General features: G+C 37.7%; 3 protein-coding genes across 3 annotated transcripts in view; all 3 read left to right on the top strand.

Annotated features, from left to right (window-relative positions):
• The window catches only part of LOC121372124 (synaptotagmin-10-like), a 76,970-nt gene extending 58,680 nt beyond the window's left edge, over nt 1–18,290 (top strand). The window contains exons 3-5 of the mRNA XM_041498388.1: nt 14,015–14,135; nt 15,717–15,888; nt 17,418–18,290. Of these exons, the coding sequence (XP_041354322.1) occupies nt 14,015–14,135; nt 15,717–15,888; nt 17,418–17,649 (525 nt within the window). The 3' untranslated portion in view covers nt 17,650–18,290. The remainder of the gene's footprint in view (nt 1–14,014; nt 14,136–15,716; nt 15,889–17,417) is intronic.
• Nucleotides 18,291–40,592: 22,302 nt separating this feature from the next.
• LOC121372379 (centrosomal protein of 162 kDa-like) lies at nt 40,593–55,220 on the top strand. The gene is made up of 9 exons (XM_041498683.1): nt 40,593–40,727; nt 43,232–43,313; nt 47,253–47,358; nt 48,623–48,762; nt 49,660–49,723; nt 50,216–50,255; nt 53,603–53,649; nt 53,869–53,969; nt 55,083–55,220. The coding sequence occupies exons 2-9, from the start codon at nt 43,254–43,256 to the stop codon at nt 55,209–55,211; spliced, it is 687 nt and encodes a 228-aa protein (XP_041354617.1). The 5' UTR covers nt 40,593–40,727; nt 43,232–43,253; the 3' UTR covers nt 55,212–55,220.
• Nucleotides 55,221–57,100: 1,880 nt separating this feature from the next.
• Nucleotides 57,101–110,895, top strand: LOC121372247 (centrosomal protein of 162 kDa-like). The gene is made up of 26 exons (XM_041498539.1): nt 57,101–57,109; nt 58,079–58,279; nt 61,013–61,049; nt 69,276–69,416; nt 70,181–70,339; nt 72,670–72,810; nt 73,404–73,504; nt 73,918–73,947; nt 75,538–75,619; nt 78,378–78,530; nt 79,655–79,779; nt 82,126–82,276; nt 84,464–84,576; nt 88,996–89,246; nt 89,983–90,133; nt 91,806–91,955; nt 92,505–92,666; nt 93,657–93,740; nt 96,813–97,028; nt 99,361–99,586; nt 102,239–102,421; nt 103,811–103,989; nt 105,173–105,280; nt 106,322–106,438; nt 107,763–107,912; nt 109,415–110,895. The coding sequence occupies exons 1-26, from the start codon at nt 57,101–57,103 to the stop codon at nt 109,721–109,723; spliced, it is 3,729 nt and encodes a 1,242-aa protein (XP_041354473.1). The 3' UTR covers nt 109,724–110,895.
• Nucleotides 110,896–116,460: the final 5,565 nt, after the last annotated feature.

Below are 116,460 nucleotides of genomic sequence, written 5' to 3'. Positions count from 1 at the left end.
CAGAAAAGCAATTAAAGTGTTTAATCGAAATAAAACAACAGAAAATCGTATAGAACTTGTTAGTTTAAAAAATGCTTACATTTAGAACGCAGACTAAAACGACAGTACACGTCTCAACAAGGTAACAAGCTGAATTATTTGCGGAAACATAACCCAAAATCATTTTACAAACAGTTCGAGAAACGTAAAAATAATGTCAAATCAGAACTCGGTAATGACGATTTTTATAATCATTTTTTAAATCTGGCTTTAAACGAACCAACAAGTAACAATGAAGTAGATAACTTTTTAACCAATTATGATACTCTTTACACTGATGACACAGTGTGTGGCTTATTAGATAGTCACATCACCGAGAGCGAAATATGGAATGCTATTCATAAGTTAAAGAAAAACAAAGCATGTGAATATGATGGTCTTTTAAACGAATATTTTATTAATTGTATGAATGTTTTGATGCCATGTTTGATGATATTGTTTAATACTGTTTTTAAATCCGATCATTTCCTTCATAGTTAGTCAGTTGGACGTATAGTGCCTGTTTTTAAAAAGGGAAATCCCAACGACATGGATAATTATAGAGGTATTACTCTAGTTAGCTACCTAGGTAAATTGTTCACCAATATACTAAATGAAAGATTATGTAATTTTGACATGGAAAATAATATTATCACTGACGCCCAATTTGGCTTTAGAAAACATGTGGTTGCAATTTTCGTTCTACAGTCCCTAATAAACAGAGTGTGTAATGCACAAAAACGGCTTTATTGCTGTTTTGTTGACTACAGAAAAGCATTTGACTTTGTAAATAGACAAAATTTATGGTATAAATTAATTAAACAAGGCGTAAGTGGGAAAATGCTTGCTATAATAAGTTCGCTATATCAAAATGTTAAATGTTGTGTAAAATATAATAATGCAATTTCTGATATCTTTATATACAAAAATGGTTTATTTCAAGGAGAAATGTTGTCGCCAATATTATTTTCCATGTATGTCAATGACTGTGAGATGCAGCTAATATCAGACCATTTTTCCTTATATCGATATACAAATGTGAAACATATTCCTGATAATGTATGCTGATGACATGGCTCTGTTAGCTGAAGGGTTACAAAAAATAATTAATTCTCTGTTTAATTATAAATACCCAAAACTGGGATTTAACTGTCAATACAAATAAAACTAAAATTGTTGTTTTTAGAAACGGAGGTAAATTACGAGATAATGAGAAGTGGTACTTTAATGGGTGTAAACTAGAGGTTGTAAATGAATTTATTTATCTTGGCGTTTTATTTTTCTATAATGGTAAATTTGCACGTACACAGAAACGATTTGCAGAACAAGGATGCAAGGCATTATTTTCAATATTGAATGTATGCAGGAACAATTTCTTCAATATCGACACAATGCTTGCTGTTTTTGATACATATATTAACTCTATCCTTAGTTATGGTGTTGAAGTTTGGGGCTTTCACTCGGGTCATGATGTTGAAAAAGTACATATACAATTTTGTAAAAGATTATTGGGTGTAAGAAAAGGAACGTGTAACGAATTTGTTTGTAGCGAACTGGGACGGTTTCCACTTCAGATAACAAGAAAACTGAGAATTTTTAAACATTGAATAAAATTACGTAAAACTACAAATTGTATTCTAAGGGGTATATATGAAGAAATGGCACACTATAACGATAATTGGTTAATTAGCATTAGGCACGAGCTGTATTCACTTGGATTAAACTATATTTGGAATTTATCGTATGTTGACGACAGTATCTATATTATAATCAAAGAAAGGATATTAGATACTTTTAAGCAATTATGTTACAGCAAAACAATGACAACGCCTAAAGGACTTTTATATCAACATTTATTAAATGAATTTAGATTACAAACATATTTAAGATTGCCAGTGGAAACGCGTTATATTGAAGAAATATGTAAGATTAGAATATGCGCTCATAAATTAAATGTGTAATCTGGCAGGTATTGAAACATCGAACGATCAGAAAGAATATGTACTCTGTGTAATGCTAATGTTATAGAAGATGAATATCACTTTATAATAGAGTGTCCACAAATATATAAAAATGTATTATTATAAGCGGCCAAGTGTGTATCGTTTTATACAGTTATTAACAACCGGTAACAACAAGGAATTGAATAATCTAGGCAAATATTTAGTGCAAGCGAAAACAATTAAAGATCGGTTAATGCAGGATAATAGTTAATGTAATAAATATAACTTATATCACTTCATTTGTCCATAATTATATATAAACCACACCCACCATTGTGTTGTACGTTATGTTATGTATTTAGCAGTGAGTTGTAAAACTCAAAGCAAATAAAGAACTTAAACTTGAACTTGACCTGCCAATCAGACCAATTAGCATTAAACACTAATAAAATATATAAAATCAAAGACACAATGTATTTTAATCGTTGTCACGGGTATTGCAGGCGTCTTGACGAGTACACCATGACAGCTATATATTACTACAGTGAAACCCCTCAACACCGGACCCCCTCTAAACCGGAATCCCCTCAAAACCGGACGTTTTCCGCGGTCCCGTGATTTACACATCTTTTAACACTATATTTTACCCCTCTAAACCGGAAACCCCTCTAAACTGAACACCGGACAAACAATTCGGTCCCAATGTGTCAACTTAGTGTAAATCCTACCCCTGAATACCGGACGATCAAACCGATACCAATCAATATGGCGCCCACCTGTCTGTGAACACCGATGGCTAGTGCAATATGCGCATGCTCGAGATCGCTGTTATCAGTGTAATCACCGCTGCATACAGTACAGGTACCGCTCAGCAGGCAAGATTAGCAACTTGACAATAAACAATTAAAAGGACTGATCGCAAGCTGTGGTATGGAGTTAACTACTGTAAACACATTGATTGTGTTGTAATTATGGTTAACATTAGCGGAGTTCGGGTTTGGGTTAGATGTCTTTATTAAGTTACGAATGTGTTTTAAGGTCTTAAATGTGATCCTGCACAAACATATCTCATGATTTGCTTCAAAGATTGACACAAATAACAGGGAATTTAATTTGCTGCCTTTCTATTGTGTGAATGTGTTGGGTTTTGTTTTAAACGTTTGTTTAGCGAAATAAAGAGTAAGCAAAAGTATATGTTGGCTTTGCGTAGTCGAATAGATGTTAGTAGTGTTTCATTTTCATGTCCATTTTCAACATGACGGAACGTCCAGCTAAACGTCGCCGTGTTGAACTCTCGCTCGATGATAAATTTTTCAACATATTCTTGTTGTTCTTGTTTTAAAACACTTTAACACTATCTCTATTTTATGGAGAACGGAAGGTATTTCCGTCCAGGCAGACCCCTGAAAACCGGACACCTCTGAATACCGGACATTTTACTTGGTCCCATGGATGTCCGGTATTGAGGGGTTTCACTGTATATGGATACGTGTTTAGCGTGTATCTTATAAATATTAGTTTTTTGATACACACAAGAGAGAACCCAAGAAAAGACCTAAGGAGGACAGATCTGCTGTTCGTTCCATTGACGTATTCAGTCGCAATGTCACCTCTATCAGGAGATCTGTGTGGCATTCACTCAAAAGCTGAGACCTATATTATTATCTGTATTACTACGCTGTTAAATATGTTCCATGTTGGAAAGTAAAAATACAACCTACAAGCCAACTTGTGACTTCTATTATTCATTGAACATTGCGCTAACCCAACACAAAGGACAGCCTACACTGTGTTAATATTATGCATGCAGTTTGCAGATCCTCCATGTAATCCTTCATGTCGTAGTATCGCAGTATTTCCCCAGATACTTGTACTGTAGAATTCTCGTCTGCCGTTCTCATTGTTTCCTTTATAAAACACTCGCGGATGAACTGCTAATTACCAAAGCGTCTGTTGATATTTTGCGTGTTAAATTAAATTCTTGTGACGACTCCAGTCTGTTATTTACATAGTTGAAGGTCGGGTAAACATTGTCTGGGTAGACTTATTGGAAAAAATACAAATCGTGAAACCTGCTTATTAAGGATAGTGATACACCTTAAACAGTGCTATTTCAAATTAATACAAACTTACAGAATTCCATATTCAGTGAAACTCCTCTAAACCGGACACCCTTTGGACCAAGTAAAAAGTCCGGTTTTAAGAGGTATTCGGTTTAGAGAGTTTCTCTTCTGCATAGATATTAAAAAAGGGACCATGAAAAACGTCCCGTTTTGAGGGAATTCGGATTGACAGAGGGTCCGGTTTTGAGAGGATTGATTAATACGCCTTTTTATGTGAATTGTTTAAAGGAAGTCACCTAGATGAAACTAATTGTACATAGGTCCACAGGAAACCAGAGAGAGGATGGGGTTCGTGCCCTCCATTTAAAATGTAAATATTTGTCCTACTATATAAATAAACACCTGCGTGTGCTGTAACCTCACCGTGGTGCAGTTTTGAGTAAAATTCAGTATCCGTAAAATTCTGTGATATTTGTGTTTTTGTACAGTTCTTTACACTGTTTTTGTTTAAGTCTTGAATTTTTATATTGATGTTGATCATCACTTTATTTATTTGCATTACCATAGTTTGACACCCAATAACCGATGTATTTTTCGTGCTGGGCTGTCGTTAAACATTCATTCATTCATTCATTCATTCATTCATATAAATAAACTTTTAAAGAACTTCGTAAAATATATTTGTCCTAGTAAATAAACTTTCGTAAAATATTTGAAAGATCGTTTGAGGACATTCAAAGATAACCATTTTGCAGGAGAGTACCCCCCCCCCCCCCCCCCCCCCCCCCCAGCTCGTGCCTACTTCTAATCTGGGTCGTGAAAACCATGGAATATTATGTTGTTAAGTTAGTAGTTTGGTTGGCGTGAATACAGCTGAAAGAATATGCCGTGGACTACCGAAGAGGTAACCAGTCGTGGATCATTGACCAGTTTACAAATAAAAACTTATTGAAGAATATTCATTGGACTTTATTTTATAAACATATAAATAAATGTCAATGAACGTTTAAAAAGACAATTTAGTGAAACATATTTATTAGACTTTATGGACACGTAAATGATTGTCAATAAATTTTAGATGCAATTTCACATCTCTTTATACTGTTTTATTATAGCTATTAAATTTTATATCAATTTCAATCAGACGAAGGAAGGAATTGTTTTATTTAACGACGCACTCAACACATTTTATTTACGGTTATATGGCGTCGGTCATATGGTTAAGGACCACACAGGAAACCCGCTGTCACCACATTCAATCCGACGAGGTCACGTTCAAATGCCAGTATTTACACCACTACAAATACATTATTTCTGGTATCTGCACAACTACATAGAGTCTTGAGATATCATTTATGTTACGATTTTTGTCAAAAACGTATGTAACGAGCTAACGCCAGTTCGAAACGTTTTAACAAAGAGATAAATGGTATGGTACCTAACAATCTCGGATCAGTCTCGGCGGTGAAGTGGTTAATAAGCCACCGAACTTCAAACTGGTAACGGATCCTACCTAAAGCAAGTTTTGACGGTTTGACGGTTTAAAGTTTCTTATTAAACACAGCTACTTTCTACTTGATAGGTAGATATCAGTTTCGGTAGTATTGGTTTCAGTTTATGGGTGTTTCTTTGACTTTTATTACACACCAGTGTAAGATATTGCTAATGTCATAACAATCACTCATTATCTAACTAGTGTAATATTGGCGTGCCGTGAACGTGACGTAGATCATTGGCTGACCCAATTCGTAGAAAAATATGTAGTAGGTCTCGACGTCTGCTTACTTCTGCGTTGCGGCTTGTTTTCAGTTGGTTTGTAATAAATAAAATACTAAACTTAATTGCCTGTCATACCATTTTGATGAAACTCGTCATATACCAAAACTTGTTCACTAATTTCATAAAAATGGTATGACAGGCAAGCTCGTGTAGTATTCTATATGTAGGTTATAACTATAGAGCTACATATGTCCAGCCCGATTGTCTTGGAATCGACGTGTAATATTAAAAATCTGACATGGCGTTCTCGCAAATAGGTGTGTTTAACAACGACATTAAAATATTTCAGTAATAAAAGTTTGTTTTGTTTAACGAAACCACTAGAGCACATTGATTAATTAATCATCGGCTATTGGATATCAAACATTTGGTAATTCTGACACGTAGTCACCAGAGGAAACCCGCTACATTTTTCCAGAAAGGGATGTTTCATATGTACCACAGACAGGAAAGCACATACCACGATCATTTGACCAGTTGTGGTGCACTATTTGGAACGAGAAAAATTCCAATAAGTTGAATGGATCTACCGAGGTGGTCCAATCCTGCTACGCAAGCACGTCAGGCGAGCATTCATCCCACTGAGCTCAATAGAGTGTATACAGCTATATCAAATCCTATCGACGACAATAGACTATGACTAAAACTGCTACACCAAGGTGCACCAAATCCGATCTCGACTGTTCTCCTGCAAATGGAGAATGCTGGGGAGTTTGTGCCAACATGTTAGCTGTTGATCAACAAGACTCGTCTATTAATGATTAGACAGTATGATTCTCTTACAAGAACAAATTTAGAGGTGTTTAGCTGTTGTCATGGTTTTATACAGACGCAAATGTACCAGTTCTATGTAATACCCAAATGAATGCATTTCAAATGGACTGGAAGTAGTGGTTTATTAGATAACACTTACCTGTGGTGGTGGTGTTATATATAAACAAATGTACCAGTTCTATGTAATACCCAAATGAATGCATTTCAAATGGACTGGAAGTAGTGGTTTATTAGATAACACTTACCTGTGGTGGTGGTGTTATATATAAACAAATGTACCAGTTCTATGTAATACCCAAATGAATGCATTTCAAATGGACTGGAAGTAGTGGTTTATTAGATAACACTTACCTGTGGTGGTAGTGTTATATATAAACAAATGTACCAGTTCTATGTAATACCCAAATGAATGCATTTCAAATGGACTGGAAGTAGTGGTTTATTAGATAACACTTACCTGTGGTGGTGGTGTTATATATAAACAAATGTACCAGTTCTATGTAATACCCAAATGAATGCATTTCAAATGGACTGGAAGTAGTGGTTTATTAGATAACACTTACCTGTGGTGGTAGTGTTATATATAAACAAATGTACCAGTTCTATGTAATACCCAAATGAATGCATTTCAAATGGACTGGAAGTAGTGGTTTATTAGATAACACTTACCTGTGGTGGTGGTGTTATATATAAACAAATGTACCAGTTCTATGTAATACCCAAATGAATGCATTTCAAATGGACTGGAAGTAGTGGTTTATTAGATAACACTTACCTGTGGTGGTGGTGTTATATATAAACAAATGTACCAGTTCTATGTAATACCCAAATGAATGCATTTCAAATGGACTGGAAGTAGTGGTTTATTAGATAACACTTACCTGTGGTGGTGGTGTTATATATAAACAAATGTACCAGTTCTATGTAATACCCAAATGAATGCATTTCAAATGGACTGGAAGTAGTGGTTTATTAGATAACACTTACCTGTGGTGGTGGTGTTATATATAAACAAATGTACCAGTTCTATGTAATACCCAAATGAATGCATTTCAAATGGACTGGAAGTAGTGGTTTATTAGATAACACTTACCTGTGGTGGTGGTGTTATATATAAACAAATGTACCAGTTCTATGTAATACCCAAATGAATGCATTTCAAATGGACTGGAAGTAGTGGTTTATTAGATAACACTTACCTGTGGTGGTGGTGTTGTATATAAACAAATGTACCAGTTCTATGTAATACCCAAATGAATGCATTTCAAATGGACTGGAAGTAGTGGTTTATTAGATAACACTTACCTGTGGTGGTGGTGTTATATATAAACAAATGTACCAGTTCTATGTAATACCCAAATGAATGCATTTCAAATGGACTGGAAGTAGTGGTTTATTAGATAACACTTACCTGTGGTGGTGGTATTATATATAAACAAATGTACCAGTTCTATGTAATACCCAAATGAATGCATTTCAAATGGACTGGAAGTAGTGGTTTATTAGATAACACTTACCTGTGGTGGTGGTATTATATATAAACAAATGTGCTAGTTCTATGTAATACCCAAATGAATGCATTTCAAATGGACTGGAAGTAGTGGTTTATTAGATAACACTTACCTGTGGTGGTGGTATTATATATAAACAAATGTGCTAGTTCTATACCAAGTGAATACATTTTAAAGGGAATCGAAGGTGGTGGTTTATTAAATGGCACTAATAAAACAAAACCTGCGCTGGACAACTAAGTAGCATATGTTTCTGATCCATGTCTCTGAAGTGGGCCATATATTGATCACGTTTCTAGGTTACTGTGAATGTGTGTATCTGTCCTAGTGAGTAGCACTTTTTGGCTAGTTAGACTGTCGTCCTGTATTTATCCAAACTGCCATGTTTAATACCAACAATTTAGAGAATAAATATACTTTAATTACAAATCGTATGTCAAAAGGTTGGTAGCATGTTATACATACATTGTAGACAAATGTTATGTATAGACAATATGGTAAAACAGCTGTCTGTGATTAGTTATCGGTCAATGCCCGTCATTAGACACAAATTTGTGACCAATCTATGACCACATTAATGATCAATGATATTTTTTTTCCGAAAAGACTTGCTTCCAAAGTCTAATCTTGACTTTAAAACCAACTAAATCGTTCACGTTAACTGTTTTTTTTTTATGGTAAAATAAGCCATATTGGATTTATGCAAATTAAGAAAGTGCTCATGTAAAATTTTATATCTTCTAAAAGATTCCCCATGTTCAAGAAATACATTTAAAAGTTTAAAATCACTAAAATACCTTTCTTAGTACTTGCTATACTGTCAACAGATTGTCTTCGGGAATTTCGGCAATCATATTGAATTTATGAAAATTAGGCATATTTCCCCAAGGAACTTTCGGGTGCATTTTTAATGTTGTTTTAGAGACCTCTATAAAATGTATTCTGAAGGGAAGACCGGCCTCGGTGGCGTGGTGGTTAAGCCATCGGACTACAGGCTGATAGGTACAGGGTTCGCAGCCCGGTACCGACTTCAGTCCAGAGCGAGTTCTTAAGGGTTCAGTGGGTAGGTGTAAGACCACTACACACTCTTCTTTCTCACTAACCACTAACCAGCTAACAACTAACCCACTGTCCTGGACAGACAGCCCTGATAGCTGAGGTATGTGCCCAGAACAGCGTCCTTGAACCTTAATTGGATATAAGCACGAAAATAAGTTGAAATGAATGTGAAGGGGGAAAACTCTGTTCCAATTTGTGGTGGGTTAGACTCCCAAATTCTTTCGATTGACTAAACTATCTGCCCCGATGTGATGTTGTTTGGTATGCTGCTACCTAACTGGTACAGCTGAAGGTTAATCTGTCAATATCCGCAAGCAAGTAATTTCGACTGCCTTCCGGCAGGATATTACCATTAAATGAAATCCACTGCTAGCGGAACTAAAGTGTAATCAGCAGTCTACTGACCCGACACCGCCGCGCCGCCGACATTACACAATGAGTTATTACCACCATCCCAGTGGTAACACCATCTGCAGAACGTTTTATATACTTTCAACAAAGAAGGAAAGAAATGCTTTATTTAACGACGCACACACCACTTTGTAATTATGGTTATATATGGCGTTGGACATATGGTTAAGGACCACAGAGATAATGAGAGAGGAAACCCGCTGCCGCCACTCCATGGGCTACTCTTTTCGATTAATTAACAGCAAGATATCTTTTATATGCAATATTCCCCGGTCATGATAGTATATATCACGGTATTTGGATCATTGGCTGTAACGACAAACAGCCCAAATGGGCTCACAGACGGGGATCGATCCCAAACCGATCACGCATCAGGCAAGCGCTAATACTACTTGGCTACGTCCCGCCCCTGTATATTTTCAAAATACACACCGTGTATGTTCTGTATTATTGTAGCAGATCATGACAGTGTGTGGACTCAAAGCTTGAATCCAAACAGTGATATAACGTATAAATAATTTACGAAATCTGTTTTCGAAAAGAAGAAAAAATTCAAATATTATGTGGGCATCATCAGGGGTGTTACAGTGTATATGTCATTGGGTTAATGCATATAATTGGCCAATGAATACGGTGGATATTACCACAGCCGTATCGAAGTGATAACCTGTAAAACACGTTTTCAGATATAGCGAAGGGATTTCACTCATTAATAGAGTGGGCTGGATGTAGAAAAAAAGTAGCAAGATAAATTTTCAATGGATGACATATGGAAATAATAATAATAGATTTTTATTTCAGATCAGAGATCCATAGAACATATATAAACATCACATACAAAACTGATTACATAATATACAGCAGCTTGTGCCAGCGATTTACACATACAGATTTGAGGTACACAGTTGTACACCGCAGTTGGGCAAGTAGGTCGTTTGAAGTTGTTTCGATTCTGCTCTTCAGCGAATATGCTGTTGAGCGAAGTAAAGCGCCAAAGCTTTTTACTCGATGACTGACAAACATCTTGCTGGCACTGTATGGTCGTCGTTGGCCGATCATCCATCGGTATGCATTATTATAACATATGTTAAAATCCTTCATGGTATCCTGTGTAAATTTCACCCATAATGCACCCGCGTACAAATTACTACAATAACTCCCAAATAATTGTGTTTTGACAGATTCTGAACATTTTGCAAATCGCCGCACGTACACAAAGGGCTCTATACTGTCGTTAATGTCTTTATCGTCTTTCATGTTTTTGCATATAATATGACCTAGATATTTATAGTTGTTAACAAATTTCAGTACATCACCACACAAATATATCGAAGGCACATTGATCAACTTCAGAGTTTCTGGCTCAGCATCCAAAAAGCAAACATACACAGAACTACCTTGTGAAATGTAAAAGTTAATAACTTCCTTAAAAGCAAATAAACACATATCGGTGGATATCCCACTTTTAAAACCAAACTGATAGTCCGATGTACTCAGGTCTGTTCGTGATAACAGTACATGTTCCATAACTTTTGATATCATAGTTGCTAATGCAATTGGACGGTAATTGCCTTTATCTGTTATGTCTCCGGTTTTGTTTTTCACAATAGGAACAAGAATAACATCTGTCATACTACTAGATACATGCCCGTGTACAAGCATGGCACTGAAACAAACTGACAATATAACGAATAATCTCTTGAACGCATATTGGAGGTGTTCCGCTAAGAGGCCGTCATTCCCTGCTGATTTCCCACTGCTAAGTTTAAAAACAAACTCCATTACCTCATTAGGATTTACGTTCATTTCAGCAACATAACTTGAATCATTAGCAATATACTCTTCAACATATGCTCGATGATGCTGACTCGTCACAGAATTTAGAAGTTCTTTATAATGTTCTTTAAATAAACCTGCAATATTCTCTTCCCCGGTCACACCATCCACAGTTGTTGCCAATAGAGTTCATTTATTATTTTCTGTAGAAATATTTTTCCAAAATTCACGAAAGTTCATGTCGGTCAAATTTTGTGGTATAGCATCTGCCTTCATTCTATTGTTCTCATTTTGACACATTCTAAGAGCGTATTGAAACTGCCTACGTGTTTTATTCATATTTTCACATATAAGTCCTGTTCTAGGTTTACCATTGTCTCGCCATAACAAGTAGGCCTCTCGAGCAATGAGATGCAGATCTTTTACGTAGTTATTCCACCCAGGCAAATTTTTATGATTGTCACTATTACCTTTAATCAAATGTTGAGATACCAATTTTAATGCATTAACAATTTCATTATATAAACTATTAATAGCATGTATATGACCAGATATATTGCAGTTTGGAGTTTTACAAGAAATTGCATCATTAGGAATATAGATTTGAGACAAGGAAATATCTGACTCAGCTCTATACGTTTTCATATCATCAGCAGTAACTTTTGACCAGTTTACAGACGTTCTTGGCAGTATGTGATTTTTGGCTAAATTGCATTTGGTCAAACCGTTCACACTGATGGTGAATTGTAATGGCAGATATATATATATGTGTGGGTAGGTGTATGTGTCTGTCTCCCCTCTGTGTGTGTGTGTGTGTGTGTCTGTATGTCTGTGTGTGTGTATCTGTCTCTATGTGTGTGTCTGTATGTCTCTGTGTGTGTGTCTGTATGTCTGTCTATGTGTCTGTTCGTCCGTCTGTCTGTCTGTATGTGTGTGTCTGTCTGTGTTTTTATATGTATGTATGTATGTATGTATGTATGTATGTGTATGTCTGTCTCTCTGTGTGTGTGTGTGTGTGTATGTGTGTACATGTACATGTATGTGTCTGTAGGTGTGTGTGTCTGTCTGTCTGTGTATGTGTGTTTGTTTGTGTGTGTCTGTCTCTCTATGTATGTCTGTGTGTCCGTCTGTATGTGTGTGTGCGCGTGCGTCGGATGATGCTGGCAATGGGGGAGGGGGCAAACTAAAAGGGCCAGTTATTAAATGTGAAGTCATGTAATCAATTTCTACAAACGTGGAGAATTATAAGCTAGTCTTCTGAACTGTCAAAACTTTTGATTGGTTAGTATGGACACTACTAGACTCTCGGAACTGCGTTTGAGAAAAGTCCAAATGAAACTGGTGAACTTTGCTGTGAATAGAAAATATAATCTAGATTTAAGAGGCTATATTTACTGCATGTGCAACTATATTTCATTTATTTCAAAGAAACAAATTTGATTGCAGGCCAGTTTACTGTAACAGACTTGAGGCATTACATCGGTTTTGTGTTTTCTGTCATTCTATTGATTTACTCTAATATAGGGGTTGGATGGCAAGGGGATAATAGATGAGAGCAATTTTAATTATATGTATATATTTTATTGCTGAATGTTTTGGGCACAAGAGAGGCATAGGTCTGTAAGCACGATTTTATAGATGATTACATACATTGTTATTCTTTTCATACTTTATATGCATGTGATAGTTGCATACATTATTTAATTTGAATCTTTAGGTGGTTGGCATTAAATATCACACCACACACCTTCACCTTACAACAACCATGAAGTTGAGTAGATATCAAGCTGAAATAAAGAATCGTATGGAACTGTTCGGTTCATGCTTATCGTTATGATTATAAACTTGCTAGCGTTTATGTTAACATTGTACATGTTTAATATTATCGAGAAGTCTGATATTGGAGATGTAATGTTGTCAATGTAAGTATTAATGTTTTACTTGCAGGAGAAGACTGATATCGAAGATGATTTTGTCACGGTCTATTTTTCATGTTTTATTTGCAGAATGCTGTTGCAGGAGAAGGCTGATATTGGAGATGTGATGTTATCACTGTATATTTTCGTGTTTGTCTTGCAGGAGAAGGCTGATATTGGAGATATGATGTTGTCACTGTATATTTTTGTGTTTCTCTTGCAGGAGAAGGCTGATATTGGAGATGTGATGTTATCACTGTATATTTTCGTGTTTTCCTTGCAGAATAAGGCTGATATTGGAGATGAGATGTTGTCACTGTATATTTTCGTGTTTCTCTTGCAGGAGAAGGCTGATATTGGAGATGTGATGTTATCACTGTATATTTTCGTGTTTTCCTTGCAGAATAAGGCTGATATTGGAGATGAGATGTTGTCACTGTATATTTTCGTGTTTCTCTTGCAGGAGAAGGCTGATATTGGAGATGTGATGTTGTCACTGTATATTTTCGTGTTTCTCTTGCAGGAGAAGGCTGATATTGGGAGATGTGATGTTGTCACTGTATATTTTCGTGTTTTCCTTGCAGAATAAGGCTGATATTGAAGATGAGATGTTGTCACTGTATATTTTCGTGTTTCTCTTGCAGAAGAAGGCTGATATTGGAGATGTGATGTTGTCACTGTATATTTTCGTGTTTTCCTTGCAGGAGAAGGCTGATATTGGAGATGTGATGTTGTCACTGTATATTTTCGTGTTTCTCTTGCAGGAGAAGGCTGATATTGGAGATGTGATGTTATCACTGTGCTACCTGCCCACCGCCGGACGATTGACTCTCACCATAGTGAAAGCCAGAAACCTCAAAGCTATGGACATCACTGGATCTTCAGGTATTCAGTCAACACGCAGCTTTAGTTTAGAGAGAGAGAGAGAGAGAGAGAGAGAGAGAGAGAGAGAGAGAGAGAGAGAGAGAGAGAGAAAGAGAGAGACGGCGACAGACAGAGACAGAGAGACACAGATAGAGAGAGATAGAACGTTTTGTATACATGGAAATGTTAATACTAGTAATTAATTAGATTATTTCGTTGAACATTTAATTTTTTATATGAATATATTTATTGTAAAGAATGACTATATATAGCAAAGTCCGTTATAGATTCAAATCCTGCAGTTCTGAGCGGATGGCTTAACATACGGATCAAATGTTCGTTTAATGTAGTTTTGCTGTATGTTAGCTAATTTTGCCTCATTCAGGAAATTCATTGGAGCATCTAATATAAAATGTCATTGGATTAAGTGCGTATATTGGATTTGTATCATGGAATCATCTAGATTTTTAAAAAAGATACTCTATATAATATTTTTCTACATGATTGTCAAGTAGTATATGACACACTTACACAGTTCCACTGGTGGACAGAAGTGTGAAAATAGTGGGACATTTAAAGACAAATGTTTATCTCGCTAACAAATCTGCCGATAGCAGACCTTGATTCACTACTGATTTTCCTGAATAACAGCTTACCAATTAGACACTAGTATTCAACTAAGCCTTTAAGGATTTATCCGTGAATTAGGCTGTCTGCTTCAAAGGAAGGTAGAGGCTTTGGTTTTATTATAGTTTCCTCTTGCACCACGTGTGCGCATTGCGTCATCTCCTGCCCTCGGGTTACGTTTAGCTGGTTATGGTTATATATTTGTCATTTGACGAATCGTTAATGTAGGAAGTCGACCAAGAAATAGTTCATTGTTATCTAGTTTCTATTATTCCATTCGACCTGAGTGTAGTATATTCATGGCATTAGTCATGTTCTGTGTGCAGTGCTCTAGTTAAACTTCAAAGCACTATGGTTTGGTGAAATGTTGTTTCAGTATTTGGTATAGTGCTACCTACAACCAGTTCTCAATTTGGTTTCTGACCTTCGTGATTGAAATAGACTGTTTGGCAGCAACAGGTTTTCTTTCTTGCACTGTCAACCAGGCGTCACACTAACCATGTGTGACACCAACTAGCTGTAGTTGTGGCACCAACTAGCTGTAGTTTGTGACACCAATTAGCTGTAGTTTAAAATGATCCGAGGTGTCGTTCAGCACACATTTACTTGTTTTCCTTCAAGGGCGAATCCACGGAAGGGTCTGCTCCTCTATACAATTTAAAGTGCCCCTTTTTAAACAACTTGTTTATAATTTTCATTGACATGCCTATTTCAGGAAGTTGGTCCCTTTTGCCATTGGTTCCCCTCCCTAAAATATTCCTGGGTCCGCCCTTGTGCTTTGACCCGGTGAGATGATGTTTCGTATAATTCTACCATGTCAGAATTACACCAAATGCTTGACATCCAATAGCCGATGATTAATAAATCAATGTGCTCTTGTGGTGTTGTTAAAGCTGATCGCCGATTTTCCATTACTTAGTGACGATTTCATTTTGATTAAAGACGTACATTGCTGTTGTTGTTTCTGACCCACAGATCCCTACGTGAAGGTTTCGCTGATGTGCCAGGGGAAGCGAATCAAGAAGAAGAAGACGTCGGTGAAGAAGTCAACACTGCACCCCGTGTTTAACGAGGCCCTCGTGTTCGACGTGCCACAGGAGAGCATCGAGGACGTCTACCTCTTGGTAAAACTCGTCGACTACGACAGGTAGGCGGCTGGTGGTTGTTGGTATAAATGTAGGGTGTAGACTAGGCTCACCATGAGTACTCGAGTACACGGGCACGGGCCGAGTCTAGCAAGACGTGAGTCCGTTCACAGGACTTGAATACCCGTGCAAGGAAGAGCTCTGTCATTTATTTATTTATTTTTACGTAATTTTGTCATATACTTGCCGCCGGTTACATTATGAAGGTAAGTGGCTGGTGGTTGTTAGTATAAATGTAGGGTGTAGACTAGGGTCTCCACGAATACTCGGGCACGGATCGAGTCTAGCAAGACGTTCACAGGACTCGAGTACCCATGCAAGGAAGAGCTCTATCATTTAATTATATTTGTTTACGTCATTTTGTCGCATGCTTGCCGCCGGTTACATTATGAAGGTAGGTGGCTGGCGGTGTTGGTATAAGGTGTATACTAGGGTATCCACGAGTACTCAAGTACTCGGGCACGGGTCGAGTCTAGCATGACTCGAGTTCGTTCAAAGGACTCGAGTACCCGTGCAAAACTCGAATGTGTGGGATGCAATACTATGGCATAATTTGGTATCCATGTTCAGCGCCTGAATTGAGATCCATAATGCTATTTTACTTTATTCCTTAGTCTCATTATCATCGAGTACTCTGGTCCGGGTCGAGTTTGACACTCGAGTACTCGAGTCCAATATTTTGGACTTGTGGAGGCCCTGGTGTATACCAACAAATCAAATTCAATAGTAACAAGTGTGGCTAAGAGTGCTATCCGCAACGTTTCAATCAATATATAAATACTATTAATACCAGCTCTTATCGTTAAAGTAAATCAGAAAACATTGTGTGTGTGTGTGTGTGGTGGTGGCGGTGGTGGTGGTGGGGGGGGGGGGGGGTCGTCGGGTATGTGTGTGTGTGTGTGTTAGTGTGTGTGAAGCTGCTGATTTCCGAACAGGAAGTAACTATGTTAGTTCCGCACAAAAATTATCATCCTATATTTAGTAGGACCCAGCAAGTTTCAAGAACAAAAGTAGCTGGTTCATTTTAAATTACAGGAATTTACTGGCCAGATTAAACTACATTTGATGATGTCACATGTCACTATGAAAGGACTGGTAGTGTTAGATGTGCACAAGTGTCGAATAACCCATAGTGCTCAGCCTGAAATAGTTGGATATGGGCAGTAAACAATAATCATCAGGCCAAAGTGGTATAAAATCTTCTCTAACTAGAAAAGGGGAACGTTTTCATGTGTTTGTAGGGTGAAGTAACTGACTCCCTTCTCCTTTAACTACACTATTTTTTATGTTCATGTTTAAACAATCCTACCAAGTCTTGTTAAGATAATTATTATATTATATCTGATGCATGATAGTTATAATGTTGGGGTACCTTTGTCCCACACCCGAACACTGGCCATGCCAGAGATTGGGTGTGAGAGAGACGTGCCTGAACCTTAATTGGATAAAGGCATGTTAATAGAGTTCACGAAAGACGACTGTTGTGAGTTATTAACGTGAGTACATAACGCGTGTATGTCATATTTCACAGGATTGGCAGTGATGAGCTGATGGGATGCTGTGCGCTGGGCCCCAAATACAACGGTTTGGGTCGCAACCACTGGTACGAGATGTTGGAGAACACGCGGAAACCGGTCGCCCAGTGGTACCAGCTCCAGGAGCACCTGCCTCACCCCATGCCAATCACACCCAATGGGAAGTGTTGTCTCAGACAGAGACAGTCCACCGAAGATTCGCTAGATGGCAATAGCAGCGGAATATGAGCTGGGACACCTCGCTAGAATGAGACTGGTACCAGTCAACACATTTGTCAAAACAGCCCCGAAATGGCTACCATGCAGCATTCGGACTCTTCTAGACCCGTGTGAGGGTTACTAGAGATGGGTAACCATGAATAGTTAACCTTTGACCTCATATCTTATGGACAACCAAATATGGCTGACATTGGGCCTCACATCTTGCTCAGACTCAAGAGAGGAGATGTTAATACTTCAGACGATTGTATTGAGGCAATGGAGGATTGGTGGGAAAAGCTTTAAAATTATCAAAAGAACAAATGAATGAATGTTAACGACACCCAGCACGAAAACACTAGAACAATTAAGATATTCGCCTCTTAAGAAGAGAACCGTTTCACATATTCTGTGTAGACTTCGTGTGACTACTAGTCGGTATACTATTAGATCAAAGCATTAATACCACAAGTCAATCACCCTATTTCAATATGGATTTCTAAAACGTATCTCATGCAAGCATTCACTTTTTGTGTCAATGTTATGAACTTAAAATTTAAAAAATCAATATATATATATATTGATCATTCATTTTAGCTCCAACCATGTTGGAATATGGCTTTTTCCGTCATGGTCCTTTGACGACTGTTTCAAAGCACTGCTGGAGTCAAAACTTGTTTTGGTTATTGGGGGGGGGGGGGGGGGGGGAGTATTCATAATTTGGCGCCCTTCATCCCAGTTAGCCATTTTGTTTCCATTATAGGAATATTTCACAAACATCTTTTATTTATATTTATATCATACATATTTCAAATATTATTGAATTTGGTTGTACTAGGATCTGAGGATGACCTGATGTTCGTCATGTGTGACAGAAACTGTTCCACATTTTCCATTCGATACAACAGATATGATATATCTTATAGTGATCTCCATAGAGATTAATACTGCTTCTGTCGATACCTTTCAGCCATCAGATACATATATACATTAATTGAGGCCTCAAGCTAGCACAAACATTTTACTACAGCTTTGGCATACATACTCTTGTGTTCTCACTGTCAACAGATATCATCGACGTCTATATGCCGTATACTAGTCTCGGCCTAGTTTGTTTTTTAATAAATCGTACAAAGCCAGAGGCATCCTACTCGATATGATAAACACAGCATTTGCAGTTGATCCAAGTTACACGTAACAGGCCAGAACAGAACAGGAAACAACGCCTGCTAGACTGGTTTTTGCGCTTCACAGCAAATCAAATTTACATCTAAAACAAGTCAAATCCTTAATCGTTCTCGAACGTTAGCACTGCTCGCAATAAAATTCAAAGAATGGTATGGGTTAAAAAAAAAAAAAAAACGAATGATCTATACTAAATGCTTAAATATTACTATATTATCGAGATTGGGTCATTAATATAGCCATGACATATCTTACATGGGTTCTCCAATGCGGAAATCAAGCGGTTTTCATTTGCGCGGGAGCCACCTGTAGCAGTTGTCACATGAGCAGCGTGGTGGGGTGTTTCTACACGGTAAACTCCGCGCACATTTGGATTTTGGCGCAGCGCGGACTTAAGTCATCCAACCCTCTAGGCCATCTAGACTTCTCTCCTCCCACCTTCTTCCGTGATTAGTTCTGGTCCTACAGCGATTTTGTGCAGAATATGGTACACCCATCTCGTTTACAACAGGAAACGCACTAAGAAAAGAATCTGGATTTGAACGGTTTACAAGAACTGATTTGTTTTTATTATTGGAAATAATTATACATATAATAATTATATTTGTAATATAAAAATTATTTTAATAAACCCAATACGTGAAACAGGTGTGCACATATCTATATTTAAGCAAATGATATATTGTTATTATTTTTTAATTTTATAGTTTTGTAGATAAAAACGTTATTACATTTTAAAGTACTATTTGTATAATTGACGGTGTCTCGTGTACGTTTACAAAGCCAAAGAATTATCAGTTCAACTGATTTCAATTCAACTATCCTAATTGCCAGTCTTGTACTAAATAGTTGGATCCAATCAAATAAAATGTTTACACTCATCGAATGTAAATTACATTTAGGGGTTTCAGAATACGAATGTCTGCACATTATTATTGTGTTGAAAATGCGTTGTATCCAAATATAAAAGCGTGTTTGTGTTTTTGTTATTTTGACTACATAAGGATTCTTTTTCAAATGGCCAACACATGTTTTTGGATTCAGCATACTTAAATTTGGTTAGAAAAGTATGTTGAATACAATCCTAAAGAAATTGTTGCACACAATAGATAAAAAAAAACATAATCGGTGACACTCTATTATACTTAGATATACAATGTATTTTCAATACAATCCTAATTTCGTATACTACCATTTTGTTTTTGTCATTTTGACCCCCTAAACGTAATTTCTCCGATGGCCAACATTGTTTTTGGATTCAGCACCCCCAAATTAGGTTAAAAAGTATGCTTGATTTAATCTTAAAGAAATGCTCGTACTTTGATAAATAAACACTTTTTTTAAGACATGGGACCTGACTATATCCTGAATATTACTAACAAACATTACATTCTGTCAGGGGAGCGGGATGTAGCCTAGTGGCAAAGCGCTCGCCTTATACACGGTCGGTCTAAGATCGATCCCCGTCTGTGGGCCCATCGGGATTTTTCTTGTTCCAGCTAGTGTACTACAACTGGTATATCAAAGGCCGTAGTATGTGCTATCATGCCTATCCTCTTTAAGAGTATATGTAAAACTTACCCAATGTTTGACATCCAGTAGCCGATGATTAATAAAGCAATGTCCTCTAGTGGTGTCCATTCTGTCAGCACTACTTCAGATAAGGTAATCGGCTCTTTTCGTTTCATTTCGTAAGGAAGCATATACAAAATTACCCACACAACACCCATTCCTATTTTAACGATGTGAATGCATTGCCTGGTGGTCATAATGTGCAGCAGTTAGCAAGTAATAACACACAGTGGCAAAGCATGTAGCTTCGAGTCCTGCACATTACGCTATGTATAGGTCTACTATTTAGGCGATGCTAATTATGTTTTTATTGGATCCAACCATTTAATATGCCAGTACTCTCCTAATAATACTACAGTAACACATTTTATACCGGCCTCGGTGATTTCGTGGTTAAGCCATCGGACCCACTTGGAGCGAGTTTTAACGACTAATTGGGTAGTTGTAACCACTAACCACTAACCCACTGTCCTGGACAGACATCCCAGATAGCCGAGGTGTGTGCACAGAACAGCGTGCTTTGATATAAGCACGGACATAAATGAGTGAATACATTTTATACAGAATCATGAAAACTTTAGGTTTATATTGTTCCAAAATTGCTGAAAGAACATCAAGTAAATAAAAATATATACATGTATAAGTAAAAAGAGTAATATTCTTAAAACAGAACTATCCCACATTCGTCTGATGACGTTTATCACGTACTGTTACAGATCACATTTCACTTTTATGGCGATTTAACCATTTTTGACGAAGTTATGGCCGTTGAATTTAGGAGATATGAAGATTTGTTTTCAGGACTTTTATTTTACAATGCCTGAAAATATTGAGATGATATTTGCATATAACTTTACCATGTACTGTAACAGATCACGTTTAACTTTGATGGTGATTTACCCACTTTTCACTGAGTTATGGCCCTTGAATGTAGGCGATACGAAAAGAAATTGAGCCGCGTAGGGGGACATGTATTGCTTTAGCAGTTCTCTCAGAATGCGTGTTCACTGTTGACATTCACCATTGTGATTTATTCTTTTGAGTCTTGTTCACGCCTTCTTGAATTTAAAGACGATAAAAGAGAAGAAACTCGAACGAGATATGTTTCTGTTTTGTGTATTTTTGTTACTGCTTCTTGTTAAATTTGACAAATATTTTACTTTTACATACGTTGTTCGCGCTGATAATATATACATATTTTTACTTACGTGTATTTAAAATTTATATTATGCTGTTTTATATTAATAAGATCTATGAATGTATTTGCACAATAATTCTCTAAAATGTTTTGTTTCTTTGTTGTACTATCGGTGACAGTACCATGACAGTTTTATTACTGTGTAATTGACTCACCAGTTAAATTATACTAACACTGTTCTCACTGTAAAATATATTTTATTACTGTATAAATGGGACACCAATGAAATTTTCGACACAAACTCTATTACAAAAGACAATAACATGGTTATTATTATTATTATTATTATTATTATTATTATTATTATTATTATTATTGTTATTATTTCTCAAACACACCTACCACCTTATGGTGTATACGATATGTTTACGACACACTCAATTGAATAATAAAACAATATACTCAGCTGCTGTTTATATAAAATACACTTAACCTCAACAATGAAAAACAAAACAGTCACTGCATTTAACCAACTGTAATTAAAACATAAATGTCCGAATTTACGAAGCCTGTTTTTCTTAAACACATGTGTTTAAGCATTGTAAATGTATGTAGTTACACGCGTGTAAGACAAACTGGTGTTTAGGCATTGTAAATGTATGTAGTTACACGCGTGTAAGACAAACAGTTGTTTAGGCATTGTAAATGTATGTAGTTACACGCGTTAAGACAAACAGGTGTTTAGGCATTGTAAATGTATGTAGTTACACGCGTTAAGACAAACAGGTGTTTAGGCATTGTAAATGTATGTAGTTACACGCGTTAAGACAAACAGGTGTTTAGGCATTGTAAATGTATGTAGTTACACGCGTTAAGACAAACAGGTGTTTAAGCATTGTAAATGTATGTAGTTACACGCGTTAAGACAAACAGGTGTTTAGGCATTGTAAATGTATGTAGTTACACGCGTTAAGACAAACAGGTGTTTAAGCATTGTAAATGTATGTAGTTACACGCGTGTAAGACATAAACAGGCTTTGTAAATTCGACCACATGATATCATTTATTCTATATCACTACTGTCGGGGTAACTTTTCTATTTGAATACAACCAAAGACTAATGTTTATAGTGAAAGGAATCCTAGAGCCGCGTATGTGAAATCTCGACATTATCACCTACCCGATCTGACACAGTCTTTATTTGTACAGTATACAGATAATCCCCATTGGCGTAGCCAGGATGTTATATTGGGGGCCACCTACACTGACGTGTTGACCGCACAGTCTTTATATGTACAGTATACATGTAATCCCCATTGGCGTAGCCAGGATGTTATATTGGGACCACCTACAGTGACGTGTCGACCGCACTGTCTTTATTTGTACAGTATACATGTAATCCCCATTGGCGTAGCCAGGATGTTATATTGGGGGGCCACCTACAGTGACGTGTTGACCGCACTGTCTTTACGTCATGGTATGGGTCGACAGGAATCTATAAAAGGTGGTGGGGGAAAAGATGTGTGTTTGGTGGGTCATGGCTTCCATCCCTTTGACTGCGCCATTGGTAATCACGTGTATGTACATTATACGTATTTTTACCAACAGAACTTTCAAACTTCTCACTGTTTTAAATGAATGTGGTGTACACAGAATCAATATTGTGTTTTGTTCTACTGCACAGTGTAACTGGTTATTATCATGGTATGATATTTTATGGAACAATACAATGATGTTACTCACACAAATGTGTTGTTATTAATATTACAGTATCTGTTATATGATATTTATTTATCATTATTAGAACCCACCTATTAACCTTAAAACCAACAAAAACAAATAAAAATCCCTAACAAAAACCAACACACATATTAAAACCCCCAAACAAAAACAAATAAATAAAATGTCATTTAACAACAAAACAAAAACACCCCTCTCTCTAACCTCTGTGTCTCTATCTCTATCGCTCGCACACACATACGCACACACACGCACACACACACACACACACACACACACACACACACACACACACACACACACACAATCTCTCCCCCTTCCCCTCCATCTCACCTTTCAGTTCCACTCTCTCTTACCATCATCATAACAACACACGCAACGCAACAACAACAACATATCATTATTATTATTGTTTTTATTATCATCAATATTATTATTAACGTCTTTACACTGACGCAGCGCGCCACTTTATGTATCAGACACAAATTCTGACCAGTTTCCAAAGTTCTAGTCACATTTGTCACCTTCATGATACCGATGAATCATTTATTCCTATGAAAACCCATTTATACAATTATTTACAGGATTTCAGACATGTATACAAGTCCCAAACCTTTACTAAAATAGCATTAATTAGGGTTTTAAATAATTTCGAATGGGCAAATATGAGCCCCCTCTTCCAGAACAAACTGTCGTACAAACCACAAAGGTAAATTTTGGGTGGAAATACTTTAGGAAAAAACCCGTTTAGTTTTATTATCTAACTACAATAATTCTTCATCTCGCCATGCGTTCTCTATTTAACACAAAGATATGCTAAATGTAGCCTAGATCTATAGTAAATATAAGAACGATTTGTCACGGGAAGAAGACAAAAGTTCACGATCGATTCTAAATGCTTAAATATTAAAATATATTTTAGAGACTATAGATTTAATACTGTTAACACATAAATATAACTGAGGTAATTTTCTACTATACTGGATAATGTTTAGAAAATGTTAAGTTAAAGCGGTTCACGTGATTGTTAAATAGAAGTTACCTTTAAGCGTGTAATCCAGAACAAAAGAGGTTAATAAGAATTGTGGTAAATCAATACGTACATACACAAACCAATGTTGACCACTTCAGATATCATTGGGTAATTACCCAGTACAACAGCTGATGTTCGGTGGTATTGATCAAGGTAGATGCTTCATAATGAGCGCTTTTACTCGATCGCCTTTAAATACAAACTGATCAAAGCAAACAGAACGTTGTAACCTACTTGAACTGATGCAGTCTACGTGCAGTTGCTACGTAATTTCAGATTCTTTGACGAAATACAATAAGGGAATTCAGTTGGAATGTGTGATTCGAGTACAACCAGAAGATTTTATAACAGATTAATAGTGAATAACAGCTAACACGTTTCATTATACGTACATTGAACCATTAATTATCTGGTCTGTTAAGTATTTCCCCTATATCTCAGCCAGTGCATCGCGAATATTGTATCAAGGGCTGGGGAATGTGCTTCCGCCTGTGATCGCATTTCTATTACATGTATAATTATCTTCGCTTGACTTCGCATCTCTACTACATATGCAATTATCTTCCCTTGACATCGTATCTCTATTACGTGTGTAATTATCTTCCCTTGACATCGTATCTCTATTACGTGTATAATTATCTTCCCTTGACATCGTATCTCTACTACGTGTGTAATTATCTTCCCCTGACATCGTATCTCTACTACTACATGTGTAATTATCTTCCCTTGACATCGTATCTCTACTACGTGTGTAATTATCTTCTCTTGACATCGTATCTCTACTACGTGTGTAATTATCTTCCCTTGACATCGCATCTCTACTACGTGTGTAATTATCTTCCATTGGTTTGACGTCCAATAGCCGATGATAAGATAAAAAAAATCAATGTGCTCTAGTGGCGTCGTTAAATAAAATAAACTTTACTTTTTATCTTCCATTGACATCGCATCTCTACTACGTGTGTAATTATCTTCCATTGACATCGCATCTCTACTACGTGTGTAATTATCTTCCCTTGAAATCGCATCTCTACTATATGTATAATTATCTTTCCTTGACATAGCATCTCTACTATACTGAACAAAAAAAGAAACTTCCGATTTGTACATATAGTATTTGTTGTGTTAAAGAATTCACTGTGTAATGAAATTATATAGGTAGTATTAGCCTTGAGCTGTATTATCAGGATTCATGAATTTTATCGATTATTTTTGCACTGTTAATTGTCGACAACGTGAAATTCAATTTGCACGTGCATGCATGGTTCGACATGTCCCGTGTAGTATTCGGTCAATTTGTTTTACTTGTCTTACTGACAGGCAGAAATCAACACTTTAGTCAATTCTATGCGCCTGCGATGCACTGCAGTGGTCAATTCAAGAGGTGGTGGTCATACCCGTTATTAAGTGGTTTTTTTTTTTTTGAACCCCTACCACACTTGGTCAAAATTTCTCCCAGTTTCTGTTAACCTATGGCCATGATTTTTGCACCAAACGATGCATCATGGAACACTCTTTAAACGCATATATAACAATTATTCCCCCGGTTTGTTTTCATCAAGTTATGTTCAAGCAAAGTTAGCGGAAGTTTCTTATTTTGTTCAGTATATATGTGTAATTATCTTCCCTTGACATCGCATCTCTACTACGTATGTAATTATCTTCCCTTGACATCGCATCTCTACTATATGTGTAATTATCTTCCCATGACATCGCATCTCTACTACGTGTGTAATTATCTTCCCTTGACATCGCATCTCTATCTACTAACAACAAACTGTGATAGCAGTCATAAAACTACTATGAACAAATATATATCGTGGGCAAAAAATAGTTAGAGAGCGAAAAAAAAAAAATAGAAGAAAAAAGACTAAAGCCCAATCGATTCTGTTCGAGATACGATGCAGCTGCAATTTGAGATAAAAGGCTGTGGTTCAACTCTCATGAGACTAGCTGCGCATGACCATGATGCATATAATGAAAACAACGAATAAATGAATTAAAAACATAATAATAAAAATTACTAATTTATAAAGTAGATACCATCTGCATGAGCTATTAAACAAATTAAACAAGATACAAAGGACGAAAACGTAGTATAAGCCATTGTCACGTTTTCATTGTAATCAATTGTCGATTTGCTCGAAATAGGAAATATTTAAGTTTAACAAAAAATACGATTGAAGGATTAGCTTTTCTATTACACGTAGAATAATGGGAAAAGAAGAAAACAGAGGGAAGAGGGAAAAAAAGAAATAAATTGATAATTCAGTCAGTGGTACGCTTGGGAATAGTGATCTGTGCATCAATCACTGGGAAATATTCATTAGTCAAGCTGACAGCACAGTACGCTCTGGTAATATGTCCGTCAAACTGATAGCTGACACCAATATAGTTGGGGGAAAAAACAGTAAAGTTCTTACACGAGTAGATTACCAATAGGAATAACCTAATACAACACTGCAAATAACCTATCGGGAGGATGGGGGAGACGTCTGTCCCCCCCCCCCCCCAGCCTACACCTTGCACTCAGGGTGTTGTTAGGAGAATACCTAAACAAAAATTCATTGTCCGTCACCGGTAGGACTGATGAAATAAATAAAAATATTCATGCATAAAAAATAACAGCCAGTTCTTTGTGAAATACAAAATGTAACATGCAGGGTTTTTGCCAGAGGGTAAAATGGGTATGGCGCCATACCCAAATATTTGTGGAGATTTGTTTTTTTTTAGTTGACGTTGTCACAAAATTAATGACTCTTATCATTATTTGATGATTTTCTTAACCCTAATTCTAAACCTAACCCATTTTCTTTCTGGGGGAGACCTGTCGACTGCGGTTGCATTCAGCACACACATTGTAAATATTCAATTCCATAGCACCATAACCTTAAATTTCGTTCTGGTAGAAACACTGACATGATACTACTAAGATCACGTCTTAACCTGTGGGTCATCCTTATTGAATTGTTCAATAATATCAATTTGAACAAAACAAAAACAAAAAAGGAAAAAAAAAGAGAAAATAAAAAGGAGTAAATAAAATTATTGGGATGTATTGTTTTTCTTGGGACTAAGGTGTATATTAATTCAAGATACTGGTATATTTACACTTCAAGGGAACAATGAATATAAATTTGGTCATTATGCAACTTTGAGACAGCCACTTTAAATGAATGTATATTAAAGCTGCAATATCGGGATTTACATATATTATTTAATCACTTAGAACTACCATGCTTTTCGTCTACATCGGCGGGAGTCTATCATTTGTAATTAAATATACAAGAAAAAAAAGAAAAGATTTAGTATAATTTTAGAGGGATTCTTAATTTAGGTGTTTGCTCAGTTTGTTCAGCTTAGAATAACGTACAGCATTTGTTTTCGTGCAATATGTATAACTACTGTGCCTACATGATAAAACACTTAGGAGTCACACTTGTGACCCTTACCTTTCTCCAAAACTGGGGACACGGGAACCCTGTGACCACTCTTGGATCCGCGACTGACAGTAGGCCTACACGTACGCTTCTGGTATCATACCACCCTAATAGGCCTACACATCCAATATTGTAAAAGAAAACCAAAACCCATACATGTGCATTTTTGTGAGATTTGTGTTGCTGCTGTTGTTATTGTTGTCTGTTTCGATCGCTAAACATGATAACTGACGAAAACATGTAGGATTCTTTATATCCTGAATTACGCACCTCCCATCCAGCAGGCCCTGACATACAGTAAAAGGAATACAGAAGTTTGGAAATGTGAACAATTTGCAATATTCTCTGTCACAAAAAAATTCGCTGCTTGTGTAATAATCAAAATACTTTATTTTCATAATTCCTTTTACTCATTGCGTGCCAAATCGCCATTAGATCCATCAACCGCCAAAGTCCATGGCGATATATAAATGAAGGGAGACAACTCTTAGCGAAACGGAAAGAAAGAAACTGGGATAGGATTAGGGTTAGGGTTAGTGGGTTAGGGTTAGGGTTAGTGGGTTAGTGTTAGGGTTAGTATATATTTATATATAAAAAGTTAGTATATATTAGTATATATGGGGTGTTTCTTTCTTTCTATTACTTTTTTCCTATTTCCTTTTTTCCGCTTTTTTTTGTTTCCTTTTTTTTCCCCGAGTACTACTGTACTACAGTCAGAGTACTCGGGCTACAATGATCCTAGTCCGAGTACAGTAGTACAGTAGTACAGTCAGAGCTAGGATCATTGTAGCCCGAGTACTCTGACTGTAGTACAGTAGTACAGTCAGAGCTAGGATCATTGTAGCCCGAGTACTCTGACTGTAGTACAGTAGTACAGTAGTACAATCTGAGTATTCGGGCTAGAATCATTGGAACGTATTGACTGATGATCCGAGTGCTGCAAACTTGGCACCCTTAAGTATTTTGCAATATTCTAGATATCTGACAAACCACTTTATCACCTATGACAAAACAATGTATATCTATATCTGAGTTTTAGGGGTCAATGAATTCATTTTAAACTACCCCCAGCTAACCAAGACATTGCTACATCATTTAAATTCAAGATGGTCGTGACTATAGTAATGAGAAAAAACAACATTCTACATCAACTAGGGTCAGATTTAATTTTGATGTTAGTGATTGGAGTTTTAGGGGTCAAGGACCTTTTTTTTTAAAAACCTGCCCTTGAAATGGAGCATTCTTATTAATTATATAGTGAAACAAATAACAGAATACAGGGTAGATGAAAGTGTTCAAAGGATGCATACCAAAATTGAAAAACATTAAAACAAAAATAAATAACAAATATCAAATATCAAATACATATACGTGTATATATATATATATATATATATATATATATATATATATATATATATATATATATATACATGCAGTCGAACCTGTATATAACGGTCACTCTAGGGACCTGACAAAAGTGGTCGTTATGGACAGGTAGCTGTCATATACAGGTAAAGAAAAACACATAAAATAATTTACTATAAAACACCACTACTAAACTGGAATGCATAAAGTATCAACAGTCATCAAAATAAAATAATAATAATAAGAGAGAGAGAAAAACTTATTTTTTACTACATAAAAATGTTATTTATTAAAAAAAATGCACAATTCATTCACATATCCTCTAGACTAATTCAAAGTTTTAATTTAAATTGTTTATCTAAATATTCTTATTCTAACCTGGCACTGCTTCAAAACATTGCATTCTCTGAAAATTGTAAAATTTGATTTGAACTTAGAACATTGCAACATACAACTTGACTGATTATTTTAGAACTATAATGTTTTACAACATAGAACATATATTTAAGTAACTACAAATGTCTATACTTAAGAACAAAGGCCATAGCATTTAAAGTACAATTAATGAGAGAGAGAGAGAGAGAGAGAGAGAGAGAGAGAGAGAGAGAGAGAGAGAGAGAGAGAGAGAGAGAGAGAGAGAGAGAGAGAGAGAGAGAGAGAGATAGAGAGAGAAAACATATTTATATATGCAAATTCTATTTAATATATAAAGGAACATAGTAAAAAGGTCTGATGCGGGTCAAATCGACTGAGCAGTGGTTTTTTCCCCAAGTGTTTTACAAAAAGTCACTTTATTAATAACTGGGATGGTATTTTAGTTTTTCTATTTTTAATAATGTAATGTTTATGTATTTGTTTTATATACTGTGTATTAATAATGTGTCATAAGCGTGGACCTTTAAAGTACTGATCGTTTTGTAATTTTTGGACACAGAACAAAAAGAATTGGCAATAACTCACTTATAACTATTTTTAGCTAAATGAACTATTAGCAAGGACATAGAACACTTTATTACCAACAAAATGGTATATGGAACTAATTTTTAAAAAAGGACATTATCATCCTAAGACGACGAGCAATCAAATACCTTGGAATATTTGGAATACACTACCTGTCAGTGCTGACGAGTGGAATATAACGTAAGTTCAATGCAAGCCTTACATCAACCAATAACAAGTCGCCTTGTAAATTAAATGACCGAACATATCACTGGAGCATACATCTATTTTATTTCAGCTTTAGTAAAACAATAACTTTATATTGTGACGGCGCAGGTCAATACATGTATATATCGTGTGACCGTTATGATAAGTTCAACTATTAATTTTGGACACAAAATAGTGGTCATTGTAATTTTGTGGCCATTATAGCAGTTTCAACCATTCATGTTTTGTCCACAAATAATTGAACAGGTGGCCGTTGTATTTATGTATGTATGTATGTATGTATGTATGTATGTATGTATGTATGTATGTATGTGTGGTGTATGTGTGTGTGTGTGTGTGTATGTATGTATGTGTGTGTGTATGTGTGTGCGTGTTTGTATGTATGTATGTGTATGTATGTATGTGTGTGTATGTATGTGTGTGTATGTATGTATGTATGTATGTATGTATGTATGTATGTATGTATGTATGTGTGTGTATGTATGTATGTGTGTGTGTATATGTATGTATGTATGTGTGTGTATGTATGTATGTGTGTGTGTGTATATGTGTGTATGTATGTATGCGTGTATGTATGTGTGTGTATGTATGTGTGTATGTGTGTGTGTATGTATGTGTGTATATGTATGTGTATTGATGTATGAATATCTATATATTGTATGTATGTGTGTGTATGTATGTATGTATGTGTGTATGTATGTATGTGTGTGTATGTGTGTGTGTGTATGTATGTGTGTATGTATGTGTGTGTGTATGTGTGTGTGTGTGTATGTATGTATGTATGTATGTATGTATGTATGTGTGTGTGTATGTGTATGTATTTAAGAATGAATGAACGCACTGGCTCAGGAATTTTTTAAAAACTAAAAAATTGTTATTTTCTAATTTTGCCCCAGGGATTCGAAATTGATTTTAAATTGACCGTTGTGATATACAAAATATAACTGTTTTTCGGTCAGTCTTGTTTTAAATTTATTTGGCTAGTACTATGTTTTGTTTACAGCCGGATACGATGTATTTTTTTTTTTTTTTAATTGTTAGGAAAGGGATAACAACAAACCAACCACTGAAAAATGGACCGGCTTAGAGGCTTAGACGCAGGCTTAGGCGGCGTGTAGTCGGGTGGAGACTAAGATATCCTTGAGACTTGGATTTTTTCTATATGCAATAACCGGACGTGCTGTAATAGGGTTTTTCATAACAGTTTGCAGATTTAAAAACTCCTCCTTCATAAGTTTACCAATATCAACGCTACGTCGACTGTAAATTATTGGAAAAATTATTTTATCTCTTTTTACAGCTTTACCAGATTCAACGTTTATTCCAAATGGCTGTTTTGTCTGTAATGTACGAATCCAGAAGGCCTCTCGTTCAAGTCTCAAGAGGTCTGTTTCGTCTTTTGAACCAAGTATCAGGGGTTGTTCAATTGGAATTATTTCAAAATTTTCATCTAACGAATGGTCAGGTAGATTGAAGTGATTGGCGACAGGGGTGTCAACTTCATGCCGAATATCATACTTGTGACAAACTGCTCTAATTCTCAGTTGGTTTTGCGTTTGTCCTACGTACTGTTTTTTACATAAATTACAGGTGATTAGATATACTACATTTTTCGAATCACAGTTCATGTCTGTCCGAATTTGATATTCAATTTTGGTCTGTTGACTTTTGAAAGTCGACTGCGCTTTAAGTAAGTTGTGAAGTCTACACCTGGTTTTGGCACAAGTAGTAGAGGAGCCAGTGCTTATTTGACGTGATTGGTTATGCTGAAGTTTGTATGGTTTATAGTCTTCAGTTGCCCTAAGGGGATTTTCTAATTCTCGAACAGTTTCAGATTTAATTTGTCTTAAAAACCGTTTTGAATATCCCCTAGGTTTTAAAGCACTAAATAAAAGTGAACAAGCCTCATTGAAATTCTGTTTGTTACTCGAATTTCTGTGAAATCTAATAATCTGAGATTTAACAATGCCTTTAAAGGTGTGGCATGGGTGAAAAGACTTGCAGTGGAGAAGTTGGTGTGTATCTGTGGGTTTGAAAAACACTTTGTAGTCTAGGTAACCTGATGTTTCAAACTGTGTACCTTTATAAATTGTTACATCCAAAAAGTCAACTGATTTATCTGATATGGTGGCCTTAAGTTTGATATTGTCATCCTGTTGATTTAATAGCTCAAAAAAGTTCCAAAATTCTTGTTTAGAATGCGGCCAAATGATAAGTATATCGTCGAGATATCTGAGGTACAAAAGAGGTGTTTTACTCGATTCTTTAAAGCAGCCTCTTCCCATTCGGCGACATAGATAGATGCAAAGTTTGGACTAAAACGTTTGCCCATAGCACAACCACACACTTGCTGATACATTTCTCCATCAAACTCAAAATCATTTCCTTTTAGGCTTAATTCTAACAGCTCAATAATGTTGTTATCTGGTCTGTTTGGATCTGGGTAGTTATCAAATGCTCTCTTAACTGAATCAACGCCCGCATCAATACCTATGTTGGTGTACATGGAGTCAATATCAAGGGTAACCAAGAATGAATCTTTTGGGATTTTGGTTTTTGATAATTTTGATAGAAGATCTTCAGTGTTTTTCACAAAACTTTCATGTCTATTTGCAATTGGTTTTAAGTGAAAGTCTATGTATTCTGAAATATTGTACGATTCTGATCCACAGTCTGAAATGATTGGACGACCGGGTGGTGTGTTAATATCGGTCCATGTATCGACTGGCTTGTGGATTTTTGGAAGTAGATAAAATTTCCGGGTTTGTGTTTGTGACCTGGCTTCTAAATATTTTCAACCATTCATGTTTTGTCCACAAATAATTGAACAGGTGGCCGTTGTATTTATGTATGTATGTATGTATGTATGTGTGGTGTATGTGTGTGTGTGTATGTATGTATGTGTGTATGTATGTGTGTGTATGTATGTATGTATGTATGTGTGTGTATGTATGTGTGTGTGTATGTATGTATGTATGTATGTATGTATGTGTGTGTATGTATGTGTGTGTGTGTGTGTGTGTGTGTGTATATGTAAATATCATATAATATCTTATATTTTCAGTGCAATCAAAGTATGTATTTTTCAGATCACATACTTTAAGAATTTAATAACTTTGGAAATTAGATGTAAATTAATCGAGGTCACGGCATTAAGTGTATTGATATTTAAGCAAACGTACTAGGGTGACACAACATTCTTAACATATGCATTCATAGTCATCACATAAAAACATTTCCATAGCAATTTTTAACTGAAAGCTGTCCAGCGTTCAGAAGACAGAAAAACGTTAAGCACTAGTTTATTTTGATGTAAGGACATCCTAAATAACGTCATTCGAATTTGACGTAATTTCCATTCAAAAAGACACCGCGCCACATATTCTTACGTCATTTCAATATCGCGTACTGGCTGACTGGAATTAAAGTTGCATATACTGTTTTCAAAAACAGTTTGTATTAAGCTTGAGATTACATGATAAAGAGATTTTTAACCTCGTGTATTTCGGCATCGTCAATATCATATATTAGGAATAAAAATAATGTATTATTCTTGCCAGAGGCTCACATAATAAAAAATGTATTCCTTATATAATATATAATATACAAACCCCCCCCCCCCAAAAAAAAAAAAACCCAACAACAACAACAACAACAAAAAACCAAAAAAAACCCAAACATATTAAATAACAAAAACAGGTTGCACGGTTGCAGTTGAACAAATGGCGTTATTTTTTATTTTTTTTAAACTTCGCATTTTAAAAATGGTTTACTGAATCCAGCCTAACACATTAACAACGTCCTGGCTTTCTTTTAATATATTGAATATTGTATTTTTAAAACATCGTAAAACCAACTAATAGTATTAACTGTTAGTACTTTAATAAGTTGAAATGCTACCTGTTGGGTTATATCATAAACCAATATGTACCAATAAATCTAGTTGATTTTGTTGAGTAATAATAATGCATGTAGGTTGTAAAGGCACTTAATCATGATTAGGGGTTCAGTTCCTCACCAAGTTTCCCTTATAATATCAAATATTTTCAGGAGTACAACTTCCCTTTCAAAAACGAAAATCTAATATAAAAACCCATAAAATGTATAGAATAGTACTGTTGTGATTAATTAAACTTAATTTTGAATATAAATTTACCTTAGTGTAGAAATATAAAAGGTAGTGTAGCTTCTTTTTTTGTTAGCTTATGTTATTTATTTTTATCATTTTGTAGGTTTGTTTTTAGTTCTTTCATTTATTATGGACAGCATACACCAGGGAATGTTACAACTCAGACTCAACTTAATGAAGAGTTCCTCCACGTCCCTGAATGTATTGCCATGGAATTCGGTCTCCACTTGGGAGTGGTAAACTATTCAATAATGGATGGTAAGAAAGCGAAAGTTGAAAATGGAGGCAGGCAGCTGTCAGTCCTGTGTTTTATTCCCCAAAACGACTAGTATCTTCTGGCAGTGCGAATGAAAGTAATTAAGTTATTAACGTGTTATAGAGTGTGAAAACCAATTATGGTAATATATGGTTCCGTGTCAGTTCTAATTCGGAAAAAAAAGGATTTGACATTTTCAGCTGCCATTAATAAAAAGCGGATCTCTGATTTGACCAATGGTGTGTCGGGTACACAGTACGAAATGACGCGAGTACATTGTGTATGCAGCAGCGTATTCGTTCGTTTCCAAAATGGCCGCCAGTCCATCAATAAAATTAGCATTCGCAAGTTGCCACAACTACAAAACTAAACCATAAATGAATGAATGAATGAACGAATAATGAATGAATGAATGAATTGTTAACAAATCCATAACACAAAACACCCGAGAGTGATATATAAATTGAGTACACAGTGTTATGGATACTACCGTCCTCATATTCACATACTAGTTACCATCTGGTACACTATCAGTTTCATCTCACTATCATCTTCACCTCATTATCATCTTCACACACAACACACTCATCCAGTTCATTTCTTGCCTCATGTTGTGCATGGTTGTCTAAAGCATGGTCACTTTGAAGCACAAGAAATGGGCCGTCACTTTGTAACCAGGTTGTTCATCAATTCTGAGTAAGAACAAACCTGGTTCATTAGCTTGGGTACCACATACCCATACAACAGCTTTCTTTTTAAAGCCAAACTTGGCGGGACTTCTAAACTCACGTTTGGGTGTGGTGACGTCTCGCGATATCATCGCCGGTAGAGGCATCACTGCTGTATAGGATTTTAAAGCTGTCTTTATTTTGAGTATCTTATTTGGTGAAGTCCATCATGACTTATGGAGCATTTGATCAATAATTCCCAAATTGAAGGAGAAAATTGGAAACAAACTAAGTAATAAATAGTTGTATGGTCTATCATTTGGTAACTTGATTCGTCTTGTTAAGAAGACATCTAGAATCCTATCAGCCGGTAGAGTCATCACTGCTCTGTGAATTCCATTGTGACTTATGGCACATTTGATCAATAATTCCCAAAGTGTAGGAGAAAATTTTAAAACGTTAAGTAAAAATGGTGTGGTCTATCACATATTAAATGGGAAGTATTTATCTTTCTGAAAATTATAAAACCTTATGGTAACTTGATTCGTCTTGTTAAGAAGACATATGGAACGTTTAAGGACCACGTATTTTTACAGTGTACTGAAGTTGTAATCATTATCTCAGCTTGAAGGATACAATTTACAGCCTTGTCACTAGCTATAGATTGCAAATCTGCATTATGATCAGTTTTGAGAGAAATTTCTCTTTCAATTTTAATACTGCTTAATGTAATGTAACTGATGGGACAAAAACACTAACTGACGAGATGCTATTCCTACAAAACCATAAAATGTATTTGTGATGCACATGGTCAAGTAAGTCATTTTAAATATTATCTGAACACTATGCTTGGTTTAGAAAGTGGAATCAATATATATTTCATTTATATGCATGATTTGTCGGTGAACTAAATTTGACTAAATTGGTGGTCAGACTAAGCCCACAGCTAAAAGCTGATGGGGAACAGGTGTGTGGCGCAGATATCCACAAGAGGCAAGCACCTGTCGCGGTTGGAGAGACTAGGACTGGGATGTGGAGGAGGACAGCGAATCAAGTTTAATGATAGGAGGAGTTGCCAGATCGGGAAGAAATGAGATGAAATCCAAAAGAGAGAAAGGAAAGGGGGCACTGGGATAAACAAAAATTGACTAAATTGTGTAAATGCAACTTTACCATGGAACTGCCATTTCAAGCATACTTTTTTTTACTAGCAATGTCATATTGAAGATTGTTCAGCGAAGTGCAATATGCATTTTCATACAGGGACCCAACATTTGGTGGCCGCCAACTTTTCTTCCTAAAACATTATCCCTTGTGTTCCTAAGTGTGTAATCAACTGCAACTGATCAACTTTCTTCACCATTAAATTGAACATATTTCGTGTCACAGCCAAATAATGATACCGTATTGCTTATTCCTCATCATATATAGTATTCGCTGATGTAAACCAGTTAAGACTGGAATATATTGTTTCTCTACATGAGAAGTTATAATATTTCGTTCACTCCAATTATAATATTAGGCAAAGCTCGCATGTGTCTATACAAAGTACACAGTAAAATGTCCAATCTGATTAAAATTAGTTCTACTGGTCTACCAGTAGATCTAACAGCATTGCGTGGACTCCCATGTCCAGGTGACATTTCATCTATAAATAACAATTTAAATATCGGGCGAGACTGTTTATGCAATAGCTGGGGCGGATCTGGGGGGGGGGGGGGGGTGTCCATGGTGTCCGGACCCCCCCCCCCCCTCAAATTTGAGAAGTGCCCCTTTTATTTAGGATTTTTAGGTTTTTTTACAAATGTAATTAGTTTTTTAAATTATTATTTTCAAACAATTAGAGGGCTCCCGCTGCCTGCACAAAAATACTAGATTTGCGCAAGCGCAGTATAACTCACGTGATATTTGAACGATCATAACCGTTTTGATTTGTTCAAATACCACGGTAATTTAATATTAAACAATATTGGCATTTTCTGTCAATGTATAGAACACTGTAGAATACGTCTGCCAGCGTCCCTGTTGTAGCACTATTATATTATGGTCCATGTGAACCGTGTGTAATTTTTCAATAGTGCCTTTTCATAATGTTATGGTGCCCTTTTTGTCTTGGAACCCCCCCCCCCCCCCCCCCCCCCCATCAGAAAAGCTGGATCCGCCCCAGAATAGGCGAATTTGTTGATTTATTTCAACATTGAAAAAACGGGGGGAAATGCAGTAATAAACTCTGGATCGTATTCTAGTATAAACAGATTTTATGGCTATACCATCACGGGTTTTTTCCCCGTCTTGAAACGAATTTTACATAAAATGTTATATTGAAATTAGTTTCCGGCATACTTCGTAATTCACCCGAATCATTTCGTATACCCTCGGCATAATCCCGAATGTTTTGAAATTCTTTTCAAATCACTGGCATGATTTTGCAAGTAAGGTTTTGATTGGTCGAATGAAAGGTCAACTGGACATGAGCTCCAACTGGCTGCTGTTAGATCCACATGTAATAGTGGAGCTAATTTTAATTAAGATTGTAAAATGTCTAGGTATCAGTCTGAACGGCACGAAAATATTCTGTCTCAGAGTTGAACAGGACAAGACAAGTAAATATTACAAAAGATGGCAGTTGTGTGAAGTCAGTATATTCAAACACGAATTAGACTGACACCAGAATGGTGCTACATACAAAATTTACTTTAAAAAACCCCAAATGTATACAACTTATTGTAATAACCAGTCCACGCAGACACCAGATTTTAGAGCCCTGTTCTGTCACGCTGACTACTCATTGCTTTTAACAATCTTCAGTGTGACGTTGTCGTTAAGAAGAGTGTCTTTGCAAAGCAATGGCCACCAGCTGAAGACACGTGCACACGCAGACTGCACTGATACCAGCTGACATAGCAATAAACAACATGCCCATGAATGAGGGTTCCGCCAAGATTGATTTCGAGAAAACACTTGATGTGCAGGGTTTACCAAAACTGATGAAACAGACTCTATTTCCATTAACTGATCCAAAATTGCTGCAAATCATGGTGTGAACGTCTTGACATTGGACAACCTTGCACATCAACATGCAAATGTATCCAAGAGATGCACCAGATGATTTTGTTGCATGTGTAGAGATATGTCAGTTGAGTTAAATTTTGTTTTGTTTAACAACACCACTGGAGCACATTGATTTGTAAATCGTCTGCTATTGGATGTAAAACATTAAGTAATTTTGACATATAGTCTTAGAGAGGAAACCCGATGCATTTTCCATTAGTAGCAAGGGATCTTTTATACGCACGATCCCACAGACAGGATAGCACATACTATGGTTTTGATATACCAGTCGTGGTGAACTGATTGGAACGAGAAATAATCCAATTAGCCAATCGACGAGGATCGACCCCAAACCGACCGCGCATCAGGCGAGCGCTTTACCACTGGGATACACCCCCGCCCGCTTCGTAGCAAAACAATCATTCATTCATTCGTTCGTTCATTTGTTCGTTCGTTCGTTCATTTGTTCGTTCGTTCGTTCATTCATTCATACACTCACTAATTCATCCATTCGTTTATTTATTTGTTCAGGCTTTAGTGGTTAGGTGTTTGTGGATGCTGATAGGTGCATAATGACAACAACGATTTTTTACTGGGGAACCATTTGATCAATAGTACGACATGTCGGTATCTTGATTTATTATTTGATACAATTGTTCACAATTTGCAGTTGTATTTTATTTTAATAATTTTCAAAACATGCTAACTAAACTTATCATCAATCTAAAACTAACATTTGACATAAAATTAGGTTTTTCTAAGTCATATTAGAAATATTTTTAGATTTTCAAACCAAATTTACCATCCTTTCAGTCAGTCATTAGTCAACCCAATATCTGACAGTATTAGAAATAGTTTTAATGAACTCAATGAACCCATAAACGTCTGTTTTGACACCAAAATGACATTTCTAAATGCTGTAGATCTGAAGATATACAGTTCTGATGATGAAAAACGACCGCCATCTTGTTCGCACCAACTTTAGAAAATGGCATCTTAGATTTTCGTGAACTCCACACCCCAGAGATTAATTTCAGCCATAGTGACACATGTTATCCACCCGGCTCCGGTTACTGAAAAACTAAGGCTCGTTGTTCACCCTCTGCTGCAGGACTAGTAACATTCTGCACTCATTTCATTTCAGGCGGGACGTAGCCCAGTGGTAAAGCGCTCGCTACACGCGCAGTCGGTCTAGGATCGATCCCCGTTGGTCTATTTCTCGTTCTACCAGTGCACCACGACTGGTATATCAAAGGCCATGGTATTTAAAATGGTGCATATGAAAGATCCCTTGTTAATGGAAAAATGTAGCGGGTTTCAATTCCAAAACTATATGTCAAAGTTACCAAATGGTTGACATCCAATTGCTTATTTTTAATGAATCAATGTGCTCTAATGGTGTCGTTAAACAGAACAAACTTTAACTTATTTTTTTCGTGCTTAGGCCTTTGTATATCCGTCCACAAATGATTTTCCAATATTTTTGTTGTTGTTTAAAAGTAAATTATTTAAAGGTATTTCTTTTATGGATATATAGTTGAAGATATATTGCATCAAAAACAAAACGAAAGCTAAGCTAATTAATTTTGACGATAAGTCACCGTTATACTTTGAGATGGGCTCTAACATCTTTAACCCGTCCCCTTGTTTTATTGCTCGAGTTGTCTTTCGTTACAATGTAGTGATCGGAATCAGCCGAGTTTTCCCGAATGATGCTTATGGTCTCACTACACAGATATCATCTGCCATTGAAACCCATGTTAAACTGCCCAACTTCAAGCGAAGATTGCCATAGAATGGGTTCTCGTTGGCACTAACAACATACACCATTGCAAACATACATTATATAAGCATTTATGTTCACTCCAAAATTGAGAACATTTCCGTCTCAGTTTTTTGCTATATGACCGCATCTGGCTGTAGTACCGGTCCGAACAGGTGGTTCATTAACCGATTCACTCCGGCTGTCACTTGCGCTATATACCCATGTCCCAAAAGGTCGATGCACAATATTACAAAATAACATGGGCAAAATACAGCCAGAAGGCTTACCATTAAAAATACATGTTGTTTTAATTCTTCACCATTTCCTAGAAGTGAATATGTGAACCATAACATGTGTCCCAATTAGGAACTATAGTGGACCCGTGATCAATGAACTGTCACCCGGAAGTGATCTGTGTAGTGAGACCTAACATGTTTTGTAAACAAACATATCATGAAAATCGAGACCAAACAACAACTTGTTTTAAAATGGCGGAAAATTCTAAACGTGCTGGGACAAATTTGATGGCAATAAAGTCAAATATTCTTTAACAATGACCTGGTGTATAATTGTTACATCCTGATAACAGTAAACAGGTACAATATAAATAGATAACGGAACCATGTTCTTTACTAATTGAGCTAAATTTAATTTAGTTACTGCCAGTTAACGCGATTTCGTTAGTATCTGGTTATCGCATCCTTCCATGTATGCACGGTTTTAGTGAATGTTAGCCAGTAATGTTAGTTTGTCAGTTTACTATGAAATGTATTAATAATATACGGCAAAATAGTTGACTGCACCGCTCCCCTTAAAGTCGTAGACCCTAGTTTCAACCTGTAATGGACCCGTCCCGTCATCCTAAAAAAAAAAATTGTAGGCCTAATTGAATAATTTCAGTTTGGTTTGACATAAGAATAGTAAAAGTGTTTTGAAAAAAACAAAGAGAAACCCCTCCCCAACCTTTTTTGTGCAATTAAAAACAAAATCATTTCAAAAATAAATAACAGTAGCATGAACCAATGATTTAAAAAAAATTCAAATAGGAAACTCATTGTTTGCATACATAATAGTATGGGTTTTAGAAGATGAATGCTTTTTGTTTTAATGAAAAAGAGTGAAAAATTAATTTATAACTAATTTTTGTATACGGCCGGTTGACGGACCTTTAAATATTTTTTTTCATTTTCTGTCCAAAAACCTGTATAATGAATGTAACAGAGAAATCATCCAAATAACTGGTGATTATTTAGTTTTTTACATGTAATATGACCTCTAATCTGATTGAAAATGGAAACAAATAATATAAAGCAGAATTAAAATGGTTTTAAGTATCGTTTTACAACGATATATGCAAGCAAAAAGTCACCATTTTCAGCGAAACAGTACTTGCGTCTATATCTTTGGTTCCTCCATGTTGATGTTAGTGCATTATGATTATAGAATGCATGTGAAAAATTAACTGGTATGTATAGTTGTGGGCACGTAACTCCACAAAAACTCCTGTACTGTGTCAGCTATGGATATTACGGGAGTTTTGGCACAGTAACGTGTCCACAACTAGGGTTAGTAATGAGAATAGTCATGTTCATATTCACCCACCAATGTCTGAAAATAATTTTTTGTTTTTTGTTTTTATGAAATACTTTTGCTGGTGACGTGGTGTCTTTTGTGGGACTTCTGAAGCCAGTAATAAATAGATAGACCAATCAAAATCTATCAAATATTTCCTTCAGAGACAGAGAGGGCGTCATTCAGAGATCTCACAAAATACACCATCAGGAATCACCAAACAAAATACTGAACTGACTTGGTAGGACTATGATTTGGAATAATCTTTGTAAAGTTTGTTGGAGGTGTCCGGGTGCCGATGGAGTAGAGCCGGAGTGGATGTATCATTGTCAACATGGACATGGAAAACATGCAGTACAATATTCTGAATGGGTTGGGGAAGTTGACATGATGTTTGTACCTTGATTATAACGTCTCAATAATATGTTTTTAAAAATAGTATGAAAAGGGTGCGAAGTGGTATGAGGAGGAAGTTACAAAATAAATGTTTCAACATTTGCAACAATTTCTACTCAATAATAGAGGTCTATATATACGAAGTATTGATTATATGATATATGTCCTCAAATTACTTGTAATAATCCATGTAGAATTGATTGCATTGTCAAAGAATACATGTTTAAAAGTTTGTAAATACTGATCGGAGATGGCGCCGCCATCTTGGATTTCGATCGGAAAGTTCCGTTGATTTCCGTGAGCGCTCGGAAATAGTCACATTGGGTTGTTAAACTTCCAAAATCAAAAATTTTATGCCCATTTTCTGTATTTTTTCTGATTTACACTAATAAAGGTATGGATGGTTTTTCATATTACCAAACCACGATGTAGAACACCTCTCCTAACTACATTTTTACCTGAAGCAAACTTTTCACACTGAATTATTTTTAGGCAAATGCGTGCATAATTAAGTGAAAATAGAATGTTCTAGCAGATTAATGTATTAACTTTTCTCATTGGCTATGTTTCCCGTGTCAGAACCTATCTGAAAAGAGCTTTCAGACGGAGTTTGTACCCATTAAATGAGACAAATCTGGAGCCAGTTTTTGCGCAGACGCAATTCATGCCGTCACGAGTTATCGTTCCTGTTGGTTCATGCTAATAACAGTAAATTTCATAGTCATGGTAGTGTGAAAAAGGTGATTCCTGTGAGAATGTTATATATGTTTGGAATATTATAATCTACAAACCTGTAACATATCTGGATGAAGTTACAATAGAGTAAAACAATAGTCTGTGACATTGAAATTTGGAAATACCCTTAAAAAATACTCCAGAGCTCATCTCTATATTTCCACACCCATGGACCAAATACTATGGAATGGCCCATAACCATTCTCAAAGGAACGTGTGTTTTTTAAATATGAAGAATGGATTTTAAAATATAAAGAATGAATTTTAAGATATGAATTTCCAAAATGGTTACTCTAAACAATAAAATCTAAATAATGTCTGATTTCAACTGTCAAAAACAGTCCTAATAGTGACAAATATTCTGTAGTGATATGCTGTCTTGTTTGTATATTTTCAGCTCATGGTACATTTGAGATAAGATGTCGAAAAAACTTTCAAAGAAACAACTGGATAGTGAATTTGAGGCATTCTTGAGACAGGTTTGGCTTTTGCTTAATATATATATATATATATATACTACTCAAAAGAATTTAAGGGTCAGACGATATTTTCGACATTATTTTCTGAATGTCACTTATATTAGCTAGACCATAATGTCACGCATGGTATTGTTCCATTTTGACGAAAGTGGGTCAAAGCAACCCATAAATGAATTAAAATCCACTGTCATTGACACTGTCGACTAGTTCTAATGGCGAAAACATGCTTACATTTGCACGTAAATTAGGGCGAAAGCGAAAGGTCTGCTAAGTGCCCATAACTTGCTTTTTCACAAAGCGCTTCATTTACACGCTTTGCATGTGTATTCCATGTTCCCAATGCTGAATTTCCGTATAATTGGAGCTTGCGTTCGTGTAATGGTACGACGTCAACTGACTATCGAAGATCGAGGAAGGGCTATTGCTTGGATTCAGGATGGCAATACGCAAAGAAATGTTGCTCTGAGACTTGGTGTCAGTCAGAGTGTCGTTGGCTGACTGTGGCAACGGTACCAAGCAACGAATTCTGTTCGAAATCGTCCACGTTCGGGAAGACCCCGAAGCACTACAAATAGAGAGGACCGCTACATCACCAATATGGCTCTACGTCAACGCACAACCACTGCACGCCGATTACGTGACAATCTGCGGACTGCGACTGGAACTCGAGTGTCTGATCAAACCATACGCAATCGTCTGAGAGCCAATAATCTACGCTGCCGTCGCCAGGCTGTTCGACCACCACTCCTACCACGTCACTGGTGCACACTTCATCTGCGGTGGCAACGTGTTCAGTGGGGTCGAATGGTGTTCATTGATGAGTCCAGGTTTAGTCTCCAGTTCAACGACGGTCGGGTTCGTGTCTACAGACGTCCTGGGGAGCGCTTCACTGACGTTAACTTTAGACAATGTCACCGGTTTGGTGGTGGCAGCATCATGGTGTGGGGCGGCATCTCTATCCACCACAGGACCCCCCTCTATGTGGTGGATGGCATTCTGAATGGAATCCGCTATCTGAATGAGATTATCTGGCCGTTAGTTCTCCCAGGCCTTCAGCAGATTGGCGGTGGGGCAGTTCTGCAGGATGACAATGCCAGACCCCACCGCGCCAGGGTGGTAACAGACTTTCTCAGACAACAAGGTATCGCCAGGATGGATTGGCCAGCATATTTGCCTGACTTGGCCCCAATAGAGGCGCCTGGGACGAATTAGGCAGGAGAGTTCGGGATAACCATGCCCCTCCGGCCAACCTTCATGATCTGGGTCAACTTCTTATGGCAGAGTGGCAGGCCATTCCCCAAGAGTTCTTCAGACATCTGATCAACAGCATGAGGCAACGATGTGTCGAGTGTATTCGCGCCAGGGGTGGATTCACACACTATTAAACGAATGTTCTAATGTGTAAAATCCATGTTTGTCAACCTTCAACTTTGACGGCATGTCATGTGACTTGCTTGTATACAGTGACATTTATTTGTGTTTTTTTGTAAATATGGAACAATAAATTAAATTTTTGGTGTAGTTTACATCATCAATCTAATACACTCTGAAACTTATTTGGTTATAAATTTTTGACCCTTAAATTCTTTTGAGTAATATATATATATATATATATATATATATATATATATATATATATATATATATATAATATATATATATATATATATATATATAGTAGATCACATATATAGTATATAGTTATACATATAGATTATAGTATATATATATATATATAGTAGATCACATATATAGTATATAGTTATATATATAGATTATAGTAGTATATATATATACATAGTATATAGTTATATATATAGATTATAGTATATATCTAGTAGATCACATATTGTTAAAAGCTTTGCAGTCTTCACCAGAAAAAGTTAATGATCAGAGTGCTCCCCACCACAAACACTTGGAAAGTTTTAGGAGAACAGGAAATTGATAATAATTTTTATTTGAAATTTTAGGAGAGATCTTCAGCTCACCATGAATTTAATCATGGTGAAGTCTATTTTGTCACTAATGTCGCCATGAATTTAATAAGTAAATCATTACTAATACTATTGTTGTCATTACTCAGAGTTCGACAAATCCGCTAGCCCGTGGCTAGTGGTTTTTAAGTTTGGGCTAGTGAGAAACACAAAACCACTAGCCCCTGCGGGCTAGTGGTTTCCCCCCTCCTCTCGTCATCGCTCAATCATGTTTTTTTTTTTCTTTCTTTCTTTTTCTCTCGGCTGAAATTTCGTTTAATAAATTTGATTGTGACGTTTGTCATCGAATAATATCAACAACGCAATCAGTATATAATAATAATCCACTTGAGCTAGGTCTGCAAACTGCAGTAACATGCTATCTCTACATCGTCACAGTTACATCATGCATTGTTTACCTTTCCCTTTCAAGTTTCTGGCACAGGAAATAAAGTCTAATGACATGCATGTTTTGATTGGTTAATCTCGCACATGTTTTAGGCTAAGAACTTGGAAATCACCAATCGCGATGACAGGTTAATCTCAATCAAGTAAACCCCAGCCATGCTTTGAATTTCAGTGTTTGTTTTATTTACCTATTGTTTTCTAATTTAACACTTCGCTAACATGTGGTTATCGGCAATCAGGAAAACAATTTACTTTAATGGTAACCGCATATGCAATGACTCGGCTTGACCTATTACGTGTAGCGGTTTGGATAATACGTCACAGCTGCCGATACAAGATAATACCTTTTTTGTTCATCAATTAACAACGGATTAGATGTCGCCGTTATATTCTTTTGATATCGGTCTGACACGGGATAATGCCCTGTATTTGGCACTCCGTTCCTGGCGACATAAATAGTAGGCCCTAAATATATAACCAACTACCAAATACACTGAACCATCTATTACTGTGTGTCACACCGTCGTACCCTCATTTAAATTTAATTATTTTGATAGTGTGTTTAGATACCAACCAAGAGTTTGCTCAATTATTTTTCCCCAGGGCGGGGGGGGGGGGGGGGGGACGAAAACGGGACAATGACGATGGATCACACTTGACAAAAGACAAAACGTACGACACGACAAAAAACTGAAAGTTACAACATGATTTAAGTGTTTGTTTTATTTTACTGTTATACTCGTAAATGTGTAATGTTACAAAAATTATATAAAAATCCAGTTATAATTGATCAGGAATTTGGGCTAGTGCTTTATCTTGGTGGGCTAGTGGATTTCACAAACCCACTAGCCCTGTGGCTAGTGACTTTTCAAAATATTTGTCATACTCTGCATTACTGTGTGTTTGCAAGAATCCGGATTATACTTATAGAGTTCGACAAATCTGCTATCCCAACATGGCGACACCCAAGACTAGTGCTTTTTAACACAGGGCTAGTGACAAATGCAAATCCAGTAGCCCATCATGCTAGTTAATTAAAAAAGAAAAGGAAAAAAAAGAGTTGTGCATATTCAGGAATACATTTCAAGTTATTTTGATCTAATTATAGCTTAACATTCCATCAATTTAGAGATGAAATGTTTTGAGCTTAGCTTGATTGGACTTAATTTGGGCTTGCTTATTTTTGGAACACCCTTTATTGTCTCAGTTTTGGTGAATAAGCTTAATATAATGTTTGTTTTGATTTGTTGTGCATGTCACGAGTTGTAAACTCTCAGAATGCTTGTTCAGTTGATTATCGGAATTTGTATTACCGGGTAACTATGCCTTTGCTGCCCGCCCTCTTTCAAGGTTGAGTCTTGGATGAAGGTGATTTTTCATATTCTGCAAGAGTTGTCGCTTGGATACAAAACAAGTACCTGGCAGCCTTGAACTTGATGACTTCACCACTGCAACACTGACATTACTGTGTGTTTATGTGTGTACAGATGTAGCTAATATATATATCTATATATTTTTAAAGATCCATTAATGTGTAGTTGTGGTGTTTTGATTTCAGTCTGTGTCATCTGATGAGTCGGTTGAAATACCAGCACATAAAAAAACCCCAGATCTTTGGTGGATAGATGATTCAGACCAGGATGATGTATCCAAGATTGGAAAAGGTGAGGCAAAACCTTAGTTTTGATAAATCTATCTTATATTGCATGGGTGGCGTCTGCTGATCCAGTAGCCGATGAAGAGAGTCAGTAATAGAAGAGAGACAGATTTAAAAAAAAACATACCTAATCAGCTGCTCTGCAGCCCTCAACATTGCGACCGATTTGGTCATATATGTGACCATATTTTTATTTGGCGACTAAAACATTTCATACTATCTGTATAATCATCTGGCTCCCAGATGGAACAGTCACCGTAGAGGGCTGCTCTGTTGTAATGTGTCAGACCCAAACGATCCACTGAAATGAACACTACAGATACCGATTACTGTGATGATGCACAGATTAACTCAAGTGCTAGTTACAACAGACATTTCAGTTATTTGTTTTAAAGAATGTGAGAAGTTACTGTGAGTACTACAGTCTGTTGGATACGGAGCATACCATTTATCTTTCAGCTTGTTTATAATAACTGTCCAGTTTGTTTTTTATCATAAGATACATTTTGAAGCAACATATTATAAATAATATTTAAAAATGACTCATGTAGTAATTTATAATTGTTGCTGGTTTAGATGGGTTTTTTTTTAAAGCATGCATTATGTTGATGGCTTATCCAGTGTTTAAGCTGTTGTTCACACAATCGCCAAATGTAACTTGAAGCTGAATTTGGAAAATATACAGTTTTTCAATATTAATTTGCAAAAAAAATGCTAATTTGAAATTGCATGCCCTTTGTGGACCTAGTATCGGTTTGGCTTCCTGGCTAATTGAAACATTAATTTATCTACAGATCTAATGGCCAAATTCGCTCATTTGATAATTATATTTTAGTTCCAGTTAAAACTTGCTTACCTGTAATCTAGCTTGGTTTTATTTGACATTTTTTTTCTTTCATAATGACAGTTTAGTAGGATGTTTTTGGTACAAAAAAGGTCTAGTTTTAAATCTGACAATAAGAACTAAATTACATTTTTTGTACTAATGATGTTACGAATATATGTCTGTGTTATTGCCGGAGAGTGCCGGTTCATTGTGACTCATGTGACTCACAGCGAGAGAGCTCTACTTATACTGAGATAGCGTCAGTTGACAGCAAGTCTGGAACAGCTAGTGGTGTTTACTAATGACTCTGGTTTACTTACACCAGGACAGCAAGTCTGGAACAGCTAGTGGTGTTTACTAATGACTCTGGTTTACTTACACCAGGACAGCAAGTCTGGAACAGCTAGTGGTGTTTACTAATGACTCTTTGGTTTACTTACACCAGGCAAAAGTTTCCTGAAGTCCAAGAAGCCTGTTGGTGAAAAGAAAAAGACAGAGCCAAAACAAAAAGAAAAGTTGAAGACTGACACATCTCCCAAACTGAAGACAAATCAAGACAAAGGAAAACCTCGCAGTAAGCTAGAGGTACGTTAGAAAGTCTCCTCTTTGATGTAGTGTTTCTGCCAGAAAGAAATGTTTGGGTATGGCACTATGGAATTGAATGCAATCACAGTCTACAGGCGGTGGGGGGGGGGGGGGGGCCTCCCACAGAAAGAAAATGGATTAAGTTTAGGGTTAGGGTTAAGAAAATCATAGTTTAATTAATTTTGTCATAGGGTTAACTTAAAAAAAAAAAATCTGCAAAAATTTTTGGGTATGGCACCATACCCATTTTACCCTCTGGCAGAAACCCTGTGAAAGACAACAAACTTAAATGTTTTTGAAGAAAGAACTTGCAATATATTAAAGATAAGTTACAGAAATACTATCAAAGTGTATAGTGGCATCTTCCCACAAAGATAATTTGATGAATTATTTTGGTGAAATTTTAAAATTATGCCGTAAACTACTTGCCTGTAAAAAAAACCCACAACTGAATAATTACATTTACTAATAGAAAAAAACCTATTATGTTGTTGAAAGTTTATAGAGGATGATAGAAACATGTGACTTTCCAGTTAGTGTATCCATGTTTTGACAATGAGCAACTTGTAATTGTTTTGGTGCATATTAAAACGTAAAGTCTCTGTTTACTTTCTGTTTTTACCAAGTGGGAAGCCACTATTTATGCCAAAAAGCAACAAATGATATTTTCAATATTTTCTATTAATTATGCAAAGTTTATATGTGTGGTTAATTAAACTGTAGTTAATAAGGTTATTTATTAAAAAATGAACTCAGATATAACCTGAAGGTTTTATGCATACTGGTCATGCATGATATGGTCTCATTAGGCCATGTAATAAAATAAATCATGGTGTGAGTTTCTTATTTACAAAGAATTTAACTCTATAGTTGTTACTGTATGTGTGTCCATTTCAGGTGCCTCCCAAGCGAAACCGAAACCGCCCTGATGTGTCCATGAGCAAAGACAGTTTAGAAGATAGTAAGAAAACTATTTTATTCTTAACATTTACTTTCTCTTTTTGTGCTTTTAATTGACTATTATAAAAGTGACTTTTGGGTTACATTGAGTTGATTATTAAAAAGTGGTGTATGTTACATTTTATAATGTAGTTTAAGGTATTTTATAAAAAATTTATTTTAAAATGGAGCAGTATTTTAAATTAATGTAAAATGTAGATTTTAAAAACTATCCTAAGAGTTGCTTATTATAAAACAGACTGAACACCAATGAGTGACAAATGAGTTAATAGATCATACTATATTACCTGAAGTAATAATAACAGATAAATCAACCTTTCCTGAAGGGATTTTAAGCAGGGACCTTGCGTGTAAGAGTCCCACCAGATCCTGCCAGAAAGCACTATATACCAACACCACTTGAATAATACTAATAACCTTATTTTATAGTTATCATATTATATTCTTGTTACTTCAAGTTTGTGTAATAATAACATAACCTTTTTTTTGTCAGTTTCTGAAAAGTCTGAGGAACATGAGCTAGATGGCAAACGGTAAGAATTGTTATCATAGTATTTCTTTACGTTTTTGGTCCTATGTTCTCAGATCTAGTTGATCTCTAACCAAAATCACCCCGATCCTTTTTTTCAATAAGCATCATGCCAGAGTGCTGCATTTACTGTGTCCCTCACCTACCAGTATGCCCCCATCTACCAGTATGCCCCTATTTACCAGTATGCCCCCATCTACCAGTATGCCTCCATCTACCAGTATGCCCCCATCTACCAGTATGCCCCCATCTACCAGTATGCCCCCATCTACCAGTATGCCCCCATCTTCCAGTATGCCCCCATCTACCAGTATGCCCCCATCTACCAGTATGCCACTATTTACCAGTATGCCACTATTTACATCTACCAGTATGCCCCCATCTACCAGTATGCCACTATTTACCAGTATGCCCCCATCTACCAGTATGCCCCTATTTACCAGTATTCCCCCATCTACCAGTATTCCCCCATCTACCAGTATGCCCCCATCTACCAGTATGCCCCCATCTACCAGTATGCCCCTATTTACCAGTATGCCCCCATCTACCAGTATGCCCCCATCTACCAGTATGCCCCCATTTACCAGTATGCCACTATTTACCAGTATGCCCCCATCTACCAGTATGCCCCCATCTACCAGTATGCCCCCATCTACCAGTATGCCCCCATCTACCAGTATGCCACTATTTACCAGTATGCCACTATTTACCAGTATGCCCCCATCTACCAGTATGCCCCCATCTACCAGTATGCCCCCATCTACCAGTATGCCCCCATCTACCAGTATGCCACTATTTACCAGTATGCCCCCATCTACCAGTATGCCCCCATCTACCAGTATGCCCCCATCTACCAGTATGCCCCCATCTACCAGTATGTCCCCATCTACCAGTATGCCCCCATTTACCAGTATGCCCCCATCTACCAGTATGCCCCCATTTGCCAGTATGCCCCCATCTACCAGTATGCCCCTATTTACCAGTATGCCCCTATTTACCAGTATGCCCCCATCTACCAGTATGCCCCCATTTACCAGTATGCCCCTATCTACCAGTATGCCCCTATTTACCAGTATGCCCCCATCTACCAGTATGCCCCCATCTACCAGTATGCCCCTATTTACCAGTATGCCCCTATCTACCAGTATGCCCCTATCTACCAGTATGCCCCTATTTACCAGTATGCCCCTATTTACCAGTATGCCCCCATCTACCAGTATGCCCCTATTTACCAGTATGCCCCCATCTACCAGTATGCCCCCATCTACCAGTATGCCCCCATCTACCAGTATGCCCCTATTTACCAGTATGCCCCCATCTACCAGTATGCCCCCATCTACCAGTATGCCCCCATCTACCAGTATGCCCCTATTTACCAGTATGCCCCCATCTACCAGTATGCCCCCATTTACCAGTATGCCCCCATTTACCAGTATGCCCCCACCTACCAGTATGCCCCCACCTACCAGTATGCCCCCATCTACCAGTATGCCCCCATGTACCAGTATGCCCCCATCTACCAGTATGCCCCCATCTACCAGTATGCCCCCATCTACCATCAGAAACAGGCCTCAGGATTTCAAGTTTTATGGGGAACACTGTTTTAGTGCTGTGTCCTGTGATAACTGGCATCCATTAGAAATGTTTTCAGTAATCATGGTAATAACGGCTTGTGTTAGGTCACATCTTACCTGGAATTATTGTTTCTGTGTTATCCAGAGATCTGGAAAAAGAAAATGTATAGTTAATTTTTGTTTTATTACAAAGCACTGTTCCGCTGCCCACAACTCTGCATTGTCCTTCTCCACAGTTGAAAATCAAATTAATGTTTAAATAAACATGCTGTCATCTTCTGACGCCTATGCATATGTCCATATTTTAGAATTCTATATGTATGTTCTGTATTTGATAGCTTTTTATACTAGTCATGGTATAACTTCAGTTATTATGTGTCAGTATTTTATTTTATGATTGGAATAGATTTCTCAAAATTTATTATTTAAGCAAGAAATTGTAAGTAATGTGTTTATGCACGTTTAAGAGGTCGTAATAGCACCTTCAGTTGTGAAACTGAAACAGCATGAGAATTAACTTAGCTAATGTCAAATTGTGCCTTGACATTTGATATATGTGTAAATAATGTTTAATTTAATCAGTGCTTCTAGAATTTTTATAAAATCCACTAACCATGGGATCAGAGTTTTGAAAAATTTACTAGCCATGATTAAAAATCAACTAGCCCTACTTTACTTTAAGTAAATACAATTTTAGTAATAGTAATAATTGGATATGTCACCTAAAGAGGGAGATAAAGCTTAAAAACACTAAGGCTGGGAGTGGAGGCAGAATATTTATGTTTACAAAATAGACTAAAATGCAGCATTTGACAACTTGTTTTCACTAGCCGTTGAGCATTGCAATAGTACATGTACATGTACTTAGTTACTAGCCCAACATTGAATATCACTAGCCATGCGAATGGGGCTACCATAATCTAGAAGCCCTGCCTGGCATGGCAATATTAGTTATTTACTAGCCCAACACTGAATATCACTAGCCATGCGAATGGGGCTACCATAATCTAGAAGCCCTGCCTGGCATGGCAATATTAGTTATTTACTAGCCCAACACTGAATATCACTAGCCATGCGAATGGGGCTACCATAATCTAGAAGCCCTGCCTGGCATGGCAATATTAGTTATTTACTAGCCCAACACTGAATATCACTAGCCATGCGAATGGGGCTACCATAATCTAGAAGCCCTGCCTGGCATGGCAATATTAGTTATTTACTAGCCCAACACTGAATATCACTAGCCATGCGAATGGGGCTACCATAATCTAGAAGTCCTGCCTGGCATGGCAATATTAGTTATTTACTAGCCCAACACTGAATATCACTAGCCATGCGAATGGGGCTACCATAATCTAGAAGCCCTGCCTGGCATGGCAATATTAGTATATTTACTAGCCCAACACTGAATATCACTAGCCATGCGAATGGGGCTACCATATTCTAGAAGCCCTGCCTGGCAAGGCAATAGTAGTTATTTACTAGCCCAACACTGAATATCACTAGCCATGCGAATGGGGCTACCATAATCTAGAAGCCCTGCCTGGCATGGCAATATTAGTTATTTACTAGCCCAACACTGAATATCACTAGCCATGCGAATGGGGCTACCATAATCTAGAAGCCCTGATTTAATAATAATGTAATTGCTGAAAATATTTTACACTACCTAATAACTAGTCTGTGCCTTTAAAAGACTACATGTATTTCCCCAATTGTTCGTTTACTGTGAGCATGGATATATGAATAATGCAAAACTGATGTCATATGTTTTCAGATCGGCTGTAACAGATGCCAGTTTAGATAGACACAGAGACACAGCAGGTTGGTTTTTAAATCAGATTCTTCAAAATATCTGTCTGGTTATAAATAATCTATATTAAGGTAGGTACTGGGTCTGCATCCTCATTTTAACGGCTCTTTGGGGAAGTAAAAGCAAAAACTGTATTTGGGAAAATGAAAAAAGACATAATGGGGATGAAATTTCCTGATTTATTTTATTATGATGGTTTTATTAATGAGATTATTGTTGACCTCATCCAGATGGTTTCGGTGATGGACAGGATCCAGGCAGATCCACTGATCCGGGGAAGGTTGGAATGGACACACTGGAAGAAAATGCTGATAAACAGAGATTCTTCAAGGTGCTTTTTATTTTTTATTACTGTTAATAACAGGTAAAGAAAACGGATATTACTGACAGTGAAAATAACAGAAACCCACGTCAGTACATAATTCATTACAATCTGAAAGTATTACAAGAAAAACAAGATGCAAGCATGTCTATTGTAATAATAAATATTGTTTGAACCATGTATCAGTGCAAAACCACATTGCGATGTTTTGAATAGTAACGTGATATAACTGTATTAAATATTAATTACATGGAGTCTAGTAATGTAGTGGGTGGACAAATGGATGAATTATTTGCTATTCAAAAATAAAAAACAGTTTATCAGGGCCTGTGCTTTTAAAACTATTGGAGACAGACTCCGAACTCTATTAGAATATTGAGTCTTTAAAGTTTCAGACCGCTAGCCACTTGGAGATTAAATTAGAGTCACAAATAAAATATCCCAGATCACGTCAAGACTCTTAAGAACCACTACAATCTCGAACCCAATAGAGTCCAGACTTAAAAGTTTAAGACTGAAGTCCAGACTCTAATTGAGACGTAATGTTTTATAAGCATGGAGCCTGATCGTAAAGAATTTCCTAGAATCCAAAGAAACAAATTCTTTTTTCAATTATAGGGTGTATACTACCAGATCAGATCCCATAGACGACAATAGTAACATATGTGCTAAAACTCATTCAATCAATCCACATATTCACCACAGATATAAATACTACCACCCCTCACCCTTAAAGTGAATCAGAAAACATTGGGGGTCAAGCTGCTCATTTCAGAGATAACGGGTAGTGTCCATGACTACCTTAGTTATGCACAAATTGTTTAAGTTTAGTACATTTTTTTACAGGTACCCCATTCATGTTTCAAGCACAAGGCTACTTGACACTGCAGTTCTAGATGAAATAAAATTGCATATATTTTTTTCCCAGATGAAACTAATTTTTTAAAAACAAACACTCACATTTATCACCAATCAGTGGACTTGTGGTATTAACTGCTCTATCAAAAGATGGGTGCACCTCGGACTTTGACCCAGCCAGAAGTTATTTGGTTTAGTACTACCTATAAATCAAACTAAGAATTTAAGAAGTACTGTAAATCTTCTTTCTGTTTTGCTGTTTAGGATCTGGAGGAGGAAGGCACGGTGGACTATGGTCAGCTGAACCAGGAGATGAGTCGGACAGAGTTTGGTTTGTCTCCGGGTGGAGTTGCTGCTGCCACCACGGCTGCCGGTAGTATAGGTGTTTTTTGATGAATCAGGGGAGCCGCTACAAGAACAGCAGAATGAGCCGCTAAAGAAACCAGCGTTACTCTCAGCCGATAAGGTTAGTTTAGTAAGAAACTGAATGTTAAATGATACGTGTGTCTGACAGTCAAAATAGGTTGTTCATGTTTCTGGAGCTTGTCATTTTATCAGTGAAAATTGAATGTGATAATCATAGTATCAAGAGACCGATGATGTATTAACAGCTTCTTGCTTAAAATATACATTTTTAACAGATTAAGCATTTTTAGTTGTCCTTTTGATTGTAGTAGCTATAAATGCATTTTGTGTGAAACAGAATAGGTATACTTTGAGAAGTAGAGTCATTGACTTTAAGTTTGTCAATGTGAAAAACACATGTTATATGACCAGCATATGATTTGTTCAGCCAGTATTGTATAATGAAGACAATCACACTGAGAATGTGAAAAACACATGTTATATGACCAGCATATGATTTGTTCAGCCAGTATTGTGTAATGAAGACAATGGCACTGAGAATGTGAAAAACACATGTTATATGACCAGCATATGATTTGTTCATCCAGTATTGTGTAATGAAGACAATCACACAGAATGTGAAAAACACATGTTATATGACCAGCATATGATTTGTTCAGCCAGTATTGTATAATGAAGACAATGGCACTGAGAATGTGAAAAACACATGTTATATGACCAGCATATGATTTGTTCAGCCAGTATTGTATAATGAAGACAATCACACAGAATGTGAAAAACACATGTTATATGACCAGCATATGATTTGTTCAGCCAGTATTGTGTAATGAAGACAATGGCACTGAGAATGTGAAAAACACATGTTATATGACCAGCATATGATTTGTTCAGCCAGTATTGTGTAATGAAGACAGTGGCACTGAGAATGTGAAAAAACACATGTTATATGACCAGCATATGATTTGTTCAGCCAGTATTGTGTAATGAAGACAATCACACAGAATGTGAAAAACACATGTTATATGACCAGCATATGATTTGTTCAGCCAGTATTGTGTAATGAAGACAATGGCACTGAGAATGTGAAAAACACATGTTATTTGACCAGCATATGATTTGTTCAGCCAGTATTGTATAATGAAGACAATCGCACTGAGAATGTGAAAAACACATGTTATATGACCAGCATATGGTTTGTTCAGCCAGTATTGTATAATGAAGACAATCGCACTGAGAATGTGAAAAACACATGTTATATGACCAGCATATGATTTGTTCAGCCAGTATTGTATAATGAAGACAATGGCACTGAGAATGTGAAAAACACATGTTATATGACCAGCATATGATTTGTTCAGCCAGTATTGTGTAATGAAGACAGTGGCACTGAGAATGTGAAAAACACATGTTATATGACCAGCATATGATTTGTTCAGCCAGTATTGTGTAATGAAGACAATCACACAGAATGTGAAAAACACATGTTATATGACCAGCATATGATTTGTTCAGCCAGTATTGTATAATGAAGACAATGGCACTGAGAATGTGAAAAACACATGTTATATGACCAGCATATGATTTGTTCAGCCAGTATTGTGTAATGAAGACAATCACACAGAATGTGAAAAACACATGTTATATGACCAGCATATGGTTTGTTCAGCCAGTATTGTATAATGAAGACAATCGCACTGAGAATGTGAAAAACACATGTTATATGACCAGCATATGATTTGTTCAGCCAGTATTGTATAATGAAGACAATGGCACTGAGAATGTGAAAAACACATGTTATATGACCAGCATATGATTTGTTCAGCCAGTATTGTGTAGACAGTGAAAATAACAGAAACCCACGTCAGTACATAATTCATTACAATCTGAAAGTATTACAAGAAAAACAAGATGCAAGCATGTCTATTGTAATAATAAATATTGTTTGAACCATGTATCAGTGCAAAACCACATTGCGATGTTTTGAATAGTAACGTGATATAACTGTATTAAATATTAATTACATGGAGTCTAGTAATGTAGTGGGTGGACAAATGGATGAATTATTTGCTATTCAAAAATAAAAAACAGTTTATCAGGGCCTGTGCTTTTAAAACTATTGGAGACAGACTCCGAACTCTATTAGAATATTGAGTCTTTAAAGTTTCAGACCGCTAGCCACTTGGAGATTAAATTAGAGTCACAAATAAAATATCCCAGATCACGTCAAGACTCTTAAGAACCACTACAATCTCGAACCCAATAGAGTCCAGACTTAAAAGTTTAAGACTGAAGTCCAGACTCTAATTGAGACGTAATGTTTTATAAGCATGGAGCCTGATCGTAAAGAATTTCCTAGAATCCAAAGAAACAAATTCTTTTTTCAATTATAGGGTGTATACTACCAGATCAGATCCCATAGACGACAATAGTAACATATGTGCTAAAACTCATTCAATCAATCCACATATTCACCACAGATATAAATACTACCACCCCTCACCCTTAAAGTGAATCAGAAAACATTGGGGGTCAAGCTGCTCATTTCAGAGATAACGGGTAGTGTCCATGACTACCTTAGTTATGCACAAATTGTTTAAGTTTAGTACATTTTTTTACAGGTACCCCATTCATGTTTCAAGCACAAGGCTACTTGACACTGCAGTTCTAGATGAAATAAAATTGCATATATTTTTTTCCCAGATGAAACTAATTTTTTAAAAACAAACACTCACATTTATCACCAATCAGTGGACTTGTGGTATTAACTGCTCTATCAAAAGATGGGTGCACCTCGGACTTTGACCCAGCCAGAAGTTATTTGGTTTAGTACTACCTATAAATCAAACTAAGAATTTAAGAAGTACTGTAAATCTTCTTTCTGTTTTGCTGTTTAGGATCTGGAGGAGGAAGGCACGGTGGACTATGGTCAGCTGAACCAGGAGATGAGTCGGACAGAGTTTGGTTTGTCTCCGGGTGGAGTTGCTGCTGCCACCACGGCTGCCGGTAGTATAGGTGTTTTTGATGAATCAGGGGAGCCGCTACAAGAACAGCAGAATGAGCCGCTAAAGAAACCAGCGTTACTCTCAGCCGATAAGGTTAGTTTAGTAAGAAACTGAATGTTAAATGATACGTGTGTCTGACAGTCAAAATAGGTTGTTCATGTTTCTGGAGCTTGTCATTTTATCAGTGAAAATTGAATGTGATAATCATAGTATCAAGAGACCGATGATGTATTAACAGCTTCTTGCTTAAAATATACATTTTTAACAGATTAAGCATTTTTAGTTGTCCTTTTGATTGTAGTAGCTATAAATGCATTTTGTGTGAAACAGAATAGGTATACTTTGAGAAGTAGAGTCATTGACTTTAAGTTTGTCAATGTGAAAAACACATGTTATATGACCAGCATATGATTTGTTCAGCCAGTATTGTATAATGAAGACAATCACACTGAGAATGTGAAAAACACATGTTATATGACCAGCATATGATTTGTTCAGCCAGTATTGTGTAATGAAGACAATGGCACTGAGAATGTGAAAAACACATGTTATATGACCAGCATATGATTTGTTCATCCAGTATTGTGTAATGAAGACAATCACACAGAATGTGAAAAAACACATGTTATATGACCAGCATATGATTTGTTCAGCCAGTATTGTATAATGAAGACAATGGCACTGAGAATGTGAAAAACACATGTTATATGACCAGCATATGATTTGTTCAGCCAGTATTGTATAATGAAGACAATCACACAGAATGTGAAAAACACATGTTATATGACCAGCATATGATTTGTTCAGCCAGTATTGTGTAATGAAGACAATGGCACTGAGAATGTGAAAAACACATGTTATATGACCAGCATATGATTTGTTCAGCCAGTATTGTGTAATGAAGACAGTGGCACTGAGAATGTGAAAAACACATGTTATATGACCAGCATATGATTTGTTCAGCCAGTATTGTGTAATGAAGACAATCACACAGAATGTGAAAAACACATGTTATATGACCAGCATATGATTTGTTCAGCCAGTATTGTGTAATGAAGACAATGGCACTGAGAATGTGAAAAACACATGTTATTTGACCAGCATATGATTTGTTCAGCCAGTATTGTATAATGAAGACAATCGCACTGAGAATGTGAAAAACACATGTTATATGACCAGCATATGGTTTGTTCAGCCAGTATTGTATAATGAAGACAATCGCACTGAGAATGTGAAAAACACATGTTATATGACCAGCATATGATTTGTTCAGCCAGTATTGTATAATGAAGACAATGGCACTGAGAATGTGAAAAACACATGTTATATGACCAGCATATGATTTGTTCAGCCAGTATTGTGTAATGAAGACAGTGGCACTGAGAATGTGAAAAACACATGTTATATGACCAGCATATGATTTGTTCAGCCAGTATTGTGTAATGAAGACAATCACACAGAATGTGAAAAACACATGTTATATGACCAGCATATGATTTGTTCAGCCAGTATTGTATAATGAAGACAATGGCACTGAGAATGTGAAAAACACATGTTATATGACCAGCATATGATTTGTTCAGCCAGTATTGTGTAATGAAGACAATCACACAGAATGTGAAAAACACATGTTATATGACCAGCATATGGTTTGTTCAGCCAGTATTGTATAATGAAGACAATCGCACTGAGAATGTGAAAAACACATGTTATATGACCAGCATATGATTTGTTCAGCCAGTATTGTATAATGAAGACAATGGCACTGAGAATGTGAAAAACACATGTTATATGACCAGCATATGATTTGTTCAGCCAGTATTGTGTAATGAAGACAGTGGCACTGAGAATGTGAAAAACACATGTTATATGACCAGCATATGATTTGTTCAGCCAGTATTGTATAATGAAGACAATCGCACTGAGAATGTGAAAAACACATGTTATATGACCAGCATATGATTTGTTCAGCCAGTATTGTATAATGAAGACAATGGCACTGAGAATGTGAAAAACACATGTTATATGACCAGCATATGATTTGTTCAGCCAGTATTGTGTAATGAAGACAGTGGCACTGAGAATGTGAAAAACACATGTTATATGACCAGCATATGATTTGTTCAGCCAGTATTGTGTAATGAAGACAATGGCACTGAGAATGTGAAAAACACATGTTATATGACCAGCATATGATTTGTTCAGCCAGTATTGTGTAATGAAGACAATCACACAGAATGTGAAAAACACATGTTATATGATTTGTTCAGCCAGTATTGTATAATGAAGACAATGGCACTGAGAATGTGAAAAACACATGTTATATGACCAGCATATGGTTTGTTCAGCCAGTATTGTATAATGAAGACAGTCACACTGAGAATGTGAAAAACACATGTTATATGACCAGCATATGATTTGTTCAGCCAGTATTGTATAATGAAGACAATGGCACTGAGAATGTGAAAAACACATGTTATATGACCAGCATATGGTTTGTTCAGCCAGTATTGTGTAATGAAGACAGTCACACTGAGAATGTGAAAAACACATGTTATATGACCAGCATATGATTTGTTCAGCCAGTATTGTATAATGAAGACAATGGCACTGAGAATGTGAAAAATGCATGTTACATGACCAGCATATGATTTGTTCAGCCAGTATTGTATAATGAAGACAATCACACTGAGAATGATAGAAGTGTTCTACAATAAGTAGTTTAATTTGAAGATTTATTTTTATGAATCACTTGAGCAAACAATTGGACTAGCAAGTTATTCTTTTAGATATGTTACTTTAATTCAATAATTCTTTTACTTTCAGGATTCTTCCCAAGCCAAGCCGAGTATGCTGTCAAAAGGTAAACATTACTCCAGACTTAAAAGCAAGTGGTAAATTATAAAGATTCTGCAACCCTTAGCTTTTAATTTTCTTTTGATCCATGATGACTTATTGAAATACCTACACATTGACCTACTATTAACTAATAGGGCCTGTATTTTTGACATGTAAACAGCTGTTACTTGTACACATGTATAAGCATAGCATTGTTCATGTTAGTGTCTGTTGTGAGCTGTTTGTGGCAGTAAAGAAGAAGTTTGTTTTGTTTAATGACACCACTAGAGCACATTGATTAATTAATCATCGGCTATTGGATGTCAAACATTTGGTATTTCTGACTCAAAGTCATCAGAGGAAACCTGCTACATTTTTCTTAATGCAGCAAGGGATCTTTTATATGCACTTTCCCAAGGACAGGAAAGCACATACCACGGTGTTTGACCAGTTGTGGTGCATTGGTTAGAATGCGAAAAAAACCAATCAGTTGAACAGATCCATTTAGGTAGTTCGATCCTGCGATGCAAGAACCTCAAGCGAGCACTCAACCGACTGAGCTAAATCCCGCCCCATTGGCAGTAAAGAATTGTTGTGTGACGGGTACAGTATAATGGTTTAATGTCAGTGGCAGTAAAGAATTGTTGTGTGACTGGTACAGTATAACTGTTTAATGTCAGTGGCAGTAAAGAATTGTGTGACTGGTACAGTATAACTGTTTAATGTCAGTGGCAGTAAAGAATTGTTGTGTGACTGGTACAGTATAACTGTTTAATGTCAGTGGCAGTAAAGAATTGTTGTGTGACTGGTACAGTATAACTGTTTAATTTCAGTGGCAGTAAAGAATTGTTGTGTGACTGGTACAGTATAACTGTTTAATGTCAGTGGCAGTAAAGAATTGTTGTGTGACTGGTACAGTATAACTGTTTAATTTCAGTGGCAGTAAAGAATTGTTGTGTGACTGGTACAGTATAACTGTTTAATGTCAGTGGCAGTAAAGAATTGTTGTGTGACTGGTACAGTATAACTGTTTAATGTCAGTGGCAGTAAAGAATTGTGTGACTGGTACAGTATAACTGTTTAATGCCAGTGGCAGTAAAGAATTGTGTGACTGGTACAGTATAACTGTTTAATGTCAGTGTCAGTAAAGAATTGTTGTGTGACTGGTACAGTATAACTGTTTAATGTCAGTGTCAGTAAAGAATTGTTGTGTGACTGGTACAGTATAACTGTTTAATTTCAGTGTCAGTAAAGAATTGTTGTGTGACTGGTACAGTATAACTGTTTAATGTCAGTGTCAGTAAAGAATTGTTGTGTGACTGGTACAGTATAACTGTTTAATGTCAGTGGCAGTAAAGAATTGTTGTGTGACTGGTACAGTATAACTGTTTAATGTCAGTGGCAGTTGTCAGTGGCAGGAAAGAGTTATTATATATGTAGTGTTTTGATTTAGTGTCTGTTCTGAGCTGTCAACGGCAGTAAAGGGCATATCTACGTCATTAAAGAGTGACAACTGAATCTAACATTTTTATGTACCTAAATATATAACAAAATGCTAATATTATTTCCTGACTTTTCATTCACTGTTGCATATACTTGATTAACAGTTAAATAAATTCATACATATTTTCATGCATTACAACGGTCATTACTGTTAGAGGGTGACCTCTGTGGATAATTCGCATGGAATTGCCCTAAAGCTTTGTAACACTAACAGTTACGCATTGTGATTTCAGTGTTTGTTGTCAGTGGCAGTAAAGCATTGTTAAGTATTGTGATTTCAGTGTTTGTTGTCACTGGCAGTAAAGCATTGTTAAGTATTGTGATTTCAGTGTTTGTTGTCAGTGGCAGTAAAGCATTGTTAAGTATTGTGATTTCAGTGTTTGTTGTCAGTGGCAGTAAAGCATTGTTAAGTATTGTGATTTCAGTGTTTGTTGTCAGTGGCAGTAAAGCATTGTTAATTTCTATAGACATTACCTGTCCTCAAACAAGTGCACCTCCCCCCCACGCAAGTGGTCTGGTCCGAACATCCCAACAGCCAATGGGATGGCCTAAATTCTTCTACTGTATACTGCTCTCTAGTTCCGGTCACATGACTGTAACTTTCTTCTTTTTCTCTTCGCGAAAGGGTCTGGACGTCTTTTGTTTGGCTCTGTTTTGGAGTCAACTTTTTTTATAAGACCTTTGGTTTTGTATTCGTGTTGGGTGAAATGTTTTTCACCTTATATTCGTTAGCTTCGTATAGCTTCGTATGTTCTTCGCGTATTCGCTTGACTTTCAAGCGTTATTACATGAAATGTTGTTATATTGCCGGTTGTCGTGTCGGACGCCATTTGCAAAATGGCGTCTGTATTGACTGGCTTGGTGTTAGGTGGAATGTTTTTTTTTTCCACCTTATTCGTTACCTTTCGTATGTTTCGCGTATTTCGCTTGACTTGCCAAGTGTTAATTACATGAAATGTTATTATATTGCCGGTTGTCGTGTCGGACGCCATTTGCAAAATGGCGTCTTTGTTGACCGACTTTGTGTTTGTGTCATGGTTTCTTTTCTTTCTCTTTCACAGATTGAAAACTTATTATCATGTCAGATGTTAATGTTCAGCGTCAGGTACGAGCGTGCCTACGCTGTAAGAAGTTCACTGCAGGCGGCGACCCTCATGAATTATGTCCGGGTTGCCGTGTTCCTTGTAGCCTCTCTTCGAGATGCGACCTGTGTTCGGGCCTGTCTACTGTCGAGTTCGCGGCTTACTTGAAGGTGCTGTCGGCGAGAGCCAAGAAAGTGGAATCTTCGCCGTCAATTGCGGACTCCATAGCAGATGTATTACGTTCGATGCTACCTACTATGCTGAAAGAGACTATGGCGTCAATGGCGGCCTTACCACAACCGGCGGGTTTGGGACCAGGTCCGGTTCAAGTCCCCTCTTCGGGGGGTGCGGCTCCAGGATGCAAGACTTCAGATGACAGGCCTGCAGTTACTACGCAGCCCTCGGACAAGCCGACTCAATCAGTTAGGCGTTCCACGGCCTCCAAGGATCACCGATCTTCAAAGTCATCTTCGGCGCAGCGGAGCCGGGAACGGAGCCGGGCTCGTAGCCGTTCCCCACGACCTGCACGTCTCCCTACGGGTTCCGTGGATCGGCAGCGCAGACCTTCTATTGACGCTTCAGAGGGTTCTCGACGGGACCGTCCACGGTCCGGTTCACCAGTGAATTCTGTTTCGGCGGATCGATTAGCCTGTGCTCGAGTGCTTCGAGACTTTGGAGATGCAGCGCCTACAGCGGTTTCCGTCATTGATGAGACTGAATCTTCTGATCATATGAATATGAGGGATTGCTTGGCGGCAGTCTATGATATGTTGCCGTCCTTGCCACATCCACCAACGCCGTCCAAGAAGGGACCGACACCGATGATAGCGACTGATGTCCCTCCGGAAGATGTGGTGATCCGTTCCTTGGCTGCCGGTACACTCGTATCCGAGGTGGCGACGGATTTAGACCGCACTTTTAAAGACACAGCGTCTTTCGTCGCCTTCCCGACTTGGGGTCACCGTATGTATCCGGTATTTGACATGACCTTTACAGATGTAGCTCCGTCCTTGGATGAAGACGTTCACCGTCTTGGGAAGTCGTCAACCGTGGATTTGACAGACAAACAAGTACAAGCCATGGATACTGCCCAGAGACGTTGCTTGTTTGTATTATCTTATTTGGACGTTTTCCTTGCGGCGATGGCCACCCAGGCAAAAGATGCACGGTGCTACGCGCTATTTCAGCAATCAGCGCAGATGCTAGCTTTCCTGACGTCTTCGGTGACTTCGATGTCCTCGATGTTAATGCAATATCGTCGCCAGGCTTATTTAAAGAGATCCACTTTGGATTTTCAGCATAAGAAGGAGCTGTTAGCTCAACCGTGGTCAGCAACTAAGCTTTTTGCAGGCAAAATTTCTGAGGTGGTGAAGGCCAATGATAAGGACCAACAGTCGACAGCAACTGTCAAAGCGTTGCAACTTATTTCAACATTGGAATCTACAAAGCGGAAGTCTACATTCACACCACAACCACCATCTAAACGCTGGAGAGGTTCCTTTCGAGGTCAACCTTCTCGAAGGTTTCCGGTCAGACGACCATCCGGTCCGCCAGCTCGGACCCAGGGGAAGCCTGGTCGACGTTGACGCCAGCCAACAGATCGTGGACTGCTCAGATTGCTTCAACCTACGCCTGCCCCTGATTTTGAACCAGAACAACGATTCGGTTTTGACGCTTCCGGTGTGTACCACACCGGTCGAAAGATCCATGGTCGGAAGTCGACTTCGCCGTTATTGGCGAAACTGGCAGACACTTTGCCAAGATCCGTTTGTCACGTCGATCTTGAAGACAGGGTATCGTCTGCAATTGTCTGCCATCCCTCCATTGACCACTTCACCTCGAGAACCGCGGCATTCCGTTGCGCAAATCAAGGTTCTACAGGAGTCCGTCAACAAGCTGGTGGAGAAGGGAGCCGTTCGCAGCATTTCGGAAGTACAATTAACACCCGGATTTTACTCGGACATCTTTCTCGTACCAAAGAAAGATTCTCCAGAGCTGCGAATGATTCACAACTTGGCGGTCTTCAACGACCGCTATCTGTCTCCTCCTCCGACCTTCAAGATGTTAACGTTGCGAGATATCATAGCCGTGATCAGACCGGGGGATTGGCTTGCCTCGCTAGATCTCAAGGACGCCTACCTGCACGTTCCGATGCATGCCGATTTCCATCACTACCTACGGTTTGTGCTACAGGGTCGGCATTACGAATGGAAAGTCCTGCCCTTTGGGATATCCATAGCGCCATGGCTGTTCACCAGAATCACGACTCCGATGTCACGCTTCCTGCATCGCAGAGGTATATCCTTTTACCCATACCTCGACGATTGCCTGATGAGGTGTCACAGCAAGACAGGGCTGACTGCACATGTTGCCTTCATCATGGACTTTCTCAAGCAGCTGGGTTGGATTATCAACATCGAGAAATCTCGACTGGCTCCCACACAGTCTCTACAGTTCATAGGCGCTTGGCTTCGACCCGACCTGGGCCTCGTTCAAGTTCCCTTAGACCGTTGGGAGAAGATCCAGACCATGATTGTCATAGCCCTCACCGCTCCAATGACCTTCCGCGGTTGGCAGAGTCTCCTGGGTCTCCTCACTTCTGCCCAGGATTTGACACTCAGAGGTCGTCTCCAGTTGCGGCGCTTGCAGATGTTTCTCAACCCGTTTGTTCGTTTCAACAATCCGGACTTGATCATCTCACTTCCAGACGATCTACGCTCCAGCCTGCAGTGGTGGCAGCTCCGATCGAACGTCTTAGAAGGTGTCTCTATGCGGGCCTTCATAGCCACTCATCACCTATTCGTCGACGCGTCACTGGAAGGTTGGGGAGCCCATCTAAGCAACCAGACTACTTCAGGGCTGTGGTCTCCCGTCGAACTTGGACTCCACATCAACCTGTTAGAGTTGTTGGCAGTCTACTACGCTATCCTTCATTGGCGACAGATGTTGACGGAAGCCTCTCTCATGGTGGCCACAGACAGTACGACCGCGGCGGCTTACATCAATCGTCAGGGCGGAACTCACTCCAGCAGTCTGCTGCAGTTGACTTATCGTCTCTACAAGCTGGTCGACGAAATTCCGTTGCAACTTCGGGCTCGTCATATTCCAGGGGTTTGCAATGTACTAGCCGACACTTTGTCCCGGCCGTCGTCTCCACAGCCGACGGAGTGGATGCTCCATCCGGAAGCGTTTCGATGGGTGTGCGACAGACTTTGGACACCAAACATCGATCTTTTCGCCACACGATTCAACCATCAGCTGAGGGTTTACGTGTCTCCGGTGCCGGATCCCGAAGCTCTGGATCTCGACGCATTGGCCATCAGCTGGGAACAGATGGACGCGTACGCTTTTCCTCCACCAATCCTCCTTCCAAGGGTGCTTCAGAGGTTTCAGCTGTACCATTGTCGCCTGTTGCTCATTGCTCCGATGTGGCCATCCAGGATGTGGTATCCAGATCTAATACGTCTTGCCGATCCACATCCTTTACCGCTGCCAGACTGGGATCATCTGTTGCTGCATCCCACGTCAAGACTGTACCATCCACGTCCGCAGTTGTTCCAACTGCACGCGTGGACTTTATCTCCAAGAGTTTGAGGAAGAAAGGTTTTTCTTCACAGTCTACGGCGGCCATTTTGAAAGCGCACAGATCATCTACTACTGCGGCTTACAACGTCAGATGGCTTTGCTTTCACCGATGGTGTGTTAGAAAAAAGATCAAACCTCAGACGATACAGATACCTCGTCTTGCTGATTTTTTGCTATATCTGCGGACCACTTTACGATTGAAGGGGTCTACCATCGCTGGGTACGTTTCGGTCATCGCTACTGTTCGTGATGTAACTACTGGAACGAAGTTATCGGGTATTCCTGAGATCCATAAAATGATCAAAGGTTTTCGCCTTGAAGATCAAGTACACCGGTTTCGGCCACCAAGATGGGACCTGAATTTGGTGTTACGAGCGTTATCGACTGCACCTTATGAGCCGATCGAGTCCTCTTCCCTGCAAGATTTGACACGGAAGACGGTGTTTTTACTCGGTTTCGCCACAGCTGCTCGTGTCTCAGAACTTCATGCTCTTGATGTCGATTTGGTACGTTTTCACCGAGATCGGCGTGCAGTCAACTTGGGGTTACTCATGAACTTTATTGCAAAGAATCAGTTACCAGACCAAGCGCCTCGCTCGTATGTTGTGCAGGCCCTCTCCTCTATCGTTGGTCCGGCGGACGTTGAGGACTTGGCGTTGTGCCCTGTTAGAGCCTTGCACCAGTACATCGAGAGGACCAGATCTTTTCGACAACATCGTAAAAGACTTTTCCTTTCCTGTAACCAGAGTCGGTTGAGGGATATTACCAAGAACACGGTGGCCACCTGGATCCGGTCTTCTATCCTGACCGCGTATCAGAAGGAGGGTTTACCTGCTCCGTCTGCTTCCAATCCGCATGAACTTCGTGCCTTGGCTGCCACGATGTCCCTGCATTGCAACACATCCATTCAGCACATCATCACTGGCTGTTTCTGGGCGACGGACTCCATCTTTGCCAACTATTATCTGAGGGATATCTCCACAGAAGACGTTGAGGGGTTCCATCATCTGGGTCCGGTTGTTGCTGCACAGACTCTGTTGAATACAAGCCATCCTCGTCGCCGTTGATGTCTGTCTGATTCTGGGCTGCATACCGAGATGTCCACCGAATCGACAGGTGAGGATTGCTTAGACTTTTGTTCTTTTGCACAGTTCACGCACTGGTGCCGGAACTTTTGTCTCGATAACCTTAACCCTTCACTGCATGTGGTTATTGGCTGTCGTTATTGAACTAACAGATCTTTGGTGTACTAGACAGAAAACATTCGGGGGTCTTGTTTTGTTCAATGTTCTGACGGATGCACCTCATTAGGTTGTCGCTTGTTATTGAAAAACTATAACACTTCAATACGTGAGGGTTACCTAACACCTGCATCCCTGGTGGCTACGTCTTCCCACCCTGTCAGAACCAGCATAAGATGTGGCTTCCGCCTCCTGGTTCATGTGTTCTAGGAGCCGTACCGCCACTGCTGACGGATGCCACCATTCTGGTTGTTGTTACTAACATCACCTGCATTGGTCTGTGACGGGCATCCCTAGGAGGAGGGTTTACCAAGGTTGGCCTTATTCTTCCACTAGTCAGCCTCTTTCCGGTTGGGGAGTTATCACAAGCATCTACGGATCTCGGCACCCACCACCATCTGTTGAATGCTGCACTTGTTTGAGGACAGGTAATGTCTATAGAAATGGAGAAAACTTGAGTGTTTTCTCTTTTATAGATACATTACCTGTCCTCAAGATTCATCCCGCCCGGGCCTCCCCGCTTCCTGTTCTCCGTGCGATGCGCTCATGGAAAAAGAAGGAAGTTACAGTCATGTGACCGGAACTAGAGAGCAGTATACAGTAGAAGAATTTAGGCCATCCCATTGGCTGTTGGGATGTTCGGACCAGACCACTTGCGTGGGGGGGAGGTGCACTTGTTTGAGGACAGGTAATGTATCTATAAAAGAGAAAACACTCAAGTTTTCTCCAGTATTGTGATTTCAGTGTTTGTTGTCAGTGGCAGTAAAGCATTGTTAAGTATTGTGATTTCAGTGTTTGTTGTCAGTGGCAGTAAAGCATTGTTACCTATTGTGATTTCAGTGTCTCTGCTCGACTCCCTTGACTCGACCCTGAACACGACGACCTCGCCCAAGGCCAGTATGCCCGGTGAGAAGACGAGAGAGGGCGCCACCGGAGAACACCAGGCGGGAGCCGACATGCTCAAGACTCGCACGGGCACAGGTAGGTCTTTCAGTTGAATTAGCGTGGACAACTTTATAAAACAAATATTTCTTTTTAGTAATATTAAGCCTCACTCGTTTTACGTATACTTAATTAGTTTTAGCAAATGTGTAAATTGGAGATTGTAATTGAAAGTAGGAAATTGAGAATGTGATCATGGGTACATGTGTTTTGTCCATTCATATTCACGATACAACACGTCTTTATCAGAAAAAAGGGTTATGTGGGTTACAAATTAAGGTTTCTTTCTTCACAATTACAATTTGAAGAAAAAATAAACTGTCTTTAACCACATTATTTATTTTCTTTAACTGACATTCATTAAATTTGGCAGTTTAAAATCAATAACACAGGAATTCTATTATGGCATGTTTTTGTATTCTGAAACTTGGGATCAGTGATAGAATGCTTGCTTAGCTACGTTTTTTCAATCCCAGCCTATTCCTCACAACATATATCTTAGCCCATAGAATACGCTCTTCTGTCTATGGGAAAGTGCTGTATAAAAGATCCCTTACTGCTATTTATTAGTAGCCTATGTGGCATCATTACACCCCCCCCCTCTCTCTGTCTCTGATTCTCTCTCTCTCTCTCACTCTCTCTCTCTCTCTCTCTCTCTCTCTATCTCTCTCTCTCTCTCTCTATCTCTCTCTATCTCTCTCTCTCTCTCTCTCTCTCTGTAAACCATATTGAAATAACCACATTAGATACCTAATGACAGTAGGTTAAATGCGTCATTAAACAGATTTTCCTTCTGTTTTCAGGCATGGGTACGAACACGAGTAAGGAGATAGAAGCTCTGCATGAAGCTCTTCGAGAGGTGGGTCTCTCCACGACATACCGGCCGGACGGTGACATCCTCGCATTGCCGCAGGACGCCGGCACGGGGGACGCCGGACACAACATTGGTGATATTAATAATGGTGAGCACTGGGTAGGTTAGAACTGAGGCTTGTTCAGGAGGATTAGCGATCACACAGGGGATGTAGACACAACATGGGTAAGATTAATAATGGTGATGGTGGGAGCACTGGGTGGGTTAGAACTGAGGCTTGTTCAGAAGGTGGGTGATCGCTAGACTAGTTTTTGTGCCTAACGTTAGATGAATGTGATGTGATAGAAGACTGTGGTACCAGTCAAATTGTACACTGGTTTTTGTGCCTAAAGTTAGATGAATGTGATGTGATAGAAGACTGTGGTACCAGTCAAATTGTACACTGGTTTTTGTGCCTAACGTTAGATGAATGTGATGTGATAGAAGACTGTGGTACCAGTCAAATTGTACACTGGTTTTTGTGCCTAACGTTAGATGAATGTGATGTGATAGAAGACTGTGGTACCAGTCAAATTGTACACTGGTTTTTGTGCCTAACGTTAGATGAATGTGATGTGATAGAAGACGGTGGTACCAGTCAAATTGTACACTGGTTTTTGTGCCTAACGTTAGATGAATGTGATGTGATAGAATAAGGTGGTACCAGTCAAATTGTTTGCAAGTGCCCACCCTCCTGAACATGCTACTAATCCTCCAGACATTGGACACTTTAGAGTGTAGGATGTAGATTAGTGGTAGAGTGCTTGCCAGAGGTGTGATCGGTCATAGGATTGACTGCCTTTGATGACTTGGGAACAGTTTGTTCAGTGTCGTGTCATGTTTCACTACGCAAGTCTCAGAGAATTTTAAAACATTAAACAGTAGTTGCTAATCAATTTTTAATTGACTACAAATATCGCCAATCATTATTTTGTAGATGACAAAATGTTCCCTGTGATTTAGAGATTTTGTCCTGTCTCAACTAGTACCTCACGACTCGTACATCATAGGCTGTGCTATTGACTGTTCTATCTGTTAGAAAGTGTATATATAAATGGTACATTGCTTCATTTAGGATGGAATTGCATATGTGGATGCAGTGGGTTTCCTGTCACGCTTGACCATGTATTAGAAACCAAAGAGTCTTAGTTTAAAATGTGTGCTGAGATGTTATTAAACCAATAGTCCTTTCCTTTCTGACATATTTCACAATACTTCTCTCGGTGACACATGCTTATATATATTTCTTACACACCAATTGATACCATACGTTAAAAAAATGTGTTGTTTATTTGTCATTTAATATCATGGAAGTTATTAGAAGTTATGAATGAAAAAATAGAATTATTTTGTTGTGTTATGTGCATGTGGTTTGTGTGTTTGTGAACGTTTTATGAACTAAAATAGAATTGCTTATTGGTTGAAAAATGGTATTCACCTTCGTTCAGTAGAATGCATAGAATGTTTAGATGCATAATATGTCCATAAATATATCTGTCCTTTTGTTATAATATGATTACCAAATGACATAGCATGCCAGTAGATTAATATTATAACACATTAAAATATATTCTTGGATCACAAGTATCGGACATTACTAAATGTAATTATACTAAAAGGCAAAAGTTATTGTGACATGGATTGTTTGGAGTAATAAATTTGTGAATGCATTTATGGATGTAAACCAGAGAAAATGCATGAAACAGCTCGAAGAAATGTAACCAAACAGTTGTTGCAGCAATTGCATGCTTTGTGCAAGAAACATGGAATATTCAGAAGAAATCTTGTCCTGTGTTCACCATAAAAGGCCAGACATTCATTCGCAAATCATTGCCACTCTGTGCAGCCTTCAGAAGTCCAGAAGTCATAAAAACACCATTAGTGAACTGTTTGATGCAATTTCGTCATGCCACGCCTCAGTGAAAATGACAGAGATGCATTCATAGGGATGCTTGAATCTGGTTCCTCGCACGTCAAATCAACATTCACAGAAACACCATATGGCACTTATGGCAACGATATCAACAAAACAACCATGTCAGGGACCGTCCCCATAGCGGCCTACCACCCGTGATAACCCCTCACCAAGACACATGGATCCTAACTACGTATCTGCGAAACAGGCATTCCCAGGAACTTTCTCCAGCATTTAGTGGCCTCAATGAGATGACGGTGCCAGGCCTGTATCATTGCTAAAGGTGAACACACTTGTTATTGACTGTGTGGACTTCACTCTGGACCCCCTCTAGTGATGTGGCACATTTGCATGGACTATTGCTCGTTTCCAAACCTTTGGACATTTCTCTTTCCATGTTATAACGTTTCATACATGGCAGTAAAAACTTATCATCAATTATCTTTCTTTTGTGTGTCACAATAACTTTTGCCTTTTAGTATATTAGAGCTGAGTTTTAAATTTTTATTTTTATTTTTCCAAAGGTAAAGAGAGAAGTGTTGATGATATAGTTCACGAAATGGAGGACTTGGAGAACAAGATGAGGGACAGAAATAATTCTGTCAATGATGTCCAGTTGATTAGTGACTACAAGAGTCCTAACAGTCCAAGCAGCGCTAGTAAACGTAAGGAAATATTGTGTATTGTCATTACTGTGTACAGGAGATTTCACAATACACCAGTCCAAGCAGCGCTAGTAAACGTAAGGAAATATTGTGTATTGTCATCACTGTGTACAAGAGATTTCACAATACAACAGTCCAAGCAGCGCTAATAGACGTAAGAAAATATTGTGTATTGTCATTACTGTGTACAAGAGATTTCACAATAGAACAGTCCAAGCAGCGTTAATAGACGTAAGAAAATATTGTGTATTGTCACTGTTATGTACCAGTTTCATCCACATAATGCTAACAAATATTTTTATATCACAGATGGTGTTTCTGGGTTGAGCCAAAATTTCAATGATTCTGATTTTTTGTAAGACCTTTGAAACATTCTGTTGAATAATGGGAAGTTTAACAAACAAGAAGACTCCAGACTTATCACAAATATAAGCACATGCTTGTGTCCAGATAAAAAAAAATTAAATGTGTATTAGGGGAGTACTGGACAAATTTATAAGTGATTTTCCACATAGAAATAAATTTTACACAATGTTATAAGAATAAATATTGTAATTGTCAGATAAATGTGTTCTACTGGTTTCTTTTCTCAGAATTGCAAGGTCAGTCCCGACTGGAAGATGATCACAAACAGGGAGGGTTTGACCACTCGCACACAGACGACACAGAGTTGTACGATCCCGTCACTGCCGTGGTCAGTATCAGTTGTCTCCCTTGTGTCAAACTCACACCACTGATTAGCTTTATCTTGCAATGTCAGCAGTTATTCTGTTATACTTTTCTCTTGTTTTTTTTTTGTTTTTACACTATCAGTTCATCTTCAGTATTTGGTTAGTTGTTCTAGTTTCTCTTTCAGTTTTATTGCAGCTGTACACATGTCCAATATCTGATGTTTTACTCTATTTTCTGGGGGGTTTTACTTAGAGATTTATAAATTTTGGTATGCAGTGAGTAGTTGTACCAGTTGTTTTTTTCCCTTTAAAAGCCAGTTTTATAATTATAGAATCCGATGGACTGTAAGTAATTGGTTATTTATTTTGACCAGATCCTTCCTTGCACACTTAATTATTGTTTCGTTTATGTTTTACTCTGTGCTATGTTTTCAAGGGTGATGTGCGTCGCGTGATGTCTTTGAGAGTAAGTATGCATGGACTTGGTGTGTGTGTTGGCTTCATTAAAGGAGCTTTATCACAGTGGCATGTTGGTGGCTTTCCACTAAAAATAGTTAATATTGTCAAATAAAATTTTTACAACCAAATAACTTCATTTTCTCATAGAAAAAAACAACAATCTGATATGTGAGAGATGATTTTTTTTGGTGGATTTCCGCCGAATCTCAAATATCAGCACTATCCAAAAACTGTTCCTGTTTTGATCTGTGATGAAAAGCTTACAGATAGTAGCTCCCTACTTTTTGATGTTTTCAGAATCTTTTTTCACTGTAATTTTATTTGGGCAGGTTGCTGTGTACAGGGGGGAGGGGGAGGGGAACCCTTTTTTCCCAGTCTGGGACTGATTCTCGATCTCCGAGACGGATATTATTTTTTTTAAACATATGTTTTCCGGTCTCACTTCTGTCATTCTTTTCGATCCGAAGCATATGTCCGTTTTTATTATTAAAAGAAAGTATGCTTTTTGGCAGTGCATCAGCACTTGTTTATTTGTTTATTATGAGAAAGTATGTAAAACTAGTCACAAAATAAACAATAGAGTTACTAGACATTATATGCTTCAACAGTCAGTAGCACATTTTACTGTTAAATTTAGCATCGGTGATGGATGTGGTCCGGTCTAGACGAACATGACTTTGTAGTGCCAGTGTTGCTTCGAACGCTTAGATACGTAACACGTAATTAGTATCTATGATAGATATTCCTCAAGTCTTTCACCATTCATCCGCAACTGTGTACAATGCCCGTGCTCATGAGGCGACACTGATATCGCTTTAGAGGTAATGTCAGGGTGAAGTCAAGTTGATGAAGGTGAAGTTTTGGCTCACTTCGCCTGCTGGCGTGAGGCCTGAGTATATTGTATGTGTGTGCTAGTTTTATTAAGCCTTAATGAAAATATGAAAATAGAATTACATGTGATTATATATTGTGTGTGTGTTATTAGCAAAAGAATAAATATGGATGGATTGGGTGTATTTTGGCCTTATTAATTATAATGTTGATGAAAATATACTAAATGTAATAAACGTGTGAGTGTGTGTGTTGTTTTCTAACCAATGTAGGCTAGCCCTTTTATGGTTGTGTTTTAACTGATACATCTGATATACAAACTTTCTTTTAGGTCATACGGAAATTTAGATTTAAGCAAACAACCTGTTTTGCTTCACAAGTTGAAGTTGAGTTGATGATTTTAATGAGGTTTCACTCTTCTTGGAGTTGCTTATTTTGGGCAACAAACAATAACACAATGTGGTCTTATTTGTATCTCACAGAATTACATATTTTGACTTTTAGATGAAGGGAAAATTACATATTATACCATGTCAAAATAAATGTTTTGTGAAAAGATGTCTGACATAGCTATTTATAAGACAGTGTATATGTACATGTAAACAATGTGATAAACATTTTCTTGTTCTTTACCAGAAATATTAGAATGGTTCGAAATATTACTCTCTACATCTCAATGGTGGTATAGCTTAATTGTAAAATACTTGGTTGGTATATGTAAATAATAGAAAGTTTTTTTTTTAAATGTGTTAAATTTCTCTTGAAGGCTCTTCAGAAGAAAAAAGACAAAAAAGGTCGTCAAGGTTCAGAAACATCACTATCTAGTAGCAATGCTGGAAGTATCAAAAGTGAGTTTTTGAGAAAATATTACAGTGAAATACTAAGGTACGATGGGTAGCGTGATCATTTACCCGAGCAGTGAACTCGGCTTTTTCCCTATTCCAACCATGCCCCATAACTCATATATGAAAAACTGGTATGTACTGTCCTGCTGTCTATGAGAAAGTGCATATAAAAGATCTCTTGCGTCTTTATCATTAAGAGTAGCCTATATGCTGGTGTCTGCTTTCCTTTATTGACTGAGTTTTGAAATAACCATATGTTAGACACCATATACATGTAGCCACAGTTTAAAATGTGCTCAGGTGTCTTCAAAAACAATATTTCTTTCATTGATTAGGGGTGGGATGTAGCCCATTGGTAAAGCACTCGCTTGATGCATGGTTGGTTTGGGATCGATCCCTGTTGGTGGGCCCATTGGGCTATTTCTCATTCCAGCCAGTGCACTATGTCTGGGATGATGCATATAAAAGATCCCTTGCTACTAATGGAAACGTAGCATGTTTCCTCTCAAAGACTATGTCAAAATTACCAAATGTTTGACATCCAATAGCTGATGTTTAATAAATCAATGTGCTCTAGTGGTGTTGTTAAACAAAACAAATTTTGTTTCATTGATTAAGTGAAGGGTGTACAATACATGAAGAAACAATAAATTCAACTATAGTCCACAGGGCTCGACCTCAGCAGTAGCCTGGGCTGTTTTGGCTCCCAGTTTATTGCTCGGGCTAGTAGCTATATGTCTAAACCCAGTAGTCCACTGGGCTCGACCTCAGCAGTAGCCTGGGCTGTTTTGGCTACCAGTTTATTGCTCGGGCTAGTAGCTAGATGTCTAAACCCAGTAGTCCACAGGGCTCGACCTCAGCAGTAGCCTGGGCTGTTTTGGCTACCAGTTTATTGCTCGGGCTAGTAGCTAGATGTCTAAACCCAGTAGTCCACTGGGCTCGACCTCAGCAGTAGCCTGGGCTGTTTTGGCTCCCAGTTTATTGCTCGGGCTAGTAGCTATATGTCTAAACCCAGTAGTCCACTGGGCTCGACCTCAGCAGTAGCCTGGGCTGTTTTGGCTACCAGTTTATTGCTCGGGCTAGTAGCTAGATGTCTAAACCCAGTAGTCCACAGGGCTCGACCTCAGCAGTAGCCTGGGCTGTTTTGGCTACCAGTTTGTTGCTCGGGCTGGTAGCTAGATGTCTAAACCCAGTAGTCCACAGGGCTCGACCTCAGCAGTAGCCTGGGCTGTTTTGGCTACCAGTTTGTTGCTCGGGCTAGTAGCTAGATGTCTAAACCCAGTAGTCCACTGGGCTCGACCTCAGCAGTAGCCTGGGCTGTTTTGGCTCCCAGTTTGTTGCTCGGGCTGGTAGCTAGATGTCTAAACCCAGTAGTCCACAGGGCTCGACCTCAGCAGTAGCCTGGGCTGTTTTGGCTACCAGTTTGTTGCTCGGGCTGGTAGCTAGATGTCTAAACCCAGTAGTCCACAGGGCTCGACCTCAGCAGTAGCCTGGGCTGTTTTGGCTCCCAGTTTGTTGCTCGGGCTAGTAGCTAGATGTCTAAACCCAGTAGTCCACAGGGCTCGACCTCAGCAGTAGCCTGGGCTGTTTTGGCTACCAGTTTGTTGCTCGGGCTAGTAGCTAGATGTCTAAACCCAGTAGTCCACTGGGCTCGACCTCAGCAGTAGCCTGGGCTGTTTTGGCTCCCAGTTTGTTGCTCGGGCTAGTAGCTAGATGTCTAAACCCAGTAGTCCACTGGGCTCGACCTCAGCAGTAGCCTGGGCTGTTTTGGCTCCCAGTTTGTTGCTCGGGCTAGTAGCTAGATGTCTAAACCCAGTAGTCCACTGGGCTCGACCTCAGCAATAGCCTGGGCTGTTTTGGCTCCCAGTTTGTTGCTCGGGCTAGTAGCTATATGTCTAAACCCAGTAGTCCACTGGGCTCGACCTCAGCAGTAGCCTGGGCTGTTTTGGCTACCAGTTTGTTGCTCGGGCTAGTAGCTATATGTCTAAACCCAGTAGTCCACTGGGCTCGACCTCAGCAGTAGCCTGGGCTGTTTTGGCTCCCAGTTTGTTGCTCGGGCTAGTAGCTATATGTCTAAACCCAGTAGTCCACTGGGCTCGACCTCAGCAGTAGCCTGGGCTGTTTTGGCTACCAGTTTGTTGCTCGGGCTGGTAGCTAGATGTCTAAGCCCAGTAGTCTGCCGGTCTACTAGATTTTTTTTGCACAACCAGTTACTCCACAATCAACAAGACGCTTAAACACGTAAAACCCCTACCTAAAACAACATGTTTAAATAAAAATAAATAATTTTGATTTTTACTCTCTTTTTTAATTTATTAAAATTATGGGCTACAAATTTTTACTGAGGGCTACCAGATTTCATAACCTGGTAGACCAGTGGGCTACCACTAAAAAACGTTAAGCTCAAGGCCTGATCCATCTCATTCTTCTACAAACATTTTTTTTGTAAATAATTTCAGTTTGGTTTGACGTAAGAGTAAAAATAACAGTTTTTTGGAAATATACTATTTTTGTGTTTAGAAAACAATCAGGTAAAAACTTAATAACTAGTAGTAAATTTCATAGTATGAAAAAAAAGTGTTCTCTGTGGGACGGACTATTGTAGTTTGTTTCATAAAGACCGCAGTTACCTGAGCTGATTATCCACCAACTTGTAGGACAGTCCATTGTAAAGAGTTAAAACATTATAATAAAGTGTAGTAATAGAGTTTTTCAGATTTCTTTTTTTGTAAATTGACACCGGATGTTTTGAATTGTTCAGGTCGATCCAAGTTCGCTCACATCCAGAGTTCAGGGTACGGTCCAAAATCCCCGGGATTGTCCCCGACCAAGAAACCTTTCAAATCTCTGTCAAAGACGAAAAACCAGGCACAGAAGTGGTCACCTGCTCATGTCGCCCAACAGAAAATAAAAGGTATTACAAACAAGTTTTTCATATCTCAGTTGTTTTATAGATATGCCAGTCACACTGTTATTCCAGCCATGATAATATTTGGTGTTGATATTTTATGTATATCTTTATCATGTAACTGTAAGTTCAAGTTTTGACTTACATGGGCATTTTTTAGAGTACTCTCCGAATGTTTCTATTTTAATATCATTGGCTGTGTCTGTCCAATGGGCTGTAATCACTAACATGTTTTTTAACCCACAGTGTTTAAATACAGTTGTAAACAAAATAATATTTTTTGTTAGTGATGTCATATATTTTGTATTGTATTTTCAGCCAGGACCACAGATCGTGGACAGTCAGTTGATACTGTAGATCCTGAAGTTAACGCGTCCCTAAATTAATGCGAGTGACAGTGGGCAGACTAAAATGCGACATGAAATTAATGCGAGTGGCCTCCCTTTGAAATATTACTTTTCTAATAACATATGTCTGTGTTCTTTTCGGTTAAATCCGAGTTAAAGGTCTCGTCAATGAGATCAACTCACTAACATGTCTGTGTACACGTTAGTTACCCTGTTTAGCCCCTTGTGGTTTTGGTGAGATCAACTCAAAGAATATGGTTTTAGCAGTCATTTACGTAATGTGTATATTTAACTAAATCTGGTTAAACATGTATGTACTATTACAACTGTATCTTTATTGTGAATGGTTATTTTAAAGTCATAATGAAAGAACAATTCACCCATTGGTATGCCGACAAAGTTGCATCAAACTTGAACAGTAAAAACAAAGAAACCGTCGACCTCAGAATTAGCATGCTAAAACACATTCACGTGCTATGGATCGTGTTGGCTATTGACAGGGTGGCCAAAGATCCTGCAATCGTCACATGTGGCTGGCAGCTTGCTGAATTATTGGACAATTAGACTGTCTCGCCTACGATGAATTATTTTTCAGTTGTGTGTTATAAATATTAGAATTTTAATCTTTGTTTGGTTTTAATAATTTGGGGCACCTAGACAAAAGCATAGAAATATATGTGTCATATTATTAATGCGAATAACACGATCTTGCATTTTTCGCATTAATATTATGATCGCATTAATTTCAGGATCTGCAGTATTTATTTTGTGTTATATTTCCAGGCACTGAAACGCTACAAGCTGTAGATCAGCCAGGACAGCAGATTGTGGACAGTCAGTTGATGCACTCAGTCGAGTCGTTCGCTCAGTACATCAAAAACCAATTTGTCGAGCCCGAGATACCAAAGGTAGATGTCTAATTAAGAGTGTATCACAAATGTAGTTAATTGTTAAAATAGTCATTACTACATGAGATAACGTCTTCTATGTTTATATCTTTATATCTGTCACATATATAGTGACTATTCAGGCAGTAATAATAGCCACATTATTGGCGAGATTCCTCAATTCGTACTTTGCAAACAAAAGTATCTGGTGTTCCACAATTTCTCTTGCTGCTTAAATTGTAATAAATATTATTATTTAATATTGGCCTGTGTGTAAGAAAGTGCATATAAAAGATCCTGTGCTGCTAATGGAAAAATAAAGCAGTTTTTCTGTCTTAAGACTGTATGTCAGAATTATCAAAATGTTTGACCATTAATTAATCAGTGTGCTTTAGTGATGTCATTAAACAAAACAAACTTTACTTCTAGGACTATTTGAATATTAACTTAATAACTAATACAACAAGCGGGACTGCGGAATCGCACTCACCCATTCGGTAAAAAAACCTATTGCACAAATCAATATCAAAACCCACTAGCCCGTCGGGGGACTCGCAGTTTTGAGTTTTCTGATGTTGACTTCCAAATTCATAAAACAAAACGTACACCGTGCGGTGTCGTCTGTAATGCAAAGTCGAACACCTTTTAGTGTTTGCCCTGAAAAAGAATTTCCTTGTGCCTATTAATAGACCCAAGCAAGTCCAATGAGCCAATGTGTTCCGAATGGCTTAAACAACCAATGTATTTTTTAACATGGACATTTGCCCTTATAAACTGAACAACGGACAGATAATCTAGTGCCAGTGTGTTTAGTTAATGTAATCAAAATTAAATGGAAATATATAGATTAATATTTATTTTGAAAAAAACTAAAGTACACATTATTCAATATGCTTATTAGGTGCTTTGTTATTATAAACCGGCCTCGGTGGCATCGTGGCAGGCCATCGGTCTACAGGCTGGTAGGTACTGGGTTTGGATCCCAGTCGAGGCATGGGATTTTTAATCCAGATACCGACTCCAAACCCTGAGTGAGTGCTCCGCAAGGCTCAATGGGTAGGTGTATACCACTTGCACCGACCAGTGATCCATAACTGGTTCAACAAAGGCCATGGTTTGTGCTATCCTGCCTGTGGGAAGTGCAAATAAAAGATCCCTTGCTGCCAGTCGGAAGAGTAGCCCATGTAGTGGCGACAGCGGGTTTCCTCTCAAAATCTGTGTGGTCCTTAACCATATGTCTGACGCCATATAACCGTAAATAAAATGTGTTGAGTGCGTCGTTAAATAAAACACTTCTTTCTTTTTGTTATTATAAAGTTATTTTAGTTTCAAATGCGATTGGAATTCCTTGACATCTTGTAGGCCTGCAGTGACCAGTTAGTCATGAATACATTTATTTTTCTGTTCTAATTTTTTTAACGTATATTAATTTTAACCAACTAAATTTTTCAATTTGGCTTTGTGGAAAGATATCGAATGTAAATTGCAGCATTGCAGAGTCTTGCAAAACGTCAGTGTGTTTGATTATGAACAAAATGTCCCATCCCCAACCCATGTGCTTATTAATTGCATCCTTTTATCCACATTTGATTGTAGTTATTTGCCAGTTTTATTATTTTTTCTATATTTAATAGAATAACAGAATACAACACAAACGTTTACCTCAGTCCGAACCCATGTAAGCTGAATACCCATCAAAACCAGACTTATTACATTGTGTTCAGTTTGGCCTATGTGTATGCTATTTACATGTGTGTCACTGCATCATGTAAAGTAGTTCTACGCATATATGTAGTAGTACGTGATTAATAAAGGACAACTAACATTATTTCAACATTTGGTGATATGAGGCATATTTTCATATATGACAGACTCATATTGATTGACATAGGTCATTTTGCCAGGCACCACCAAACTAATTATTTCCAGGCCTGGACAAATGAAGAAGTTATGGAAAATTAATAAACTTGAACATGGTGTTACAGTTTGCAGTGTCAAAAGTAGAACATTTTATTGTTTTTGTAATTACAGTAAGTGTTATAGTTATTTTCCTCCTTTTTGTTACAATTGCAAAGTAAAACTATACTGATGAATGGTTTGTTTTATATATGGCAAATGAAAGTGGTCATAAGATACGAAGAAACATCTCACACTAGTGATAATATCTGTGGGTTAGTGCATTTTTTTAATATACTAGCCCGACTGGCTAGTAAAAGAAATTCTAATTCCACTGGCCTGAACAAGTAGTGTTCTGTTATTTGGCATCTGTTGTAGTATATTCATCATGCAAATGTTGTGTTCAAAACATGTGACTACTGTTGAAATGGAAGCTTGTTTATTTGTATTTGATTTTGACTTCTCCTGCAGGTGAAGTCACCAAGGGATGAGCAGTCGGTACCACCGTGGACTCCGCCTGAACCACTGCCTGGCTCGGAGAAAGAGCGGGTCTTGTTGCAGGAACTCAGGTCCGTTCAGAGAGAGCTGGAGGAGGAGAGACAGCATGCACGCAAACTACAAGGTGAGCACAGCATGTCGTACCATTCATTGGTTTATTTGTTGTTTATTTGTTTCTTCATTCATTTATTCCTTTTATTCGATCCATCCATCTATCCACCCACCCACCCTCACACCCACCCTCTCTCCCATCCATCCATCCATCCATCCATCCATCCAACCATCCATCTATCCACCCACCCACCCTAACACCCACCCTCTCTCCCATCCATCCATCCATCCATCCAACCATCCATCTATCCACCCACCCACCCTAACACCCACCCTCTCTCCCATCCATCCATCCATCCAACCATCCATCTATCCACCCACCCACCCTAACACCCACCCTCTCTTCCATCCATCCATCCATCCATCTATCCACCCACCCACCCACACTAACACCCACCCTCTCCCATCCCTCCCTCCCTCCCTCCCTCCCTCCTTCCCTCCCTCACTCCATCCATCCACCCACCCTAATGCCCACCCTCTCTCCCATCCATCCCTCCCATCCATCCCTCCCTCCCTCCCTCCCTCCCTCCATCCACCCACCCTAATGCCCACCCTCTCTCCCATCCCTCCCTCCCTCCCTCCATCCACCCACCCTAATGCCCACCCTCTCTCCCATCCATCCATCCATTCATCCATCCATCCATCCATCCATCCATCCATCCATCCATCCATCCATCCATCCATCTATCCATCCACCCACCCACCCACACTAACACCCACCCTCTCTCCCATTCATCCCTCCCTCCCTCCCTCCATCCATCCATCCACCCACCCTAATGCCCACCCTCTCTCCCATCCCTCCCTCCCTCCCTCCCTCCCTCCATCCATCCACCCACCCTAATGCCCACCCTCTCTCCCATCCCTCCCTCCCTCCCTCCCTCCCTCCATCCATCCACCCACCCTAATGCCCACCCTCTCTCCCATCCATTCATCCATCCATCTATCCACCCTAACACCCACCCTCTCTCCCATCCATCCATCCATCCGTCCATCCCTCCCTCCATCCATCCATCCATCCATCCATCCATCTATCCATCCATCCATCCATCCATCCATCCATCCATCCATCCATCCATCCACCCTAATGCCCACCCTCTCTCCCATCCATCCATCCATCCATCCATCCATCCATCCACCCTAATGCCCACCCTCCCTCCATCCATCCATCCATCCAACCACCCTAATGCCCACCCTCCCTCCATCCATCCATCCATCCATCCATCCATCCATCCATCCACCCTAATGCCCACCCTCCATCCATCCATCCATCCATCCATCCATCCACCCTAATGCCCACCCTCCCTCCATCCATCCATCCATCCATCCATCCATCCATCCACCCTAATGCCCACCCTCCATCCATCCATCCATCCATCCATCCACCCTAATGCCCACCCTCCATCCATCCATCCATCCATCCATCCATCCATCCATCCACCCTAATGCCCACCCTCCATCCATCCATCCATCCATCCATCCACCCTAATGCCCACCCTCCATCCATCCATCCATCCATCCATCCATCCACCCTAATGCCCACCCTCCTTCCATCCATCCATCCATCCATCCATCCATCCATCCATCCATCCACCCTAATGCCCACCCTCTCTCCCATCCATCCATCCATCCATCCATCCATCCATCCATCCATCCATCCATCCATCCCTCCATCCACCCACCCATCCCTCCATCCATCCATCCATCCATCCATCCATCCATCCACCCACCCTAATGCCCACCCTCTCCCATCCATCCATCCATTCATCCACCCATCCACCCACCCAAAGTGTTCGCTTGATGTGCGGTCGGTTTGGGATCGATCCCCGTCAGTGGACACATTGGGCTATTTCTCATTCCAACCAGTGCTCCACAACTGGTATAAAAAGGCCATGGTATGTACTATCCTGCCTGTGAGATGGTGCATATAAAAGATCCCTTGCTGCTAATCGAAAAGAGTAGCCCATGAATTGTCGACAGCGGGTTTTCTCTCTTAATATCTGTGGTCCTTAACCATATGTCTGATGCCATATAACCGAAAATAAAATGTGTAGAGTTTGTCCTTAAATAAAACATTTCCTTCCTTCCACCCACTCAAATGCCCACCCTCTCTCCCACCCATCAATCAATCCATGGAAATTTGCAATATGTAATGCACTATTTTTAACAAGTGTATTTGCTAATGATTTCGTTTTTCTGCTAGAAAATCTGTCCACAATAGAAGAATCATATCAAAAAGAAATTGAGACACTGCGTCGTGAACACGAGCAAGAACTCTTTAAAATAAAACAAGAAAACTTTGTTCTTCAAGCCAAGGTTTGTATGTAAACTTTCACATATAACGGTGTGTTTGTGTATGGTATTGATAGACATGTTAATAGATACAGTTAAACATTGTTATCTCATGAGTCTAGGATTTGTGTTTGTGTATGGTATTGATAGACATGTTAATAGATACAGTTAAACATTGTTATCTCATGAGTCTAGGATTTGTGTTTGTGTATGGTATTGATAGACATGTTAATAGATACAGTTAAACATTGTTATCTCATGAGTCTAGGATTTGTGTTTGTTTATGGTATTGATAGACATGTTAATAGATACAGTTAAACATTGTTATCTCATGAGTCTAGGATTTGTGTTTGTTTATGGTATTGATAAACATGTTAATAGATACAGTTAAACATTGTTATCTCATGAGTCTAGGATTTGTTTATGGTATTGATAAACATGTTAATAGATACAGTTAAACATTGTTATGTCATGAGTCTAGGATTTGTTTATGGTATTGATAAACATGTTAATAGATACAGTTAAACATTGTTATTGCATGAGTCTAGGATTTGTGTTTGTTTATGGTATTGATAAACATGTTAAGAGCTACAGTTAAACATTGTTATCTCATGAGTCTAGGATTTGTGTATAAACTTTTGCATATAATTTAGTTTTTTCAGTTATTAAAGGAAACATGTCACGTAAACCATATTTGGCACCAACCATGTACAATTAATTATAAATTGAATCACCTAAAAAAAATTTTTATAAAAAATTAATTACTTAAAATATCTCCATAAAAGAACCCCAGATACGAGCTCTTAGCGGAAATTGCCGATCTTTAATGAGCAGGGCAATCACGAGGTCCGTGACGTCAGAGACGCGTCGCTTGATCTGAAGCCTTACACTTAAAAGCATTAGTCCGTACCACTCATAAAGAATCTAAGACTTGCACAGCTTACCAAAACAATGAGTGTTCGTTCGCAAAACGTTTTGCCGTATCAATATGAGCTGTTAGTAAATGAAGAAAGACACACATTTACTTACAACAGTGATACTGAAGAAAAAACGGATAGCGAGTCGGAGGGTGGAGAAACTGATGGTGCCAGACCAGACCGGTCGACCAATTTACAGCCCGGAGCCCGAAAGCAACCCGGAGACAAAACCAAAACTCGGATGCTAATGCCGAGGTGTATACTGTTCATATTTAGCATAAAGATACACCTCGATATGATGTATTTAAATATGTAAAAAATATAAATGTAGGACAAACATTTTTGGGTGTTTTTTAAAAGAAAATGTCGCATTTTTTATGTTCGGGCTGTACATAATGAAATCTGTATGCACAGTGTAAACAAACGCTCTAATTTACGACAAGGCGCTTCACTTTCATTAACCTGGCTTGTAAAACAACATAAATCACTTGAGAGTATAATCAACTTTTAAACTAAATATATTTCTATTTGCATCAATAGAACGAAATGGGGTTATAGTATTTTTCTCTCATAAAAAAGTAGCATATTATTAGGCCTATTGGTAGGGTGCGTTAGAGTAAAAACGACCACTCACGATACCCAAGTGATAATTTTCTTTTCTTTGGTACTACGTAATTGGTAAGTTTTGTAATTTTAGATGGGAAAGTCTACTTAATCAAGGGTTTTACAGCATTATTTACAGTAATGAAGCAGGGCGGCTGATAATGTCTATTAACATTGTACTATAGTCGCGACAGGTTACGCCACAATACCCTGTGATCTTAAAAAAACTGGCACGTATTTTGTACGTATGTCTAGACCGTGGTAATCACTTACCTGGTCGATACCCTGCAATATACACCTGCCAATCAGGAATCACATGTGCAGGCCACGGAAAGAAAGGACCAATTAACTAAAACAACACTCCGATTCTCAAGTCAGCCCGTGGATGAAACATAATAGTTATTTCGACACCGACAGTAGTGGTTTTTTTTGTATTGAACTTCGTGTTGCTTTGGGGCTTCGGGCGATGAGGAACGTTTTTGTGACGTATTCCGCCCGAAGATTAAAAACATTATTTAAAATTATTATTGTTTTCTACACGTTTTTTTAAAAACATATTTAAATACATCGTACTGAGATGTATCCTCATGCCAAATCCCATGTTTGTATATGCCATATTTAATTACTTATTGACGTTTCCTTCTTCGGACGGTGAATACAGATTTTGTTATGTAGGCCTACAGCCCTAACATGAAAAATCTTTTTTTTTCCAAAAAAATAAATAAATACAAAATTCTACATTTTTGTTTTAACATATATAAATACATCATGCTGAGGTGTATCTTTGTGCCAAATATGTACAATGTACACCTCGGCATTCGCAACCGAGTACTGTTTTTGTCTCCGGGTAACGTTCGGGCTCCGGGCTGTAATTAGGCTGACACCAAAGTACTATGCGGTGTTGGTGTCCAATCTTTTCTTTTGCGATAAAATACACGCGTCTTTCTTCGGATACAATCCTTTGGAAAACCATAAAAAGACAATCCCGATCGTTTAAACTGTTTATTTTTACACCCAAAGGCCGCGCAGTACGGCACTGTTGGACTGAAAAGATCGTAAGCCCCTTACTCCATATATAAACAGTTAACAACAATGGAAGAGTACAGCGGCTCTGACGTCACTTCCCTTTTTTTCCGAACGCTCACGAAGAAATATGCATAAATCGTACTTTGATACTGATTAGCGTAATTTCTTAATTTTAAGTTAACTACACGTATTTTATTGTTATAAAGTTATTTGTATATTATTTTTATATCATTTTTCTTTTAAAATGAGCTATAATATGGTCTCGTGTCATGTTTCCTTTAACAAGTTAATAGATAACAGTTAAACGTTATCTTACTCTCTGTTATATCGCAAGTCCAAGATATCTCTAAGTCTTGAAATTAATCTGTTGCATAATTTTCACCAGCTACTATAACTTCAGTTACAGTCAAATCTGTTCTAGTGGCCACCTGTAATCAGTGGTCATCTTCGATAAGCGGCCATTTTTCCTACCAAACAATTTTAAATGCATTCGTAATAAGCAGCCACCTAACGCGGCCAGAGGCCACCTAAATCAGATCTCAGGTCACTAAAATACCTGTATTAAGAAGCCACAGTAAATGTTTACTGTTATATAAAAGGGATATTTTTTCAAACAGCAACAAGGTGCAGCAAATAACCGATCTTCACACCTTCAGGAATACTAGTACCCATTTAGTCCCAACATTTCTACTGTGTATCAAATAAGAAGGTATGACCTCTGAGTAGGCTAAGTTTAACATTTGTGGACTCACTTACTATGACAATACACCGCATGAAGTAGGAATTAAATAATTAAATGAGAAAAGATAACAAACCTGTTGAGAACAGTTAAATTAATACATTCTAGTTACATTATTTCTGAAGAAGGCAACAGGTCAAAAGTTGATTTGTGGAACACACATCTGTTAATTAGCAGTACAGATGATAAAAAAAGAAACAGCTAACATTTTAAAGACTATATGTGGCAACCTGTAATCAGCGGTCTTAAGTGGTCACTTTTCTCAACTCACTTGTGTGGCCGCCTAAGACAGGTTTGACTGTATTTTTATTTTTATAATTGATATCTCAAGCCTATTGATTCATTCCCTTCAACTGCCAGATAACAAACATTGACTGGATAAATTTTACATATATTTTATTCGATCAAATAAACATTAAACAAATATCATTTTGCATTGCTGTTTAAATAGCCATGTATTTCAAATACTCTAAGGTTTGTTAAACAAATATTCTGTTGTTTTGTTTTCTAAACGGCTATAGTGTAAAATATGCCAAGATGTAATTAAACAGACATTTCTTTCCTTGTTTTGTTTTCTAAACGGCTATTGTGTAAAATATGCCAATATGTAATTAAACAGACATTTCTTTCCTTGTTTTTCCAAGTACCTGTAGTTCAAAATGTTCCGAGGTTTGATTGGAAACATTTCTTTTATTTTCTTCAGCTGTCGGAGGAGGGGGAACTGCCAAACCGTCTTATTAAACATTTCTTTGCTTTTCATTCCACATACCTGTAGTTCAAAAATATTCTGAGGTTTGATTAGAAACATTTCTTTTATTTTCTCCAGCTGTCGGGGGGGGGGGGGGGGGGGACTATTGAACCATCTGACCTGCGTAAACGTCTGATCTTTCTGAACAGTCACAGTGTAAAATATGCCAAGATGTTATTAAACATTTCTTTCCTTTTCTCCAGCTGTTGGAGAGAGCTACCAAACCATCTGAGCTGTGTAAACATATGAGCTTTCTGAACAGCCGTGGTCTAAAATATGCCAAGATGTTATTAAACATTTCTTTGCTGAGCTACAGAACCATCTGACCTTCTCAAATGTCTGAGCTTTCTGAACAGCCGTAGTGTAAAATATTCCAAGATGTTATTAAACATTTCTTTGCTTTTCTCCAGCTGTCGGGGGGAGCTACGGAACCGTCTGAGCTGCGTAAACGTCTGAGTGAGACGACGGCGGCAGCGACGAGCGAGAAGCTGGATATGTTTGAACGTGAGGTGAAGGAGCAGGAGGTGCTGCTGGCCGGCTACCAGCAGGAGAACAGCCGGCTGTATGACGAAATGAAAGACTTGCGCAAGAAGTTGGCACTCACCGAGAACAACATGTTCAGGGAGAACCAGAAACTAGTCACTGAAATCACAAACCTCAGGTAATCGCGTGTTGGATGGAAAATTGATTTGATTCAAGAAATATTTTATTACCCATATGGTTAAAAACATCTTGGTACATTTCAAAGTGATACGTCCCACTAGAACGCCAAGTGGGACGTAACACTTCTATGTCATCAACTGGTGCACTACAACCTTACAGGAACGTTAACTAAATGAGTTGAGCGATATAGCTTAAGGTTGATTATGGGTAATAAATAGGATATTAAACCCGCTACCATTTCGTATCATGTTTATGTACCTCGTGAAATAATTTTCATTGTCACTCGCTAAAGTTCGTGACAACTAAAAATGATTTCACTCAGGACATAAGATTGGGATTGGGCAAAAAAAATGTGTTTGTGGGACCCTGACCCTACCTCAAAAGAAGGCTACCCTATTTTATGTATGTGTGTGTCTGTGTCTGTGTCTGTGTCTGTCTGTCTGTCTGTCTGTCTATACACACACATTTTTGCTTTTTTGTAGTAAGTGGGTGAAAAGAGTAGATGCATAACATTTTATATGGTTTCCATAGGAGTGAAGATAGTGTAAAAAACAATGTGACTTGCCCTACCTAATAGTTTTAGCAGACTCTCAGAAACATGCAATTTTTGTTTTGGCCTTATTTTGAAAAAAGCTTTCTTGATTAGTGATCAAAATTCAAGACAGATTTTTAATGAGACGTATGAGGCATCTACCAAAAGAAGGTGGATAAAATACTTATTTATTTCCTTCAAGGTCCCAGCTGGAGCAGAAAGAAGACCAGTTGATGAACAAGGGAGTGATAACCGGTCTAGCTGCACAGCAGCAGATAGCACAGGGCATCAGTGAGTCGGCCGTCAGTGCATGGAAAGTGGCAGAGCTTGAGGCTGAATTAAGGGAAGCAAAGGTAAACACGAGATGAGAAATTTGGTTTAGCTTTTGATGTGTGTGTTTAAGAGGTGACTTTTTTTAATTTGCAGATATTATTACTGTAATTTTTAGATTTTTTCATTTTCAGAGGGATTGTTTTATAACCCTCTTCAACCCCCTGTTTCAAGTTTCAGACTTAATTGGGAGTAATTGCTTGATAAGGTTACGGAGTAATTGCTTGATAGGGTTTAGGAGTAATAGCTTGATAGGGTTTAGAAGTAATTGCTTGATAGGGTTTACGAGTAATTGCTTGATAGGATTTACAAGCAATTGCTTGATAGGGTTTAGGAGTAATTGCTTGATAGGGTTTAGGAGTAATTGCTTGATAGTGTTACGGAGTAATTGCTTGATAGGGTTTAGGAGTAATTGCTTGATAGGGTTTAGGAGTAATTGCTTGATAGGGTTTAGGAGTAATTGCTTGATAGTGTTACGGAGTAATTGCTTGATAGGGTTTAGGAGTAATTGCTTGATAGGGTTTAGGAGTAATTGCTTGATAGGGTTTAGGAGTAATTGCTTGATAGGATTTACAAGTAATAGCTTGATAGGGTTTAGGAGTAATAGCTTGATAGGGTTTACGAGTTATTGCTTGATAGGGTTTAGGAGTAATTGCTTGATAAGGTTACGGAGTAATTGCTTGATAGGGTTAAGGAGTAATTGCTTGATAGTGTTAAGGAGTAATTGCTTGATAGGGTTTAGGAGTAATTGCTTGATAGGGTTTAGGAGTAATTGCTTGATAGGGTTTAGGAGTAATTGCTTGATAGGGTTTAGGAGTAATTGCTTGATAGGATTTACAAGTAACAGCTTGATAGGGTTTAGGAGTAATAGCTTGATAGGGTTTAGGAGTAATTGCTTGATAGGGTTTAGGAGTAATTGCTTGATAGGATTTACAAGTAACAGCTTGATAGGGTTTAGGAGTAATAGCTTGATAGGGTTTACGAGTTATTGCTTGATAGGGTTTAGGAGTAATAGCTTGATAGGGTTTAGGAGTAATAGCTTGATAGGGTTTACGAGTTATTGCTTGATAGGGTTTAGGAGTAACAGCTTGATAGGGTTTAGGAGTAATAGCTTGATAGGGTTTAGGAGTAATTGCTTGATAGGGTTTATGAGTAATTGCTTGATAGGGTTTAGGAGTAATTGCTTTATAGAGTTAAGGAGTAATTGCTTGATAGGGTTAAGGAGTAATTGCTTGATAAGGTTTATGAGTAATTGCTTGATAGGGTTTACGAGTAATTGCTTGATAGGGTTTACAACTAATTGCTCCTGTTAAAAATGCTAGCTTGTGTATATTTGCTTACATCACAGGCAAGTAGAGATACAGTGAACTTTGTCCAAACTAACCTGTGCAAACTGGCACATTCTCAAAGTCTCACCCAGTGCAAGAACATAGCCAGCTGGTGTTTGAGGGGGCATACTTAATTAAGGCACATATAGTAACTTTTACGTGGGAGCCGATCGTTGTGTAAGGGGGTGACACCCCATGCCCTCTTTCCCGGGGCCTGAATTCTGATGACAGTAGCTCTCATCCAACACTCTCCCTTGAATCCACTGTTTAGACAGTCCACTATATTTTGGTTTTTTACTGTATGATAGAAACTTACCTATTACACTGTGGTAAATAGCTGTGAGATGTTTGTGTTCTTTGATTGCAGAGATTTGAGGACAATCTTCGGCGAGAGTTGAGAGTTCTACAACAGACGACGGTTGAACTGGAACAGCACATAGATCAGCTGGTCCGCGAGCGGGAATCTCTGCGGAAAGATCTTGATGTGGCCAGAACTACCGAGCCAGAACAGATCACGGTGACCAGTCTATTGAAAATATTTTGTCATTTCAAAAACTTTGTTTATAAAACTTTTATAAGTCTGAAGTTAGGCTTTCTCATAATGTGGAAACATTAACATCAAGACATATCCACGACACCACCCAATTTGTTTCTGGGGTTAATAAACTTTATTTAAAAGCAAAAAAACAATTAAAAACAAAACAAACAAACATTGTGACATGTTCATACAAATAGAATGCCTCAACTTAAAAAACTTTAAAATATAGATTTAACACTGAAGCAGTCTGCTGACATTTATTACTTGCTGTTTGTATAGGCAAGACTTTAATAAAGCATTGAAGCTAAACCTTAAAGTTTTATAAATATGGAGAACAAGAGAACTTTTTACAGTTTGTACTTTAGTATAAGCACGATACACAGGAGTTATGTAGATGAAGATTAGCTTTTACATTTATTAGATTATTAATTTGTCATGAGAAAGCTTCAGTATGCATTAGACAATATGCCTATGGCAGAAAAAGTGAGTACTGTTTTTTTGCTGATGCAATTGTTCATGTTACTACAGGCACTGGAGGCGAAGCACAGGGAAGAAATGGACCAGTTGAAGGGGAAGTTGAAGTGGTATGCTGAGAACCAGGAACTGTTAGACAAGAGTGTGCACACCTTACAGGACAAAGATGATATCATTCGTAAACTGAACGCCAAGCTTCAAGAAGTGCAAACTGAAGTAAGACAAACTGCTCCCCCCCCCGCCACCGCCACCGCACATCCCACCACATCCCCACCCATGCCAGGGTTTCTGCCAAACGGTATGAAGGGTAAAATTGAGTACCCTAAAATGTTGGAAATTAATGGATATATTCTTTACATTTTGACATAATATACAGTAGGGTCAAACTCGGAAGGGTTGTATACACCGCAACACTCGAACCAAAAAGACTGCCTGCTAGGTATGGTATAGGGCCACTTATGATCTGTTTTGTTTTCATTACATACCCTCAAGTTATTGTTTTCACAGAAAGACTGCCTGCTAGGTATGGTATAGGGCCACTTATGATCTGTTTTGTTTTCATTACATACCCTCAAGTTATTGTTTTCACAGAAAGACTGCCTGCTAGGTATGGTATAGGGCCACTTATGATCTGTTTTGTTTTCATTACATACCCTCAAGTTATTGTTTTCACAGAAAGACTGCCTGCTAGGTATGGTATAGGGCCACTTATGATCTGTTTTGTTTTCATTACATACCCTCGAGTTATTGTTTTCACAGAAAGACTGCCTGCTAGGTATGGTATAGGGCCACTTATGATCTGTTTTGTTTTCATTACATACCCTCAAGTTATTGTTTTCACAGAAAGACTGCCTGCTAGGTATGGTATAGGGCCACTTATGATCTGTTTTGTTTTCATTACATACCCTCAAGTTATTGTTTTGACAGAAAGACTGCCTGCTAGGTATGGTAAACTACAAAATGTAGCAGGTTTTCTGTGTGTCAGAATGATCAAATGTTGACATCCGCTGACCAGTAATTACTAAATCCTACTACCTACATATTTTAATCAAATGTTATTTAGTCTGGTATCAACATTGATACAGTGGGATGTGATATCCTATGGGTGTGTAACCAACACAGGTAATGTTTTAGTACGGAAGAACTGCAGTCCAAAGTGGTTATGTGTTCACCTATGACATACAAACATTTTATGTCTGCTTTCAGGCTGGTAAACGGTTGGAAGAAAATAAACTTCGTGATCGAGAACGGACATCTGATGCTAAAAGAATACAAGACTACCAAAGACAGGTGGGATACTTTTAACTACCATCTTTATTCGCTGCAGACTGATCACCACTTTCCACTTGTGCATGTTTATGTTGTCAAAATAGAACAGAAATTTATAATTACCATTTTGTTGAAATGTTTAGAGGTTGACCACAAATATTTGGAGTTATCTGCCGTTAAGTCAGAGCTCCATCTCATTTATGGCAGTGTACCACATGTTCATTTGTTATTAGTTACTAATAAAAATAACAAATAATTTCTAACCAGTGGATTATTTAAATATTACAGAGGTCAAGTTACTTGTGGTTATCAAAGAAAGATTTGGAAAAGCATTCCTGTATTTTAAATAAATATTTTAGTAAAGACCTATTTCCTAAACTGGACTGGAGTAATCACATAAGGAATGATGGTATGGTGTCTTCAGGCTAAATGATAATAATTAAGAAAAAATTATTCTCATATATACAGACCACCTTGATGAAGTCAAAAAACAAGATATAGGTTTTACGTTTTCGACAGCAGCTGTAGCGACATTAACTTTTACATTTAACTTCAAAGTTATGTTTTTGTGTTTAGGTTTCATTTCTCACAAACTCTTAACTCCTAGTTCATCGAAACATGCTTTAATGTTACATCTGTAACTGTTAATCTCAATGCTTGTTTAAAATATTAAAATTTATTAAATTAAAAAAGAAAAAAAAAATTAATCCTAAATGTTTCATTGCAAATTATTGATTTATTCATCAGATCAGTTTATACTAGGTGAGAGAGTTTATTCTGCAAACGTCTTCTTTAATGAAAATGTCATAACATTAATGTACAGTATAACCTCGATTTAACACCAACCAATATTCCAAGATAATTTTGGCGGTGCCTTGGGTTTACTACCAAACTTTTCTTCTTTTTTTAAGTTGCTGAATGTCAAGAATATGACATGTTTTAAATGTAAATAACAGTAACAAAAGTAACAACAACCAGGTAACAACATTATTATTTTATATGTCTATAAACAAGGCAAGTCAATACACTAAAACGTAAAACGCGCACATGTATGAGTTTCAATCGATCTGTGAAATACATTTATTTTTGTTCTTTAATCTTTTTTGAGCACCTGATTGAATTATCTCATTCAGTCGTGTTTGAAAGGCTGTCAAAATGTCACCGTGTTCATGGCATCCCTGGCACTAACCGCCGACGGAATGGGCTCCGGTTCAGCGTCGGACTCTTCTTCCTGGTCATCAGTCGTTTCGTCGTGAATCTGTTTAACACTTTCAAGAATCTGCTCGTCGCTGATATTAGCAAATGTGTCTGCTTCGTTGTCAATGTTGACAAACTGTCAACATCCATTCTCAGCTGTTCGTCGATTGAAAGCTGGCCCGTGACGTCACCAACCAGATCTCGCTACGCTGTTGTTTCATTGGCTGGTGCTTGGTGCAAGTCGGTATGAGGGTCCCGAGGAACGACCCCTGTGTGAATCCAACAATTTTTGATGGTGGTGGCACTGACGAAATCCCAAGCATGTTTCACAAAACGAATGCCGTCACTCAGTGGTAGCTGCAGATCTTTACCCGTCTTGTTGTCATCAATACACTGTACCAGTCATTGAAGTTGCATTTGCTTGTACTGCCCCTTGAAAGCTTGGATAATGCCGACATCGAGTGGTTGAAGATGGCTCGTCGTAGTTGGTGGCAGAAAGTGAATTTTAATGTTTGACAGTTTCTTTGGGATGATATGGCTTGGTGCATTGTCCATGAGGAGCTAGATTTTTCTTTTCTTTCATTTCATCATGGTGTTCCAAGTTTGTTAAATAATGTGTAAACAGTTCTCCGTTCATCCATGCTTTTTTATTTGCCTCGTAATCCACGTACAAATTCACGTTAAAGTTTTTAAAACATCTAGGTTTCGCTGATTTTCCTATCACTAGTGGTTTTAGCTTATCAGAGCCGTCGGCATTGGCACATAAAACAATCGTTATCCTGTTCTTGGATTTTTTGGTCCCCTTGTTGTCGGTCGTCGTTGAGAGGGATCGATCAGGTAACATGCAATAAAACACCCGTTTCATCGTTTTTGTACACATCTTTTAAGGCGTAATTCTTGATAATATAATGTCACTGGCCTCGGTTCACTCATTAGCAATCAACTGTTTGTCAACCCCGGCACTTTCACCTGATATAACATGCTTCACGATGCTGTGTCTCGACTTGAACCTCTGCAGCCACCCATTGGAATATGCGAAGTCGGAAATGTTTAGTTCATCACCAAAGGACCTGGCTTTAACTCTCAGAATTTCATCTGTAATAGGGACATTTTGAGCACGGGCATTGCTGAGCCATAAGAATAATGCTTCTTCCAAATCGGTGTGTTTTGCCAATTTCAGGGTTTTTTTCGGGCCGGTTCGACATTTTCATCTTCCCACTTTTCCTTTTGAAGTAGAATATCGCCAACTGTCCTTCATTTTACAGGATAGGCCCACAATGTGGAATGGTGCATATAAAAGATCCCTTGCTGCTAATAAAAAAGAGTAGCCCATGAAATGGCGACAGCGGGTTTCCTCCCTCAATATCTGTGTGGTCCTTAACCATATGTCTGACGCCATATAACTGTAAATAAAATGTGTTGAGTGCATTGTTAAATAAAACATTTCCTTCTTTCCTTCCTCACCTACAGGGGACAGATGATAACCTGACCAAAAATAGATGGGACTTTGACCACTTGGAACCCTCCCCTAAATCCACACTTGAGTTGTACATTTTTTCTTCCATCTTGATTTTGGGACAGGACGTAGCCCAGTGGTAAAGCACTTGCTTGATGTGCTGTCGGTTTGCAATTGATGCCATCTATGGGTCCATTAGGCTATTTCTCGTTCCATCCAGTGCACCATGACAGGTATATCAAACGCCTATGTGTGCTATCCTGTCTGTGGGATGGTGCATATAAAAGATCCCTTGTTACTAATGGAAAAATGTAGCGGGTTTCCTTTCTAAGATAAGACTATATGTCAAAATTACCAAATGTTTGACATCCAATAGCCGATGATTAATAAATCAATATGCTATAGTGGAGTCATTAAACAAAACAATATTCTTGTTTTAGATCAAGGAGATGGAGCAGATCCTCCGTCGCCGCGACCCCAACTCTATCCCGGCACTGATGATGACGGCCGCCAGTACGATGGATGAGAGCGCCAAGTCTCCGTCCATCGCAGAGCTCGAGAAACAGATCAGTAACCTGCAGAAGCAACTCGAGGGGAAGGATGAACAGGCCAACACGATGCTGAGAGCTATGGAGCAGAAATACAACAAAGTCAAGGTATGGATAGATTGTGTATGTCACAAATACAACACGGTCAAGGTATAGATAGATTGTGTATGTCACAAATACAACACGGTCAAGGTGTAGATAGATTGTGTATGTCACAAATACAACACGGTCAAGGTGTAGATAGATTGTGTATGTCACAAATACAACACGGTCAAGGTGTAGATAGATTGTGTATTTCACAAATACAACACGGTCAAGGTGTAGATAGATTGTGTATGTCACAAATACAACACGGTCAAGGTGTAGATAGATTGTGTATGTCAGAAATACAAAACGGTCAAGGTATAGATAGATTGTGTATGTCACAAATACAACACGGTCAAGGTATAGATAGATTGTGTTTGTCAGAAATAGAACAAGGTCAAGGTATAGATAGATTGTGTATGTCAGAAATAGAACAAGGTCAAGGTATAGATAGATTGTGTATGTCACAAATACAACAAGGTCACGGTATAGATAGATTGTGTTTGTCAGAAATAGAACAAGGTCAAGGTATAGATAGATTGTGTATGTCAGAAATAGAACAAGGTCACGGTATAGATAGATTGTGTATGTCAGAAATAGAACAAGGTCAAAGTATAGATAGATTGTGTATGTCAGAAATAGAACATGGTCACGGTATAGATAGATTGTGTATGTCATAAGGGGTGGAATGGTAGCACACAGGGAAAGTGCTCCCTTGATGCATGGTCGTCTTGGATCGATCCCCATTGGTGAGCCCATTGGCTATTTCTCATTCCAGCAAGAGCTCCACAACTGGTGTAACAAATTATGTGGTATGTACTGTTCTGTCTGTGGGATGCTGTATATACAAAATCCCTTGCTGGTAATCGAAAAGATTAGTCCGTTGTGTGGTGGCAGCGGGTTTCCTCTCATTATCCCACCTCAGTGGTTTCAAAACAAGGTGTCGCGCGTCGCATACGACGTTTACTACCCTCATTTCCGATATCTATTTTCGCCACAGTTGCTCAGACTCCAGTTCATATTTCCTTGATTCTTGTCTGAATGTATAGCTCGGCTTCTATGGGTTAATTTCTTCAGGAAAAATTTGAGTTTCCGACGAATATGTATGTCCATTACTGCTCATTGCCTTTGTTTTTAAAATATATTTTGTTTTGATTCATGTGCACAGTAGACCCAGTGATTTTCCGTGATCGCGGAAACGGAATTTACATTTGGAAACGGAATTACGATTTTCCACGAAGTTAAAAAAATTAATACAATTTTACTATTGCCACACGCTGTAAAACTGACGATTGACCCGTGCGCAGTACTACTGGCAAACGCTAGACTGGATTATGCACTTCACGGTAAACCAAATGGTCACATTGGGAACCAATCAAATACTTCTCGAACATTAGCGAAACGTTTGCTGGCTGAACTTGGGGCTGGTTTACTGCTTAGTCTGTTGCGCCTGTGCAAATGGGACAATTTTTTTTTTCAGGAGTAAATTTAGCCAGAAGTTTGTCATTAACGCTTGTCTTGGAAGACAGATTTTTACGCTACACATTAAACTGAATGACCATTTCAGGAACCACCAGTCAAAATATGTTTGCAAACGTTTAGCAAAAAAAAAAACAACCCCAGCTGGCTGAACGTTGCACTGTAAATTTCCGCTGTGTCACGCGCACACTTCAATTTGCAGACGACGTTAGACTGTCAAAGAGATGATAAAATAAATGTTTACGTTTTGTGAACCCTAAGCCTCGTTGAATAAAACAGTGCACTTAATTGTTGGACAATTATGCTTTAGGCCTATGTAGTTATTATCATTGTAGCCTTTGCTCCTGATGTGATTTTCGCTACTAATATGTAGGCTTACTTTGATTTAATGAGGAATAGCGACGCATTTCGACACCAGTCACTGAGTCAATTTTTAGACCCTTTAATTTGTCACAACTTATGTTAGTTCAATTGTTAATTACGTATTGTAGTCTGAAACGGAAATGAAATGGAATTTACAAAAACATGAAACGGAAAAATAGCTCTTTTTTCTTTCTTTTTCAAACGGAAAGCCACTGAATCATACTTGCTCTATTCTTGGGCCAACAATTTCACCAACTATATACATTACAAGTGACCACATTGCACACTTCTGTGGTAACAGACTCCGGCCTGTAGAGCACCCCCCCCCCCCCCCCCAGTGTGCCCCCATTACTGAGTGTCTGTAGCTCTCGATAAACCCCCAACTCCTACTCTGTCAGTTCCAACGCCTACTAGTACTTCGTTTTGCAACCGCTGATAGCCCTAAGTTTAAACAGGTGTCTAAATTGTTCTTAACCCTACCTTCCTTTTTTTTTTTTTTTACGTCACCGTATAGCAACAGTTTGAGGATCGTGTGGCTGACCTGGAGCGACAGCTGTCTGAGTCTGGGTCTGGGTCTGGGTCTGGATCTGGGTCTGGTAAACAGCCGGTGGAGGACCTGAAGGACCACAAATACTCACATGCGTTGGCTCTCGAGCGTGAGTTGGAGAGTGTGCGAGAAAGATATAAGAAGGAGATCACACAGCTACGCACTCAGATCAAAGATCTGAAGCACCAGCACCGTAAGTCAAGACAGTTCATTCATCTATAATCCATCTCGCAGGGATCGCTTTTTGACACTATCGAATTTACCAAAAGTTATTTATTTATTTTTGTTTTCTAAATTGGACACAAAAATAGTAGTTTTTGGTTATTTTCAAAACACTTTTACTTTTCTTCTTATGTCAAACAAAACTGAAATTATTTACAAAAAAACATTTTTGTAGGAGGATGGGACGGACTATAATATATGTATTAGATTTCAGTGGGAAACAGCAGGTGTAACATCAGATGTTTGTCCAGATTGTTATGTTGTGAAAAGGTGAGATATAGGTGTTACTTTTCTTACAGCATCAGCTTTTGCGTAAGAGTTTAATGTTAAAGTTTTGCGATTAAATAATTTTTTCATAAACTATAAGTCATAGGTCAGTTAAACTTGGTTTACCGTTGCATGCTATGAATGTTCATTACAGTGCACTATAAAATTGTTATGATAGGCGAGACATTTAATCCCATGGAAATCGTGTTACATATTCCAGCACTTGGTTTCTTTTGGACGTATTTGATTTTAGATATAATTATAGATTTAAATGTTGTCAATTTAAAACCTTTTTAACAATCAGAGATGAATAGCCTCTAGGATTTTCTAAAGTTCCTGATTTTAATACCACTACGAACTTTTTTTCTTAAGCTTTTCATCAAACAGGTGGAAGAATATAGCCCATTGGGAAAGCACTCGCCTAATGTTCCTTAATTTTATTAATTGTGTTTCTTTGAAGAATGAAAACCACTGTTATGTGAAAACAAATAACATTTAAGTTAATAAATAGAGGATTCGTCGCAAGTATTTTTTAATATGAAAAATGTCAACTGAGTCTATGTTAATCGGTATTTGTCGAGGTGCTGCCGACACAGATACTGATTAACTAGATGAGATTGATATTTTACATCTTAAAAAAACACAAGTAGCAAATTCTTTTTATACAAAAACACTTCTAAACTAACATTTTAATAAAAAAAATAGTAAATCACAGTACTTAAGTCGCTGCCATCAGTAATGATGTCATCACGATTAGCACAAATTAGTTTGATTCACACGTTTTAACTAAATCTTTGAAAACGTTATGCTCAGGTATACAGGTCTTGTTGGCTTGTAAACAAATGACCCATCCACAGCAACACATTACCTAGAGACCTTGCAAATTTGCATACCATTATTACACGGGTTAATACACTAAATGATGACATGGGTTTATGACATGGATATCATGGGTAAATTATAGGATACACTAAATGATGACATGGGTTTATGACATGGATATCATGGGTAAGTTATAGGATAAACTAAATGATGACATGGGTTTATGACGTGGATATCATGGGTAAGTTATAGGATAAACTAAATGATGACATGGGTTTATGACGTGGATATCATGGGTAAGTTATAGGATAAACTAAATGATGACATGGGTTTATGACATGGATATCATGGGTAAATTATAGGATACACTAAATGATGACATGGGTTTATGACATGGATATCATGGGTAAGTTATAGGATAAACTAAATGATGACATGGGTTTATGACGTGGATATCATGGGTAAGTTATAGGATAAACTAAATGATGACATGGGTTTATGACGTGGATATCATGGGTAAGTTATAGGATAAACTAAATGATGACATGGGTTTATGACGTGGATATCATGGGTAAGTTATAGGATAAACTAAATGATGACATGGGTTTATGACGTGGATATCATGGGTAAGTTATAGGATAAACTAAATGATGACATGGGTTTATGACATGGATATCATGGGTAAATTATAGGATACACTAAATGATGACATGGGTTTATGACATGGATATCATGGGTAAGTTATAGGATAAACTAAATGATGACATGGGTTTATGACGTGGATATCATGGGTAAGTTATAGGATAAACTAAATGATGACATGGGTTTATGACGTGGATATCATGGGTAAGTTATAGGATAAACTAAATGATGACATGGGTTTATGACGTGGATATCATGGGTAAGTTATAGGATAAACTAAATGATGACATGGGTTTATGACGTGGATATCATGGGTAAGTTATAGGATAAACTAAATGATGACATGGGTTTATGACGTGGATATCATGGGTAAGTTATAGGATAAACTAAATGATGACATGGGTTTATGACATGGATATCATGGGTAAATTATAGGATACACTAAATGATGACATGGGTTTATGACATGGATATCATGGGTAAGTTATAGGATAAACTAAATGATGACATGGGTTTATGACGTGGATATCATGGGTAAGTTATAGGATAAAGACACGTATTACCCATCTCGTGAACACCTGGTGGCGCGTATTCGTAGCAAAATGCTGTCATGTCGGTAAGTGGCGCCATCTTCACTGGTCTTAGTTGTGTGCATTCGCATGTCTCGTTGAGTAAGTAAGTATAAACTTTTACATTATTTGATGGTGGGTAATAAATAAAATGCTGTACTAATTTTTGCTAGATATCATTTTTAAGAAACTCGTAAATTTCCCATGATATCTGACCTCACTTTTGTTTGGTCTGACATTAACACAGGAAGTTCACTCTGTTTTTGTAAAAATGATATCTAGTGAAAATGAGTATAATGTTCTATATTTATGTTCCGTCTCAGACATACCAAAGAACGACTCATCACGCCAGGCGGAGGTGGACCTGAAGAACCAGGTGATGCAGCTGCAGGGCGAACTGAATGACAGGAAACATGAGCTCCAGTTGCTGAGCATGACGGTCGATCGACTCCGCAAGGAGAAAATCATCTACATGATGAGGGGGCTCGTCCACAGCGTCGCTAGAGGTACAGTGGCTCGTCGCCCATTGCAACATAGCAACAAGGTTTAGGTCAATCGTGTGGTAGTGTTTACTGTATGCTGAACAGTGGAATAAATCCTCTGTCTCACTTATTGCCCATAGCAACAAGGTTTAGTAGTGTTTACTGTATGCTGAACAATGAAGTAAATCAACTCTGTCTCACTAGTCGTCCATAGCAACAAGATTTAGTAGTGTTTACTGTATGCTGAACACTGAAGTAAATCAACCCTGTCTCACTAGTCACCCATAGCAACAAGGTTTAGTAGTGTTTACTGTATGCTGAACAATGAAGTAAATCAGCCCTGTCTCACTAGTCATCCATAGCAACAAAGTTTAGTAGTGTTTATTGTATGCTGAACAGTGAAGTAAATCAGCCCTGTCTCACTAGTCGCCCATAGCAACAAAGTTTAGTAGTGTTTACTGTATGCTGAACACTGAAGTAAATCAGCCCTGTCTCACTAGTCGTCCATAGCAACAAAGTTTAGTAGTGTTTACTGTATGCTGAACAGTGAAGTAAATCAGCCCTGTCTCACTAGTCGCCCATAGCAACAAGGTTTAGTAGTGTTTACTGTATGCTGAACATTGAAGTAAATCAGCCCTGTCTCACTAGTCGCCCATAGCAACAAGGTTTAGTAGTGTTTACTGTATGCTGAACAGTGAAGTAAATCAGCCCTGTCTCACTAGTCGTCCATAGCAACAAAGTTTAGTAGTGTTTACTGTATGCTGAACAGTGAAGTAAATCAGCCCTGTCTCACTAGTCGCCCATAGCAACAAAGTTTAGTAGTGTTTACTGTATGCTGAACATTGAAGTAAATCAGCCCTGTCTCACTAGTCGCCCATAGCAACAAGGTTTAGTAGTGTTTACTGTATACTGAACAATGAAGTAAATAAGCCCTGTCTCACTAGTCGCCCATAGCAACAAGGTTTAGTAGTATTTACTGTATGCTGAACAGTGAAGTAAATCAACCCTGTCTCACATACATTCTCATGGCTCTACATTCACTCTCAGTATCCACTTGTCCTGTAGGGCAAGTTCCACTCATTTTTTACTTGTCCTGTCTGAAATGTGCTTGTCCCACCCAAATGTTTATTTTGAAAGAATCAATCAATGTTTCAGTGGTCTTTCATCACAGGTAGGCAGCAAAATATCTGCTTAATTAAAACAAAACTGCCAAATATATTACTGTACTGTATTTGTACAGTATGTCGACTGGCATGACATCGGTTGAGATATTTCGCCTGCAGTAGTCAGAAGGTTAATTAAAACAAAACCGTGCTAATATATCCCTGTACTTTAACTGTTTTACATCTGTTGTATTTATTTCTAATATACAAGCAATATTTCTGACATTTGTCATTATAAAACTATTTACAGATGCTACAAAAGTAAATAGCAACAAGAGACCGGACTCGAGCGAGACAAATGGTGAAGTGGCGAACGGCTTCACGACATTCACTGGTGGAGAGACGAATGTCCGACCGTATGAACCGAGCTCATTCGCCGATTCTCAACTGTCGGACATTCTCTTAGAAAACGAACATCTTCGAACAAAGGTCAGGGCTGGTTTTAAGACTACTGCTTCTGGAACAGGCTTAATCTAGACTGAAGGCTTTAAGGTGGGATTAGTCATTAATAGACTCAACTTGGTTTTTCCCATACCTACACAAAGGTCATGGTATGTGCTGTCCTGTGTGGGAATGTGCATATATGATCCCTTGCTTCTAATAGAAACATATACTGGGTTTGCTCTGAAGACTGTGTCAGAATTATCAAATGTTGGCTTCTGATTTTCAGTCTGATACTCATAAGTCACAATCTGGGCAGGCATTAGCTGTCAGTTGAGCACTTAACTGAGGTGTGTGTGTGTCATAAGATAGAACCTCATTGGCAGAACCATTCTCTGGGGGTTTTCTCCATCACAGCATGTGCTCAACAGCTGATATATCAAAGAATGTGGTATGTGCTGTCCTGTTTGTGGAAAGTGCATATAAAAGATCCCTTACTGTTATTTAAAAAAAATGGAGCAAGTTTTCTCTGAAGACGATGTGTTAGAATGAGCCAATAGTAGACCTCTAATGATTAATAACTGAAGAAAAGAAGACCATAGTCATATGTTAAACCCCAAATAGCCCTAGTTTAAAATGTCATGAGGTGGCAGCATTATTTTCATCACTACGTATTCATTTTGAAAGCTGTTGTCATACATTTAATACTTCAGCATAACCGAAGTAGCAGTTGTTTAGTCTGGTGGAAGCTTTGAGTTATTAACTTCCTGTAAATTGACAGGTGAATGGATGTTGATTAAAACTTCAGGTAGAGGTGAATGGATGTTGATTAAAACTTCAGGTAGATGAGTTAGAGTAAGCAGGTGAATGGATGTTGATGAAAACTTCAGGTAGATGAGTTAGAGTAAACAGTTAAATGGATGTTGATGAAACCTTCAGGTAGATGAATTAGAGTAAACCGTTAAATGGATGTTGATGAAAACTTCAGGTAGATGAGTTAGAGTAAACAGTTAAATGGATGTTGATGAAAACTTCAGGTAGATGAGTTACAGTAAACAGTTCAATGGATGTTGATGAAAACTTCAGGTAGATGAGTTAGAGTAAACAGGTGAATGGATGTTGATTAAAACTTCAGGTAAATGAGTTAGAGTAAACAGGTGAATGGATGTTGTTTAAACTTCAGGTAGATGAGTTAAAGTAGACAGGTGAATGGATGTTGTTTAAACTTCAGGTAGATGACTTACAGCTGACCCTAGACCAGCAGAGGGTTGATTTCAGCAAGTCACTGGCTGAGATGGAGTTCTTACTGAGGAAGAACCGAGAAGACTACGAAGACCAGGTAAACATGACTGTTTAGAAGTTATAATCTTGTTAATTCCCTACATGTCAAACCAGAGGGAACTTTAGGTTTCATCTCCATCATGTGTGTCTGTCCGTCCATCCGTCCGTCTGTCTGACAGATAATTTTAGGATGTTTTTTTCACACTGCCTTGAGATATGGAGCTGTATAGCTTTATCATGTACTGTTACAGATCGAGTTTTACTTCCATGACTATTTACCTATTTTGACAGAGAAAAATTTGTTTTGCAATGCCTCAAGATATTGAGTTAAAATTAGCGTTATCCTGTTCTGTAACAGAACAAGTTTGACTTTCATGGCGGTTTACCTAGTTTTCACAGAGTTGTGGCCCTTGAATTTAGGAGATACAAAAATGTGTTGGGGCCCAGTAGGGGACATGTATTGCTTTAGCAGTACTCTCAAAAAGTTTGTTAATATACTCAGATTCTTCTGCAATTTGATTTTATTCCATGTCAAATCTTAATGTCAAAACACTGGAGGAAGATACATTTGTAGTGTTATTGGGGATTTAGTGTGTCCATATATATGTGAATATATCTATTTTTGCATGGCAAATATTGGAAATAAAATCCATCCGATAATTTCTGGATGAGACTTAATCATCAACTATAAATGACTGGTCCGTACTTCATGGATCCATGGATCATGGGTAAGGAAATCTTTATGAATTTATCAATGTTAAGATAATGGTTGAAAAGGTTGGCTCCATTTGTGTTTTCTCGCTCCAGCCAGTGCACCACAACTGGTACATCAAAGGCCATGGTACGTGCTATCCTGTCTATGGGATGCTGCATATAAAAGATTCCTTGCTGCTAATCGAAAAGAGTAGCCCATGAAGGGGCGACAGTGGGTTTCCTCTCTCAATATCTGTGTGGTCATTAACCGTAAATAAAATGTGTTGAGTGCATTGTTAAATAAACCATTTCCTTCCTTCCTTCCATTCAGGTGTTGTATGTAACTATTAAAATGACTGAAAAATAAGAGATAGTCACATGGCAGTAACCACTGTTATTTTTGTAGATTGAGAAGTTGCATCTCTCACACCAGGAACATGTACAGAATTTACTATCTGATCATGTATTACAACACTCTACCTCCAGACTGGCCGAACTACACAGTAAATGTGACACTCAGGAGGTGCGTTCAGGTTCTAATAGATTGACGAGTTCTTATATGGATTCAGTTTGTATTCATTTTATGAGAATCTGGGTTTTTTAAAATTCAGATGCTCCTTTTCACTCTAGTATTCATTCATTCATTCATTCATTCATTCATTCATTCATCCATTCATTCATTCATCCATTCTATTTGGTGCTAAACAAATTTTCCAGTAAATTCTACCATTCAGATGGGCTTGTTTTTATTCCACTTGGACAATTAAAATATGTGTTTGGTATAACGTCTAGAAAGATTATTCATTAAAGGGACACGCCCTAGTTGTTAACCATTACACCGTTGTTTTCTGCTATTAAACCCATTTTTTCACAAATAAAATTGCACTTTACTTACCGTTTATTATTTAGAATATACATTTCCATTCACCTGAAGTGTTTTTTTGTAATCCTGGTGTTTGTAATACCACAAAATGCATTTTTCGTATTTCATAAAATGCCACGGGCCTCTGAGAAAAAAACGTTGATTTGTTGTCATTTGCTTGTCGTTCATTTGTGAGGTTTTTCTTCACAGTTCGTGAAAATTTTCAGTAACAATAATGTTCAGACAAGTAAGTATCTCAATACAAAACGTTACAAACCCTTAAAACCAATAATTTTGCTAAGTCTTACGATATCTGGAGAGGGGATACAACCAGGACAGAACAGTTGGAACATGTCCAGGAGAGGTGAAAGGAACGCACCCCAAGTCTGTGCGCACTCTGTGAAATTTGTCGGGACGTAGGCATTGTTGTGCTTCGAACAACATCTACTGGTGACATCAGAATACTAACTTTCAAAATTATTTCAAGCAATTGGGACATGGGGATTCCCATGGTATTTATAGATATAAAACCTGCTTTTTCACTCCATTTGATAAAAACGTGATCTAAGTGTGTTACAGGTTTGTAGATTAACCAAATTATAATTTATTTTCGCTGGATGGGACTAGGGCGTGCGGCTTTACCTGAGAATAAATACAAATACTATCCTCTTATTGTTTATCAACAAAATTCAGCAATTGACCATATAAAATATGATCTCTTAACATATTAAAGGGACATGCCTGAGTTTTCAGACCTATCAAGACTTCCATGTGTTCCCCCCAACAAAATAAACACACAAATATCCTGGGGTTTTAAACACTGTCTTATATTCATATTCCAAACAAAAAAATACAAGTAAATTAAAATTTTAATACATTAAAATGTAAACATATTTTGTTGCTGAAAACCTTTTAAGATGCCTACAAACTCAGGATAGTCCCCTTAATGATCACAGTTTTACAATAGTTACTATTGTGTTTCCAGGTGATGATAAAGCACCTTCAGGAACAGCTGGCTCGGTGTTCTGTTGACTCCGAGATGATCTCCGCGTTAAAGATCCACCAGGTGGCGCTGCAGACCCATGTGGAGAAACTGCAGGAAAAGCTGAGAGAAGCGAAGAAGAATCACTCGCCAGTCAGTACATTGACTTCATCTTAGAGCTGATATCTGAGTGTGATATCTTACAGCTGATATCTTAGTGTGATATCTTAGTGTGATATTATAGTGTGATATCTTAGTTCTGATATCTTAGTGTGATATCTTAGTTCTGATCTCTTAGTGCTGATATCTTAGTTCTGATATCTTAGTGCAATATCTTAGTTCTGATCTCTTAGTGCTGATCTCTTAATGCTGATGTCTAGTGTGATAGCTTAGTTCTGATCTCTTAGTGCTGATGTCTTTGTGCTGATGTCTTTGTGCTGATATCTTAGTTCTGATATCTTAGTGTGATCTCTTAGTGCTGATGTCTTTGTGCTGATGTCTTTGTGCTGATATCTTAGTTCTGATGTCTTAGTGCTGATGTCTTAGTTCTGATGTCTTAGTTCTGATGTCTTAGTGCTGATGTCTTTGTGCTGATATCTTAGTTCTGATATCTTAGTTCTGATATCTTAGTTCTGATATCTTAGTGCTGATGTCTTAGTGCTGATATCTTAGTGCTGATATCTTAGTGCTGATACCTTAGTGCTGATATCTTAGTGCTGATCTCTTAGTGCTGATATCTTAGTTCTGATCTCTTAGTGCCGATGTCTTAGTGCCGATGTCTTAGTGTGATATCTTAGTGCTGATGTCTTAGTGTGATATCTTAGTGCTGATCTCTTAGTGCCAATGTCTTAGTGCGATATCTTAGTGCCGATATCTTAGTACTGATGTCTTAATGCCGATATCTTAGTGCTGCAATCTTAGTGCCGATATCTTAGTGCTGATACATGTATATTGGTGCCAATATCTTAGAGCTGTTCTGATATTTTAGAGCCCATATCTTAGAGCTGCACCAATTTCTTACAGCCGATATCTGATATTTTAGTGCTAATATCTTAGTGCTGATATCGTAGTGCTGATATCTTATGTGACAATATCTTAGGCACTGGTATCGTAGCGCCGATATCTTAGCGCCGATATTGTAGCTTGATATTGTAGTGCCAATATTTTAGTGCCGATATCGTAGTGCTATTACAGTGCTTATATCTTAGCACTGATATCATAGGGCCAATATCTTAGTGCTGATATCATAGGGCCAATATCTTAGCACTGATATCATAGGGCCAATATCTTAGTGCTGATATCATAGGGCCAATATCTTAGCGCTGATATCATAGGGCCAATATCTTAGCGCTGATATCATAGGGCCAATATCTTAGTGCTGATATCTTAGAGCCAATATCTTAGGGCTGATATCTTAGGGCCAATATCTTAGCACTGATATCATAGGGCCAATATCTTAGTGCTGATATCTTAGAGCCAATATCTTAGTGCTGATATCATAGGGCCAATATCTTAGCACTGATATCATAGGGCCAATATCTTAGTGCTGATATCTTAGAGCCAATATCTTAGGGCTGATATAGTAGCATCAGTACCTGAGATACATATATTTTAAAAGACTTAACATAATTAATGTGGGGTTGTTTTTTTCTCAGGAAATGCAGCACTTTGAAATGGTCCAAGAGAAGGTAACTCAGCTGGAGGAGCGCCACCTACAGAGGGAGCAGGAGTTGCAGCAGATCATACGAAACACCCAGCAGGTGGCGTCGGTGGAACTGCAGGAGGAGGTCAACAAGTGGAAGAACATTGTGAACATGAAAAATCTTGAAATACGCCAATTCCAAGCCGAGCTTGATTCAATACTAGAAATGTTGCGAGTCCTACAATCACAGGGGGTAATTCTGCCCGTCACCGTACATCACTCGCGATGTCAGTCACATACAAGGTGTAGCTTTAAAAAGTAAACGTTCAAAAAACTATTGTTATGTTGTGTGGGAAATCTGATGGATGTTTTTCCAAATTCCATAGTTTAGCACTGCCCCAAAAACTGTTCCTGCCCTTGTTCATTGAGGAAAAACTCACCTGAACCCCCCCCCCCCCCCTTCCAAAATCATTAAACGTTTTCCAGGTTGTTTGTCCAGTGTTTATTTAATCTCTGGATGTCAGAGATTGTCAGATGTATCACCTTCAGGCATCAGAAACCCAGGTGCAAGGTACAAGAAGAAATACTATTTTGGTGCTCTATTAATGGGCTGAAAATCAGCCCAGAATGAAGAAACATTAGTGGCATTTACAGTGTATCTCTACTGTGCCTTATGGTTTTGTAGTTGAATTGTAGAAATGATACTGATAATAAAATAAATTTTAGGGAAGTTCGTAATAACCAGGCCCCATGTTTATAAACTTTTAGAATCTAAACTCAAGACTCTTAATAGTGTCCAAGACTTCAACGACATCGTGTGACGTCATTAGAGATTTGAGTGCAGACTCTCGTCTTCTCAGCATGGACCATGCTGTGCTCTGATTACCGATGAACTGGAGTTTAGTTATTAGGTAGAAAATGTAACACCCATATCGGGTATTACAAAACAAGCATGCTCTGATGCACAAGACAGGTCTGTAACAATAGACTATCTGCGTCAAATAACTAGTTTCATTTTGAAAAACCCATTATGACCCTGTAAATGATGTTCTACATTTAAGGTGTGAACCTAAAATGGGTCAAGCACAACTAGATGTTCTCAAGTTGGAGGTGAATAAAACAATCATTCACACGATTGTCAAAGATCTGGAGCCAATTTTGTTTGTGACTAGCTGTACAATTACGAATTATGGTTTTGTGATAAATTTATGTTTACATGCTAAGGTTTATGACGTTTTGTGTAATTACTCCCTGCAAAAACTAGTCACCTGAAAGAACAGAATGTTTATTTATATATCGAGCTGTAAAACATTGTGAGTCATGTGTAAGAATGTGGATTTTTGTATATATTCTATGATAGTGCTCATCTTGAGATATTGTTAACCATTTTATAGTTAATGTACAGACCAGGAAATAATCTCATACTTCATAAAGTATTTTCCTACAAACATATTTATTTAATTTATACCAAAGATATTAAAATCTACAATATTATGCATTATGTTTTATTATTTATTTTATTGAACGCTGTTTTGGGTTTTTTTTTGTGCAAGATCACACTGTTGGTTCGCTGTTGATACACTAGGAATATTATGGGGGGATCAAGATGGGTATTTATCTACTCACTTGGTGGACTAAGTTAAAGATTTCATTTTAAAAAATAGTCTAAGAGGCACTTAACAGTTTTACAAAATGTACCCGACTTGCCTTGGTGGTACAGTGATGGGATTGGAGGCTGGTACATCTCTAGGTACTGGGTTTGAATCTCGGTACTGGCTTAGACTCGGAGCAAGTTTTAAAAGGCTCACTGGGAAGGTGTAAGACTGTAAAACACCAACGACCCACCATCTTGGACGGACAGCACAGATAACTGATGGTGTGCCAGGACACTGTGCCTGAACTGTAATTGGATACAAGCATGAAAATTAACAACATGAAATCGGTTAATGAAATGTACACCGACGACACATTTAGTCAGCAAGTTTTCAGCTTGATGAAAAAGAAATAACAAAAACATTTGAAAATAGTCTTTTTATTTTGTAATGGGCCTGGAAATACAGTTTCTTATTTTAAAAACCACTTTAGAATCGCACAGCATTGCATCATACCAAACATAACTGAAATGTTAAAATACAAAATGGACATACATAACAAGTACTTGCAAGTATTACTGATATGCAGTAATATTTACCACCATACCAAATTCATCAAATTTGATCGGCAAGAAATTATTTATAAATACTGACAGTGACCTGATTGAATTCATTTGAGAACTAAGCATTATGTTCATTCGTGTACTGTATAGGATTTATACAGTATAAACCATCTGTCAATTAAATAGGCTCCATCAAAAATAAAATTATATATGAATAAAAAGGGTTTTTTATTTTCATTTTGCAGACATTGAACAATGGTCAACGGTTAACTTTATAATAAAGTGAAGTTAAAACCAGATAAAAAATGTTTTGCCAAGTTGTAGTTAAATATTCGAAGATAACATAACTAACATGTATGAAAATCTTTACATTAAAATTACTTTTTAGCTAAAAGGAAATACCCTAGAACAGCGACATAATTCATGTGGATTGTCCCTAACTAGCTGTGTCATGATGTACTGCAACGTTCATAAATTACATCATGTAATTAATGATGTTATTCTTGTTTTCGAATAAATATGCAATTTTTAGTATAGGTATTTTCCAAAGTTGATATGCAACCCTTATGTGAAATCAAAAGTAGAAATAACACTTTTTACTTATTAGAAATACAAAGTATACAGTAAAATAGATTGATCCACTATGTAGCTCATATTTAGTAATTTTGTTATAAAGTGAACCTTTAACTAACCAAGTCCTTTATCTCAATATGTACAATGTAGAACTTATTCTAAACTGCATGGTTTTCCATAACAACCCATTCAAAATTTAACTTTGGTCCGACCTACTGGTCGTATTTATTTTTTGCATTCCATGGCCAACAACTTTACCAAATACATACAAAACATTAGCAAACCAGTTTGGTTTTTAAAAACACAAAATATGTTGAATTTTTAACATTAAGTGGAGTGCACCAAATTATGATCCAGTTTTTATGCTTGAAGATGACCGTTTCCTGACAACTTCACCAACAGATGTGCAAACAGTACAAGAACTAGCATTATTACAACATTACCACTGCTGGTCAATAATAAGGAAGGCACTTTCAAATGTAATAAATTAAAGCAATGAAGAAATATAAACATATTTCAAGGCAGTATGCAATAAATATAACACCTCAGTAGGCAGTTACAGAGGACCAACTAGCTACTCCTGCATGTAAATGTGTAACATTGTTATTATATCTACTATTATTCCATTTGACCTTCTGTAACTGTTTCACAAAACGTAATGTGTTAACATTTACACATGGGCATACCCCCCCCCCCCCCCCTGAGTTTGAAGAAATTAAGTGTAATGTCCAAGTTGCATAATGGCTGCTAAAATTATTTATCAACTTTTGCTTTAAAAAGTAAACATTATATCCTCAAATATTTACCCACTGAAAATTACAACCAATTTAATTTACTAGTAGGAAAACAAATTATTGGAGAATCTATAGGAGGATGACCGATAGAATTGGGTGCATTCATTGGAGTCAAACATTTCTTATGCTATGTTAGATGGATGTTGCTGACAAGTTTGCTGTCTTTGTGCACCTCATCTGTTTCTGATGGCCGTATCCTAACTGCAGACATTTGACTTTCCAGATTTGAAAGATTTGCTGATTTGTTACAATGTGATAAGACAGGAATCTAATTGGACATGATTGCAAGCAAAATACAATTTCAGTTTCCTGAATAAAGGTATGCAAAGTTTGTGTTAGATCTATTAATTTGTAGTTATTTATCACAAATACATGTAAACATAACAAAATATGACAACTGCTACTTTCAGAATGCACCTTTTAAGTTTAAATCTATTTTATTATAAATCATGCAACCCCCTACCCTGGTACCTCATAAGTACAAAAAATAAAACAACAAAAATTTCAAAAATAAATACACAGAATATTTATTGTAAATATTACACAAAATATTAGCTACAGTATTCTTGCTGTATGGGACTGATGTTACATTATTAATTACAAGACGCTTCAAATCTACTTATCCATATCTATATCCGGTCTTCAAAAAGAGTTGCTCATCTTTGAAAAGGGAAACAAATAACAACTTTAGATGTGATGGAATGTATTACTTGGGAGGTAGAAGTAATCACTTTTTGCATATGGTAAATGCTGCAGAATCATTAAGACAAAACATTCCATAAGTATGTATATTAGACAAACTCTCTTGTTTTCAACAATAATTTTACCCTCTTTAAATATCAACATTTTGTAATTTATTACTGCATTTCAAACGCACATTCTGAGTGTACTGGTAAAGCAATACATGTCCCCTACCGGGCCCAACAAATGTTCTTATCATCTCCTAAGTATATAGGTCATAACTAAGTGAACAGTGGGTAAATTGCCATCAAAGTCAAACTTGATCTGTAACAGTAGCTAATAAAGCTATATACAGAATTTAAAATCAATATCAGGAGGCACCGCAAAAAATAAAAAGTTCGGAATATTTTAAAAAAAATTCCTAAGTTCAAGTGGAATCAAGAGCCATAACCCTATCAAAAATGAGTAAATCGCCATGGAAATCAAACTCGATCTGTGACAGTACATGATAAACTATACACAAAATCAAAATACTATGACGAAACAAAAGTTCTGAAAAGACTGAAGGAGGGACAGACAGATAGACAGAAGGACAATGAAAAAACCTATATACACGTAGTCCCCTCTGGTTGGACCGGTAGGGGAAAGACGGAAGGAGGGACAGACATATAGACAGAAGGACAATGAAAAAACCTATATACACGTAGTCCCCTCTGGTTGGACCGGTAGGGCACTAATAAATGATAGTAAGTAAAAAGATAAAATATAATTAGTTTTTTTGCACTAATAGTAATACAATATATATATATATATATATATATATATATATATATATATATCTGACCATACAAACATAAATTTTAACAAACAGTTATCCCAGAAAAGGAATAAAGTTAACAACATAACCAAAAATAAATAATGAATGTTATGACGGTCCCTGTAATTCTAAGGATAAATACTTGGAACAGTAACAAAATACATACATTAACAAACAAGAAAGGACGGACTTTTGATGTTAAAAACAATCCAAATATATAATGCATAAATAAATTAAATATAAATGGAATTATGGCAACAAAAAATAGACAAAACAAAAAAACAATTTTAAAGAAATTTTTTTAGTTTTAAAAGAAACTAGGTCACTTGTGAATATAGCTCAAACCAATAAATTTCCATTCCCAATAGTGGCTAAAAAGTATAATGTACTCTACCCGTTAAATTCTAGACGTATGGATTTTAGAAGTTGAAGTTTCAGGTAATCACAAAGTTAAAGTAGCTTGGCAAATATCTAAATCCTGAAACGATTCTAAAGTTTGAAAACTACTAAATGTACAGGGACTTTGGTTTGAAAATAAACAATATAAAATTACCAAAACAATACTACATGACCTATATGTACATGCATTTATAAAACAATTGGACGGAAGTACAAATACAATTAATTACAGAAAACTTAGCTAATCATCTCTTTTTCTTGAATACCGAACCTGACCTCTGGGTTATCTACAAAGATATCCATTATATACACATAGTACATAATAAATGAATCAGTTACTTTGAAACAACACCTTATACTGGTGTACCTTTACTATATATATACATGTAATAACTATAATATAATATACAGTATTACATACAATATCACAGTTCACTTTACACATCAAATCACATTTAGCAGTACATATAACAAACTGTAACAATACAAAGACAAACTAACGGAACAAAGTAGAAACATTGTACCTAAGACATTATATTGTCATGTTTCTAATGTATGTTTTATTTTCCATCTGATGAGATGGAGATACACCAACTGTAATTTCCGAGATTACATTCAGAACCCATTGTTGGGATTGCGTTTATGAACACCCAAAAGGCAACCATCCTATGAACAGTAAACAATTTAAGGTACACAATATAGAGCAATAAACTTCTTTTAACTGTTCCTCTATTAGAAATAATTAAGAATGGATATTAAAACAGATAACACACAATTTATACAGTTTAAACAGTTCAAGAAGTTTGTAGCAGAATGAACAAAAAGTAATGTCCTTTGTTAGAAATAATTAAGAATACATTAAAACAGATAACGTACAGTTTATACAATTTATACAACTCATGAAGGTCCTAGCAGCATGTACAGGAAGCGATGGTCACAAATACATTGACAAGAATAATGAAAATATTTATAATCACTATCAAGATAGTAAATAAACCATAGGTTAAACCATGGATACAGGTTTATATAAATCTAAGGATAACAGTTAATAAGGTAATGGTGCATAAGCCTTAAATAACATCGAATCTTGATCAACTATAAATAATAAAAGGCAGGGCTTGAAAAATATAAATAAAATATGGCCAGCCGTTACTTTTTGTTTTTAAAAACAGCAGGCCATCAGAAATATGTCCTGTTACAGAAAACACATGGTCTGTTAGAAATAAGTCAGCAGGCAGTGATGGGACAGTTAAGGATAAAAATAACGACTCCAAGATGAATTTTAAAGAATTATGCTATTAGAATATAACAGCTCTTTCAAGCTCTGATAGCTATGAGGGTAAAAAATATCACTAGATAGTATTATTAGACATGTAATGGAATGGTAGATATATGTATATCTGTATCATCAGATGATGGATAAATCATGAAATTTTTTCAAATAAATATATCTTCGATTAAAACGTGGAACAAAATAAAATAACGTAATTTTTTCAAATACCTGTATTACTAAACAGTTGATAAATAATGAAATAATAATTTACAATGGAATGGTAGAAATATCATTAATGTAAATAAACTACAGAGTAAAAGATAAATGATGGAATGGCTTGTGTATTTATTTTGTCTGTGATTAATGT

This window comes from Gigantopelta aegis, chromosome 4, assembly GCF_016097555.1.
Source record: "Gigantopelta aegis isolate Gae_Host chromosome 4, Gae_host_genome, whole genome shotgun sequence".
NCBI classification, from domain to species: Eukaryota; Metazoa; Mollusca; class Gastropoda; order Neomphalida; family Peltospiridae; genus Gigantopelta; species Gigantopelta aegis.
Note: the sequence above shows the minus strand (reverse complement) of the source record. Positions and strands in the feature narration are given on the sequence as shown.

Bases quoted from the DNA above. Each gene is read 5' to 3' on its own strand.
- LOC121372379 (XM_041498683.1), top strand. From the start codon at position 43,254: ATGTCGAAAAAACTTTCAAAGAAACAACTGGATAGTGAATTTGAGGCA. The intron at 47,359-48,622 runs GTGAGGCAAAAC...TACTTACACCAG, and splicing joins TGTATCCAAGATTGGAAAAG to GCAAAAGTTTCCTGAAGTCC. The intron at 49,724-50,215 runs GTAAGAAAACTA...TTTTTTTGTCAG, and splicing joins CAAAGACAGTTTAGAAGATA to TTTCTGAAAAGTCTGAGGAA.
- LOC121372247 (XM_041498539.1), top strand. The intron at 73,948-75,537 runs GTAAGTATGCAT...TTTCTCTTGAAG, and splicing joins GTCGCGTGATGTCTTTGAGA to GCTCTTCAGAAGAAAAAAGA. The intron at 92,667-93,656 runs GTAAGACAAACT...GTCTGCTTTCAG, and splicing joins TTCAAGAAGTGCAAACTGAA to GCTGGTAAACGGTTGGAAGA.